Raw genomic sequence first — 144,179 nt, forward strand, 5'->3', positions numbered from 1 at the left:
TGTCCATAGGCCGACCCTCTATTCACTGAGCCAAACCAGCTGGAGCAGAAAGTAAGTTTTGAAGTAGATATTTCTGTAGTTCAGTAGCCTCTAAAAATAATGAATATGTACTTATCTTACACAGGGTGAAGGTTGCGAGGATGGTATTACAGTAGTTTCAGTTGCTCTTGAAATTATCTGTAATTTCCACAAGCAGATAGACTATAGCAGTTATTTGGAGGTCATCATGAGAGGCCAGATAAATATTTATTGAAAGCCAGAGAAACTAGAATGCGAGGCCATAAGACAATCCTGTTCTCTAACTTCTGTGCATTGCACTGTTTATGTCAGAGCCTCAGCATCTAGGTGAGAATAATATTGATGTGCTTAATAACTAGAAAAAGTTTCAGACATTTGTAGAATGTGCAGTAAGAAAAAAATATTCATTATGATTTTTTCATAATCCTCAAGATACAAAGATGCCTGTGCAGAATCAAATATCTTTGCCTTATTTTTTTAAAATATATTTTTATTGATTTCAGAGAGGAAGGAAGAGGGAGAGAGAGATAGAAACATCATGATGAGAGAGAATCATGGATCAGCTGCCTCCTGCAAGTCCCTCAATGGGGATCAAGCCCACAGCCTGGGCATGTGCCCTTGACCGGAATCGAACCTGGGACCTTTCAGTTCGTAGGCCAATGCTCTATCCACTGAGCCAAACCAGCCAGGGCCTTTGCCTTATTTTGTGTCCTCAGTTACCTGGCTTTCACTCCAGAAACTATTTATTGAACATTTTCTGGGTATAGGAGGATATGACTTAGTCACTGCTTTTTAATATAATAAATCTCAATGGGAAAATAAGATTTTCCCTCAGATTACATAATTGTACATGAAATAATTAGAAATATGCTTTTATTACTTCAACAATAGGGAACTACATTATACTCATCATACTGCAATACATAACTTTTTAAAAAATTTGGTTTTTGCCCTAGCTGGTTTGACTCAGTGGATAGAGCATTGGACTGCGGACTGAAGGGTGCTGGGTTCGATTTTGGTCAACAGCACATGCCCAGTTTGTGGGCTCTATCGCCAGTAGGTGGTGTACAGGAGGCATTTGATCAATGATTCTCATCATTGATGTTTCTCTCTCTCCCTCTCCATCCCTCTCTGAAATCAATAAAAACTCGCTCTCTCTCCCCCTCTCCTTTCCTCTCTGAATTTGATTTCAGAGAGGAAAGGAGAAGGAGAAAGACATAGAAACATCAATGAGAGAGAATCACTGATCGCTGGCTGCCTCCTGCACAAAACCTGGGCATGTGCCCTGACCAGGAATCAAACCATGATCTCCTGGTTCACAGGTCGATGCTCAACCACTGAGTCATGTCGGCCAGGTCTGAAATACATAACTTTTAATTAATATTGATATAGCATTTATACAAAGTCATACACCTAGAGGGAACTCAGTAAGATTTTGATTAGCAACTTTCATAAGTCATAGTATTTCTGAATAAGTTGTAAGGTGTGATTCAGACCTTTTCGGGGGTCATAAAGGGTAAATTGTATATTTTCATCACATACTGGGATGTAAGTGGAAAAATATCTTGTTTTTACATTCTTGCTATGAACAGTGGGAATTAACATTAAGAAGAAAAATGTAAAAACCAATGATTTCTTTTCTATAAAATTATATGTATAACTAAGGACTCAGAATCATACAACTAGCTCCAACTATTTCATGAAATAATTTTATTTATTTTTAAAAAATAATTATATATTTAACATAATATAATCTATAACTATATATTTAAATATAAAATAATTTATATTTTAAAAATATTTTTATTGATTTCAGAGATGAAGGGAGAGGGAGAGAGAGATAGAGACAACAATGATCAGAATCATTGATCGGCTGCCTTCTACATGCCCCACACTGGGGATCAAGCCTGCAACCCAGGCATGTACCCTGACCTGGAATGGAACTGTGACCTCCTGGTTCATAGGTTGATGGCAGCTGGGTCATTGGTTTATTCTCGTATGTGCCCTGACCGAGGATTGAACCCGAAACCTTGGCATATTGGGACAATGCTCTAACAACTGAGTGACCCAGGCTAGGGTGAGGACTTTAATTCAGTCTTTTGGTATATAGACTTGATTGCTTTTTTTTTTTTTTTTTGTATATGCATGTGCTTCACTTTTCAAAATAAAATGAGGATAATCTATTCTGCCTCAGCCACAGACATGGCTAGCCCAGGAAAATTTATGAAGTGATCAGGTTCGTCCACACTTCCTCCCTCTTTCCTTTCAGTATCTGTTTTCCTTTGGACAACTCCCAAACCCAATCAATACCCTCATATTTCTTTCCCTCTTAACAGATGTCTTCTGGATTAACCATTAGAAAATATGTTATTAACTAATTCTTACAAAAGGTACAAAAGACTGATTATGAAATTCATGTGGGGTAGGTGGAGTTAACTAAAATTTAATAAAGGAAAATACCTCTATTGAAGAAAACAAAAAACCTGTCTAATTTGAAATGCAGGCACCATACAGGTATCATTCATATCTGTTCTTTTAAAAACAGTGAACCATATATTTTTCTCTGATTATAAAGCTTTTGCATGTTTACCATAAAAATACTATAAATTATAAAAAAGAAAATAAAAGCAATGCAAGGAGGGAATCATTGTGTTTGGAGTTTGGGGTCAGGGGAATCTTCTCAGAGGTAGTACAATCTGAGCTGGGTGTCAAATGGTAAAAAGAATTAATGAGATAATCAGAGGGGGCAAGGGCATTCCTGGCAGACAAAACAGAAAGTGCAAAGGCACAAACGCATGTGTGTTTGAGAGACTGTAAATTCTTTGGTATCCCAGAGGTCTGTGCGGGCAGAGACTTTGATAGTTTTGCTCATTATATCCAAAGTACCTCATACAGAGCCTGAAGCACAGTGAACAATAAATATTTGCTGAAGAAAGAAATGAATGAGTGGGAGCCTCTGTTCCATTTCAAGGAGCTTGGATTTACTTAAGCTTGTGCTTCCCATTGGCTGGACCTAACTGGAAGCCAGTGGGCAAGGGAGTGTTGGAAATTTAGTGTGCAGGAGTCAGCCCCTGTAAAAAGAAGACGACGAAAGGGAATGGAGCTGAGCAAATAGGGAAATGATCCACACCTTTATTATGGCCTTACCAGCCTTGTATGATGTGGCACATGCCTACCTCTCTAATTTAATCTCCTATGCTTTAATAAATTGGCCTCCTTTTCATTCCTCAGACATACCAAAACACTGCAGCACCAGCAATTAAATCTCATGATTCTCACAGTGACAATCTTGAAAGCATGTGTCTCTTTGAAGCTTCCATCAGTCTGGGGACTTGAGTCACTACAAGGAGCAGAGTCCATGCAGTAAAAGTGCTGAGCTACCCAGATTTACCCGTTAGGACTCAAGTACAACCTCTCCCAACGGCTGGAAGTGTTGGGGGCTGACAGCTGGGTCCCTCTCTGGGGTTGCTCTTGGCTAAAGAAAGCTCTCTATCCCAAGGTTGTCTCCCTTCCCTAGGTGCAGACCTGTTCAATGACTGGTTGACGTGAGGGTATAAAGACCTGGCCCCTGCCTCAATTTAGGACAATGTTGAAGGTCCATCCCTCAGTGCTCTCTGCAGAAGTGGTTGAAGCGTCACTGACAACTGTGTTGCACTTTAATTTCTCCCTCTGCCTGATAGTGTGACCCTCCACTCCAGAGAGATCATCCTTAGAAGCACTATCTATCCAATATCCTCCTGCATGAAAATCGAAGAGTTTTAGGGTCTGTTCCATAGTGAACCCCACTGTGATAGGCTACCTGTTGACTTGTATCAAACACGGTCAAACACGTAACCAGTGTGAGAAATAAACCTTTGTTGCAATAAGCTGCTGAGATGTTTGTTACAACGTAGCTTATCCTGACTAGTACAGATACCAAACCTTGCCTGCCTTGCCAATCCTGTTTTCTCTAGAGTGAAGTGTCTTGTCTTACTGGGCAGATTGCTTGCCAAGTTCTAGTTCTTCTCTCCTGTTCTTTCTCATAGTGAGTTAATAGCCATGTTTCAATGGAGCAACAGAAGCAGAAGGTTGCCTAGCTGGTTGTCTACTAAGTATTCCTACCAAGTCAGTGGCATGTCTTTTTCTCACGTGAATTTTCTAGGACCCTTTCTCCTTTTCTATATTATTTATCACATATTTACAATTTACAAGGATACTTGTTTCTTAGAACAATTTTTATGCAAATAAAAACAGAATAATCAAGTACTCGGTCCCAATTTCAGAATGAAAAGCTGTAAACTATCCATTAATAAACCTTCTGTACCTTAACATACTTAAAATCCTATTTCTCTTGAGTGCTAGATCTGATTTCTTGAAAGTCAAGTGGTAAGACAATACCAGTTTCTTATTTTAGGTCTCTTGGGCTAAACAAAACATATTAATAAAACTAATGAACCAAAACATATGCTCCTTCTAATTTTTTTTTAAAGGGATTTTACTTTATAGAACTATTTCCCTCTGCCTGAAGGGTATACCGTATAAAAATAGTTCCACTACAAAGAGTCTGAGAATCCTGGGCTGGTATTACACAACCCCTAATTACAGAAGATATTTAGTATGATAACAGCAACCAGTTTAAGGAATGTGGAGATTTATTTACATCAAGTACAGATAGAGATAAAAGGGGACTTGAATAATCAAGCAGAGAGTAAGGTATCCGTGGATGTATCTTTGGAATTGCCTTTAGCATTTAGAATGAAAGACCAGCAAAAGCAGCTTTCAGAATAATCCCGCTGCTCAGTACAAGGGAAGGCTAGACTTCACCTCTAAAATCGCCCTCCCACGCAAATTTTCCACCTCGCAGCTAAGAATTAAACCCAGACTTCCGATCATGGCGCCACGCACGTCATCTTCTCCCTTCTTCTCCCCCAGCAAAATCCCACCCAAGTCGGCCTGATCCCATAGGCGTGTGTAAGGGCTGCGGGGCGAGGTTGGGGGGGGTGAGGGGTGAGGGTGGGGGGAGGTGTGGAATCTCTTCCTCTATCCTGATTGCTTGGGATGTTGTAATTAAAAAATTACCGACTAAGCCCGATCCTTTCCAGATTCAAGGAAGCTACAAACAGGACCTTCTGATTTCCTGGGGTGCGAAGACTCGGTCCCGAGGCAGCAACTCCCTACTGCAATTTCCAACCCCCGTGTCTTAAAAAACCCGAAAGCGCCCAGCCTTTGTGAATAAAGGCCCACCCTCGCTGCACAGATGTGCACAGAAACAGCAGGACGGCGTACAGAATTTTAAAAGAAGAGAGTTTTCTTTCCGGTTTCGCGTCCTTTCTTATGGTCAGCATTCCTGTCAACTCAGAAGAAGGGCTACGGGAATGGGCGCTGGAGGCCAGCAGGACGCCGATAAGAGCGGAAAGATCAAAATACCCATTTAAGGGTGGTCTTTCCAATTCCGGCTTTTGTTTCCGCCAGTGAGCGAGGCCGAGGCGGCCACGGTCTCCGGTTCTGGGAAAGGCGTGACCGTCTGGATCCTGAGGCTCCGGAGGGGCAGGCTCCGGCCCCAAGAAACAATAGGGCAGGTCTGCCCCTCCAGGCTTCCTTCGAGCCCGGAGGACACCGCGACGCGCACACACACACACACACACACACACACACACACACACACACACACACACACACACGTGTGCGCCTATGGAAGGAATGTGTGTCTGAAGCAGAAGAGCCATTTCTGCCCGTATCGCCGGCCCCGCCCGGCCCTCGCTGGTTCGGGTGAGACACCCGCGGAGGCCGCCGAGTCGCCCCGGCAGCCCCGGAGCGAGGGGCGGGTTCGGGCGGGGCCGCGCGCGCAGGCGCAGTGCGGGCCCCCTCGCGCCGCCGCCGCCGCCGCCGCTGCCTCCCGCGCTGCACCGCAGGCCCGAGACGGACAAGGTCGGGAAGAGCCGGAGACTGAGGAGGAGGGGGGGGTGGCGGCGGAGGCGGGGCGATCCCCGGTCGGGAGCGCCGCCGACTGGCAGCTGCGGCGACTCCCCCCTTTGTGTCTCCTCTGCTCGGAGCCACTGGAAGTGCTTCCCGGAGGGGTGCTGCGTGTCTCGCCGCCTCGCCGGCCGCCTCCCCTCCCCAGCCCTCTACATCCGCTCTTCCGCCGCCCCCCGCCCTCGGCCTCGACACCCCAGCTGCGCCCGGAGCCCAGAGCTGCGGGGTAACGAGGCGGCGGCGGCTGCTTCTGGGGTTGTGATTCGCTGGTCACAGGAGCCATTGACGGGCGAAGACGAGGCTTTCATGGTGGAATTTACCTCATGCGAGATCGAGCGGCAGCGATAAAAAAAGAGAGCAGCGCACCCGGGCGGGCTGGAAAGGGCAGCCTCCCGGCACCTCCCCGCCGCCCGCGGTCTCGGGGGGCGCAGGGCCCAGCCTGCCGACCCCCCTTCCCCCGCCCCGCACCGCCCCGCACCCCTCCGGCCAGACCCTCACAGGATTGTTCCGCGGAGGCTGCGGGCTTGTCCATGGAGCCAGACCCCGTTTACCCTCCGTTTGGGAAAGAGGATTTGTTGTTCTTGAAACCGGAGTGAAGGAAGCCCCGAAGCGAAACTCGGGAAGGAGTCCTGCCCTCCCGGAGCCGCGGGCGATGCGCCTCGGGCCGCCGGGGGCCGCCGCCGCCGCCCGCCGGGCTTCGCCTTCGCCTTCGCCTTCGCCTTCGCCGCTGTCGGGAACTAACTAGCTCTGCTCCTCGGCTCCCCGGTCGAACCCCCGCTCCCCACCCTCTGCACCCTGGATATGTTTTCTCCCAGACCTGGATATTTTTTTGATATCGTGAAACTCCGAGGGAAATAACCGTGGGGGCTTGCTTCTCGTCTCCCTGCGTCTCCCCGCGTCTCCCCACGGACATGCCTTCCGTTTGGGGGGCTGAGGCACCCCGTCCTAGGCGAAGGAACGCCCCCAGCCGCGAGGGAGAGAAATAAAAAGGGAATTCCTGCAGCGGAATGAGAGCTCTGCAGCTAGGTCCTCTCATCTGCCATTTGTCCTTCCAAACTGCCTTGTGAGACGGGCCGGTCAGTCCGACGGAGGAGGAGAGCCTCCCGGCCTGCTGCTGCGCCCGTGTTTACTTTCCGTGTTTCTTTGCTCTGCTCGCCTGCTTCTTGGCTGACCCAGGGATGACTTCCTCGCTGCTGCGGCCCTGGCGGGTGCCCTGGCTACTATGGACCGTCCTGCTGGTCGGCACTGCGGCCGGTGAGTAGCCCGGCTGGCGCGTCGGGGCCACTAATCCTCGGGGTGGCGGGTGGCGGGTGGCGGGGGACGGGGCGGGGGGGGGGGGGCGCCCGCAGAGGCCGAGGCCTGCGCTCGCCCTTCGATGCGTCCCCGGTCGGTGGAGAGGGAGCCGCGACCACAGTGTACCTGCGCTCCTCTCCCGGTCCCTCCGGGGGAAGAACCTTTTCTGTTTTCGTGTCGTTTTGAATCTCCACTCCCCCATTTTCCCACCCCCTCACACCTCCCACGGCGGGGAAAAGACATATTGGGTGTGGTTTCTTGACATTTTTAGCTGTGAGGTAATGCAAGGATTAAAAATAATATTTTAATCACCAGTGGATAGTGTCTATTATGAGATCTTTGGAAACAGAGCTGTAGTTTTTTTTTTTTTTTTTTTAATATAAAGAAGTGGATTTGGCTTACAGTAAAAAGGACATCAACTATGGAACACACACTTGAACCTTATTTTTAGGTTTAGATTACTCTTTGGGAATCCATGTTCCTTTCATTATTCAGAAATGTTACTGAATGAATTGAATACAATGTTGAGGAAGCCATGACTGTGAGATTCTTAATACATTGTATAATACTGTTAAGTATTATTATCATTAGTGTTACTTTATTCCGAAGTATTTTAGTAATAATATTTCCATCTTTCAGTCTGGACCCTCGTATTTTATATGCTTTTGGAATTGCTGTTGGGTTTAAAAGGGTTTTTGATCTCTTTACATTTAGTCATCTGGCATTCATTGGCTGTCTTGTCATTGAGACAACTTTGACCTCGCATCAGACTTCTAGGAGATTTGAGTCTGAAAGTTCTTTGTTATTTTACCGAAGCTTAAAGAGAAATGGTAGTCATCCTTTCCTTAGGATATTTTCCTTTTAGTCCTCAGACACCTTAAAAAAAGCCTCATGTTCCTTTTGCAAGCAGTCTTTTGGTGATAGGTTTTTTAGAAAATTTTAGGAGTGAATTGTACATATAATCCTTAAATTTGGTTTAGTGTGGCTAAATGGATTATGCCTTTAAAAAGGAGTCATGGACAACATGACAGTTTTCAATTACTTTCTTATTTTTATAAGTGTACTTTTCATATCCAATAAATTTCTCATCGCCATGTTAGACAGGGGTTGCTTGCTTATTTCCATTTAAAAAATTTGCATTGGGAAAATACTGAAAGGAAATTTGAAGTTTCCTTTTGTGCTGTTGATACTTTTTATTAATGTCTATTATGTTTATGACACATCTATATAGTTGTGTTAAAAAAATTGGAATTTCTGAATTGAATATATTTGGGAACTTATATTTTAATATGATTGGCCACTACAAGTTCTTTTGGGATAAAAATGATTTTTATTAGGTTTCTTTATATTGTGTTAGCTATTTAAATTCTCTAGTCATAAGTCACGTGGTTGCTGTAAAATATGTAGAGAATAAAAGGCCTTAAGCTTAAGCAGTCATTCTAAGAGCAGAAATCTCAGAGCATAGACTTTTCAGTGTTCTTTGTTATTTTTTACCTTTTTAGCTCTAGGTTCTCATTTATGGTTGATGGGCTTATTTTGTGATCAGAACTGATAAAATAAGAGAAAGATTGATTTAAAAATAAACTTAATTTCTATTTGGTAAATAAAATATTAGAATAATGTCCCTTAAAAGGGATGGATTAAAAGAATCACTGCTTAAAAAGTAGTTTAGACTTATTTTTTCTTTTTTTTTTTAAGACTTCTTTTTTCTTTAGTATTACATAGCAGCACATGCCCACATTTGTGAAGCTGGATTTCAGAGCAGCAACAACAACAATAATAGCAGCTAGTATTTATTAAGTGCTTGCTGTGTGCCAGCAACTATTCTAATAGCTTGACAGGTATTTTCTCATTTCATCCTCAATTCTATACTGCAGACTTAATTATTCTCTTTTTACAGAGAGGGTGAGTGAAGTACAGAGAATTTAAATAACTCACCACACAGTGAGTAAATTGTGGAGCCAGGATTATAGCCTGGACTCTTACTTACAACATTAATGATAACAACAACTTCTCACTCTAATTGGGAACATGAGATAGAGGAGTGCCTTCACCAGATCAGCCTTTGCAAAGAAGTAGAGACATTTGACATGATCTTTGTACTGCAGTGATTATGTATGCAAACGTCATGGTTCTAAATGTGTAAAAGTTTGCTTTGCTTAATATTGGAGTGGCTAGCGCAGTTTCATAAAATGCAGGGTGACTAAAGAGGGTCTGTGTAGATTTGGGGATACATAGATGCAGTGATGTAACCAAACAGGTACAAATAGTGCAGCTGAAAGGAAAAAAATACTGGAAGGCACACTGATATCACATTCATCTTTGGGAGTCATGGTTAAATCCTTCATTTATTTACTAGAGGCCTGGTGCATGAAATTAGTGCATGGGTAGGGTCCCTAGGCCTGGCTGGCAATCAGGGCCGATCTGTGGGGTGACCAGTGGGGTGATTGGGCCCCCCTGCTGGCACCTGCCTTGGCTGGCCTGGCACCACCCCTGGCTGCAGCCACTGATCGCCTCCTTCTGCGGGGCAACTGGCAGGGTGATCTGGGGGCCCCTGCTTGCACCTGCCTTGGCTGGCTGGGGCCTGTGGGATGCGGGCAGCTCCTGCGTTGAGCGTCTGCTCCCTGGTGGTCAGTGTGCATTATAGCAACTGGTTGTTCCGCCAGTCTTTCCGATTTGCATATTAGGCTTTTATTATATAGGATTTACTTATTTAAAATATTTTTATTTATTTCAGAGAGGAAGGAAGAGGGAGACAGAGAGAGAAATATCAATGACGAGAGGGAATCATTGGTCCGCTGCCTCCTGTATGCCCCCCACTGGGGATTAAGCCCACAACCCAGACATATGTGCCCTTGACTGGAATCGAGCCTGAGACCCTTCAGTCTGCAGGCTGATGCTCTATCCACTGAGCCAAACCAGCCAGGGCAATCCTTTATTTATTTTGAATCCCTCTTTACCACTTATTCTATCTAGTCTTAGATTCCTTAATTCTAAACAATGGGTATGCAAAACATTAGAATTTATAAAAATATGATGTGCCTGTTTGGTTTATAAATGAATTCTTCATTTTAATAAAAAGATACAGTACAATACCATACTTATTTAAGGGTCAGCTCCTGTAAGAAAAAATTTTTTTTTCTGTGAGGAAAGAAAGTTGTCAAGCTTTATTTAGGTGGTAATAGTTACAGATAACATATCTAACTCTATATCCTACCCCACCCCATGCAATTCCTTGTGCAGGTTTAATTACCCTTTACTTCTAGTCTTAGTTCCTGTCCTTCTTGTTCTTGCCATTGTCAGGGCTTAGGAAACTTGCCTTTTACCCCTCTAGTTGGCTGGTTGAATAATTAAAATGATTTACAACAAATTAACAGGAGAAAATAATATTTTATTACATGTGCATGGTAAATTCACACAAGCATGAAAATTCTGAAGACAGGCAAATGAGGTATATATGGCATTCTTTTTTTTTAATTGATTTCAGAGAGGAGGGAGAGGGGGAGAGGGATACAAACATCAGTGATGAGAGAGAATCACGGATTGGCTGCCTCCTGCACGTCCCCCTACTGGGGACTGAGCCTGCAACCTGGGCATGTGCTCTTGACCGGAATCGAACCTGGGACTCTTCAGTCCGCAGGTCCACACTGTCCACTGAGCCAAACCAGCTAGGGCAGTGGTCGGCAAACTCATTAGTCAACAGAGCCAAATATCAACAGTACAATGATTGAAATTTCTTTTGAGAGCCAAATTTTTTAAACTTCTTTTAACACCACTTCTTCAAAATAGACTCGCCCAGGCCGTGGTATTTTGTGGAAGAGCCACACTCAAGGGGCCAAAGAGCCGCATGTGGCTCGCGAGCCGCGGTTTGCCGACCGCTGGGCTAGGGCTATATGTCATTCTGAAATAAGGAGGGGGAAAGTAGGCAATTCATAAGTGCTAATGTTCCCTTCCTGAAGCAGGTTTTTCTATGTCAAAATAATCAGTATGCTAGGGTGGCACATTTTGGGGAGACTTACTCCTGACTCCTACACCATCCTTGGTCACCGAGGAGGCCAGGAAGCCTATGGCTTTTTTTCCCCCATGACATTTTGAGTGGCCTCATTGTTGGCGATCCATATATGGAAGGATCTCCAGGACACTCTTAAGGAACTCAGGGTCCTGCATTGCATCATAATTCTCTTCCTTCTTGACTGGCTCAGTTGTGTCCATGGCTGAATTGGCATCAATGTCAGCTGATTCTTCCTGCATTTGAAAGTATTCACTTGACTAGTTTTCAGTTTTAGATACATTTTTAAATGAACACATACATTCTCAAAAAAGATTAACCTATTTAGTTAGTGTTCTTGAGCAGTTAATGAATATTGTTGAGGAACTGGAAATTTAGTAGTTTTTATTTTAGTGTTTTTCAAGATGTGCGCACTATAACAGGTCACCTTTGCTTTTTAAAAAAAATATATTTTTATTCATTTCAGAGAGAAAGGGAGAGGGAGAGAGATTGAAACATTAGTGCTGAGAGAGAATCATTGATTGGCTGCCTCTGCACGCCCCACATTAGGGATCAAGCCCCCAGCCCGGGCATGTATCCTGACCAGGAATCGAACCGTGACCTCCTGGTTCATAGGTTGACGCTCAAACACTGAGCCATGCCAGCTAGGCACCTTTGCTTCTTAATAAAATGTGTATTCCTGGCCCCACAGTCATGTACTGAATGGATCTCTCTGGGGCCTATGTATATTTTAAAAACTTAAACCCCAAAAGATTCTCACTCAGGCAAGTTTGAGACCCACCGCTCTATATAATTAATTAGTCTTATTTGGATTTTGAAATATTGTGATTCAGTCAGCTTTTGCTGAATAATAATTGGAAACCACAAAATCATAGTGGTATACAACAATAACCATTTGTTGTGCTTCACTTGTCTCATTCTGGGGCCCAGGCTGGAGGGAAGGGTAACATCTCTCTGGGGAAACTTGTCTCATGGCAATGATAGTACAAGAGGATAAGCCCAGTCCCACTAGTCATTTCCAGACTCTGGTCCTATAGCATCTCATTGGCCAAGCCCAAAGACAAGGGGTAGCAAAGTACACTTTGTCTATAATGAGGCAGTGGTATTATATGGATGTATGATACTATTGTGAGGGAATGAGGAAATGGGACCTTTGATCTATCACATATGATCAGGAATATGGTCCAGAAGGGAAACTTCTCTTTACCATTTGAACAGAGTCAAACTCTTAATTAGGCCTTTGCATAAAAAATTATATCAACTTGTGTCTCTACAAAGCTATACATGCTTGTGGGATGTTGTGCTGGTAGTGATATTAGTGTTGGTTGTATGAAACATGGGAAGAGAGATACTTATTCCACACCTTTACTAAAGGTGAACCTTCTTATCAGTGAAAGGGAAGAATTTGTATTTTTCTCTAATGAATAAATTCTAGCTACAAATAAAAGATACAGAGTGAAGTCAGTGTAAATTGGTTAATTTTATAATTGGCCAAACCACTTATTTTGGGCACTTAGTCATATATTGCCTTGCCGTTGAATATCAGTTTTATGTATTTGCCTTGTCCTCCTAACTGATATTTGCTTCTAGAGGACAGGGTTCATATTTTAGACTAGAGGCCTGGTGCATGAATTTGTGCATGGGTGGGGTCCCTTGGGGTAGCCTGCGGGAATCAGGCCCCAGTTCGTACCCCCAGGTTCACAGCCGCAGCTTGCGCCCCCAGCCTCTGCAGCCCTTCCTGGTACCCTGCCGTGGCCTGGCGCTGCCCCCTTACCTGCTCCACCATCCCGCCTGCAGGGCGACCAATTGGGGTCGCCCCCCCCCCCCCCCGCCTGGCACCCTCAGTGCCTGGGAGCCGGGCGGCAGCCCTGTCCCCTGCCGCTGCAGCTGGTCACCGTCTGCAGGGCGATCAGCGGGGCAGTCAGGCCCCACCTTGCACCCACCTTGGCCTGGCGCCGCCCGCTTACCTGCTCCATCATCCTGCCATGGTCCTGCTCTTGTCAGGGCCCATCAGGGCCGGCAGCGCCTCCACTGCGACCTGCTGCCAGTGCTGTGCCACTGACACCTGCCATCTTCCATGCCACTCCCTGGTGGTCAGTGTGAGCAGTTGAACTCCTGGTCTCTTGGTGGAACTTCCAGGTGAATGACCGCCCGAGGGGACAATTTGCATATTAGGCTTTTATTATATAGGATTGTTTGTAATCTACCATCTTGCTATGCACATAGATGTTTAAAAAATACTAAATGAAGCCTGGCTGGAGTGGCTCAGTGGTTGAGTGTCAGCCTATGAACCAGGAGGTCAAGGTTTGATTCCTGGTCTGGACACATGCCTGGGTTGCAGGCTTGATCCCCAATGTGGGACATGCGGGAGGGAGCTGATCAATGATTCTCTCTCATCATTGATATTTCTCTCTCTCCTTTTCTTCTCTGAAATCAATAAACATATATTAAAAATTACTAAATGAATAAATAGTAAAAAAGGAATTCTAAGATTGCCCATTTACTCAAATAATAGATTAGTAAATTCTTTCTTTGTTCCTTCAACTGTAAGGTAGTTTAAGTGCAGTAGTAGGAAGACCATTGTCTTGAGTTAATGAGACCTGGATTCTATGTGATTCTACGCAAATAGATTACCCAATATAGTTTTCTCAATCGTAATATTATGGAGTTGGAATAGATTGTTTGAAATGCAGATTCTTGTACTAGCCCATACCCACTTAATCTGAATATATGGACAGTGAGTTTTAGAATCTACATTTTAAAACAAACATTTCCCAAGTAAATTTTATGTACTCTAAAATTTGAGAACTATTATATCTAAGATTCCTTTTAACTGTCAGGTTTTACTTTGTTTTATTTTTTACTTTTTGTGCTAATTATAACCTATTCTGGATCTTTTATTCAGTCAACATTTGTATCAAATATTTCTTATTTTATGCTTTAGGCAATTAGCATGTAATTCAGCGTTTTTGTTTTTTTAAATAAAATTTTTATTGATTTTTTAGAAAAAGGAAGGGAGAGGGAGAGAGAAACATCAATGTGTGAGAGCAAAACATCCATTGACTGCCTCCTCTGTGTTCCCCAGGGGGGATCAAGGGCGAAACCCGGGCATGTGCCCTGACTGGGAGTCCAACCTTTCATTTCAATGCACTGGTCAACACCCAACCAACTGAGCCACATGGGCTGGGGCTCTTGCAGGAAATCTTTTAATGAACTTTTTCATGTATTAAAACTAATGTTTTAGAACATATCTATATTTAAATCCTCATCCTTCCCTCCCCTCCCCTTCCACCTTATCTCCTCTCCTCTCCTCTTTTGACATTCACCAGTAGATTTATAGCAAAAACTTTTGGCTCCACTTTCAAAATATATTTAGAGTCTACCTCCTTCTTATCACCTTCACTGCTTACACATAGTCTAAAATCCATCATCTTCCTGTCACTTGTTATTTTTTCAGTAGTCTGTTTTTTCTAAAATCTTTGCTTTATTATAGTTGCTTTTTTCCCCCTTTTTATATTTTTAATCCTTACTGGAGGATATGCTCTCATTGATTCTTAGAGAAGGATGAAAGGGAGAAAGATCTAGGGAAACATCGATGTGAAAGAGAAACTTTGATTGGTTGCCTCCCATACACACCGGGACTTGAGGTTGAACTCGCAATCTAGGTATGTTTCCTGACCTGAATTGAACCCACAACCTTTTGTTGCACCAGAAGATGCTCCAACCTACTGAGCCACCAGGCCAAGGCTACGGTTGCTCTTCAATATGTATTCTGGGTCATCCTTTTCAACCATAACAGATCATGACATTTCTCTGCTTAAAACTCTCCAGTGTTTCCCCATCTCACTCAGAATAAAAGTCATAATCATTAAAAATATTCTACACAAGCAGGCCCCTACTATTTTTTTTCCTAAGGAGGAGAAATTAATATATTTTAAAAAATGTAACTATGAAAAAGTAGTAACAGTATTATAAATGAAGAGTTTTCTGAGTTTATAGAATCTGTTATTCTTCACGCCTCAGTTTCCTCCCAGCTTTTGTGGGTACAATTTTCATATACAACATTTGTAAAGGAATTTGAAACCTCTGAGGACAGCCTTGCCCTTCCGGTTTGTCATGTCCTGGGCAGTCCTATGGGGACATGGACCTGTCTGGGTCCAGGTTCTTCTCTAAGGCACAGCGAATGTCCTGTTGCATCTTGGCAGTGGCTGCTACTATTGACCACATCTGCTGATTTCTGTCTTACTAAACTTTTATTGTGCTTTTAACTTCACAAGAATTACAAATTCAGAAAATTAAATGTATTTGAATAGGTTAGATTTAAGATACTTTATATAATTTGATAGTGGCTACAATTAGTGAGTAAATCTACATATTGGGAGATAAGATAACATGAACATTTCTTAAGCCTTTGATATAGGGTGGGGCAAAAGTAGGTTTACAGTTGTGAGTATGGGAAAGTTTATTCTTGTATTATTATTAATTACTAGAGGCCTGGTGCACAAAATTCGTGCATGGGGGAGGGTCCCCCTCAGCCCTGCCTGTACCCTCTCCAATCCAGGTCTTCTGGCTCCTAACTGCTCACCTGCCTGATCACCCCTAACCACTCTGCCTGCCTGCCTGGTGTCCCTAACTGCTCCCCTGCCTGCCTGATCGCCCCTAACTGCCCTCCCCTGCTGGCCTGATCGCCCCCTAACTGCTTCCCCCTTCCGGTCTGATCACCCTTAACTGCCTCTGCCTTTGACCCTGCCACCGTGGCTTTGTCCGTAAGGATGTCTGGTCTCATTAGCTTATTATCTTCTTATTAGTATAGATTGTATATTCCATATGTAAACCTTCTTTTGCCCCACCCTGTTTATCCATAAGTGCTTACTCTGTTATCTCATTAACCTCTGAACAGACTGATTAGAAATATTATTTTCCCTTATTTTAGAGAGGAGTAAACTGAGTAAAAGGGAGGCTTGGAATTCAGGCTCAGGCCTCTATAACTCGAAAGCAGAGCATTAATATAATATATATAGTGTTAGCCTGAAGGCATAAAATACTCGGAATATTTTAGGCATCTGAAAATCTTATTGACATTTTAATCATTCAGCATTACTTGCCCAGACTGAACTCTGCCTCAGTTATGGTTTATTTGGCTGTAAATGACAACAGATGTTTTAGGTTTTGTGTGCACTATTCAAATGTTGATGGATAATAAAAATTTCACTGAAGATTCAAAGCTTCAGTTTTGGGAAGAAACATCAGTTAGATGAGAAGAGTGATGATGACATACTTAGTTGAGGATAAGTGTTTAATGTTTCCATCTGTTGTTAGTGATTAGAATCCCTAGGGGCCTTTTTAGTGTGAAGAGTAAATTTTTATATTTAGTTACTACACAAAGGGCCATATTGTGGTGACAAGAAAGGCAGAATGAAAAACAGCCAAATGATATCAAGAGATGAAATTATTCATGTTACTTACTGAAACGAAGTTTTTTGTGGGAGATAATTTTTCTGCGATATTTAATTATTTTTCCCCTTTTTCCAATGTGTTAAGCTAGATGAAATGTCATGAAAAATGTTGATCTATAAATTCATTTAGCCTTTAGCACCAACTTTTTCCATTTATCCAGCTCTTCTCTAGTAATCATTGTTTTATCCATTTATTTAGGTTTATCAGATATTCTGTTTTACTGATCCTTGCTGCTAAGAGCAAAATAGTACTCTTAGCTTTGTACTAAGTCATTTTATTTTTTTAAAATATATTTTATTGATTTTTTACAGAGAGGAAGGGAGAGAGATAGAGAGTTAGAAACATTGATGAGAGAGAAACATCGATCAGCTGTCTCCTGCACACCTCCTACTGGGGATGTGCCCGCAACCAAGGTACATGCCCTTGACTGGAATCGAACCTGGGACCTTTCAGTTCACAGGCCGACGCTCTATCCACTAAGCCAAACCAGTCAGGGCTGTACTAAGTCATTTTAGATTTGTACACTAAATAGCTAATAGGCTTTATATTTCACATCACCCTGTTAATGAAAATTAATTAAATTCATTAACTGAAAATAGATTAAATTCTAGTTATTTGCAAGTAAAAGCCAGTGTGTTAAGGCATGGTTTATGGAAGTTTATTAATTGCATGGGCTAGGTCAGTGGTTGGCAAACTCATTAGTCAACAGAGCGGCAAACTGCGGCTCGTGAGCCGCAGTTTGCTGACCACTGGCTAGGTTATTCTGAAATAGCGGTTGTTATTTCTTTTTCTTATTCTTTTTTGTAAAATATATTTTTATTGATTTCAGAGAGAAAGGAAAAGGGAGAGAGAGAAACATCAATGATGAGAGAGAATTATTGATTGGCTGCCTCCTGCACGTCTCCCACTGGAGATCGATCCCGCAACCCAGGCTTGTGTCCTTGATCGGAATTGAACCTGGGACCCTTCAGTCCACAGGCTGACGCTCTATCCACTGAGCCAAACCAGCTAGGGTGCAGTGGTTATTTCTTGCTCACCCATTGAGGACTGGCAGGGTACTCTGTTCATCATTCAGGAATCTGGGATGATAGAGTGTCACCATCTTGAAAGTTGCTGGTTGCTGTGCCACAGGTAAAAAAGAAAGCATAAGAAAATCTTGCATGACAATTATGTGCTCTGCCCAGAAAAAATTCATATCACTTCTACTTACAACTCATTATTCAGCCTCATGTTCTCCCCCAACCTCTAGGGAATGTGATCTTTCTATTTGTAAAGGGAATTTGGGAAATAGGACTAATGGTGACTGTAGGAAATAATAAGATAAATTTGTATTAACTTTGCTTTGTATTTTAAGACTTGCTTTTTGCGTTTGGACTTTTATTTTTTTAAAACAATTTTTTTTTTAATATAATCCTAAAGTTGTTGTACAAGATCTTTGTAATGATAATGAAAATAAAAAGACCCATTCCTTCTTTACTTTTTCCCTAATCTCATTCTGATGTAGCCACTGTTAACAGTTTGGTGTATAATCTGTCACACTTTTTTGATATGCATTATAAATATACATTTTTGTATAATTAGAATGTTTTTTATTTTATTTTTAAAATTAAAATTATTGGGCTAACATTGGTTAATAAGATTATATAGATTTCAAGTGTACATTTCTATGATACATGATATGCATTGAGTGCTCCACACCCAAAGTCAAATCATCTTCTGTCACCATATATTTGGCCCCCTTACCCTTTACTAGAGTTTGTTTTTTAAACAAAGATGGAATCATATTATGTATATCATATACAAATTTTTGTGATTATTTATTTATTTAATCCTCACCCGAGGATATTTTTCCATTGATTTTTAGGGAGAGTGGAAGAGAGAGGGAAAGACAGAGAAATGTCAATGTGAGAGAAACACATTGATTAGTTGCCTGCTACACAAGCCCCAACCAGGGCCCTTGCTGGGAAGGAGCTTGCAACTTGACTGGAATCGAACCCGGGACCCCTCTATCCACTGAGCCAAACTGGCTAGGGCACAGATTTTTGTGATTATTTATGCAGGATAGTTCTAGAAGTAAAATTCTTTGGTCAAACTTTGCATATTTAAATTTTGATAAGAACTTCCAGATTTCCCCCCTTTTATTTCCACCAGGAGTATATCAGAATTTCTATTTTCATATACCTTTTCTAAACACCGCATAATATCAATCTTTTCCCAAAATATTGTTTTTGTTAATCCTCACCTGAGAAGGATGTTTTTCCATAGATTTTTAGAGAGAGTAGAAGGGAGAGGGAGAGACAGAAAGAGAAAGAGAGAGAGAGAAATAGCAACATCGATTGGTTGCCTCCCTGCATGGAATGTGACCAGGGCTGGGATCGAGCCTGCAACATACTCTTGACTGGAATTGAACCCGGGACCCTTCAGTCTGTGGGCCTATGCTATATCCACTGAGCCAAACCAGCTAGGGCCAGTCTTTTCAATTTTTACCAATGCAAAAGCATTATGTTTTGTTCCAGTGTGCAGGGCTTTAATTTTTAGTGAAGCCAAGCTTTTTTTCATATGTTTATCTGCCAGTTGTATTTCTCTGAATTACCTGTTCATGTATCAGATTAATTTTTCTAATGATTTTTTTCTTTTTCTTATTGATTTGAAAGTGATATGTAACTAAAATTGATGGGCCTAAGCTGTCAGTCAGACATCCTTAGCACTGCCACGGAGGCGGGAGAGGCTCCCGCCTCCACCACTAAGCTGGCCAGCCGTGAGCCCGCCTTCTGGCTGAGTGGTGCTCCCTCTGTGGCAGTGCACTGACCAGCAGGGGGCAGCTCCTGCATTGAGCATCTGCCCCCTGGTGGTCAGTGCACGTCATAGCGACTGGTTGTTCCGCCGTTCGTTCGATTTGCATATTAGCCTTTTATTATATAGGATAGGCCTATAGTTTTAAAAACATGGTTAGAGCCGAAACCAGATTGGCTCAGTGGATACAGCGTCAGCCTGTGGACTGAAAGGTCCCAGGTTCGATTCCGGTCAAGGGCATGTACCTTGGTTGCGGGCACATCCCCAGTGGGGGGTGTGCAGGAGGCAGCTGATCAATGTTTCTCTCTCATCGATGTTTCTGACTCTCTATCCCTCTCCCTTCCTCTCTGTAAAAAGTCAATAAAATATATTAAAAAAACCCCAAAATATGTTTAGATAATTTAATCTACCTGGAACTATTCTTGGTGTTGTACATATATTAATGCAATAATAGTACCAGGTAGATACTATTATCCTCATTTAAAGATGAGGAATGTTAGGCACAGAGGAACAAGAAACTTGCCCAAGGCGACAATAGCTAATGGAATATAGACACAGGCACAACTGTAGTAATAGACACAGGCAGCCCATGCTTATAACTGCTATGCTCTACTGCTGCTTCTTTAGCTAGGCTGTTTTTTAACCACTGAGTTCCAAGTAGAGAAAGTGTTTTATTTGGTTAGTGAGAAGTTTCATTTAGGGACAATTAATTTGAAATGCATAAAATAATACTTCTGCTGAAATGTCATAATAGATTTTTTGCTTGTTATGGTAAATGGGTGATTAATATCAGTTGCTTAAAATTCCTGGACTTGGGAACCCAGACATTTCTATTAGCTCTTGTTTAGAGTCTTACCTATTATTTTAATTAAAAAAATTCTAAGAACCTTGGTTATTTGGGTTTCTAGCTTATAAAAGTTGGAGGAGCATCAAATAAGTAAGTACATGACTAATATTAATGGCTTAAAATGCCTGAGCAGGTATAGTCATTTAATGTATTCTAAACAAGTTTGAGTTATAACCTATATATTCTCTACAGTTAGTGAATGTGAATGCATAGCATTAACTGGACTAAATACTCTGTCTAGTGATATATACTTCTAATAATCACTAATTACTTATTGAATACCTCCTTGTGACAGGCATTATTGTCATCCTAGCTATCCATTCTATTGATCATATTTCACAGGGTGTGGTACAGATGTAGGAAAGAATAATGGTAGCAAAAGGTGAAGGGACAGAGTTGGGGGAAGTCTGAGGGAGGAGGGAGAAAAAGTAATTTACTTATACTGAGTGGCCAGATTATTATGATCTCTGAATGCATAATAATCTGGCCACTCAGAGTGTGTGTGTGTGTGTGTGTGTGTGTGTGTGTGTGTGTTTGTGTGTGTGTGTATATGTGTGTGTGTGTGTGTGTGTGTGTGTGTGTGTGTATATATATATATATATATATATATATATATATTAGAGGCCTGGTGCATGAATTCATGCATGGGTGGGGTCTGGCCAGCCTGGCCAGGGGGAGGGGACATGGGTGGTTGGCTGGCCTGCCTGCTGGTTGAACTCCTGGTCGAGGGGACAATTTGCATATTAGCCTTTTATTATATAGGATATACACTGAGTGGCCAGATTATTAGGCATTCCGAGATCCTAATAATCTGGCCACTCAGTGTAATTTTTTCTTATATTGTCTGTTGCTCTCCTGTCCCAGCTTGGTCTAGCCTTGTTGCCCTTGCTTTGATCTCTGTACTGGTGTAGACTCCAAAGAAGCGTAGCATTCCTTGACTATGTAACCTCTTGTAAGTTTTTGAATTCAGACATTTTAAACAGTAGCTTTGATATTGGAAAGTTGTGGGGCTATTACTGAAAGCAAAGAATCACTAGGTGTACCGGTTAATAATGGCAGATTTTGTAATCAAAGAAAACATGATAATTTCAAGAGAAACATCAAAAGTGCTTTCTTTAAAGTAATGTCCATTGCTAGCTACACATTTCCCCCATCGTTCAGGTAATTTGTGGATACCGTCCCAATAGAACTTTTCTTGTTTTGAGGCAAACCATTCAGAGACCCAATTTTCTACTTCTTCGTATGTTTTGAAGTGCTGCTTAGAAAGTGCGTGTGCCATCGATGGGAACAAGTGGTAATCTGAAGGAGCAAGGTCTGGTGATTACAGCGGGTCGATTAAGACTTCCCAGGCAAGATCTTTTAACGTGTCTTTAACTGGTTTTGAAGTGTGTGATGGTGCGTTATCATGAAGCAAAATTACGTTACCGTGTCTTCTAGAACATTCTGGTAGTTTCACCATCAAAGCATGGTTCAAATAGATTATTTGTTGTCGGTAGTGATCAGTATTAATGGTTTCACCTGGTTTTAGAAGCTCATAATACACCACACCTCCCTGACCCCACCAAACGCAGAGCATTGTCTTCTTTCCGAAGCAATTTGGCCTTGCAGTCGATGTTGATGGTTGACCTGGATCAACCCATGATTTTGTAGATTTTGGATTCTCAAAATAAATCCACTTTTCATCTCCAGTCACAAATCAATGCAAAAAAGAATTTCGGGCCATTGAAGCAACATTTTACTGATGACTTTCCGGTTTTTCCATTTGTCTTTTCTTCAGTTGATGTGGCACCCATTTTCCTTCCTTTAAAATCTTTCCCATTGCTTGTAAACGATTGGAAATTGTTTGCTGAGCAACGTTTAATCTTTCTGCAAGTTGTTTTTTAAAAAATATATTTTATTGATTTTTTACAGAGAGGAAGGGAGACGGATAGAGAGTTAGAAACATTGATGAGAGAGAAACATCCATCAGCTGCCTCCTGCTCACCTCCCACTGGGGATGTGCCCGCAACCAAGGTACATGCCCTTGACCGGAATCGAACCTGGGACCTTTCAGTCCGCAGGCTGGCACTCTATCCACTGAGCCAAACCAGCCAGGTCTGCAAGTTGTTTTTGAGTTTGATACGCATCTTCATCCAATAATGCTTGTAATTATTGGTCTTCAAACTTTTTCAGTTGACCTGGACATTCTTTGTCTTTCACATCGAAATCATCACTTTTAAAGTGTTTAAACCAGTGTTCACAAGTATCTTGAGATGGACCATGTTCACCATAAGCTTCCCGAAGTATTCGATAACTTTTTCTTCAAAATAAAATAATGAATTAAAACTTCCTGCAAATGCTCTTTTTTTGGCATGAAATTTGACATTTTTTTTTAAATATTTATTTTATTGATTTTTTTACAGAGAGGAAGGAAGAGGGATAGAGAGCCAGAAACATTGATGAGAGAGAAACATCAATCAGCTGCCTCCTGCACACCTCCCACCGGGGATGTGCCCGCAACCAAGCTACACGCCCTTGACCGGAATCGAACCCGGGACCCCCCAGTCCACAGGCCGACGCTCTATCCACTGAGCCAAACCGGTTTTGGCTGAAATTTGACATTTTTAAGCTTAAAAATATCTATGATGTTAACACCTTCAGCAAATTTGACATGAAGTTTTGAAGCTTGCCACCAACAACAAAATAGCCTACATATCAAATCGCATATATATCAACATATATGTAACTCCATCTATTGAAAAAAATCTGCATTATTAACTGGTACACCTAGTATATTGAAAAGAGAACTCTGAACAGTTAAGTAAATGGCAATATCAGAAGGAAGTTTATACAGTCAGTAGTATTACAATTACTTTGGGTTGCATTTTTCATCCTGTTACTTGGGTGAGCTGATTCTTGAAATCTTTTCAGCTCATTTTACTTATTTAGGTCACTAATTAGAGAATTTGTTGTCTAGAAGGTGACATCTAATTAAGGTGTTTGGAAAGATTCCTGTGAGACTCAACTGAGTCATGTCCTCAATAATTATCTTGAGAATTATGTTGGAGTAGCATTAAATTTCTGTAGCTAATGAATATTTCATTACTGTTCAGCCCTAACCGGTTTGGCTCAGTGGATAGAGCGTCGGCCTGCGGATTCAAGGGTCGGTTCGATTCCAGTCAAGGGCATGTACCTTGGTTGCGGGCACATCCCCAGTAGGGGGTGTGCAGGAGGCAGCTGATTGATGTTTCTCTCTCATTGATGTTTCTAACTCTCTCTCCCTTCCTTTCTGTAAAAAATCAATAAAATATATTAAAAAAAAATAAAGGAACCTGTTCATAAAAAATTTATCAAAAATATGACATTAATAAAATAATACTTAAATACAGAGAATTATATTAAATGCTATTGCAAGTAACAAAATGAAATAGCTATTGTTTAATAATAGTAACATCCTCTTTATGAATGCCTCCTGTATATCAATCATAATACTTAGTATTTTTACATATACTCTTTTCTAATCAGAGTAGCTGAAAGATAGGAATTTTTTCTATTCTAGAATTAGGAAAACAGACTAAATACTTTGTCTAGCATTATGCTAAGTTTTTAAACTTTATTTCATATGATCCTTACATCAGCCTTGCTGAAATAGATATTATTATTTTCTTTGATGAGGAAACTGAGGTTCACAGAGGTTAAATAAATCACCCAAAGCCATATACTTAGAAAGTGGCAGGACTGAAATTCAAGCCAAGGTCTTCTTATTTCTGAAAGTCTCTACTCTTAACCATATTTTCTCTCAAGACTGTTTTGTGTCATCAGAGAGTATCGATCACATTGAGATGCCTTTCAAATTTGAAATTCTGTGAATTATTCTCTGTAAAGTAATAAAGTTAGGATAAATTAATAACTTCACATCAGTTGTGTAATAAGAATATTTGATCCATTAACAGAGACTTGATCACTTCTGTTTTCATGTGATATACATTGAATATGAATACCCCAACTGTGTTAGGGTATGAAGAAGTATGAGTCATGGTGCCAATATTTGACAGACTTACCCTGTTACAGGACAACACCATAAATACAATGGTGTATGCTCAATTGCTGACAGGATCAAAAATGCAAATTTGAAATAAGATATACAGAATGCATATAGTCAGTAATAAAAAAAGAAGTAATAATTTGGGCAGTGGTGTGGCTGTAGAGCTCACAGTTCTCTTGAGGGTGGGCTAAGGGAACTAGCCTGATTATGGAGATACTTTTTAGAAGAGCAGTCAGTTGGCCAAGGCATGATGACCTAATGTATGGTAAATGTAGGTGTGAGCTGACCCCAAGGAGCAGGGACAGAGGCTAAGAGGCCTAGTCCAATGGACCTGACTGTATAAAAAATGAGGAGGGGCCCTAACTGGTTTGGCTCAGAGGATAGAGCGTCGGCCTGCACACTCAAGGGTCCCAGGTTTGATTCCGGTCAAGGGCATGTACCTTGGTTTCAGGCACATACCCAGTGGGGAGTGTGCAGGAGGCAGCTGATCGATGTTTCTCTCTTATTGATGTTTATAACTCTCTATCCCTCCTCTCTGTAAAAAAATCAATAAAATATATTAAAAAAAAATGAGGAGGGGAAAAATTCAGCAACCTGAGTAAATCCTCTGTCATTCTACTGAGCCCTGAATGAGCTGAGGGTGGTGGTAAAGGATGAGGTTATTTGTCGTGTATACTAGTATATTGTGCCTTGTTTAAGATTGGCTCAGTTGCTGTGCTCGGCTCTGAAGACTCGAGATCTGCCTAATGCATATCATCCTTTGTGTGGTAAGGTTTGTGAGGGGAGTATAGATGGTTAAGGAGGTAACAATAAAAGTAGTGGTCCCGAACACGGTATGCATGTAAGAGCTTGCTGATACTGTTTAGAGTTGTAATTACCAGCTGTGTTTCTCTCACTACTTTTATTCTTGATAGTTGGAGTTTTAGGGATATCTTTTTACATCTACTTCTTTGACCCCAGAATTTAAATCAGATAAGAAAGAGGAAACACTTGAAGTGAAAAACAAATAATGAAAGACAAAGGATATCATAAAAGAGATGTAGAAAAAGAAGTTCCATTTTAATTATTAGGTAACTAGAGGCCCAGTGCACGAAATTTGTGCACGGGAGGCGGGGGGTGTCCCTCAGGCCAGCCTGCACCCTCTCCAATCTGGGACCCCTTGAGGGATGTCCGACTGCCCGTTTAGGCCCAATCCCGGTAGGATGGGGCCATAACGGGCAGTCGGACATCTCTCTCACAATCCAGGACTGTTGGGTCCCAACTGCTCGCCTGCCTGCCTTCCTGATTGCCCCTAACCGCTTCTGCCTGCCAGCCTGATCACCCCCTAACCACTCCCCTACCAGCCTGATTGATGCTGCCTAACTGCTCCCCTGCCAGCCTGATTGCCCCTAACTGCCCTCCCCTGCAGGCCTGGTCACCACTAACTGCCCTCCCCTGCAGGCCTAGACCCCCCCAACTACTCTCCCCTGCAGGCCTGGGTCCCCCCAACTGCCCTTCCCTGCAGGCCCGGTTGCCCCCAACTTCCCTTCTCTGCCAGCCTGCTCACCCCTAGCTGCCCTCCTCTGCAGGCTTGATCGCCCCCAATGGCCCTCCCTCGTAGGCCTGGTCCCTCCCAACTGCCCTCCCCTGCTGGCCTGATCACCCACAACTGCCCTCCCTTGCAGGCCTGGTCCCTCCCAAATGCCCTCCCCTCCTGGCCATCTTGTGTGTTGGAGTGATGGTCAATTTGCATATTATTCTTTTATTAGGTAAGATTAGATAGGATAGAGGCCTGGTGCATGGGTGGGGGCCAGCTGGTTTGCCCTGAAGGGTGTCCTGGATCAGGGTGGCGGTTCCCTTGGGGTGTGGGGTGGCCTAGGTGAGGAGCCTGTGGTGGTTTGCAGGCTGGCTACGCCCCTCGGCGACCCAAGCGGAGGCCCTGGTATCTGGGATTTATTTATCTTCTACAATTGAAACTTTGTAGCCTGGAGCGGAGCCAAGCCTTCTTTTCGCTCCGTGGTGGCAGCCGTTTCTGTTGGGATTTATTTATCTTCTATAATTGAAACTTTGTAGCCTTAAGCGGAGGCCAAGGCAGGCCAGGGTTGCAGAAGCTTGGCTTCCTCTATCGCCGGGGGCAACCCTAGCCTCCTGCTCTCTCCAGTTCTGTGGCTGCCGCCATTTTTGTTGGGATTTATTTATCTGCTATCATTGAAACTTTGTAGCCTTGAGTGGAGGCCTGGGCCAGCAAGGGCAGGCAGAAAGCTTGGCTTCCTCCATTCCCGGGGAAGCACAAGCCTCCTTCCTGCTCTCTCTGTGGCCGCAACCATCTTGGTTGGGTTTATTTGCATATTCGCTCCTGATTGGCTGGCGGGCATGGCTTATGTGTGTAGTGGAGGTATGGTCAATTTGCATATTACTCTTTTATTAGATAGGATGTGGTTTATGATATATATATATTAAATGATTCATTAGAGATAGTGTATGCTTGAATTTTTTGGGTTTTACAGATACAGCCACAATATATTTCCTTGAGGTGAGTGCCTTACAGTTTTCTTGAGCACAAAACTTTTATTGATATCTTAAATCTTTAGTATACTAAGGTTGAGAACAGGGTTAATAAGTAACTTTTCCCCTAAAAAGTATCATGTTTCACTAAACTTGAAAACGTTTTTTAAAAAGATTTTAAAATTCATTTTTAGACAGAGAGGAAGGGAGAGGGAGAGAGAGGAACATTAATGTGAAAGTGAAACATAGATTGGCTGCCTCCTGCACATTCCCCTACCAGGAATCCAGCTGAAATCCAGGCATGTGTCTTGACTAGGAATCAAACTGGCAACCTTTTGGTATGTGGAGCAACACCCAACCAACTGAGCCACACCGGCCAGGGCTAACCTTGAAAACTTTTGATCTACAATCTCATGTAAGCAGATCAAAATAATAAGAGGAAATAAATCTTTGGTTTCAGTGTCTTATGACTACCTTTCTACAGAGAAAAATGTAGATAATTTAAATTAAAAATGCTTTTTCATGTTGTCATCTTTAGAGAATTTTCTTTTGCAGTGTTTTTGAGGAAATTTCTCACTCAGCTCTTTTAAAATTACATATGGAAAAAAAAAAACTATATAAAAAAGGGCTGTATGTAAAGCAAATTATATGCTGTGATGCACCCAATATTGCCAACTACATGTAATGAAGGAGGCGGGGAGGCTGTTTAGCCACCCAGGGAGACAACTCAGCCTAGTGCTTTTCTATCGGGAAGCAGTTAAAATAAGTTTGGAGACTTCATAAATTTAAGGAGAAAAAGGCAAGTTTGTAATACTCCTGAAATGAACTAAAGATAAAATACCTGCTGATTTTTGAATATTCTTGTGGTTTTCTTATTTTTTCTGGAATATGAACACTGGTTAGTAGTTTTGTAAGGAGATTGAGCAAAAACAGGTAGGAAACCTTACATTCTCTACTGTATGCAGCTTTTACATGTTGTATTTATGAAGATTAGTGTTAGGTTAAGAGATTATCATAGTATCTTGTAGCTATTAACAAAGTATTTAGATCCCTGCCTCCAATGGCACTTACTTGCTTGTTGAGAAGACAGAGCATAAATAGTAAATACATAAATGTCCAGGCAGTAGAGATTATGATAAATGCCATAGGGCTACGTTAGAGGGTAATTGGGGAAGGCCACTTTCGTTGAGGTGTCAGTGAGCCTTCCTGACGAGGTGACATCTAAAGAATTAAAATGTGCCAGATATGTGAATAATTACAGCAAGAGCATTTCAGGTAGAGGAACGAAAAGTACAAAGACTGGGAGGTAGGAAAGAGCTTGGTATTTTATGGGATAAGACAGTGGTCGGCAAACTCATTAGTCAACAGAGCGGCAAACCGCGGCTTGCGAGCTGCATGTGGCTCTCGAGCCGCAGTTTGCCAACCACTGGGATAAGAAAAGTGACTGGTATGGCTAGAGTAGTTTTGAGTGGAGAGAGGGGTGTGGCAAGGGGGTTAGGCAAGCAGAGCCAAATCCTGTGGGGTCTCTTAGGCCACGGTAGAAAGATGAAGCATTTGAACTTCTTTCTCAGAAAATGGGAAATGCTGTTGAAATATTTTAAGCAGGTTAACTTCATGATCTAATTTTCATTTTTCAAAGATAGATTTGGCTTGTAGGAGGAAAAGGATTAGAAAGGAGCAACTGGTGTAGGACAGACAGGAAGACTGGTAGGCAGTTTAATAGTCAAGATGGACAAGGGTGGTGGCAGGTTGGAGTTTTCCCCTGGTACCGTCAAGTAACATTTTGGTATCATTACTCTTCTACTTCTGTGATACACTGTTTTGTTTTGTTTTTTAATATATTTTTATTGATTTCAGAGAGGAAGGGAGAGGGAGAGAAAGGTAGAAACATCAATGATGAGAGAGAATCATCGATTGGCTGCCTCCTGCACGCCGCACACCCGGGATTGAGCCCACAACCCGGGCATGTGTCCTTGACCGGAATCAAACCCAGGACCCTTCAGTACACAGGCTGATGCTCTACCCACCAAGCAAAACCGGCCAGGGCTGTGATATACTGTTTTTAAAAAGGAAGAACTATTTCTAGATTTAGGACACACACACACACACACACACACACACACACACACACACACACATACATATATATGTGAATTAGTTTTGAAGAAACCTATTTTCCTCAATGCTTGTGTTATTTCAAGTTTTCAGTAAGCTCTATAAATATATGTTAGTTTTATCTGTACTGTATTTATTTAGTAAAGTGTAAACATGGAAAATATTTTGCCTCAGGGAATAATTCAAAGTATAGGGTTAGAATCCATCTCCCTGGACTCCCTTTATGATGCAGAAAATACAGACTACAAAAATAATTTCTAGTCATAATGTCCTTTGTAAATGAGGACTTTCCTGTTTGTCCTGTTCTCAAAAGACTTATTATTGCAATGTTTGAAGACTTGGGTCACGTCTCATTTGTATTCTCATTTAAAGCATATGTGCCGAAACCGGTTTGGCTCAGTGGATAGAGCGTCGGCCTGCGGACTCAAGGGTCCCGGGTTCGATTCCGGTCAAGGGCATGTACCTTGGTTGCGGGCACATCCCCGGTGGGAGGTGTGCAGGAGGCAGCTGATCGATGGATGTTTCTAGCTCTCTATCCCCCTCCCTTCCTCTCTTTAAAATATCAATAAAATATATTTTAAAAAAAATAAAGCATATGTAATCTTCCCCCCCCCCCCCCCAGGTAGGCATGTATGCATTATATAATTTTGAGATTTTTGTTGTTTTTTGTTGATGGTCTTCTTTCCCCATTTCATAAGGAAGTGTTCATTCATATATCCCTAGTAGTGTTTCATCAGTGCAACTTTTTCTCCGTCTTAGTTACTTTCAAATAATATTGGAAACTGCTGGTTTTCATACTTGGACTCTAGAATAAAGTTGACATAACTGCAGTCTTTAATTATAAAAATTCTTCTTACTAGACTTTAAATTATGGGCAATAACAGAGTTTGACTACTCGTAAAGGTCTCTTATAGTAAAGGAAAGCCTTTATAAGACAACAGAATAATGGGAGCAAGAATTAGGGTGAAATTGAAATGAAATGAAGGCCTTATGGTGAACGGCCTAGAGATCTCATATAGCTGGCAGATCATTTGTATTACAGTTTTCTGATGCCTCAGTAGCAAAAGTTTACCATTTTAATTGTAGATTTCTAAATATTCACAAGAGAATATAGTTTTCTTCTGTTATTTAAAAACCAGAAGATGTACAGAGAGTATAAATTTAAAGAAAGGTTTTCCCTCAGTTTTCCTTTCTGGCCTCTCAGAAAAAGCTTTTCTAGCCTGTAATATCCCAATATATTAAGATTCTTAATTGTTTTCTCTAAAGGAACTAACTTTTCATATCCTTTTAAAAACTGTCTTGAATTAAGATAATTGTTTATTTTCTTTTTGTTAGTTGTTTATAATTAGTACCTGGGGGGGGGGCAGCATTATTGTTCATTTCCCAGACCTTTAATTTTTAAAAATTTTTTTTATTGATTTCAGAGAGGAAGGGAGAGGGAGAGAGAGAGACAGAAACATCAATGATGAGGAAGAATCATTGATTAGCCCACAACCTGGGCATGTGCCTTGACTGGGGATTGAACTGTGACCTCCTGGTTCGTAGGTCGATGCTCCAGGCTTCCAGACCTTTAATTTAGAAAGATAAAGGTTATTTTATATATGAAAGTCTCATAAAGAAAAACAGTTAAGCCCAAACAAATTGAAGATTAGCTTTTAAGAGCCAAATTCTGTCCATATTTGACTTTTTAAAGTATATGGCAAGTGCATAAATCCTAAATACATATGTAGCATGATGAACATATCATTTAGCCCTCCTCCTGGGGATGAGGGCCATGCTTTGTGATTGTGCTGAAGTTTTACTGAAAAAACTAAATGGGCAGAGTCGATCGGCTCTTCGATGTCTTTGAGGGTATGAAGTAAAACCTGAAGGTTAGTAAGTAATATCAGATATAACCAAGTTCTAATACTTTCAATATTCCTAGAAATCCATCCTTGGGAAACTAAAGAGATACCTGAAAGAGTAAGAGTGAAGAAAACACCTGTGTAGGCAGTTGTTATTTTAACAGTGGCAACATTTTCACATTTTATAACAGGTGTAAAATCTGTCAATTTTGCCAGTAAATGAAGCTTATATTTTTCTCTGCTTATATTTTCTGTTTTTACTTTAGTCAGACAACTTTTCCCTAATTCTCAGTTTTAAAAAAGACCAGGCTCCAAGGTGCAATAGTTTTTTCCAGTCTCAAAATGACATTTCATCATGCTTTACTATATGATCAGTAACACGATGGAGAGAGCTGCAAAATCCAATACAAAATGCCATACTCTTTCTATATTCTAAACAGAAATGTTTTTAGCTATAATCATTTGTGATATCTCTGCTATTTTGGCTCTCTTTTGCAACTTGCTATTTGTCCAGCTAAACTTCTATGTTCAGTGAAAGCTATTGCACTTCCATTTGCCACCAAGCCAGTTCTTTATATTTCTTTTATAGTTTCCATAATCCATAACTGCTGCAGAGTTTGAACTGTTGCGTGAAAGTATTTATTTAACATCCTGTACCCTCAACAGTCATACTCCCCCCATATGCTCTTATTCTACTTTATCCTCTCATGAAATAATTCCTTGGCTAGTCTGCTGATGTGGAGCCTTTCTGTACTGAGCCTCACTGCACTGGTGGAGGAGACTGTACTTCTGGGTCTAGCTATTAGTGTTATTGTCAGGAACAACACTAAAAATACTTTTTATTTTGTGGTTATTTTAGCTTATAATAAGTTGCAGGAATAATAGAATTTCTGCATATATGGGGAAGAATTCCTAGATTCCCAAATGTTAATATTTTACTACCTTTGTCTTATCATTTTCTTTATATGTTCATATTGTCTTTTTTTTCTTTAAAGTACTTGCTCCTAAGGGACAGATATATACATATTTGCTTTCAGAGACAGAAAGGGAGAAGGAGAGGGAAAGGGAGAGGGTGAGAGACAGAGAGAAACATTAATCAGCTCCACCCCTGCACGACCCCTATTGGGTATGAATCTCAAAACCCTTGCATGTGCCTTGACCAGAATTGAACCAGTGGCCTCTTAGTGCAAGGGGTGATGCTCGACTGAGCCACATCAGCCAGGGCTGTTTTCTTGAATTTGAATGAAGTGATTTTGTGATTTCAAGGGAATCAGCTGATAGAATTTTTTTTTTAATTTTAATAAATCTTTATTCAGATTATTACAATTGTTTCTCCTTTTCCCCCCCATAGCTCCCCTCCACCCAGTTCCCACCCCACCTTCTGCTCTTACCTCCCCACCACTGTCCTCATCCATAGCTGTATGATTTTTGTCCAGTCTCTTCCTGAACCCCCCATACCCCTTTCGCCCTGAGAATTATCAGTCCACTCCCTTTCTATGACCCTGATTCTATTATATTCACCAGATTATTCTGTTCCTCAGGTTTTTAATTCACTTGATTTTTAGGTTCACTTGTTGATAGATATGTATTTGTTGTTCATAATTTTTATCTTTACTTTTTTCTTCTTCCTCTTCTTTAAGAATACCTTTCAGCATTTCATATAATACTGGTTTGGTGGTAATGAACTCCTTTAGCTTTTTCTTATCTGTGAAGCTCTTTATCTGCCCTTCAATTCTGAATGATAGCTTTGCTGGGTAGAGTAATCTTGGTTGTAGGTTCTTGCTATTCATCACATTGAAAATTTCTTGCCACTCCCGTCTGGCCTGCATAGTTTCTGTTGAGAAGTCAGCTGACAGTCGTATGGGTGCTCCCTTGTAGGTAATTAACTGTTTTTCTCTGGCTGCTTTTAGTATTCTCTCTTTGTCTTTTGCTCTTGGCATTTTAATTATGATGTGTCTTGGTGTGGTCCTCTTTGGATTCCTTTTGTTTGGGGTTCTGTGGGCTTCCTGGACTTGTAAGTCTATTTCTTTCACCAGGTGGGGGAAGTTTTTGGTCATTATTTCTTCAAATAGGTTTTCAGTATCTTGCTCTCTCTCTTCTTCTGGCACCCCCATAATTCTGATGTTGGTATGCTTGAAGTTGTCCCAGAGTCTTCTTATACTATCTTCAACTTTTTGGATTTTTTTTATCTTTTTGCTTTTTCGGTTGAGTGTTTTTTGCTTCTTTGTATTTCAATTCTTTGACTTGATTCTTGTATTCCTCTAGTCTGTTTTTGGGTCTCTGTATAATATTTTTTATTTCAGTCAGTGTATGTTTAATTTCTAGTTGGTCCTTTTTCATATCTTCGAGGCTCGTTATATTTATCGGCCTTTTCTAGGATATTCTTGAAAAGCCTTATAACCGTGGTTTTGAATTCTATATCCAGTCGTTTGTTTTCCTCCATTTCTTTTGTTTGTGATCTGATTCTTTGATGCCGCATTTTCACTGCTTCCCTGAGTGGGTAAGGTAGATTTGTGTGCTAGGTTTCCAATATTGCCCAGTGGGTCTGCCTCCCCAGTTAACCTGAGGTGGACACTCTTGGTGCACCCCTTTGTGGACTGTGTGTACAGCCTTGTTGTAGTTAAGTCTTGATTGTTGTTGGTATCACTGGGAGGAATTGACCTCCAGGCCAGTTGGCTGTAAGGATCAGCTGTGTCTACGCTGGGAGAAGTTCGGTGCTGGAGATAGCCTTATAGGATTAGACTTGCCAAATTGCAATAGCCTTTGTGCTCAGCTTGGATGGGGTAGAGTCTCAGTCTTGGCTTCCCGTCAGCCTTACCCTTGCGCGCACTTGCGCGCCTCAGACCTCTGCCTTCCCCGGCTCCCGAGTCTCCGTCCGAGAGTCCTGACTCCCCCCACAAGAGCGTGGGTCCCCAGGGGCTCGCCTGGAACCAGGGTTCAGTGCAGTCAGAACTGGGGCTCAGTGCAGTCAGGAGCCTCCCGACTCCCTTCCACTAGGGAAAGCCTGTGGCAACCTCCGCAGCCTTTGTGCGCACTGGCACGCGCGCGCCTTCAGTCCTCCGCCTTCCCCGGCTCCTGAGTCTCCTCCCGAGAGTCCCGATTCCCCCCACAAGAGTGTGGGTCCCCAGGGGCTCGCCTGGAACCAGGGTTCAGTGCAGTCAGAACTGGGGCCCAGTGCAGTCAGGAGCCTCCGACTCCCTTCCACTAGGGAAAGCCTGTGGCAACCTCCGCAGCCTTTGTGCGCACTGGCACGCGCGCGCCTTCAGTCCTCCGCCTTCCCCGGCTCCTGAGTCTCCGCCCGAGAGTCCCGATTCCCCCCACAAGAGCATGGGTTCCCAGGGGCTTGCCTGGAACTGGGGTCCAGTGCAGTCAGAACTGGGGCTCAGTGCAGTGAGGAGCCTCCGACTCCCTTTCACTAGGGAAAGCCTGTGGCAACCTCCGCAGCCTTTGTGCGCACTGGCACGCGCGCGCCTTCAGACTTCTTCCTTCCCCAGCTCCCGAGTCTCCGCCCGAGAGTCCAGACTCCCCCCGTAAGAGCGTGGGTCCCCACGGGCTCGCCCGGAACTGGGGTTCAGTGCAGTTGGGGGCTTCCTTCCCCCTTCCACCAGAGAAAGTCAGCCAGGCTCTCAGCCGCCCTTCCTCTCTGCGCGCACAAAGACCCTTTGCCGTACCTCCAATTCTCTGTGAGCTTTTCTCTTTCCTTCTAGTTGTAGAATTTTCACTCAGCCAGCTTTCCTGTGGTTCTGGATGGTGTCCGTTCTGTCTTTTAGTTGTAGTTTTGAAATTGTTGTGCGAGGCAGCAGTTTAGGTGCTTACCTATGCTGCCATCTTGGTTTCTCCTCTCAGCTGATAGAATTTATTACCAGTAATAAAATTTGAGCTTTCAAAGTATAACAATAGTTTTGGAAAACTTGTATCTTTCATCAAGATGTTGATAAGTAGTTAAAGACTTCTTTTAGAGATTTCCAGTCAAGACGACAGAGTAGGTAAACTCTGTGCTCACCTCCTCCCATGACCTCATGAAAATGACAACTGAAATTTAAAACAACCATCATTTAGAACCATCTGAAGACTAACTGGACAGAATTCCTATAATCCTATGTAATAAAAGCGTACTATGCAAATTGTCCCCTTGACTGGGAGGTCATCCATGAGTTTGACCAGGGGGTGGGGCCGGCCAGGGGAAGGGAAGGGAGGGAGTACTTGGCTAGCAGCTGGCAGCTGCTAGGGACCCTACCAGTGCTCAAATTTCATGCACTGGGTCTCTAGTGAAGGATATAAACAAGAAGTTACATTGAGACTGGTAGAATGGGTGGGTCTTACTCCTGTGGTGATTAAGCATCAGGAGGGATATCTCGGCTGTGAAGGTTTCCCCTGAGGAGTGATGGGCCCCAACCCCACACTAAATTCCCCAAATCAGGCCATCAGTGCCACGAAAAGGAGTCCCCATGACATCTGGCTGTGCAAATCACATGTGAGAAAGACAAAGGGCTGTGGGAGACCAAGGTGTTGGTTTTAAAGGGATCTCGCATAGACTTGCTCACAAATTCCCTTGCTTTAAGCTCCAGTGCAGGGGCAGCAGCTCAAAAAGTGTTAGGGACATACTAAAGTTTTATAGAGGAGGAATTAAACTGAGGGCTAGTGGGGCCATTGTTCCTTTGTTGAGCCCTCCCCCCAACCAGCTTGCCAGGTGCAGGTGGACACCAAATCTTTGCTTCTTCATTAACCTGATTAATACTCTTTACCCCGCCCTGGTGATTCCCTGAGACCCCGACTCCCTCAACTCTAATAGAGCTCTCAGGGGCTCCTCTACACAAGCAGGCATGTCTTGGCTCACTGCTTGGACTTTCCCTAAGTCTCTCAAAGGCCCACAAACACCAAACAAGTGGCAGCCTGCCTCAGTGTGCCTTGTTGATCTTGCTAAGTGGCTCCAAGCCCAGCACAAATAGTGACTGGTCTCAACTTGCATTGTAACTCCCATTAGGCGGCCCCAAGCCTGGCATAAATGGCAGTCAGTCTTAGCCTGGAATGTGGTTTAACTAAGGGGCCACAAACCCAGCACAAGTGGCTGCTGGCCTCATCTCACATCATGGTACTCTCCAAAAGGTCCAAGCCCAGCATAAGTGGAAGCTGGCCTCAGTTCACAGTGTCTCTGAGTCCAGCACAGGTGGCAACCAATCATATATTACTTTGTAGCTCCTACCAAGTGATCCCAAGCCCCACACAAGTGGCTGCTGATTTTGGCTTTCATCAAAACCCCTCCCAGGGGCTACAGGCCCAACACACGCAGGACCTGCTTCAGACCACACCAGAGCATTACCCAACCAGCTCCACAAGTAACACACCCAAAAGTGGACTTGGCTGTCACCAGAGCCCCACTAAGTGACTCCTTCTTTGTGGGGTTACTCCCCATAAAACAGTTCATCCATTGTATTGGCCAGCCCTCACCGCAGCCACCTAGATGGTCAACCTCACCCACTGACATGCAAACAGCAATGGAGGCCCAATTATAACAGAAGTGCACAGAACCCACACAAGGGACACCACTGGAGGTTCTATCTCAGGTGACCAGGAAGACTGTGCCACTGGGCTGCACAGGAGACTTCTCCATAAAGCCATTCTGTCAAGACCAGGAGAAATAAACACAGGGAGTGGACCATAATCAGGCGACAAAGAACATGCCCCAAATGAAAGAACAAGACAAGCCCTAGCTGGTTTGGCTCAGTGGAGAGAGCATTGGCCTGCAGGCTGAAAGGTCCCGGGTTCGATTCTGGTCAAGGGCCCATGCCTGGGTTGTGGGCTTGATCTCCAATAGGGGGCATGTAGGAGGCAGCCAATCCATGATTCTCATCATTGATGTTTCTATCTCTCCCTTCCTCTTTCTCTAAAAATCAATAATAATAATAAAAGAATAAGACAGAAATCCAGAAAAAGAACGAAATAAAATGGAGACAAGCAGTCTACAAGATACAGAGTTCAAAACACTGGTTAAAAGGATCTTAATGAACTTAGAGGAAGAATAGGTGAACTTAGTGAGAAGTTCAACAAAGAGATAGAACACATAAAAAAGAACCAGTTAGAAATGAAGAAGGAAAGAGTCAGTAGTTGATTAGATGAAGCAACAGATCAAATCAGCTATCTGGAAGATAAGGTAATAGAAAACACAGAAAGAAAATAGAATTTTTAGAAAATGAGATTTTAAAGGGCCTCTGGGACAACATCATTTATCAACATTCACATCACCAGGGTACCAGAAAGAGAAGAGAGAGTGCAAGGATTGAAAACCTAGTTGAAGAAATAATGACTGAAAATTTCCCTAATCTTGGAAAGGAAATAGACATACAAGTCTGGGAAGCACAGAAAGTCCCAAAGTAGATGAACCCAAAAAGTCCTGCAAGTAACAGAAGTAACAAAGGATATGATAGGGTTCCTTGGTTGTTCATGTTTCTAAGGACACATTGCCTTCTGTAGTCTCTTGAGATTGTGAGCACCCTCCTCCCAGGATGAGAATTAATATAATTTTCTTTATATTTGTGGCTAGGGAAGAGACTGTTGTTTTTCTGATGATCCTTGCTAGTCTTTTTTTTTTTTTTTTTTGTAGATCATCATCATAAGGACCCCATGTTGTAACCAGTGAGTTAAGGAAATTGATTATATGCTATTAACCATTTGCACAGAATAAAATTGTTTAATAGGAATATAAAACCAGTCCAGAACAGGAGACTTACTGTTCTGTTTTCTGGGACATGAACATAATTTCATGAGTGTGGAATATTTTTAGCAAGTTAAAATTGCACTCTAGCTGCAGCTAACTAATCCATCATGGTTTGACCCTCGTTTTAAGGGGAGATCATGCAAAGCATCAATGAATAAATGAACCTCTGTGCGGAGATTGGCAGACTTTTTGGGTTGTGGTGTCATTCCAACTTGAAGCTTAGTACATGTTAGGGGTTGTGACTTGGTAATTCAAGTATTTCACTTTATTACTATTGTGCCCTGGCTGCTATGCAGGGATGGCAAGAATGGTCTAATAAACTTAGAGGTGTGGTGATACTGTAATTGATAGTAGTAGCTGGGGTGTGGGTTAGTATACCTGAGCAGTCCTGTTCAATCATCGTTTTCCATGCTTATATTTGATCAGTCTAGTTCAGGTACTTCATCCCTGCCCTCCCCCCCCCCCCCCAGTATATTTTTATTGATTTTAGAGAGGAAGGGAGAGGGAAAGAGATAGAAGCATCAGTGATGAGAGAAAATAATTGATTGGCTGCCTCCTGCATGCCCCATACTGGGGATCAAGCCCGCATCCCAGGCATATGCCCTGACTGGGAATCAAACCGTGACCTCCTGGTTCATAGGTCGATGCTCAACCACTGAGCCATGTCTGCTGGGCTAGTTCAGGCACTTAAAAAATTCTTTATTGTTGAAAGTATTACATATGTCCCCCTTTTCCCCCATTAATCCTCTTCAGCCCACCCATGTCCCCAGTTCAGGTACTTCTTAATACTGTTTTTACATTATATTCTGCTTAAATATTATTCACTGGAGTTGTACAACTAGTGTTTTTTTTTTTGTTTTGTTAATCCTTACCTGATATTTTCCCATTGATTTTTAGAGAGAGTAGAAGGGAGAGGGAGATACAGGGAGAGAGAAACATTGATGTGAGAGAGACATATCTGTTGGTTGCCTTCCACATGTGCCCCAGGGATCATGCCCTTGACAGGAATCAAATCCTGGACCCTTCAGAACATGGGCCGACACTCTATCCACTAAGCCAAACCAGCTAGGGCAACTAGTGGATTCTTTTAACTCAGAATTTCATAAGGAAAACATAGAGGATTGATTGAGAAAAAATTAGTCTATTGTATAAAAATAAAGTATAACTCTTGACTATAATAATATTTGGGATGATGAGTAAAATGCTAAAAGATCTAATGGCTGGGTCTTGATGTCCAAAAGTTTGTGGGTTATAAAATACCTTCTATTAAGTACTTTTTAAAAGCTTTGTAGTTTCAGGTGGCAAAATAATTTCATATGCTCATTTCCTCACAGAAACCATGTATTATGGTTTCTTCTTAGCTCTAACTATCCAATATTCACCCGTCTGCACTAGTAGGTTCAATTGCTTCTCATAAAATATGGGTTTTGATAAATCTTTGCTGTTAGCTTTTCATTATCACTAGATATTGATTATACTGGCATAATAGTGTATAAAATCTAGGGAGAAAACAAATCAATTTGAACCATAGCAGAATTAATGGGTCTTCCCAAATGCTCTCATTTAATTAGATAAATGTATGTAAAATACTTACCACTGCTGGGGACAGCAGATGCATGCAACAAGTGTTTTTAAAATAAACAAACATTTAGATTCTTTTAGACATTAGTATTAATTATATTAGGATTTTTAGGCGCTAATCAGTCTTTTATCTTTGAGATTTGAAAGAAGCAGGAAATAGGGCGTAGGACTTACAAGGAAATAGGAAGTCTACCCATGTTTTTATTTCACATTCCACTTCAACTATCTTGGAAACACAGGGTAAGACATCAAACAATGGTTATATAAGTTTTTTTGTTGTTTCTTTTTTATCTATCTCTTTATCTACTTTGTATTATATTTTTATTTTAAGATACTGGGGATGGAGTGTCCTATGTCTAGACATGTCTGGAATGTCTTGAATTGATTCATTAATATCAGGAACAGTATGAGTGTTTCTTTGTCAAGGAGATAATGAGTTTTCTTCCTATTCCCATTCATTAGTCAAAGAAACAAAGTACTCTTCTTAAATGTTCATTAAAACGGATGTGAGATTCAAAAAATAAATAAGTCATTTAGTTCTCTTCACATCAGTCAAAACAGGATGTGAAGAGAACTAAAAAAATATATAAATAATAACAAATGAACCCAATTGTCCTATAAATGAATAATATAATAACACTGAAGGGGGTCAAGAAGTAAAGAACTAGCTTAAGTTTCTTTCTGAAAGAAGCATGGGTTAGCATTTCTGAATTGTTATTAGCAATTTTACTTTAATATATACTTTCATTGAACAAATAAATAAAAATATTGTGGATAATAAGACCTTGGTTTTTAAATCTCCCCACTGAGAGGTAACAATACTACAGCATTGTGAATACACTGCTGCCCAGACCTTGGTTTCTAAATAACATTCTCCAGTAAAAGGAACCCTGAAGAAATGATTTGTCCCACGTCTGGGGCAGGGGAATAAAGAAGAACCTGAATATTTAATGGTACTAGAAAGTAATGATGAGGGTATGTTAGAAGGATATAGCCAGATTGAAAGCACTTGTACTGTCCAGAGCTGGGACAAAATATGTAATGACAGCTTTGGATCAAAATCCATATAATAAAATATCTATGAGTCCATACTATCATAAGAATACAATGGAAAAACAGCTCTTTTTATTTAAAAAAATAAAATTCATATTTTAGAGCAGTTTTAGGTTCATAGCAACATTGAGGGACAGCTCTTTTTAAATAGAATTCCAGTCAATAAGTGGAGAATGAATGATGGAAATAAAAATATCATACTTGTGCCCTAACCGGTTTGGCTTGGTGGATAGAGCGTCGGCCTGTGGACTGAAGGGTCCCAGGTTCGATTCCGGTCAAGGGCATGTACCTTGGTTGCAGGCACATCCCCAGTAGGGGGTGTGCAGGAGGCAGCTGATCAATGTTTCTCTCTCATTGATGTTTCTAACTCTCTATCCCTCTCCCTTCCTCTCTGTAAAAAATCAATAAAATATATTAAAAAAATAAAAATATCATAGTTGTGAATAGAGAGTATTTTCAACCTAGACAGGAGAGGTAGTATATTAGAGTATGAAAAGCAAATGGTTGAGAAGAAAGTACATCTAGATGTTTGAGCCATGTAAATGAGAGAGATGAAATTAGTAACTAGGATCTGTAGGTGAAATGGTTTGAGGTTTGGGGGGAAATTGGGACTCTTTAACATGCTGGTGTAGAGATTACAGGATAAGATGGAGACTCAAGCTGTAAGGAAAGTTTTAAAATAAGACAGAGAGAGCAAGATGGAGGGAACTTCTGTGGAATATGTTGATCAAAATAGAAAGGTTTCGCTTAGAGAAGATGAATATACATTTCTTTTTAAAATATATGTACTTTTTTAAAAAATTGGTTTCAAAGAGGAAGGGAGAGAGAGAGAGATAGAAACATCAGTGATGAGAAAATCATTGATCAGCTGCCTCCTGCCTGCTCCCCACAGGAGATTGAGCCTGCAATCTGGGCATGTGCCCTAACTGGGAATTGAACCACAACCTCCTAATTCATAGTCGATGTTCAACCACTGAGCCATACCAGCTGGGCCTGAATATACATTTATGTACTCTGAGTGTAATAAAGTCCAGTCAAGAAATTTCTAAGAGAAATGTATGTGTCAGAAATTTCTGAAATGTAAGTTTAACCTAAAAACAAAAAAAGAATTAAATCAGTATATCAGACATTATAAGACTCTACCTGGCATGTCAAACTTTATAGATGGCTTCTCTTGTACTTGTACACATATATGCTTTGTGTTATGTCTTTGTCATTTTAGGATGGCTAAAATAAAAGCCTTTGAAAAACTTTTTGCTTTGGTATGGTATTCACGTACAGCATGAGAGTTGTCTTCCCATTATAGTTAAGACTAAAGGCCCAGTGCACGAAATTGTGCAGGGTAGGGTCCTTAGACCTAGCCTGCAATCAGGGCCATCTTCTGCCCGCTCGCCAGTCCCCAGTGTGGCCCCACCGCCACCCACCCGGTTCCCATTTGCCATGCTGCGATTTGAGCCTGTGGGCCGAGCGGGAGGGACCAAGAGGTGGTCAATGCACCTCATAGCAACCGGTCAAGCAGTCATTCTGGTCGTTATGGTCGCTGGCCTTTTATTATATAGGATTTTAAAAGAAAAGAAAAAGAGAGAACTCACAGACATGGTCACTAGTATGGTAATTCCAGGGATGGGCAGTGGTGGAGGTGGAAGAGGGCATAGAGGGGATAAATGGCGATGGAAAGAAAATATTTCTTTTTTTGTGCTAAATCGTATAAATCTTGGTGTTTCCAACTGTTACTGATTTACCAGTTTCTGTTTGATGTAAGAACCATAGATATTGAAACCTAAGTATACTTCCTTTTCTGTTGTCTTTGTTTACATAGGCTTTTTTTCAGTTCAACTTGAAATTTTAGATTGAGGATCTGTCACATGTTGCAAACATAGAATGATATTATAGGAAAGGAAAAATCTTTTCCTTCTGTTTTTCTAGGTTCTCTGCTTGCGCTCTGTAATGAAAAACATAAACGAGAAAAGCGTACAAACTTATTTAACATGAAACATGAGCCTTCGTAAGGAAATGAAGGCCCAAAGAAGGTTTGATAAAAGAGTAGAAAGTTGTAGAAAAAATGTGATAGGACAAAAGGAAAGAGCTAAATGTAATAACTTGAGGGAAACATAGCAAAGGCCTATCTGTTTGGATTCCTCTTGGTGTTCCTCTGTCTGTAGAGATAAGGATGCTCCTTTACTAAAGGGAGGGTACCTCTCACATGAGGGTCTTATGATCTGCTTCCGGGATAAGGGGCAAGTCAGAGAGTCCTTTCTACACCTGCCACTTCTAAAATTTTTTCAGCTTAAAATGTTCAATATGCCAAGGTACCATATTTTGGAGTAGCATGTCCCAACCCCATCAATATCACAGGTGACAAATACTGTTTATGGTCAGCAACTTAGAACTCTTCACATTAGACTATGGGCCCAAAGACAGGTTATTAGAGTATAACTATTATTCCATAATTTATGTATTACTAATTTAGTGTTATATGTACTAAAATTCCTCTATGTTGGCACCTTTCTATCTAATACCTTTGGCTCTAGCTTTATTTACTTATTTATTTTTATTAAATTTATTGGGGTGACATTAGTTAATAAGACCATATAGGTTTCAAGTGTACATTTCTGTGATACGTGATTTGTTTATTGCATTGTGTGCCCAGCACCCAGTCGAATCGTCTTCCACCACCATATATTTGTCCCCCTTTTCCTTTTTCTGCCCCCCAACCCCCTTCACTCTGGTAACCACCATACTGTTGTCTGTGTCTATGAGTTTTAGTTTTATAGCCTTATATGAGTGAGCTTTTTCAGACTGACTTATTTTGCTTAGCATAATATTCTCAGGGTCCATCCATATTGTTACAAATGGCAATATTTCATCTTTTCTTATGGCTGAATAGTATTCCATAGTGTATATGTACCACATCTTTATCTGATCCTTTATTGAAGGACACTTTTGTTGTCTCCATATCTTGGCCACCATGAATAATGCGTAATGAACATAGGGGTGCATATATCTTTGAGAATAAATGTATTTGAGTTTTTCGGGTACATACCCAAAAGAGGGATTGCTGGGTTATATAGTAACTCATATTCTTAAAATTTTGAGGAACTGCCATACTGGTTTCCATACCAGTTTACATTCCTACCAGCAGTGAATGAAGGTTCCTTTTTCTCCAAAACTTCTCCAATACTTGTTCTTACCTGTCTTGTTAATAATAGTCATTCTAACAGGTGTGACATAGTATCTCGTTGTTTTTATTTGCCATATCCCTGATAGCTGGTGAAATTGAACATCTTTTCATATATCTGTTGGCCATTTGTCTGTCTACTTGGAAGAGTTTTCTGTTCAGGTCCTCTGCCCATTTTTTTAAATTAGATTGTTTGGTGTTGAGTTATGAGTTTTTTATATATTTTGGATATTAATCCCTTGTTGGAGCTGTTTGCAAATATCTCCCATTTGGTTGGTTGCCTTTTTGTTTTGTTATCAGTTTCTTTTTTTTTTAAAAAAAATTTTTAAAAAAAAATATATTTTATTGATTTTTTACAGAGAGGAAGGGAGAGGGAGAGAGAGTTAGAAACATCGATCAGCTGCCTTCTGCACACCTCCCCCTGGGGATGTGCCCGCAACCAAGGTACATGCCCTTGACTGGAATTGAACCTGGGACCCTTGAGTCCGCAGGCCAACGCTATATCCACTGAGCCATACCGGTTAGGGCTGTTATCAGTTTCTTTTGCTGTACAGAAGCTTTTTAGTTTGATACAGTCCCATTCATTTATTTTTGTCTTTACTTCCCTCGCCTTTGGGGTCAGATTCATAAAATGTTCCCAAAGCCAAGGTCCATAGTTTAGTACCTATGTTTTCTTTAGACCTTATATTTATGTCTTTGATCTATTTTGAATTAATTTTTGTACATGGGGACAAACTAATCTAGTTTCATTTTTTTTTGCATGTGGTTTTCCAATTTTCCCAGCACCATTTATTGAAGAGGTTTTCTTTTCTTCATTGTGTGTTTTTGGTTTCTTAGTTTAAAATTATTTTGCTCAGTGAATAGAACATCAGCCTTTGGACCAAAGTGTCCAGTTCGATTCCAGTCAAGGGCACATACCTCGCTTGCAGGCTCCTCCCTGGCCCTAGCCCTGGTTGGGGCGTGTGCAGGAGGCAACCAATTGATGTGTTTCTCTCACATCATTATTTCTCTCTGTCTTTCCCTCTCTCTTCCATTCCCTAAAAATCAATGGAAAAATATCCTCGGGTGAGATTAAATAAAAATAAAGAAATTATTTGCCCATATACATGCAGTTTTATTTCTGGGCTCTCAATTTTGTTCTGTTGGCTTGTGTGTCTATTTTTTTAAAATCAGTACAATGCTGTTTTAATTGTTATAGCTCTGCAGTATAATTTGAAGTCAGGTAGTATGGTACCTCCAGCTTTGTCCTTTTTTCTCAGGTTTGCTTTGGCTTTGGGGTCTTTGGTGGTTCCATACAAACGGATGACTTAATGTTTTATTGCTCCATGTTGGCACGTTTCTGTTTAACACCGTTCGTTATCTCCAGCTTTAGAATAGAATTTTGTTGGAGCCTGCCTGGGTATGCAAATGATAGTTTTCTGAATAGTCTCCATAGTGAGCCAACATCTTCTACTTGTTATAGTGTTACTTAAATGCCTGTGGAAATGGACTCCAGCATATTTCAGGCTTCTCCATTATATACTAACCTAATTTTGAAATGGCTAATTTGTAACAGTGCTACCTTACTATTGGCTTTATGTAAATTGGATGAGTTTTCTTCCTTTTAGCTTAGAATGCATGTCTCATTATTTTATTTGAAGTCATATAAAAATATCTATTATATTCTGGGGAACTTTGCTGAGATTAAAGATTATCACTTTGAATTTTAGTAGCATTTTATAGTATTCAAAATGTTCTTACGTGTATTTTTTCATTTTTGGATTGTTAATGCACATAGCCTAGTTTATTTTGACTCATGCAAAGGAAGTAAATGACTTCGAGACTGGGATGAGGGGAGACTTAAGTATATGTCCTGGTATACCTTTAAATTATTATGTATTTGTATTACCTATTTAAAAAAGTACAATTACTATGGTTGCCATATAGAGACTTGGTTATGAGAGGATGTGGAGAAATAAGTAAATAGACTATCAAAGTTGTTCAGGCAAAAGATGAGGATAGCCAAAACTAGGATGGCGCATTGGATAGAGATTGATATATATACATGGAATCTAGAGATATTTTGGAGGTAAAATTCATTGCACTTGGTGATTAATTGGATGTTATGTATTTCTGCAATGGAAGTTTTTAGTGAGCATGTAATACTTTTGTACGCCCAAAATGAAGTGAAGTAAAAAAGAAAGAACTTCTAGCTAGAGGCCTATAACAAGGTTTCATTATCTCCTGAGGCTTGAAATTTTTTCATTCCTATATTATCATTTCTCTGGGGTAGTTTTATTTCTTCACTTCATTTGTAACTTTATTTCCATTTTCATAGCACCTCTCCAGTTAAGAATTTTATTATGGCTCCACTGCATCATTATACGACATACCTTTTATTATTGCTTCACCCATCATCTATTTATTCCCACTATAGTTCTTCCATATTTTAAGCAGTCTAATCTTCCGTAGGTGTAATTGCAGTGTCACTTTTTAAAAGAGATTTTTTACAGAGAGGAAGGGAGAGGGATAGAGCGTTAGAAACATTGATGAGAGAGAAACATCAGCCAGCTGCCTCTTGCACACCCCCTACTGGGGATGTGCCCGCAACCAAGGTACATGCCCTTGACTGGAATCGAACCTGGGACCCCTCAGTCCACAGGCCAATGCTCTATCCACTGAACCAAACTGGTTAGGGCTGCAGTATCACTTTTTACATGCTCCAAGAACTACACTGAGTGGCCAGATTATTATGATCTCTGAATACATAATAATCTGGCCACTCAGTGTGTGTGTGTGTGTGTGTGTGTGTGTGTGTATGTGTATATATGTGTGTGTGTATATATATATATATATACACACACACATATATACACATACGTGTGTGTGTGTGTGTGTGTGTGTGTGTGTGTGTATGTGTGTGTGTATCTATATATATATCTATATTACAGGCCCGGTGCATGAATTCGTGCATGGGTCGGGTACAGCCAGCCTGGCCAGGGGGAGGGGACATGGGCAGTTGGCCGGCCTGCCTGCTGGTTGAACTCCTGGTCGAGGGGACAATTTGCATATTAGCCTTTTATTACATAAAATATACACTGAGTGGCCAGATTATTATGTGTTTAGAGATCATAATAATCTGGGCACTCAGTGTATAGCAGCCTCATATCTTAAGTCCAAAGTTTAGGATAGAGTATAACATTCTACCTTACTAACCTTACCTTTTCCTGTTAGTCCTTCCCTAACACATACATACCCCTCACACTCTCTATAGTTCATCAGAATTTAATGATTTATTATTCTTATTCTGGTGGTTTTCTTTTCATAATGTTCTTGAATGCCTTTGTACCTCTTTTTAGTGACAGGTACTTATTTATTGCCATTTTTATTCTTTATGCCTATGTTTCTCTCCAACTCTGTTAAAATTTTTTATTGATTGATTTTAGAGAGAAAGGAAGGAAGGGGGGGAGGAGAGAGAGGAAAAGAGAGAAACATTGATTTGTTGTTCCACTTAATTATGCATTCATTGGTTGATTCTTGTATGTGCCCTGACCAGGGATCAAACCTGCAACCTTGGCGTATCCAGACAATGCTCTAACCAATTGAACTAACCGACCAGGATGCCTTTTTATCTCTTGGCTATTTTTTGGGGTTCATCACAAATCCTCCATCTTTCCTCATGCCTTAGCTATAAGTTTTTGTTTGTGCCTATAGCATTTTATTTACTTCTGTCATGGCACTTTTCCTTCCAAAACTATTCTTTCTTTATTTCCTGGCTAAATTATTAACACGACTACTTACCCTATAACCTAGGCCACAAACACAGGGGTGATCTTTGGTTCTTGATTATTCTCTTAATTTTCATTCCTGTTTTCAGCAGAACATCCAACTACAAACCAAGGTAATTCTATCATTATTAAACACAATAGTATATGTGGCATACAGAAGTTATTTTCTTAACTCTTACAATAACCCTTAGGGATTTTTAAAATTCCCATTATAGAGGTAAGGAAACTAAAATTCAAAGAGGGTAAGATTAAATGTTAAATTTTTTGTGTGACTTCAAGGCCTATGCAAAATTCATTTGGCCCCATAAATATTTCTCTAATCATTCTCTTCTCCTTATTTCTGTCTGTTCCTCCCTTTATCATTTTTCTGTCTGGATTATTGCAGCAATAGCTTTCTAACTGGTACAGTGCTTCTCTTCTTTCCCTCCCCCAATCTCTTTTTCATACTCTGCCAAATACAAAGCTGTTCATTTTATTCCCCTGCTTAAAATTCCTCAGTGGTTCCCTGTGGCCCACAAAATGAAGATCAGACTCCTTATCATGGCACATCCATCATCTGGTTCCTGCTTACATTTTCAGCATCATTTCCTACTACTTTCCCTTCCCTGGTCTACATTCTGGCAATATTAGACTATTTATGGTTACTAGAACTTAACGAGTTCTCTCCAAGCTTTTGCTTTTGGAATTTTCCTCTTGCTTGGAAATTCCTTCTCTCCTGGTCTGCCTTTGGGAATCCTTCCTTATCTATTACAATTCACTTTAAACAGTATTTCTGTGATGTGGACATTTAAAAATAGTCCTTGATATTCCCTAGAAGGATGAGGAAATATTAGGCTTGTCTAAGTCTTCTATTTTTTATTTTTATTTTTTTGCTTCTAGGAGAGCATTTATCACATTGTACTCTTAAACCTATTAGAGAGTGGAATCCTTAAGAGCAGAATTTTTTTCTTGAACTCAGGATGAGTGTCTTTTAACTCTAGTCCCTAATGTCAGTTTCTGACATGTATTTGTATTGATCTGCTTAATACAAAATTACATAACAAAGTACCATAGACTGGGTGGCTTAAACAACAGAAACTTACTTTTCCACAGTTCTGGAGGATTGAAGTCTGAGACTGGGTGCCTGCATGGTCAGGTTCTGGTGAGGGCTCTCTGCTCACTGTGTGCTGCTGTGGCCTTTCCTTGGTATGTGCGTATAGAAAGAGGAATCATTCTTCCTTTTCTTATAAGACCAACAATGCTATTGGATTAGGACCCTACCCTATGATCTCATGTAACTTTATCCTAAAAGCCCTATTTCCAAATACAGTCACAGTGGGGGGTTTTACTGCATTTTGGGGGATACACTGAATTCGGGGGGATTCACCAAAGTATTCAAATTTGTTAAAATAATTGTTAAATTCTGTAACAATTAAGTGTAATTTTTTTCATTGGATGTTGTCATTTTTGTGAAGGTGATACATGGTGGAAATGAAATCATAAGGAGTAGGTGACAGGAACATCTCAAGATTGATTTTCAAGAAAATGAGAATTTCAGGGGGAAAATGAGAGAATAGATAGAGGTAGAGGCTAATGATGTCATCCTATATAATAAAAGCCTAGTATGCTAAATGTCCAGTCAATTGGTCTGCTGTTCAACCAATCAAAGCGTAATATGCTAATGATATGCTAAGACTGCTCAACCACTCGCTATGACGTACACTGACCACCAGGGGGCAGACAGTCGACTGGTCAACCAGTTGCTATGACATGCACTGACCACCAGGGGGTAGATGCTCCTACCAGTAGGTTAGCTTGCTGTTGGGGTCTGGCCAATCGGGACCGAGTAAGATGGGCCAGATATGCCCTGGAGTCCTCCTGCGGTCCCTCCCCACTGGCCAACCTTCCGTGTTTCTCCCCAGCCCCAATTGTGCACCTGTGGGATCCCTTGGCCTGGCCTGCACCCTCTCGCAATCCGGGACCCCTCAGGGGATGTCAGAGAGCCAGTTTTGGCCCAATCCTGCAGGCCAGGCCAAGGGACCCCACTGGTGCACAAATTCGTGCACCAAGCATCTAGTATTATAATGTTTGGCTAATATTTGAGCTTTGACCTATAAACTAGGAGGTCACACGGTTCGATTCCCAGTTAAAGCACATACCCAGGTTGTGGGTTTGATTTTCAGTCCAGGTGCATAGAGGAAGCAATTGATCAAACAACTCCCCCCCCTCCTCCTCCTCCTCCTCCTCCTCCTCCTCCTCCTCCTCCTCCTCCTTTTCCTTCTCATTCTTTTCCTCCTTCTCCTCCCTCCCTTCCTCCCCTCTCTCTTCTTCTCTAAGAATCAATAAAAAATAATATCCTCGGGGAGAAACAAAGATGGCGGCATAGGTAAGCACCTAAACTGCTGCCAGCACAACAGTTTCAAAACTACAACTAAAAGACAGAACGGACACCATCCAGAACCACAGGAAAGCTGGCTGAGTGAAAATTCTACAACTAGAAGGAAAGAGAAAAGCTCACAGAGAATTGGAGGTACGGCAAAGGGTCTTTGTGCGCGCAGAGAGGAAGGGCGGCTGAGAGCCTGGCTGACTTTCTCTGGCGGAAGGGGGAAGGAAGCCCCCGACCGAACTGAACCCTAGTTCTGACTGCACTGAACCCCAGTTCCGGGCGAGCCCCTGGGGACCCACGCTTTTACGGGGGGAGTCTGGACTCTCGGGCGGAGACTCGGGAGCTGGGGAAGGCAGAAGTCTGAAGGCGCGTGCGTGCCAGTGCGCACAAAGGCTGCGGAGGTTGCCACAGGCTTTCCCTAGTGGAAGGGAGTCAGAGGCTCCTGACTGCACTGAGCCCCAGTTCTGACTGCAGTGAACCCCAGTTCCAGGTGAGCCCCTGGGGACCCACGCTCTTGTGGGGGGAGTCTGGACTCTCGGGCGGAGACTCGGGAGCCGGGGAGGCAGAGGTCTGAAGGCGCGCACGTGCGCGCAAAGGCAAGGCTGACAGGAAGCCAAGACTGAGACTCCACCCCATCCAAGCTGAGCACAGAGGCTATTGCAATTTGGCAAGTCTAATCCTATAAGGCTGTCTCCAGCACCGAACTTCTCCTAGCATAGACACAGCTGATCCTTAGAGCCAACTGGCCTGGAGGTCAATTCTTCCCAGTGATACCAACAACAATCAAGACTTAATTACAACAAGGCTGTACAAACAGTCTACAAAGGTGTGCACCAAGAGTGTCCACCTCAGGTTAACTGGGGAGGCCGACCCACTGGGCCATATTGGAAACCTAGCACACAAATCTACCTTACCAACTCAGGGAAGCAGTGAAAATGTGGCGTCAAAGAATCAGATCACAAACGAAAGAAATGGAGGAAAACAAATGACTGGATATAGAATTCAAAACCACGGTTATAAGGCTTTTCAAGAATTTCCTAGAAAAGGCCGATAAATATAACGAGACCCTCGAAGAAATGAAAAAGGACCAACTAGAAATTAAACATACACTGACTGAAATAAAAAATATTATACAGAGACCCAAAAACAGACTAGAGGAACACAAAAATCAAGTCAAAGAATTGAAATACAAAGAAGCAAAAAACACTCAACCGAAAAAGCAAAAAGCAAAAAAAAAATCCAAAAAGTTGAAGATAGTGTAAGAAGACTCTGGGACAACTTCAAGCATACCAACATCAGAATTATGGGGGTGCCAGAAGAAGAGAGAGAGCAAGATACTGAAAACCTATTTGAAGAAATAATGACCGAAAACTTCCCCCACCTGGTGAAAGAAATAGACTTACAAGTCCAGGAAGTGCACAGAACCCCAAACAAAAGGAATCCAAAGAGGACCACACCAAGACACATCATAATTAAAATGCCAAGAGCAAAAGACAAAGAGAGAATATTAAAAGCAGCAAGAGAAAAACAGTTAGTTACCTACAAGGGAGCACCCATACGACTGTCAGCTGATTTCTCAACAGAAACTATGCAGGCCAGACGGGAATGGCAAGAAATTTTCAATGTGATGAATAGCAAGAACCTACAACCAAGATTACTCTACCCAGCAAAGCTATCATTCAGAATTAAATGGCAGATAAAGAGCTTCACAGATAAGAAAAAGCTAAAGGAGTTCATTACCACCAAACCAGTATTATATGAAATGCTGAAAGGTATTCTTAAAGAAGAAGAAGAAGAAAAAAGTAAAGATAAAAATTATGAACAACAAATACATATCTATCAACAAGTGAACCTAAAAATCAAGTGAATTAAAAACCTGAGGAACAGAATAATCTGGTGAATATAATAGAATCAGGGGCATAGAAAGGGAGTGGACTGATAATTCTCAGGGGGAAAGGGGTATGGGGGGGTTCATGAAGAGATTGGACAAAAATCATACACCTATGGATGAGGACAGTGGGGGGGGAGGTAAGGGCAGAAGGTGGGGTGGGAACTGGGTGGAGGGGAGCTATGGGGGGAAAAAGGAGAAACAATTGTAATAATCTGAATAAAGATTTATTAAAATAAAAAAAAATAATATCCTCGAGTGAGGAATTAAAAAAAAAACAAACTTGAAAGGCAATTTGGGGGCTTAAGAGCATCCATATTTAAATTTTTTTATATAAAATGCCAAGTTGCTCTCCAGGAAGGCTGTGGCTAATTATGTAGATAAATAATATTTTTAGGATATTCTAAAATTTGCTTTTCTTGTAAGAGTAGCTACTGAGAATGACCACTGATTGTAACATGAGAGAAAAACTGAGTCACCCAAAGCCTTCCCATGAAATTTTTATATATTTATTTGTTTACAATTTTCAGGGCCAAGAAACTTATCCCTTACCCTTTAGTTCCTCTGGCTAGTCAAATAATTTAAATGACATATAGCAAATTAATAGGAGAAAATAAAATTTTAATACATGTGCACAGGGCATTCATTTAAGCATTAAATTCCAAAGACAGTGAGGCAAAAAGAGGTATATGTGTCACTTTGGACAAAGGAGAAAAGTAGGGAAGAGGTTCCAGATTTGAAAGGGGCAGTAGATAATTCACAGGTTGGTGGGAAAGTAGCCAACTCAGAAACAATGGGATAGAGCAGTGGTCGGCAAACTCATTAGTCAACAGAGCGGCAAACTGCGGCTCGCGAGCGGTTTGCTGACCACTGGGATAGAGGGGAATCCAGTGAACAGATACTTGCATAGAACTTTCCAATCTATCATACTTAATTCATGTGTGCTAAAGTGAATATGCTGGGGTGATTATGCTAAGGTTACTTTCTTGAAGCATATTTTTCTACCTGACTCTCTTTAAGAAGGAAAGAGAGAGGTAAAAAACTCTTCCTGAGTTTGTTGGACTTTGTTTTCAGCCAAAATAATCTGCCTGCCAGGGTGGTACTGTGGGAGACTCACTCCCAATTCCCACACAGTGTTATAACTTGTCTCTTTCTATTACTAGAACGTAAAAACTTTGAGACTGGGGCACTGTCTGTTTTGTTATGTATATAAACTGCATCTTATTACCATCATATCTCCAGGTTTAGGATAGTCCCTGGCATATCCTATCTAATAAAGGAGTAATATGCAAATGGACCATCACTCCAACACACAAGATGGCTGCTCCCATGTGGTCAAAGATGGCTGCCCCCATGTGGACACAAGATGGCCACCACAAGATGGCCAGCAGAGGAGGGCAGTTGGGAAGGACCAGGTCTGCAAGGGAGGGCAGTTGGGGGCGATCAAGATATCAGGGGAGGGCAGTTAGGGGTGACCAGGCCAGCAGAGGAGGGAAGTTGGGGGGTGACTGGGCCTGCAGGGAAGGGCAGTTGGGGGGGACCCAGGCCTACAGGGGAGAGCAGTTGGGGGGTACCAGGCCTGCAGGGGAGGGCAGTTAGGGGTGACCAGGCCTGCAGGGGAGGGCAGTTAGGGGCAAACAGGCTGGCAGGGGAACAGTTAGGCATCAATCAGGCTGGCAGGGAAGTGGTTAGGGGTGATCAGGCTGGCAGGCAGAAGCAGTTAGGGGCAATCAGGAAGGCAGGAAGGCAGTCAGGCAAGCTGTTGGGAGCCAGCAGTCTTGGATTGTGATAGGGCAGTCGGACATCCCTCGAGGGGGTCCCAGATTGGAGAGGGTGCAGGCTGGGCTGAGGGACACACACCCCCTGTGCACAAATTTTGTGCACCGGGCCTCTAGTCTATAATAATAAAAGTGTAATATGCTAATTAGATCGGACAGCCGAATGACCTTCTGGACGTCCTTCCATACGAAGCCGCTGCGGCCGGGGCGGTCAGGTGGGCAGGCAAGAAGTTAGGGGCCATCAGGCAGGCAGAGGGGTTAGGGTTCATCAGGCAGGCAGGCGAGTGGTTAGGGGTGATCAGGCAGGCAGGAGAGTGGTTAGGAGTGATCATGCAGGCAGGTGAGTGGTTGGGGCGATCAGGCAGGCAGGCAGGTGAGTGGTTAGGACAGCCATGGGCAAACTACGGCCCGCGGGCCGGATCCGGCCTGTTCGGCTGTTCTATCGGGCCCGTGGAGCCGAAAGAGCAGAGGGTTCTCTTGCTCTCCCCTCCGCTCCTTTACTTTGAATTTATATTAGTTCACACAAACACTCCATCCATGCTTTTGTTCCGGCCCTCCGGTCCAGTTTAAGAACCCATTGTGGCCCTCGAGTCAAAAAGTTTGCCCACCCCTGGGTTAGGAGCTAGCGGTCCCGGATTGTGAGAGGGATATCCAACTGCTGATTTAGGCCCGATCCCACAGTAAACTGGCAGTCAGACATCCCCCGAGGGGTCCTGGATTGGGAGAGGGTGCAGGCCGGGCTGAGGGACACCCTCTCCCGCCCTGTGCATGAATTTCATGCACTGGGCTTCTAGTCCTATATAATAAAGAGCTAATATGCAAATGGTTGTCATGCCCCCGTGCCCTCGCGCCGGGGCTGGGGGACCTGAGGCCAGGGGACCTGAGGCCGGGTCAGGGGACATGAGGCCACACCCCTGGCACCAGGCGACCTGAGGCTGTGCCCTCCACCCAGTGGGGCTTGACAGGGTACCTGAGGCTGCACCCCCTGCCTGGCACCGGGCCAGGGGACCTGAGGCTGCGCCCCCCACCCTGCGGGGCTTGATGGGGGCGGGGCGGGCCAGGTCTGGGTCTCGCATGATTTCGAGGCGCATGCGGTGGGCAGGGATTTGACTCTGGGTCCCACGGTGCGCCCCAGACTCTGAAGGAGGGAGATTTTCATATACATTTTACTAATTTTCTTTCATCTCTGACACTTCTATTATAGAGAAAGGGCAAATAGCAATATTAAAATATTTCCTCTAATTAATTCCTTTTTAATGTGCACCAATTTTGTGCACCGGGCCACTAGTAACTTAAATATTTGGCTGACTCTTTAGTGACTAATTGCCACTAAAGTGTCAGGCCCCAGGACATATAAGTCTCTTGGAGGCTTGGGCCTGACTTAACTATGGTTTGCTGTTGCTCTGAATTAGGGGAGAGCAATCTATCTCATCACTGTTTGGGAGAGCTTGGATTACCTGACATATTTTGTTAGCTGAGAGTTGTCGTGTATGGGGGTTTTTGTTTGTTTTAATCAGCTTTTTGTTGCCTTTCTCTTTAGGTATGTATGCATGATGATAGAGTTAACATAGCAGGCTTGCTATCCTTAGAAAGATCTGCTTACAAGATTGGCCCTTGGCTGGCATCTGAGAAATTGGATTTTTGGAGCGTTCCCACCATTTCAAAACCGATAAGGGTTGTTTACTATGCCTGAACTGTTTGTACAAACAATATGATTTATTTTGAGCACCTCCTTTTGTTCCGAAAGTCTGAAATTTTTGTATGTGCTAGGCAGAGAAATGCCTACATGACCAGCCTCCCAATAAAAACTTGAGATACTGAGTCTCTAATGAACTTACTTAGTTAGAAAACATTTTACATGTGTTGTCACAATTTAGTGCTGGATGGATTAAGTGCATTCTGTAGGGCTCCATGGAGAAAAGTCTCTTGGAAGCTTATACTTGGTTTCCTCGACATAACCTCATACAGCTTTTCCCTTTGCTGATTTTAGTTGGTTATTATTTTGCTGTAATAAGTCATAGCTGTGAGCACAATGATATGTTGAGGGTTTTCCCAGTGAATCGCCAACTCTGGGCTGGTTTCAGGGACTCCTGACATAGCATAAAATTTAGAAACATTCCAAAGAAGCATCTTATGAAGACTGTAATCTTCTCACTCTGCTCTCTCCTTGATATTATCGGAATACTCCGAAGAATGATCGTTTAATCTGTTGTAATCTAGATGTAGAAATATATACATTAAGGGATAATTATTTCATTTTTGAAAGATTGGAAAATAAGGAACATCCTTACTTGATTTATTATAATTGAATTTAGAAATTTGAGTTTACACCAAATTTTATATGGACATTTTTATTAGGTTAAGACACTCTCCTTTGTAATTTTCATAATAGAATTGTAGTGATACTTTGAAATCTCAATTGTGCTTGTTCTGAGAAATTTGTGTTCTAGGAAAGGGATACTATTGCTTCAGTTATTCAGTTATGCGTTCCATTACTGCAAAGTTCCTGTGTTGTGTATTTTAGAAGTTTATTTTGACACTTAGATAAACAGAAGCCAAACACATGCATACTCAGAATTAGTCCCTGAACTTTGTTCCAGGGTAAAGATAAGGCAGTTAGACTTCTCCAGTGCAGATTAATACATTACTGCTACTGAAAAATGAATGTTATGTGATTCTTGGGTTGTTTAGATAGACCGTGAAGGTCTTAAAAAATTCCTGCCAACAAAACTTAAGGGAAAATTTATATTCATCCATAAAACCTGCATGTAAGAGGAGCATAGATTAGGCACGAGATTCTGTAACTCAGTAAAACATCTCTCGATATAATTTGTTTACAACATGCATGAAAAATTCACCTGAACGATGTTGTCCTGTTCTTGTTCAGCTTTGTATTATGTTCCTGCCTTTTTAAACATGGACTTAGTTAAGGTATAAATTGCACATGTTTTAAGCTGTACAATTTGATAAATTTTTATAATTTGTAATGTTTGTGAAAGCCCCCACCACAGCTAGCATACAAAACAGTTTCTTTCTTTTTTTTAAAAAAAAAACTATTTTACTTTTTTCCAAGTATTAGTCTAAATATGTGTTTTACAGACAAGGGTCAATATGGGTCATAAATGTACTATAGAAGAAAGTATTTTTATAGGCATTGAAAATAATTTTTAAAAAAGAAAACACTCATATTTATCTAGATGTGGCTGTGTTACACAGGAAGATTTCAGCATCCAAAGTACAAAGACAGAATGACTGGCTTTTCTTGCCACACAAAATATTGACAGTTTTCCCTGTAGCCTACTCTTAATTGTTAGTTGGGATGCCAAATAGACAGCATACTGACCTCTAGGGCTCCACTGGACAGACAGGGCTCCAACATCAGAATGAATTCAACTTAAGAACAACCTGGCTTTGACCTCAACCAAATCCAAAGTCCAGCCAGAGGCCCATTAGAGATAAATACAATTGTAGTGTCACCTTTTCAAGCAAAATATTCTTATCATCCCCCAAAGATTGCACTTTGTAGTCTGTTTTCCCCCCTGCCTTAGCACCAGGCAACGACTAATGTGCTTTAGATTACTTTGTATTTTCTATAGATTGTATCATATGATATAGACTTCCGTGTAGTGTCTTGCATTCAGCACAATGATATTGAGATTTATCCATATTGTTGCATGTATCAGTAGTTGATTCAATTTACTGCCCAATAGTATTTTATAGATATATTTTGTTGAACCTGTCACCAGTTCATGGGTACTTGAATTACTGGTATTTCCATTTTGGGACTCTTGTAAATAAATCTACTATTGTATTAGTTTTTGCATGGACATAGAGTTTCATTTCGTTGGTGTGCCATACCCTTTTTTATTTAAAAAATTAATGCCAGTAATCCCTTTTGTCTCTGGCAAAACATAGGGGAAGATAACACATCAATCATTCCCTTATTCAACACACATATTGAATGCCAGGTATAATGCAGTGTGCTGAAGACACAGTGGTGCACAAGGACTCAAGCTCTTCTCTCATAAAGCTTATAATTGGTTGAATAGCCAGGCACATGATAAGTACTAAAAAGTGTGGAAATTGTGTGAAGTATAGAATGCTATGGAACATGATAGATATTCTACACTCACTGGTCTGGGTAGATTAGGAAAAGAGTATTTGAAGAAGAAATATTAATATAAATAGGAGTTAAGTAAATAAAGCATTCTAGATAAGGGGAAGAGAGTGCACGAAGCTCCTACGAGGAGTGAGGTATTCCACCCATTAGATTTACTTTGTGGATGTGACTTTCAAAGAGTAAGCCTAGTTTATGTTAAGAAGAATGTTTTATGGGTAATTTTTTCCATACAGCTTCAGGCTTTACTTTTGTGATATTTAGGACTTGTATAGTAGAATTAAATATTTGTATGACTGTATCTCTGAGGAAATTGGCATGCTGAATATATGTGGTAATAAGAAAGAAGTTGCCCTAGTCAGTTTGGCTCAGTGGATAGAGCATCGGCCTGCAGACAGAAGGGTCCTGGGTTTGATTCTGGTCAGGGGCACCTACCTCGGTTGCAGGTTTCTCTCTGGCCTAGGCCTTGGTTGGGCTCTAGCAGGAGGCAACCAATCAATGTGTTTCTCTCACATCAATAGTTCTCTTTGTCTTTCCCTCTCTCTTCCACTCTCCCAAAAATCATTGGAAAAAATATCCTCGTGTGAGGATTACTATGTAAAAAAATAAATAAATAAAAAGAGGTTGATGTGAGGAAGAGATAAAGGAAGATGAATGGAATGTGAGAAGGATAAAGTATATGGTTGGATATTTTGGTCTCTTATCTATCACTGATTATTACAACAGAAAGGATGCTCAATTTCACTAGTTATAAGGGAAATGCACATCAAAACCATAATGATATACCATCTCACATCTGTTAAAATGGCTATTATCAGTAAGACAAGAAATAGTAAGTGTTGGAGAGAATGTGGAGGGAGAAAGGGGAACCCCCTCGTACATTGCTGGTGGGAATATAAATTGGTGCAGCCTCTATAGAAAACAGTATGGAGGTTCCTCAAAAAATTAAATATAGAGTTACCATATGATCTAGTGATTTCTTTTCTGGGTATCTACCCCCAAAATTTGAAAACACTTATTTGTAAAGGTATTTATACCTCTTTGTTCATTGCAGTTTTATTCACGATAGCCAAGACATAGAAATACCCTAAGTGTCCTTCAACTGATGATTGGATAAAGAAGTGGTACATATACACAATGGAATACTAATCCATAAAAAAGATGAAATACTCCCATTTGCGACAACATGGATGGATCTCATCTCAGATATTTAATGACACATTTAGATGGTATTTACTTTGCCACATTTTACTTTGTTTACATATAAGGAATACTACATGAGTAATTCTTTAACCCAAGATTCCATAGCAAAGCGTTTCTCCCAGTACTAGAAGTACTTGATTTGAGGAAGTTAAGGCGTTTGAATGTTTTGTAAATGGACATTTGTATATGATGGGACACAATGTATTTTGTTTGCAGAGCACATGGTCTTAATGTCAAATTGCTTTTTGTGGATGTCATACTTTATTTTTCAAGGAAATTATTCTTATTTTAAATAAAATTTCTGTTAAAATAGAAATATACACAAATGTTTATAGCAGTTTTATTTCTAACAGCCCCGAACTGGAAACTACCAAATGACCTGCAAAGCGTGAAAAGTTAAACAGATTGTGGTACAACCATACCATGAATATTACTCCATGAAAATTAATGAACTATTCATACATGCAGCAACTTGGATGAACCTCCAGGAAATTTTGCGTGGTGAAAAAAGTCAATCTCAAATAGATATGTATTGAATGGTTTCATTTTTGTAACAATCATGAAATGTAATTATCCAGTTGGAGAACAAATTGGTGGTTGCTCTTTGTTAGGAATGGGAAGATGAAGAGATGGTGACTATAAAGTTTTAACATAAGGGAGTTGTGATAATACAGCTGAGTATTTTGATTATAATAATATGTGACAGAATTGCATATATTTACACTCACATATACAGATGAGTGCTTGTATAATTGGTGAAATCTGGATAAGCTCAATGGATTATGCTAATGTCAATTTCATGGTTTTGATACTGTACAGTTACTGTGTCAGATGTTCACACTGAGGAAGGAAGCACTGGACTTTTGTCAGTCTCTATTTCATTTAAACTACCTATGAATTTGTAGTTATTTCAAATTGAAAAAAAAATTGAATGTAAAAGTAAGTAATTCAAGAACACCTTTGATTTTGAAATATATATATAAATACATGACTGTATTTTCATGAAAATTCAAGTAATATAAGCTTATCCTATCTAATAAAGAGGTAATATGCAAACTGACTGTCATACTATAACAAGATGGCTGTGCCCACAGTGGAGGCGGGGTTCCCATAACGAGTGATCAGCAGGGACCTGAGGCTGCGTGGAGCCGGGCGGGGTGGGAGACCTGAGGCTGCAGCCCCCCGCCCAGCGGGGCTTGACGGGGGACCTCAGGCCATGCCCCCCGTCCGTCAGCGCTTGATGGTGGACCTCAAGGTGCGCCCCCTGGCTCGGCCTGGGCTGGGGAAACTCAGGCCGCACCCCCTGCCTCAGCACCAGGCCAGGGGACCTCAGGCCGTGTCCCCCGCCCAGTGGGGCTTGACGGGGGACCTCAGGCCGCGCCTCCCTGCCCCGGTGCCGGGCCGGGGGACCTCAGGCCATGCCCCCTGCCCCAGCGCCCGGCCATGGGACCTCAGGACACGCCCCCTGCCTGGCGGGGCTTGACGGTTGACCTCAGGCCGCACCCCCTGCCCAGCAGGTCTTGATGGGGAACCTCAAGGCACTCCCCCCACCCCGGTGCCAGGCCGGGGGACCTCAGGCTGTGTCCCCCGCCTGGCAGGGCTTGACGGGGGGGCCTCAGGACACGCCCCTGGCATCAGGCCGGGGGTCCTGAGGCTGCACCCCCGCCCGGTGTGTGCCAGGGGACCTGAGGCTGCACCCTTCTCCCAGCGGGGCTTGATGGGGCACCTGAGGCTGTGCTCCTCACCCAGCGGGGCTTGACGGGGGACCTGAGGCTGCGCCCCCACCCGGCGCCAGGCCAGGGGACCTGAGGCTGCGCCCCCCCGACCCGGCGGGGCTTGATGGCCAGCCGGGTCGGGTCTTGCGTGATTTCGAGGCGCGTGCATGTGGGTGGGGACTTGACTCTGGGTCCCGCGATGTGCCCCAGACTCTGACAGGAAGATTTTCATATACATTTTACTAATTTTCTTTCATCTCTGACACTTCTATTATAGAAAAATATTTAATTATATATTAAATATTATATAAATATTTAATTAAATATAAATATTATATATTTAATAAGCAATATTAAAATATTTCCTCTAATTAATTCCCTTTTAATGTGCAGGAATTTTGTGCACCGGGCCACTAGTTTGGTAAAAAGGGGAAAGAGCAAATAGTTAACATTTTCAGAATGAGCATTTTTTTCTTCTCTCATAAAAGGAAATAAATAATATTTTTCATTATATGCATAATACTTATTACAGATTTATGTGTATACTGACAGTTAACTGATACAGACATGATCAAATTATGCTATACCTTTACACTCTACTTTCTTGGTAGTGTTGTAGCATGAAGTGGGAAATTCAAGACAGCTGAGTTTCTAGACATGTTGCATCTGTTTCTGGGAATTAAATGCTGCATATGGTTAGCAAATACTGATTCAGTAAGCATATGTAAACAAAAAATGATTACTTTATTCTCAGTAATTTGGCTAGATATGAGAGGGAAAATAATATTGCCTCTACATTCATACTATATTTACTGTTTCATTTATTGTAGTATGGTAGAAGGACGAGATGATTATTGCTTAGATTTAGGTAACATTTGAATGGGAATGTGCTATTGAGTACAATATATGTAGATATGAAAACTGTCTGCTCATAACACTGTTGGGGATTAGTGCTATACAAAATGAGTTAAATAAACCTGATCTTGCTCTTGGAACAAATGAAGTCAGCCTTTGGCTTGGTTGGGGAGGCACACAGGTTAGCAGATAAAATACAATGCTGAAACATATATGAGTTAAGTTTTGGGGATGTAGAGCACGTCATTTAATAGTCTATAGACTTCACCGAAGAGCAGGAAAAATGGCATTTTGGATAGTGGGAACATTATAGTATAGGTCAGGAAAGGCCTTGGCGTATTATGTGGTGGGAACAGAGCATGGAGAAGTGAGATGAATGGCAAAGGTACATTACCCATTAAGACTGCAGGCATAGGGACAGTGACCCACAGTATTTGTGGAGGTCCATGAAAATGTTTTAATTTCTTTTAAAATCAGAAGGAAAAAATGGACTTTTAGGTTGAAGAAAATGTTTTAGTATATAATACTAATATATTCTCTTTATACCACTGCATTTGTAAAATATAATTTTTTTAAAATATAATTTTCAATAGTTTTTATGGAGGAAGAGAGTTATGAAAACAGAAGTTGCCAGGCCTCAAAAAAGTGATCAAGCAGCTCTATTGGATATCCTCCTATGTAATAAAGAGCTAATATGTAATTAGACCAAACAGCAGAATGACCATCTGGATGACCTTCCGGACGAAGCTGGGGCTGTGAGGCCGAGGCAGCCAGGGCTGTGAGGGCTGAGCCCCTTGCACGAATTTCGTGCATTGGGCCTTTAGTATATCATAAAGGACTTTATATGCACACTGAAGAGTTTGGGTTTAATTCTAGGAGCATCAGGGAGCTAACATATTTTAAGCATAATCAGCTCTGTCTTTTATGATGATGCCTCTATCAGCAGTTTGGATGAGATTCTTTTTAGTTTAATGTAGTTATGTTAATCAAAGTTGTTTTAGTGCTTATTATAACCAAATACCACCTGTTTAAAATGAGAACAATTAAAAAAAATCCAGCCCTAACCGGTTTGGCTCAGTGGATAGAGCGTCGGCCTGTGGACTGAAGGGTCCCAGGTTCGATTCCGGTCAAGGGCATGTACCTGGGTTGCGGGCACATCCCCAGTAGGGGGCGTGCAGGAGGCAGCTGATCGATGTCTCTCTCTCATCGATGTTTCTAACTCTCTATCCCTCTCTCTTCCTCTCTGTAAAAAATCAATAAAATATATTTAAAAAAATAAAAATAAAATAAAAAAAATCCATCTCTAATCAGTATATCTGGTTAAGGATGTCCCTTAAAAGAGCTAATCGACCATACTTGACTGAATAAAAGTTGTCTGGCTATTGGCAAATTTAGAACACTGATTTGTAAATGATCAGGTTTCTGTATGTGATCTGTGAAAATATAATGCTAGGCTATACTGTTTCTTGTACTCTTTGTTTCATCCCTGCTTTTCCTACATTATTTTTGAAGAATTCAAAACTTTGTATAGAGATATTGCTAAGACTCATTCTACAAATAGCATTTTAAAAAGCTACAAACACTGTTTTACAAAATAAACTTCTTTGTTTTGACCAGGGAAGTTTAGTTAGAATTCTTGCTAGGACACCTTTATATTGTATAAGAATTTGCTGAATCATAATTTGGAAAGTTAATCTTAAAATATCACATTATAATTGACCTGTATTAATGTCACTATCATAAAATAATTCCTGAAAAGTAGGCTGAAGTTATTTTAAGAAAAAAATTATTTAGTGAAAACGGAGGGATATCCTATATAATAAAAGCCTAACATGCTAAGTGTCCGGTCGTCCAGCTGGCCATTCAACCAATCAAAGTGTAATATGCTAATGATATGCTAAGGTTGTCCAACTGCTTGCTATGACATGCACTGACCACCAGGGGGCAGATGCTCAACTCAGGAGCTGCCCCCTGGTGGTCAGTGTGCTCGCACAGGAGGATTGCCACTCAGCCAGAAGCCTGGCTCACAGCTGGCGAGCACAGCGGCGGTGGCAGGAGCCTCTCCCACCTCCGTGGCAGCGCTAAGGATGTCTGACTGCTGGCTTAGGCCCACTCCCCGTGGGAGCCATCAGTCAGACATCCCCCAAGGGCTCCCAGACTGTGAGAGGGCACAGGCCAGGCTGAGCCCCACCCCCCCAGCGCACAAATTTTGTGCACCAGGCCTCTAGTTGAAGATATAATTTAGTCCCCTCCAGTTGTATCTCTATTGCTTCGATAATTCAGCTTAGTTGGGGGCAGAGCAGGGGAGAGGGAAACACAGGGGAGATGGGATTTATTTATTTTTGTCTTTTTCTATAAGGATAATTTTAGATTTCAGTCATAAAATTATTTAATAACTAGAGGCCTGATGCACGAAATTTGTGCAAGGGCTTGGCCCCCGCTGCTGCCGCCGCGGCCACCTTGGCCCTTGCAGCCCCAGCTTCGTCCGGAAGGATGTCTGGTCTATTTAGCATATTACACTTTTATTATTATAGATGTCACTAAAAAGTTTACATGTATTCAGCCTTTAGCTACTTTTCAGTTGTAAAGGAGATCCAGGAAGAGCAAAAATTTTCATTTTGCATCTATTCTTTCACAAGGATATACATTTTCTTTTTAAATTAAATGAGGCACTTATTTATATATGATCTTTATACTTCCAAGTACAGTTAGATCCCTATTCATTAACTCAGTAGTCAACGCAAAGTTCTAGTCAAAATAGGTAACAGAAAAAGAGAAGGGAAAAAAGGATACTTTGGTTGTGGAAAACAAGAGATATTGAGTTCAGAAATTTATTTTGCCCTTTCTAACAATCAAGACAAAAAGGGAAAATGAGTGGGTTATATAGCTCCAGTATCTGGTATTAGGTAAGAAGCTTTTAACTTAAGAAATGGAATGGGGAGTAGAACCTTCCTGCCTCGACGACCGTATTTCCCGTGCTGCACCGCGGCCTCCTCTTTCTCTTCCGGTCCCTGGGCCTTCCGCGGGCTTCGGTGCAGAGTTGGCCAAGTCCAAGAACCACACCACGCACAAGCAGTCCCGAAAATGGCACAGAAACGGCATCAAGAAACCCCATCACAAAGATACCAATATCTTAAGGAGGTAGACCCCAAGTTCCTAAGGAACATGCACTTTGCCATGAAGCACAACAAGAAGGGTAAGAAGATGATGCAAGCCAACAAGGCATGAGCGCATGCGCCGAGGCCATCAGGCCCTGGTCAAGCCCAATGAGGTCAGGCCCAATATCCCAAAGGGCAGCAGCTGCAAGCTCAGTCGATTTGCCTACATTGCTCACCCCAAACTTGGGAAACGTGCTCGTGCCCGCATTGCCAAGGGGCTCAGGCTCTGCTGGCCAAAGGCCAAGCAAGGCCAAGGCTGAAACCAAGCCCCAGGCTGCAGGTGCAGCTGCAGCTCAGGCTCCCAAAGGGGCTCAGGCTCCCGCCCCCAAAAGTGCCCAGGCTCTCGCTCCCAAAGGTGCCCAGGCTCCCACAAAGGCTCCACAGTAGAGGCCTCTGACTCCCGAAGTGAGGACAGAAAGACTGGTGGGACCCCTGGGCTGCTGTCTTCATGGAGCTGGTGTCTTCCTGTGCTATTTGTACAAATAAACCTGAGACAGGATCTGTCAAAAGAAAAGAAAAGAAAAGAAATGGAGTAGGACAGGGAAAAAATTATGCCTCATAGGTATGTTTTTTCACATTACAGAGTTTATGTTTGTAGTTTGAATCTTTTAAGTATGAATTTGTGTACTTTGTATTTAGAAATATATTTAATTTTTATAATAATTTGGTAAAATTTGCAAATTGGGATAATCTAAGGAAATACTGGTATTTAATGTATAAGATAATCTAAAATATAATTAAGATTGTCATTAAAGGAAATTGAATATGTGAGTACATGTGATAAAAATATGGTAGAATCATAATTAGGTTAATACCTTAGAATTATTTTTTACTCTATTTTCTGGACATTTAGTTGATATTAATATCTTGTAGAAGACTTCCTGAAGTGGTTTTAAATTATTGAAATCAAGTCACATTTATTTTTCAGTAATTATCGTTTGATTACTAAATTTAGTAATTATTGTCTGTGTCCAAAAAGACTATTATAAGGTACTTGAGAACTCTGTATTATCTACATGTGAATACCCTATTGGTCTAGCTCAGTGGACGGCAAACTCATTAGTCAACAGAGCCAAATATCAACAGTACAATGATTGAAATTTCTTCTGAGAGCCAAATTTTTTAAACTTAAACTTCTTCTAACGCCACTTCTTCAAAATAGACTTGCCCAGGCCGTGGTATTTTGTGGAAGAGCCACACTCCAGGGGCCAAAGAGCCGCATGTAGCTTGCAAAGTGCAGTTTGCCGACCACGGGTCTAGCTCAACACTTTGAAGGTGCTTTCTGTTGTAATATGACAGGGCTAGGAGTCTAAACTGGCTTGGGCACACAGTTGCAGCTCTTTCATTCCTTCTCCATGGTCCTTAGTTTTTTGGGTTCAGAAACATTTTAATGACTCATCTCCAGTGCTAAGGTGCTAGTGAATTAAGCCACACTAAATAAGATACATCCAAAATGAAGAAATAAATCAGAAGCCCATGAGGAATATATTGGCCAAGTGTAATAGTTCTGGCTAGTTAAACACATTAGGAAAGTCTACTTTAAGAAACCAAATAAAGATCAGCTGTTGCTTTTGAAAACCTTTTACTTCTTTGGTATTCTCAGTAATGTTGGTAAATATTTGTTAGCTGATGAATTATGTGGCAAATGTTCTCTTGAAATTAGTTTAATTATGTTTATGGAAAAAGATTGATAGGCATTGAAACTAAATTGGGTTGTCGCTTCAGTATAAGGGATTATTGAGCATTTCTTCTGGCTATCATATTGATATTCTTAATAACAGAAAGTCATCTACTTTTGATCACTAGTAGCCATAGCTTTTAAAAAAATACATTTTTATTGATTTCAGAGAGGAAGGGAGAGAGAGATAGAAATATCAATGATGAGAGAATCATTGATGGGCTGCCTCCTGCACGCCCCCTACTGGGGATGGAGGCCGCAATCCAGGCATGTGCCTTTGACTGGAATCAAACCTGGGTCCCTCCCTTCAGCCCGCAGGCCAACACTCTATCTACTGAGCCAAACCGGCTAGGGCAGTAGCCATAGTTTTTAAAAACAAATATATTAAGATATAATTTATATAACATGACATTCACTCATTTTAGGTGAACAATGACTTTCAGTAAATTTATTTATTTAGTTATTTTTAAATATATTTTTCATTGATTTCGGGGAGGAAGGGAGAGGGAGAGAGAGACAGAAACATCAGTGACGAGAGAATCATTGATCTGCTGCCTCCTGCACACCCCACACTGGGGATTGAGTCTGCAACAGGGCATGTGCCCTGACTGGGAATCAAACTGTGACCTCTTGGTTCATAGGTTAATGCTCAATCACTGAGCCATGCCAGCCAGGAACTTTTTGTAAACTTATAGAGTTGCGCAACCATTACTACAATCTGATTTTAGAACATTTTCATCTCCCCCAAAGGAAAGTATATATCCATTTGTAGTCACTCTTCTCATCCTTAGTGTACCATGTCTAATGATGCATATTTAGCTTCCCGTAGCTGACTGTAAAATATGGGAAAAGTGAATACTATAGAATTTCCCAAAATTATTTAGCCCTCTTGGCTGGTTCATTTGTTTGTTTTAGAGGTTTTATAATTCAGAGCATGGACATTTTTTGTTGATGTTAACTCTCACTGGAGGATAATTTTTTCATTTATTTATTTTATTTTATTTTATTTTATTTTTAGAGAGGGTGGAAGGCAGGGGCGGCGGAGAGAGGAGAAAAAGAGAGAGAGAGCCCTGACCGGTTTGGCTCAGTGGATAGAGCGTCGGCCTGCGGACTGAAGGGTCCCAGGTTCGATTCCGGTCAAGGGCATGTACCTTGGTTGCGGGCACATCCCCAGTAGGAGGTGTGCAGGAGGCAGCTGATCGATGTTTCTCTCTCATCGATGTTTCTAGCTTTCTATCCCTCTCCCTTCCTCTCTGTAAAATGTTAATAAAATATATTTAAAAAAAAAAAAGAAAAAGAAAAAGAGAGAGAGAGAGAGAGAGAGAGGGAGAGAGGAATATGGATGTGAAACACATCAATTGGTTGGCACGCACCCCAACCGGGGTGGGACATGCCTTTGACCGGGAATTGAACCCTAGACCCTCTGGTGCACAATCCAACACTCAAACCACAGAGCCACACTGGCCAGGGCTAGAGCATGGACATTTAAAAAAATATTTTTATTGATTTCAGAGAGGAAGGGAGAGGGAGAGGGAGATAGAAACATCAATGATGAGAAAGAATCACTGTTTGGCCACTTCCTGCACGCCCCACACTGGGGATTGAACCTGCAACTCAGGCATGTGCCCTTGACTGGAATTGAACCCGGGACCCCTCAGTCCGCAGGCCAATGCTCTATCCACTGAGCCAAACCAGCTAGGGCTATGGACATTTTTTGATATTTCTTTATTCAGACACCAAAAGTATTTAATAGGAGAAAGTGGTAATAATTTGTGTACGAGGGGAGTTACTTTTGGAAAGTGAATTTGCAAGTTTGCTTCTTGTTTGGAGGTTACACATTAATTAATGGAAAGAGAGAAGTTATTGAAGAAATATGAAACTACAAATTTATTCCACCCTTGTTAGGAGTAGGGAACTTTACAATGCCTTTTAAAAAGACTCTTAAGATTTTATATAATAATGTTTTGCAAATTTTACCATAAAATTAATGTCATTCTTTTATTTTCTTTAATTTAGCTTCTCAGAATCAGGAACGTCTATGTGCATTTAAAGATCCATATCAACAAGACCTTGGGATAGGCGAGAGTCGAATCTCTCATGAAAATGGAACCATATTATGCTCAAAAGGTAGCACCTGCTATGGACTCTGGGAGAAGTCAAAAGGGGACATCAATCTTGTAAAACAAGGCAAGTACTACTTTTCTTACATGAAATAACTTCGTGTTTCATAAAATTGAAGATTATCTGAAAGGCATGGAGGTCAATTAAAACCCTTGCTTGGAAAACAGTAATTTAGAAGTATATATCCATGTATATAGTCACTCAAAAACGCCAAATTTGTAAATGGACTTGATTTTTAGGTGATTTTAATAATATATTTCTTATTATAATGATATTAATATAGCCTTATTGTATGAAATTTAGAAAATGCAGAAAACTAAAAAAACAAACACAATTCCACACTCCTAAGAATTTTTTAAACTCTATTAATTTATTCTATTAGGTGTGTTTTCTCTGTTCCTCTATGTTTATACGTGTGTGTACTTTTTGTTACCCAAAGTTAGGATAAACTGTATAAATAATTTCACACCCAATTATTTTCTTTTTAAAAATTTTTTTTATTGATTGATTTGGGAGAGAGAGAAATGTATTTGTTGTTCCACTTGTTTATACATTCATTGATTGAGTCTTGTATGTGCCCTGACCCAGGATCAAACAGATCTCCTTGGCCTATCTGGACAATGCTCTAAACCAGTGGTTGGCAAACTGCAGCTCGCGAGCCACATACGGCTCGCGAGCCGTGGTTTGCCACTCTGTTGACTAATGAGTTTGCCGACCACTGGGATAGGGGCTTAATCACAAGGAACAACAACAGCCTGTAATTATTGGAATCGAGAGTCTAGGTCAGTGGTCGGCAAACTCATTAGTCAACAGAGCGGCAAACCGTGGCTCATGTGGCTCACGAGCCACAGTTTGCCGACCACTGCTCTAACCAACTGAGTACCCGGCCAATTTTTTTTCTATCTTAAGTTGTATCATGAATGTTTCCCCAAGACTGTGTGTGTGTGTGTGTGTGTGTGTGTGTGTATAAAACATTTTTAATTCTGCACAGTATTTCATTGTATACACATATGGAAATTTACTTACACATTACTCTGTTGGTCATTATGTTGTTTTCTGGTTTTCACTGTAATACATACTACTTCAGTGAACATCTTTGAACATAAATCTTTGATCTTATCTAATTATTTCTTTGGAATAGTTACCTTGAAGTAGAATTATTAGATTTTAAAACATGAATATTTTAAAGGCTGTTCAGAAAAATTGCCATGTGGTTTTCTAGAAATGCTATATACATTTACATTCCCTCCAGCATTGTGTGAGAGTGTCATTGAATCCTTATTACAGTAGTATATTATTACTTTTTAAACTTAGATAAGTTTAATGTAGACAAAAATAAAATTTTACTGTTGCTTTAATAATTCTTTTTTTTAAAAAATATATTTATTGATTTTTCACAGAAAGGAAGGGAGAATGATAGAGAGTTAGAAACATCAATGAGAGAGAAACATCAATTAGCTGCCTCCTGCACACCCTCCACTGGGGATGTGCCCGCAACCAAGGTACATGCCCTTGACCGGGATCGAACCTGGGACCCTTCAGTCCGCAGGCCGACGCTCTATCCACTGAGCCAAACCGGCTAGGGCTTTAATAATTCTTATATTAATGATACAGTTAAACATTTTGTTGTTGGCTCCCCCGCCCCATGAAATGCCTATTTAAATTTTGCCATTTTCCTGTTATTTAAAAAAATTGTCTTCTATTGATTTGCGAAAGTATTTTATAACTGATGCGTAATCACTCACATTGATTGCAATTATTTCAATTATTTCTTAGTTTGTTGTTTTCATTTACTTTTGTTTATCATATTGGTCCTTAACATGCTTACATTTATATCAATTTGTAGGATGTTGGTCTCACATTGGAGATCCTGAAGAGTGTCACCATGAAGAATGCATTGTAACTACCACCCCTCCCTCAATTCAGAATGGGACATATCGTTTCTGCTGCTGTAGCACAGACTTGTGTAATGTCAACTTTACCGAGAATTTTCCACCTCCAGATACAACACCACTAAGTAAGTAGCTAAAGTAACTTATTTTTCCTTGTAATTCCTTTCTCCAAAGATTTGCAAAATTAAAAAATATATACGAACAGCCATAGCCGGTTTGGTTCAGTGGATAGAGCAATTGGCCCGTGGACTGAAGGCTCCCAGGTTCCATTCCAGTCAAGGGCACGGACCTCAGTTGCAGGCTCCTCCCTGGCCCGGGGCCCTGGTCAGGGCATGGGCAGGAGACAACCAGTCTATGTGTTTCTCTCACATCATATTTTTCTCTATCTTTCCCTCTCTTTTCCACTCTCTCTAAAAATCAATGGGAAAATACCCTTAGGTGAGGATTAATATATATATATATATATATATATATATATATATATATATATATATATATAAATGTGTGTATATATATAAATGTGTGTGTGTGTATATATATATATATATATATATATATATATATATATTTTTTTTTTTTTTTTTTCCAAGCATTCACATTTGGCAGGAGTGAGAGGGAGAGTTCCAGCATCATGAGACTATATTTAGGTAACACCTGAAATGCAAAAGCAGTGCACCAGGATTTCCAAGGTTTGGGTATATTACCAAGTGAATTACCATATAGTACGTTCCAGCCCCTGTGGAGGAGAATTTGGCAATATTAAGAAAACTGCACGTGTGCTTACTCTTTCATCCAGTACTCCCATTTGTTAAGAATTTGAAGATACACCTCCAATAGTATGAAAATACATGTGCATAATGTTATCTATTCATTGCAGTATTATTTGTAACTGCATAATATTGGAAATTTCCCAAATGTCCAAGAATAGCAGATTACTTGAAATACATTACGGTACATACCTGTAATGGAGTACTAACTATGCAGCTGTAAGAAAAAAAAATTAGTAAGATCTTTATGAACTGATATGGAGTGATTTCTAGAGATAATGTTAGGTGAATAAAAAGCATATACAGTATGCTGTTTTTCGTGAAGGTCAGAAAGCTTACCTTTACAAAAAGAAGCAAAGAAAGGATAAGCCAGAAAATAATAAAGTTTGTTACTTACCAGGGATGGTGGAGAGGGGCATGGAGTGGAAAGGATACAGGAAGTAGTGACAGTTCTCTGAGTGTAGCCTTTTATATGTAGTTTTGACTTTTGGAATCTTGTTACTAATATATATATGCAAAAAATGAAATTAAATCAATAAGGAAGGGAAGGGGGAACCCCCAAACTAAAATAAAAATGAAACAGATGAGCCCAATTGTATCATAATCACATTTAAGGGAAAAAGAAAAAACTAATATAAGGATTTTTACAAAGATAATTTTGACTATATATATTCTTTTGGGTGAGATGGGATGTAAGAAATGGGGGAAGAACTGCAAACAAATACTGAACTCTTTTTAGGTTTGTTTTTAGTAATGTGGACAAAGCAATTCTAAAAATGACTAGCCTTAGCTGGTTTGGCTCAGTGGATAGTGTCAGCCTGGGGACTGAAGGGTCCCAGGTTCGATTCTAGTCAAGGGCACATTGCCCAGGTTGTGGGCTCTATCCCCAGTAGGGGGCCGTGCAGGAGGCAGCCAGTCAATGATTCTCTCTCATTATTGATGTTTCTCTCTCTCTCTCTCTCCCTCCTCCCTCCCTCCCTCCCTCCTTCTCTGAAATCAATTAAAAAAAAATATATATATATATATAAATGACTATATGTGTTAATGTTCTTGGAGCCAGTGTTCTTGCTGAAGAAGAGGAACACAGTTATGTATGGGGAAGGCAAGAGAATCTTATGAGAATAGATTTTAATTCAAGGTATCAGTATGGATTTATGACTTTAAAAATATGTATATGTATATGTTACATGCATGTATATGTGGTCATGTATATATGTATATGTGTACACATATATTTGTATGTGTATATATTAATATACATGTGAGTATGTAATATATGCATATATATATATATTCACATATATTTCTTAGTTCAATTTGTTGAAAAGGACAAGAAGCAAAAGCACCCCAGTAGCAATGAGCATACATGAAACCCTGATTTAGTTTCTAATACAACTAACTCTCCACTCAAAGAAACTTGGACTTCTTGGAAAAGTGGCTTATTTTAGGATAAGAGTAGGATAGGTGCTAGATCAGTCTGAAACATCTTCTAACATTAGGAAGTAAGGAAAGAAATGCCCCCAAATAGGATGGAGACTTGTCACAAGGACACAGGAGCCAGCTTGAAGGAACTCTCACTGGCCAAATTAGGGATAATTTGAGTGCTAAAACAGTACAGTAATAAATTGTAAACTATTGGAATGAAAATGAATTAATGAGTCTATGCTAGTAGCAGAGAAGGGAAAAGAGAGAGCACTTGCATATAGTAGAATACCAAGTGCCAACGGATAGATGTAGGAGTGCAGCAGTTGAAAAATTATTATTCTGCAAATATCATTGTAAGGACTGGATTAGGCAAGAATCATCAAAAGATCCAAATTTAGGGGCAGTTTTAATAAAGAGCCACCAGCATATTTGCATTGTTCTAAAGTATCTCCCACATATTAACAGAAAAATTTTAGTAATTATAAAGTGAGGAAATTGGACAACAGCATGACGAGATGGTTAAGATTAACACAATTAATGCAGGGCAGATGAACATCCATGATACCCAGAGCAAGACACAGTGTCGCTCCTATAGTACTATTTTTTAGCCAAGAATATATACCCTGAATCTAATCATGAGGGGATATTAGACATATATTTGTATAGAGGCAGTCCTCGGGTTACATCAGACTCGACGTACGTCGTTTTGTGGTTATGTCGCCATCTCCCATTTATTTATATAAAAAAAAATGTTCTGTCATTTCGACGTCTATACGTATGTGTTTATGTTTTTTATTATTTATTTACCACAAGTAAAGGTCAGGAATTGTTATCTTTCTTTTAAATTTTTTTACTGTTTCACTTCATTACTGCTGTGTATGTGCTCCATGTGAGTGACATAGGTGCTTATGTAGGTGGGTTCCGACATACGGCGAAAATCATGTTACGTTGTGCCGTAGGAGCAGATCTCCGATATAACCCGAGGACCTACTGTATATAGAATTAAATTAAATTAAAATTTCCAGAATTGTAATTTCTGTATCCGATAATAAGAATAATAAAGTTCCACCGAAGCCGGTTTGGCTCAGTGGATAGAGCGTCGGCCTGCGGACTGAAGGGTCCCGGGTTCGATTCCGGTCAAGGGCATGTACCTTGGTTGCGGGCACATCTCCAGTGGGAGGTGTGCAGGAGGCAGCTGATCGATGTTTCTCTCTCATCGATGTTTCTAACTCTCTAGCCCTCTCCCTTCCTCTCTGTAAAAAATCAATAAAATATATTTAAAAAAAAAAAAAAGAATAATAAAGTTCCTCATACATTGTCAAATAGGTTTTGGTAAAAACAGTTCACATTTCCATCAGTGGCATACAAGAGTGCAATTTTTATCAGCAGTAGTATTAAAATAAAACTCTGTTGTGATCATTTTGAAAAATGATTTGCTTTGTTTTTATTAATGAGGTTCACATGTTTTTTGTTTGTTTTCTATTTTAAATTTTCTTATATTTATTGCCCATTTGTACTGTTATTTTTCAAGAATGAAGCTAACTAGCTTTGAAATAAATGATTAAAATAGTCTGAAATCTAGTCATTTCATCCCTTCCTTGCCCGTTTCTGTTGATACTGATAGTTTCTGTTGATAGGGATGACAGGAGCTACATTTTAAATAATAATTTAATATGTTCTCCCATTCAGTGGATTGTCTTTCATTTTGTTGATAGTTTCCTTTGTTGTGCAAAAACTCTTTAAGAGAACATATTCACCAGTGATACATCTGATAAGGGGTTAGTATCCAAAATTTATAAAGAACTTATGAAACTCAACACCAAAAAAAACAAACAATCCAATTTAAAAATGGGCAAAAGACCCGAATATACACTTCTCCAAAGATATACAGATGGCCAGTAGACATAAGAAAAGATGCTCACCGTCACTAATCATCAGAGAAATGCAAATTAAAACTACAATGAGATATCACCTCACACCTATCAGAATGGCTGTCATCACTAAATTAACAAACAACAAGTGTTGGTGAGGCTGTAGAGAAAAGGGAACCCTTGTGCACAATAATTTTTAAAACGTGAAACACCTGACTGTTTAGTCAGGAGCACTGATCTTTTCCCTTAGATTGTCAAATAAAACGACAATAGCCAACACAATAGCTGTCCAGTGTCAATGAATCAAAATTATGCCTATATTTTTTGTCAAGTCGGCAAAAAAATGTCTTTTCTGGGGAGCTGCAGAATTTTAGTGATTAGTTTATGTGTGCCATGGGATGGAAAAGGTTGAAAACTGCTTTAGGGAACAACAGAGGATACCTGATGTTCTCTGTTAATCTACTTGTGTCTCTACATTGTTTTCAGATGAAACAATTAACTTCCTGACATCAGGCCATTCATTGCATTACTGGAGTTATATTTTTCTCATCAAGTATGCATTTACACAGTATCTACCATCACATTTACTTGCCTTCTCACTGCTAGAATTTGCACATTCAGTAGGGTCAGACCCAGTAGCAATGAAGGAATGTATGGATGGCTAAGAATAACAAGATATAGCTCTCTTCCCTCAGAAAAATGTTGTTTTGTGTGTTTTTTCCACCCACAGTTCAGGTGAAGATCATGAGATACATAAGTGATATAAAGGAGTTGTCAGGGAAAACCTGACAGACTAATCTAACAACATGACCATAAGTGAATGTATTTTGCTGAGCCACAAAATTTCACATTAAAATCATTCAAGGATTAATTTGATGTAGAGTTAGGGGATTGGAGCAAGGTTACTCCATTTCCCTCCAGTTCTAAAATTTTTTTTTAAATTACAGATTTTGTGTAGTCTTAAAAACTGCCTTACATAGTTTTTTTTAAGGTAATTAGGGCACAAGTAAATGAAATCTCCGTAGACTATTTATTCTGGCTGTTTCCTAAAAATTTTAACAGAATGGGAAGTCTACTGATGCTTTTTGTTGAGACATGAATGAAATGTCCATTTAAAAATAATTAAATAATTATTTATTAAAGTTGGAAAAAAGTATGTGAACATTGTTATGTACCATAAAAAGTAAGGTTCTCTTTGGACTGTAAATCACCAATGACTTCTGGCCACTAGCTATCTGTTCTCAAAAAAAGCTTTTTCCTCCCAATCTCAGCATCTGAAGTAGACTACACATGTTGTTTTCTTCCGTTTAGAAGAATTATTACCCTTTAAAATAAAAAGGGAAATAATGGAAAAAGAACTTCTGATATTTAGAAATAGATGCCAGTTATTTTGCTGATCTGAAGTTCAGTCTGAGGTTTCCATCAGAGTCCTTATAGCATGTGTTCAGCCAGAAACCACATTATCAGATAATTCTCCAAGACAAAACTGACTATAAGTGAGGGGATTTATGGATTGATAACTCATAGTCTAGGTCTTAATACTTCAATTATTACTTTTTCAAAGACTCCCTCTTATACTGGCAACTTTAAAAAATACTTGCCAGTAGTTCTGTGCCTATTTAGAATATAGTTAGAAGTAGACGTGAATCTAGACATAATTTTGGAATTAAGGGAGATTAGGTAATTTTCTTCTTTTGACATCTTTTTTTTCTAAAGCCCTTTATTTTTTCTTAGAAAACCATTCCTCTTGCCAAAACCGGTTTGGCTCAGTGGATAGAGCGTCGGCCTGCGGACTCAAGGGTCTCAGGTTCGATTCCGGTCAAGGGCATGTACCTTGGTTGCGGGCACATCCCCAGTAGGGGGCGTGCAGGAGGCAGCTGATTGATGTTTCTCTCTCATCGATGTTTCTAACTCTCTATCCCTCTCCCTTCCTCTCTTCCTCTCTGTAAAAAAATCAATAAAATATATTAAAAAAAAAAAAAAAGAAAACCATTCCTCTTTGTATCCAGTATGACTTGGTAACCTTTTTAGGCACTGTTCTTCCTTTCCCCATCAACAAATGCTGTTCTTAGTTCTGTTTCCCCCTGGCCTTAAGATACTAGTGTTAGATATTTATTTAATGGGTCTTGCTTCATAAAATACTTGAAGTAAACATAAGATTCTTAGAAAATAGTATTCCAGATGGGATGAATCTAGTAGTGAAATTTTAATTCAATTCACTTTATCAGGGTTATAGTTATTAGAATGAGCAGGCTTTTTTAAGTAAACATAAAGGGAATTCAGGCATTTAAGATACAGTGAAATCAATACTAACTAAGTAACATTTTTGAGTACTCAGTGTGTGCTTGCAGTGTTCTTCTATATGCCTTAACCCTTTCTACTTACCCTACAGAAGCATATGAGATGGTTACTCTTATGTTCTTACTTTACGTTGAGAACACCCAGGCACAGATATATAATTTACCAAGTCATACAGCTAGTAAGTGGTAGAGCCAAAATTAAAACCTAGATGTTTTGCCTCCAGAGCATGTGTTATTAGCCATTACTCTGTATATGCAGTTGTTATACTGGTATAACCACTACACTTAAATAGGGGACCTGTTTATGTTTGTTTGTTCATTCATTTGCAAGGGGGAGAAAAAGGATATTTTGAAAATACTTGATTACATTTCCTAAAATTCAAGGACCACTTCATGATTTTTTCACATTACAAATGTTTTCTATATTTACATTACACATTATTTAATATTTTTGTTCAATCATCTCATTAAAAAGTATATATTTTAAAGGGAAACTTTTCATCATACTGTAAATGTAAAGCCAATATCATAAATAGAGGGTAACTTTAAAAAGTATTTATTTAAAAATATGTAAGAGGAAAACAAAACCCTCTTATTAACTAGCTAGATATTGTTGCTTGCCAAATTGTCTGATACTTAAAGCTCCCTTTTTCTGTTCAAAGGGAGAATAGCAAATGTTTGAGAGTTATAGCGATCCACTGTTTCCAAGTTGAGATTTTCCACCTTAGTAAGTGGACAAAAGAAAGAAAACTAACTTTTACTGATATGTGTCCACATACTACCTAAAACCAGAAATCTGACACGTTAGGAAAGTAAACTATTCCCTGCCAGTGTGGATCAGTGGTTGAGTGTGGACCCATGAACCAGGAGGTCACCGTTCGATTCCCAGTCAGGGCACATGCCTGCGTTTCAGGCTTGATCCCAAGTAAGGGGTGTGCAAGAGGCAGCCCATTGATGATTCTCTCTCATTGTTGATGTTTCTACCTCTCTTTTCCTCTTCCTTTCTTTCTCTGAAATCAATAAAAACATATTATTTTAAAAAAGGAAAATGAACTATATTATTACGAGTCTCTTCCAACCATGAGAAACTTTGCAGTACCTACTCTGTTTAAAAAGAAAGTCAGCCTTTAGTTTAAGTAAATGAATTTATATCTATAGTATTCTTTTACCTGCTTAATTCATCCTAATGTGTTTGTAACTTTCCGGAGTATGAAAGATGTGTATAATATTGCAAGATTTGGACACTTATTTTGTAACATTTCTTGATAAGATTTCTGGAGTTGGTATAATTAACCTCCCTAACTATAAAGTAAACAAAATAACCAAATTAGAAAAGCTGGCAAAAGATTTGTCTTTTGAAGAAGACAAATTAAATAAACCCAGTTCATTGCATTTAGTGTTAAAGGTTTTTGGATGACCGTAGTATAAAAATATACTTTTATTTTAAAAGAAAATTATTCATTAAGTTGATGAGAAAAGATTGAATTGCATCTAGAACTGGGTTTAAGAAATCACATTCTAATTTATGCTGTGCTGTTAAGATTAGAAATTCTAATTCCAGTGTCTGGCAGCAAATGTCTTCATCTCACACCAAGCTAGAAAAGAAAGCCTGCAAAGAAGCTGATATTAGCATAGGGCCACAGATAGGTTTGTAGCTATTGTGAATATAGAGTGATTTTTTCAGTTTTTACTGCTTCTGTGATTGCTTTAAAGTAATTGAATAGATAGAAAATGGCTAAGTATAGCTAAAAAAAGACTTTGCTTAGTACTTTATGAAGTATTTTAGCAAGAGGCAAAATAAAGTGTTCCTTTTTATACTTGTTAAAAACATTAGAGGAGAATGTACAAGAGAAATAGAGAAGAGTATGTATCCTTTAAAGATATTCTTTAATGCAGTAGTAGCAAGATTCTATTTACACGTTACGTAGTGTTGGTCAGACAGTTTTCATTCTGAAGTTTTGTTAGCTCTGCGCTATTGAATATCAGTTCCGCCCCATACCCACCTGCTTTGCTCCTATTTTCTCAAAAAAGAGAGTGGAAGGGAGGGAGGAAAAGTGAGAGAGAGAGAGAGAGAAACATCATTGTGAGAGAGATACATCGATTGGTTGCTTCCCAGACTTGCCCCAGGGCCCGGGATAGAACCTGCAACCTAGGTACGTGCCCTTGACTGGGAATCAAACCCTCGACCCATCGGTGTGTTGGTTGACAGTCTCTCCACTGAGTCACACTGACTAGGGCAATAATTTTTCTTTTTTGTTAGGTTAGTGTTTTTAGTTGCTGATTTTTTAAAGTGTTGGATCTATCAAAGCATTGGAGCTATTGAACAATCACTCATTTAAAAAGATTAATGTGGTTTGTTTTGCAATTTGATATAAAATATTTTTTAACTTGAATTGCTTTTATCTCACCTTTACCTCACAAAGATTGTAACTAAGGTTTTTTGTTTGAAAACCGTGACAGAGTTGTACTGAAAATAAAACTTCCTGCAATTGCTTCATTGCTTTTAAGCAGGACATGTGGGTGCCTCTAGGACAGGTTTTCAGACAGGAATATATACAGGGACAAGAAGGAAACGTAAAATAGAAGGTTAAGTCAGAAAGAGAGGGCTCAGGTTAAAGAAGAGCTAATGAGATGGGAATGAGCAGTGCCTATGCTGGGGAGTGATACAGTCCCAGAAACAATACTAGTAATTCTAAACTCCGTGTGCCTCACCACGCCCTAGGTTTTCTGTCACTTTAACTCTCTACTCTTACCACATAAGGAGTGGGATTTGTAGGAACTGAGCATTTATTTATGGACAGTTTGGGTTAGAATCATCAGTGATGATCTGATGAAAACACTATTCCTTTTTCTGTCCTTTCATGGAAGACCAGATGTGTATGTTTAGAAGGTCCCTTTTAAAGAATTGTCAAATAAGAGATAGTAAGTATAGCCCTAGCCGGTTTGGCTCAGTGGATAGAGCATTGGCCTGCAGACTGAAAGGTCCCAGGTTCGATTCCAGCCAAGGGCACATGCTGGGGTTGTGGGCTCAATCCCCAGTAGGGGGCGTGCAGGAGGCAGCCAATCAGTGATTCTCTCTCATCATTGATGTTTCTATCGCTCCCTCTCCCTTCCTCCCTGAAATTAATAAAGAAATATATATATATATATATATATATATATATATACATTTTTAAAAAAACAGATAGTAAGTATATGATTTGAGGGCAGGGGATAACAGAACAACCTGGGAACTATGGAAGAGATGAATTTTAAGGATTCTGATGGTTTCCTCCGCTATCTGAAAGTATAGTGTTCCTATGAAATACTTTGTAAGCCGAAGTGGTGTAAAGCAAAGAAGCAATTACCTTAGGACACATCTTGCTGCTAACAGATGCACAAAATAAATCGAGGGAAAGCACAGATGTTCACAGACATGGTTCAGAGCTATGGCAGTTGATGCTGAGCTGCTGAGTGTAGTTCCCACAGAAGGTGGTTGGCAGTGCCACTCTGCTCAGGTTTGCGCTGCTCTATAACGGCTCACCGCACAACAAACGCTGGATTCCATATTCACTTCCTGCCTTTTTCATAAAAGTGAGAATCCTCTTCAGATTTCTTTTGGTTAATGAAAACAGGTATGAACGTAAATATTTTGTAAAAGTGGAGTGGGATAAAGCAAACGTTCAGTCCCTGTCCAGGAGTGCATCTTTTAACAACTCTGGCTTTCTTGGCTCCTAGCTACTGCCACTGCTGCCCCAAAATTAGAAACAGCAAGAGGATGTGCAATCTTTTCATTTGTCCACTTTAATATTTTTCTCTTACCAACAAAATTGGATACTTTAAAAGTCCTAAAAAGAACAGACAAACTAAATATATTCATTTATGGAATGTTTCTATGATGCGGGATTAGCTTTAGTGATTATTTAATTAGCATTATAAATTTCAGGTTCATTATAAGGAAAAATAATGAACCATTTGTTACATAGAAAAGAAACCCTGAATGAATTTTATCTGCACACAACAGCATGGTTAAGTCTTCAAAGCATTATTAAACAAAAGCAAGGCACAGAAATTCCATTTACATAGAACAGAAACAGGCAAACCTAAGCATACAGAGAATGTAATACTATTAAGAAAAGTGAGAAAATGATTAGCACAAGTCCAAATAGTGGCTATTTCTGGGGAGGAGAAAAGCTGTTATGACCAAGAAGGAGCAGGTAGGTGGGAAGGTGGTTTTGGGGATTTATGGATGTTCTATTTCTTGGCCCAGGTGGTAGCTATGTGAGTGTTTATTTACTTTATAATAATTTACTAAACTGTACATTTGTATTATAAACACTTTTATGTGTATGGCTTACGTTTTATAATTTAAAATGCTTTGAAAGAAGGAACAATATGGGGAAAACTAGAAAAAAGCTAATTATTTTTTTCTACATGTAGACATGCTTTCCTTATCAAAGTGAGCGCAAGTTGTTATCATAATTTAAAGAACATCAAATGGGGGAGGTAGTTATCTGTACAGTGCCAAACATATTTTTTGGTCTAGTCAGCAAATAACTGGAAAATTTAACTTCCATTTTTTATAGTCAAATTATTTCATGGTCATTTTGTGAGAATAATGGTTTTTAGGATGATACTTTTTAAGTATCATTTTTATGTAGACCAGTTAGAAAATTTGACTAGCGATCTCTGAATGATTCAATTCTTTGTCTTGATTCTGTATTCTGAGGATTTTTATGTGATTTAATAACGAATATTGCAGTGATTAGATTTCTATTTTTCTAATGTTAATGGATTTTTTTAAATGTAGCATTGGCTGCAGATTAATCTTTATCTTCTACTTTTTGTTTTTACTAAAAATTCTTAATCTATTTACTTAAATGCTATTTTTACACTTATTTAATGACTTTATTCTGATGAAATATAATTAACTTTGTTAGTTTTAATCCTTTCTTTAATAAAAGAAGCATAATGCTGAAATTCAATCTCTTTTAATCACAAAACACCTATTTTAAAGAAATTAAAATTATAAATCTTACTAAGCTAGAAGTTAATAAGAAAGCTTGGCATTGAATGTCTTTCCTGTTTTCTTTTTAAATTTTTTGTTGTTGTTTAATTCAGACTGTTTCTTTTTCTCTCTCCCTTAGTTTTCCATTTTATAATTCAGCCATAAAATGTCTGGACTTAGTAGATTATGGACTGTTTTTGTTTTTTGTTGTTATTTGTTTCTTACAAACAAAGTCTATTCATAAGGATTGAGGCAAGTTAAATTTAAAAGTTTTAAATAGTATTAAATACCAAGTTGAAAAAAAAGAAATATGCCTCCTCTTAATTTGTTTTTAGGACATTAAACATAAACATTACTATGATCATAATTGTGGTATATTTGCCATTCTAAACATAGTAATGAAAATAAAATTGTTTATTTCTTATAGAAATATTTGTTCAAAACATTGAACTGTGTAATATATCATTATCAGAGAAACAATATTTAGCAATCTGAATTATTTTGCTAAGGAATTCAACTCTAATCACATTGTTTTGATTTTAATGTTTTCCCTCTGCTTTTATGAAAAGTACATTGCTTAAAAAATTAAAAATAAAAACAAGAACAAATTCCTAATTTGCTTTTTCATACAGAGTTGTAAAAGATTTAGGAGCCAAATAACCATCAGTTATTTAAGATTTCTTTTGTTGCTTGCTGCACATGCAACAATGTTGTTCTTTCTTTGACACAGACCCAGACAAAGGCTGAGTGTAGCAAGGAAGCAAACAGTAAGCCTCCAGTAGTGGCCCCTGCCTGGCTCCAGGATTTGTAAACAGAAACATCCCAGGCTCCAATGAGGCAGACAGCAGTTCCCTGTCTGTTCTGCGTTCAGGAAGCGCTTGCTTGTACAATCTGAGCCATTGCACGCAGGCATACATAGCAGTGTTTACATTTGGCTGAGTCTTTAACTGAGAAAGCTAATAGGGAGGAAGGAGAGGGTTTATTAGAGCTAGGGGAACAAAACAATTTCAGATACAGCGTATAAATAGCATATATGCAAAAAAGAAAGAATTTTTAAAAAGAAACAAAAAATAAAAGTTAGGAGTTTTCTGGTTAAAGGCCTCTTTTATTGCACACATGTATGTATATACATTGAAATGTTTTTTCTGGCAGTTTTTCAGGGGTCTCATATTTTTATATCATGTGACATATCCTGTAAAGTTTTCCATTTGAAATATTTAACCACTAGCATGTGTTTGTTTGTTTTTTTAATATGTTTAAATATCTACTTAACACTTTTTCATCCTCCCTGTTTATGAATTAATATTTTCTACTTCAGATTTGAGTTAATGAATATTTTTACGTAAAAGTTATGTTGCATTTTCTTTGTAAATTTGGGAATAAAAGTAAAGAGACTACTGAGGTTTCAAGAAACATTAAAAGAGTTATACAGAATTTTGGGATTAGAAGGACCTTAAAGTCACATAGCATAACCAATTTTTTAAAAATAGTTTAATAGGGGAGCAGGCAGTGGTGGGGAAGAAAAAAATAGTTTAATGTATTTTAATAGCAAAGTTACAGGAACAGCATAGAAGAAAAACATTAAAAACATCTACTTGCATGTAGGAAAACTCAGGAAAGTATAGTGAATGGACAGAATCTATGTTATGATAAAAATGCTACTTAGTTGCTGTCATTAAGAAATTTACTTGTTTTTAAAAATCCAGTTGTTGGCATTCTCTAGAAACATTTATGGGAGTCGGGGGAAGGAGGTGGGGGGCCCGTTCCAGGTGCAACTGGGGGGTCAAAATTTTCTCCTATGCCTCTGCTGTATGCTTTGCGGTTTTGGTCTGCTGTCTGTGCAAAGCAACTCAGAATCTTGTTAGAAAGAGGATAGTTCCACTTTGAGATAGTTCTGTGGTTACACAGTTGACCTTCCATATTCCTAGGTTTTACAACTGTAGATTTAACCAACCATAGATCAAAAACAGTATTTTCTGTCTACTGTCCTTGGAACACTCACTAATTGGATCATGTTATTCTTTCTAGCTACAAATCTATTTTTCCATATGAAGACAGCTATCGTATGCTCTTAAATTTTCTCTTCTTGTATACCAGACACTTCTATTTTTCTCTACCCATCACATTTCAGTGTTCTCATACCTTCATGTCTTCTGGACAAACTCCAGTTTGTGGACATCCATCCTAAAGGGTGTTTTTCTGGGCATGATCTGATTCATGGAAGGAACTAACACATAAAATGCTGTACCGGCTCCTAATAGCCCTGTGATTTAGATATGTGTGCTCCCTTTCTGCAAGTGATTAACTTGGGCTCAGACAGTGAAGAAGTTTTCTAAAGGTCATACAGTAAGTGGAAGAACTGAGTTTTGTTTTTTGTTTCTTAAAGATATTTTATTGATTTCAGAGAGAGAGGGGAAAGGAGAGAGAGATAGAAACATCGATGAGAGAGAATCATTGATAGGCTGCCTCCTGCACACACCTCCAACCTCCCACTTGGGGACTGAGCCTGCAACCTGGGCATGTGCCCTTGATCAGAATGAAACCCAGGACCCCTCAGTCCGAAGGCCAACATTCTATCCACTAAGCCAGTGGTCGGCAAACTGCGGCTCGTGAGCCATGGTTTGCCGCTCTGTTGATTAATGAGTTTGCCGACCACTGGGATAGGGGCTTAATCACAAGGAACAACAACAGCCTGTAATTATTGGAATCGAGAGTCTAGGTCAGTGGTCGGCAAACTCATTAGTCAACAGAGTGGCAAACCATGGCTCGTGAGCCGCATGTGGCTTGCGAGCCACAGTTTGCCGACCACTGCACTAAGCCAAACCAGTGAGGGTGAAGAAGTGAGTTTTAAGTCTAGTTCAGGTTTAACTGCCAGCAAAGCCACTCTCTCTTAATCATTATATTAATATTGGTAAACATAACTACTATTATTGCATAGATAATATATTCTCAACACTATACTAAGTACTCAGATTTCCATCTAAGCTTCATAGAAGATTTGTGAGGTAGAGATTATTATTTTTACAAATGTGAGAATTGAACATCAGAAAAGTCAAATACCAGTAACTTGCTAAAGGCCACTGAGAGAGTGGTGTAGAGTCAAGATTTAAAACCAAATGTGAGCCCAGCCAGAGTGGCTCAGTTGGTTGAGCATCGCCCCATGAGCCGAAGGTCACTGGTTTGATTCCTGATCAGGACATATGCCCAGGTTGTGGGCTCAATCCCCAGTAGGGGGTGCGCAGGAGGCAGCCAATCAATGTTTCTCTCACATTGATGTTTCTGTCTCTCTGTACCTCTCCCTTCCTCTCTTTAAAATAAATAAAAACTTATTAAAAAAGACACCAAATGTGATTCCAAGACTATTCTGTTAAATATACTGTTCTGTCTGTGCTGTTCCATGATGTAGTTAATAATAAAAGCATAATATGCTGGTTAGACTGGATGTCCTTCCGGATGACTTCTGAACGAAGCTGGGGCTTCGAGGGAAGCCCAGGTCCCGGGTGCCTGCTGGTGGCCAGAGGGAAGCTCGCGTCCTGGGTGCCAGAGGGAAGCCAGTGCTGGCAGCCAGGGGAAGGAACGCCTACTCTTGCACAAATTTTGTGCATCAGGCCTCTAGTATTTTAATAATTAGGAATGTAACTAACAGGTATTTCGGTGTTCTAAATGTATATAATCTTCCTATATAATAGAAGGCTAATATGCAAATCGACCGAATGGCAAAACGACCGGTCGCTATGATGCGCACTGACCACCAGAGGACAGACGCTTAATGCAGGAGCTGTCCCATGGTGGTCAGTGCACTCCCACAGGGGGAGCGCTGCTCAACCAGAAGTCAGGCTTATGGCTGGCGAGCACAGTGGCGGTGGTGGGAGCCTCTCGCGTCTCCGTGGCAGCGCTAAGGAAGTCCAACTGCCAGCTTAGGCCCGCTCCTCGACATCCCCTGAGGGTTCCCGGACTGCGAGAGGGTGCTGGCCGGACTGAGGGACCCCCCCTGAGTGCAAGAATTTTGTGAACCAGGCCTCTAGCATAAAATAATCTGTATGATGAAATATATACTTTTCAGTTATTACAAATTGATTAATTTTTTATTTCCTTTGATGCTAAAACATTGCAGATTTGACAGTATAGTGATATAGTCTTCCTGTCACTATTTAACAAAATACTAAAAAACATAACTATATTTTTACATTAAAATTTTTTTAATTACAGTTGACATTGAATATTATATTAGTTTCAGGTGTACAGCATAGTAGTTAGACATTTACATAACTTATGAAGTGATTCCCCAATAAGTCATCTACCTATCTGACACCATCCTTAGCTATTATAATATTATTAACTGTATTTCTTATGCTATATTTTACATCACTGTGGCTGTTTTGTAACTGCCGATTTGTACTTAATTCCTTTACCTTTTTTTTTTGTTGTTAATCCTCACCTGAGGATGTTTTTCCAATGATTTTTAGAGAAAAGGGAGGGGTAGAGACAGAGAGAGGGAAACATCAATTGGTTGCTTTCCACATGCCCTGACCAGGGCCTGGCATCCAGCCTGCAAACAAGGTACGTGCCCCTGACTGGAATCGAACCCGGGTCCCTTCAGTCTGTGGACCCAATGCTCTCTCCACTGAGCCAAACTGGCTAGGGCTCCTTCACCATTTTAATCATCCCTCTCAAACCCCTCTTCCATCTGGCAACCATCATTTTTTTCTCTGTATTTGAGTTTATTTCTGTTTTGTTTGTTTATTTTGTTTTTTAGATTCCGCTTATAAATGAAATAACATGGTATTTGTCTTTGTCTGACTTATTTCCCTTAGCATAATACCCTCTAGGTCCACCCACCTTATTGCAAATGGCAAGATTTCATTCTTTTTTTTATGACCATGTAATATTCCATTGTAAATATGTACATCTTTGATGATAACTATATTTTAAAATTTGTTTTCTTTTAGGTCCACCTCATTCATTTAACCGAGATGAAACAATAATCATTGCTTTAGCATCAGTCTCTGTATTAGCTGTTTTGATAGTTGCCTTATGCTTTGGATACAGGATGCTGACAGGTAAAAATAGAACTTCTTATTCTGTTGTTTATTAAACATGCCATTTAGTTGATATTTATTTTCTCCTTTTTAAAATCTTAATGCTAAAAAACATTCTGTGGTACAGTAGCTCCCATCTTTCTCTCTTAACAATCCTTTTTCCTTTAGTGTTTATGAAAAGTTTTCAAGCATATACAAAATACTTATCACCCAACTTCAACAATTATCACATCTGTACATCACCCATCTATAGCCCCACTCACTATACCTTTCTGTGCCACTGGATTATTTTTAAAAGATCACATGCCATTTATGTATAAATACTTTAGTATTATTGCTGAAATAGAAGGACTTAAGTATATATATATATATATATATATATATATATATATATATATAAAACCACAATACCATTTTCAAATTTTAAAAAGTAACAGTAATTTCTCAGTATTATCAAATGTTCAGTTGTTTCTACTAAACTTGAGGTTCTATGAACTTTTAGGAAATCGGCACTCATTCATTGATTTAAATAACTAATAAAACTACCTTTAATGTCTTGGCAGTATTTTTTAAAGTTTTAAACTAGGTCTGTTACTGGAATCATCTTCCAGAATTCAGATTTCATGTTATTCATCATTCATCTTAATTTATAGATAATTCTTAGTTTAGTAAATAGTTTTACACCCATTGACATTAGGCACAAGCCTTGCTGCCTACCCTTCTGTAGCTCTTCTTTTTAATGGTAATATAATAAAAAGTATAATAAAGTCTTCACTTTAAGAGAAGCACAGAGTAACTACTTCTGCCTATTCCTATAGGGGACCGTAAACAAGGTCTGCACAGTATGAACATGATGGAGGCAGCAGCATCAGAGCCCTCTCTTGACCTAGATAATCTGAAACTGTTGGAGGTAAGATTGTAAGATTGCTCTTAGATTATGGACCATTCTTCTGCTCCCATATCTGAGACAGTGACTTTATTCACTTACTGAATCATTTGTTTATTTATTCAGTAAGTATTTATTGAGTATCAGTGTAGTGCTTAGACTATTCTAGGCACTGAGAATGTAGCTGAACAATACAGAGAACCCTCTTGAGACTTACATTGTAGTGGGAGAGAGTCTATAAACAGATAAACCAGTGTATATTATTTTAAGTAATAGTGCTGTGGAGAAAAAGAAAATGGATAAGAAGGTAAGAAAGTTATGGAAAAGGGGTTATTTAAGGAAGTATATTTAGAAAGGAATTGACCTTTGAGTACAGACTTCAACAGAGTTTGGGAATAAGGATGTGAAATTCTGAGAAGTATGTGCTGGGCAAGGAATCCATATTAGATTCAAGTAAATATTCCTTGTCTGTGAATATATTATATATTTTTATAGGCCCATAGGACTTATTATATAATCCATAGAACTTAATTTTTATTTGGTAATTTCTCAGAAGCTATGTTAAAAGTTAATATTTTTCTTTTAACTTCAGAGAGAAAGGGAGAGGGAGAGAGAGATAGAAATATCAATGATGAGAGAGAATCCTTGATCGGCTGCCTCTTGCACACCCCACACTGGGGATTGAACCTGAAACCCGGGCATGTGCCCTGGCCAGGAATTGAACTGTGACCTCCTGGTTCATAGGTCGGTGCTCAACCACTGAGCTATGCTGGCTGGACTATGTTGAAAGTTTTATCATGATGAATGTTTTATTCTTTATTAGGATAAATAAATAAACTATGATCCCCAAACCAGAGACTGTAATATAATAGATATATAAATCTGATCCTCAAACTACAGAGACTATTAAATAATAGACATGGTAGATTTGATAATATAAAACATTTTAAGAACCTTTCATTTCGGGGGAGAAACCAAGATGGCGGCATAAGTTAACACCTGAACTTGCTGCCTCGCACAACCACTTCAAAACTACAACTAAAAGACAAAGCGGAAATCATCCAGAACCACAGGAAGGCTGGCTGACTAGAAATTCTACAACTAGAAGGGAAGAGAAAAGCACACTGAGACTCAGAGGAGGTGCGGAAGTAAAGTGCAGAGGTACGGGGGCGTGCATGCAGAGAGGGCTGGCAACTGAGGACTCAGGAGGAAGACACAAGCTCATGACTGCTCTGAACTCCAGTTCCAGGCGAGACTCTGGGGACCCAGACTCATAAGGGGGGAAACTGGACTGTCTGGCATCGGGCCGGAACACGAGGGTGGCTTTTTCTCAGAGGTGCTTACAGCGATTACCGCGGGACACTGAGATCCGGGGGCCTCTTAGGGCAGGGCTAAAGGTCAGCCATTGCTGTTTGCTCTGCCCTGTTGATTGCCTGAGACCTCGTCCCACCCAATTTACAACTCCACCCCAGCTGTATGCAGAGGCTTTTGCATATGAATGGCCTGGCCCCTTGCAATCTAAAAGTACCTAACAAACTGCAGCTGTGTCAGAGAGCCTCAGAACTTCCAAGGCTCCACAGCAGCTTGCATTGCTTCACAGCTGGGCCTCATCTGGGCACCTCCAAACCCCAAACAAAGAAGAGGAATCTGCAGATCTCTCCATAGCTCATGCAGAGCTAAATTTGCACCTCCTTGCAGATCTCTCCATAGCCTCAGGCAGAGCTAAATATGCACCTCCTTGGAGATCCAAGAGCCAGTGTACCCAGTGGTCAGAGGGACCATCCAGATTGCAACTCCTCAGATCCATAAGGGACACACTCAGGGGGCAGACTCAGTGAGCACCAAAGCCCCACTGAAGCAAGTCCTGCCCCATAAGGGTGTCTCCAGCACAGAAGTTTTCCCATCATAGACACAACTGATCCTCATAGCCAATTGGTCTGGAGGTTAATTCCTCCCAGTGTACCAACAGCAATCAAAGCTTAACTACAACAAGACGGTGCACACAGCCCACAAAGGGGTGCACCAGGAGTGTGCACCTCAGGTAATTGGGGAAGCTGAGCCACTGGGCCCTATACGACACCTAGCACACAAAAAAATAAAAGCCACTCTTATCAACACAGGGAAGTAGCCAAAATGCGGAGACAAAGAAACAGGTCACAAATGACAGAAATGGAGGACAGCAAATGACTGGATATAGAGTTCAAAACCACGGTAATAAGGTTTTTCAAGATATTTCTAGAAACTGCCGATAAATTTAGTGAGTCCCTCGAGGATATGAAAAAGGACCAACTAGAAATTAAACATACACTGACTGAAATAAAGAAGAATATACAGAGATCCAACAGCAGACTAGAGGATCGCAAGAATCAAGTCAAAGATTTGAGATACAAAGAAGCAAAAAACACCCAACCAGAAAAGCAAAAAGCAAAAAGAATCCAAAAATATGAAGATAGTGTAAGAAGCCTCTGGGACAACTTCAAGCGTACCAACATCTGAATTATGGGGGTGCCAGAAGAAGAGAGAGAGCAAGATATTGGAAACCTATTTGAAGAAATAATGACAGAAAACTTCCCCCACCTAGTGAAAGAAATAGACTTACAAGTCCAGGAAGCGCAGAGAACCCCAAACAAAAGGAATCCAAAGAGGACCACACCAAAACACATCATAATTAAAATGCCAAGAGCAAAAGACAAAGAGAGAATATTAAAAGCAGCAAGAGAAAAACAGTTACCTACAAGGAAGCACCCATACGACTGTCAGCTGATTTCTCAACAGAAACTATGCAGACGGGAGTGGTAAGAAATATTCAAAGTGATGAATAGCAAAAACCTACAACCAAGATTACTCTACCCAGCAAAGCTATCATTCAGAATTGAAGGGCAGATAAAGAGCTTCCAGATAAGAACAAGCTAAAGAAGTTCATCACTGCTGAAACCGGTTTGGCTCAGTGGTAGAGCTTCGGCCTGCGGACTGAAAGGTCCCAGGTTCAATTCCGGTCAAGGGCATGTACCTTGGTTGCGGGCATGTCCCCAGTAGGGGGTGTGCAGTAGGCAGCTGATCGATGTTTCTCTCTCATCGATGTTTCTAACTCTCTATCCCTCTCCCTTCCTCTCTGTAAAAAATCAATAAAATATATTAAAAAAAAAAAAAAAAGTTCATCACTGCCAAACCAGTATTATATGAAATGCTGAAAGGTATTCTGTAAGAAGAGGAAGAAGAAGAAAAAGGTAAAGATAAAAATTATGAACAACAGCCAAAACCGGTTTGGCTCAGTGGACAGAGCGTTGGCCTGCGGACTGAAAGGTCCCAGGTTCGATTCCGGTCAAGGGCATGTAACTTGGTTGTGGGCACATCCCCAGTAGGAGGTGTGCAGGAGGCAGCTGATCGATGTTTCTCTCTCATCGATGTTTCTGACTATCTATCCCTCTTCCTTCCTCTCTGTAAAAAAATCAATAAAATATATTTTTAAAAAAATTATGAACAACAAATACATATCTATCAACAAGTGATTCTAAAAATCAAGTGAATAAGAAATCTGATGAACAGAATAAACTGGTGAATGTAATAGAATCAGGGGCATAGAAAGGGAGTGGACTGACAATTCTCGGGGGAAGGGGGTGAGGGGGGTTTGGGAAGAGACTGGACAAAAATCTTACACCTATGGATGAGAGGACAGTGGTGGGGGGAAGGGCAGAGGGTGGGGTGGGATCCGGGTGGAGGGGAGCTATGGGGGGAAAAAAGAGGAACAACTGTAATAATCTGAACAATAAAGATTTATTAAGAAAATAAAAAAAAGAACCTTTCATTTGGGAGAAAAATATAACAAACAAAGTTAAAAGCCAGATACAAAAAACGTATTTCAACATAGAAACAAAGAATTGATACAGAGCTAGTATAAATCAATATGAAGAAATAATTTAAAAATGGACAAAAGAAATGAACTACCAATTCACAAAAGAAATAAGTGTGGCTAATAAATGTATTATAATTAGATGTCCAATTTACTACATTGAAAAAAAAATACTTATTTAAACCATAGGATTTTATCCTGGACTGAGTAAAAGAAACACTCCCAAACATTGCTGATTTAACCAGATATTGATAAACCTTTCTAAGAACAGTCTATTTGTTTGTTAAATTTTAACTTAGAAACAGTGAGTGAAATATAACAAATACCCTTAAAGTGATGGTAGTAAATCCCTAACCTTTTTCAATAAAAAAGTGAGAGAAATCCCCAGAAGCCAAAAAATGAAGAGAACAGGTTGCATTTTGCTGGTTGTTTGTGTATTAAGTAACTTTTAATTTTATATCGTGGATATTGTGAATATGAATATGGTACAGACCCTATGTTTAGATTCTTCTGAAGTGTGTTTACTGTCAAGTGTTTGTTTTAGTAGGCAGTTATCTTGGTTGGACACACTGCAAACTCTTCTCAGATGGAAGCTCAAATCTCAGATCAGTTACTTTGTCTTTAGCAGGAATTTGTCCCATGCATTCACTCCATTTCCCCCTCTCTGATTCTCCTTTCTGAAATTCTCCCCTCACTCTTCAGCAGCCGTGATTACTCCAAATTCTGTCCTCTGGTTCCTGGGGTCAGAAAGATTATGGATTTTCTATTCTGTTTTTAGCTCCAATGCACAGCCTACTCTCAGGCTAAGAGCTGTAAAAGCGGGTAACGTGCCATTCCTTTCTTATAAGTGTTGACTCCCCTCACTATCTAGCTCCTTTTCTTCATTCTCCAGCACTTTTAGTTTCTTTTTAAATTTTTTTTCAGAGTTTATTGTTGCTGTCTTTGGGAAGGCTGGGTCTAGTAGTTGCTTCCTGAGCCATATAAAATGTGGACTTGATTAGTTCCTTGACAATGGCATAATTTAACCTTTAAGCAATAGAGAGCTGTGGCACACTTATGGATTTACACTTTATTTAGTAAGTTTGATTGTTCTGTTGTGATTTGAATTAATACCTTGCTTGCTTCAAAACAAATTTGCAGCTGATTGGCCGGGGTCGATATGGAGCAGTATATAAAGGTTCCTTAGATGAGCGTCCAGTTGCTGTAAAAATGTTTTCCTTCACAAACCGTCAAAATTTTATCAACGAGAAGAACATTTACAGAGTGCCTTTGATGGAACATGACAACATTGCTCGTTTTATAGTTGGAGATGAGAGAGTCACTGCAGATGGACGCATGGAGTATTTGCTTGTGATGGAGTACTATCCCAATGTAAGTTCTTCATTCAAATAAACTGAGATTTATATGAGCAGTCAATCAGATATTCAGTAGAACATTCCTAGTTTGCAAACTGGTTACTAAGGGTCTGCAATGAGATAAGGATCTCACACAGAATGTGAATTAACTGTCACTAGTTAGCTGTATAGTCACTAGTTAACTGTTTAGTACCCCCTCATCTCCCCATCCCTTCCCTCCCCCGACCCTCTCACCCCTCCACAAGACTTTCTTGATGAAGGAAGCAGTGCTTTGATTGACATTCATGCTGGTGCAAGCTCCTTATCCCAGGCTGGTTGGTAATAAAGAGCCTGTGGATGAGCACTTTGAGTAGCACTGGCACATACATATTTACAAAAATCTCCGATTTTCTATTTGTAAAACATAACAATATAATTTGTATTTGTACTGATAAGAGGTATAGTGTAAAGAAAGACTCGAAAAGACTCATTTTCTATCTTAATTTGAAATCAAAGAAGTATTTAAAATGAAATAACTTCATAATTTTAAATATTGGAAAAATCAGTATTGATAATGTTTAAATTCTTTTCTTTCTTTCTCTCTACCCAAGGAAATGTCTTACTCCTTCAAGATTCTGAAATGCCATAATTTATTAGATATCCATGGAATCCTAACCTATCCAAATCCTTTATAAGACTTCTAACTTATCTTCTAATCAAGTAAATTAATTGCAGTTTTTTTTTTCTCTTTTTTAAATTTTATTTTGTCTTCTAAATAGGGATCTCTATGCAAGTATCTTAGTCTCCATACAAGTGATTGGGTAAGCTCTTGCCGTCTGGCTCATTCTGTGACTAGAGGACTGGCTTATCTTCATACAGAATTACCACGAGGAGGTAAGACAATGAATAGAAGATGAATGATACTCATGTGGAGTCAAAATTAAAGGGAAATTTTATTCATATCTTCAAAGTGAAAGTATATTTTATATATAGCAGATTTATTAGCCAGCCATTTGAAAGATCTGACGTGAGAACTGTATTTTAAATCTAATAGGAAGAATGAGAGAAAGAATTTCAAGACTCTAGAGGGGTCATGGATACCATTGAGAATTTGATTAAAGCTCTGAACACTGTCCCTGCAAAGATACCCGTATAGGCATACTTTAAAAAATGTTCTTTAATACATTTGCTGCCCAGCCGGCGTGGCTCAGTGGTTGACCACAGACCTGTGAACCAGGAGGTCATAGTTTGATTCCCGGTCAGGGCACGTGCTCGGGTTGTGGGCTCAATCCCCAGTGTGGAGCATGTAGGAGGCAGCTGATCAATGATTCTCTCTCATCATTGATGTTTTGTCTGTCTTTCCCTCTCCTTTCCTCTCTGAAATCAATAAAAAAATATTTTAAAATAAAAAAAATACATTTGCTTTCTGACTTTGTTTCAAAATACACCTCATATCATAGGCACCTCTAAATTAGCTTTGCTGCGAAAATCTTTGTGCTTTCTCAAGCTTTCATCCCTTATAGCATTTTCCTGTCATAATACAGCCTAGAACATTGTTTTTTCAGTTTCTCTGACCTCTGTAGTGAAGAGAATTCTTAATGTATCAATTTCTTAGATCTTTGTTCCATTGTATAATAGCATGGGTCGGCTTTTCTAGCTGCTGCTTCATATATAAATAATTTCTCCTGAATAATTTAGCAGTTCATTTATCTTGACATCTTGCTTTTCCTGAATACGGAATTGACCAGTGTTATTACCTGTGTCAGCAACTTGATGCACTCACTCACTTTAGTGCTTTAGCACGTTAGCCATTTGGACTGTGTTTCCTTACTCTTAAATATTGTTAAGAGTTAAAAATAAATATAGCTCCTTTAATAAGCTGGCTTAGCACAGAACTTGAAATATCTTCCTCACCCCCTTGTCAAGGCTTGCCTAATTCAGCAAGGTTTCACGTCAAACATGGGCTGAAAAGGATTGCCATCAAGTAAGAGTTTTATTTAAGTGCATATCTTAGTCTTAAACATTACTTAATATTTTCACTAGTTAACCTTTTTTTAAGAATGAATATAGATGTATATGCTATTGCAAGAAAGTATGGTAGCTGTGTGAACTTACGATTTTACCTATTATTTTAAAAATAGTCCAACTATACTATATTATTTCAAAACATTTATTTTTATATATATATATTTTATTGATTTCAGAGAGGGAGAGAGATAGAGAGATAGAAACATCAATGATGAGAATCATTGATTGGCTTCCTCCTGCACGTCCCCCACTGGGAGGGATTGAGCCCGCAACCCAGGCATGTGCCCTTGGCCAGAATCGAACCTGGGACCCATTAGTCTGCAGGCCGACACTCTATCCACTGAGCCAAACTGGCTAGGGCGACTATTTCAAAACATTTAAAAGGTAATTTCAAATGCCCCCTCCCCCACCCCAAGAACTCTGTTCTTCCCAGTATTTTCAAATATAACTTTGCTGTTTAGAAATTTTGTAATGAAGAATAATACTATTGTTATTCATTCAGCTGTTTTTTGCTTCAGAATAAGTTGTTGAACCTATTTATTTGTAATTGGTTCTCCCTATGAATTTTTTTCTAGTAATAATATCAAACATAACATCATAAAAAAATCTAAGAATGAACATATATAGATCACTCAAACCTAACCAGAAAATTACTATTAAAATTACTATTACTATTATTTATGTATATCCTTCCATGTCCTTTGTGTGCTTGTTCTCTGTCTATATGTCTGTCTGACTTTGTATAAATATCCACAGAAACACTATTTTTCATTCAGGTTTTTAAAAAAATCATAATTAATATTATGTCCCTGCTTTCCTTTGCGATATTTGTCTGGTGCAGTGCTACCGTCCAGGGAAAAATCATTGTATGTTCTGTTCCTTTCTGTGTAACACTCCCCCCACCCCAAATAAAAAAGATTAAAATGAATACTGAGAGTATCTTTAAAGGCAAAAAAAAAAAGGATGAAAAGGACAGTCTATAGTTTACCCTTTGCATTGGTGATGAATGCTGTCTTGTTTCATATTTTCTCTTCTCTTCTTTCCCCTGTTTCCTCCTTTGTTCGTCTCTCTTGTTTTCTTTAAAAAAATTTTTTTAATACTAACAAAGTATTACCCAATTTCCCCCTCTGGCTGTCTCACTGAGTCATTGCACATTCTCCCTATTCTTAATCTGATTTAATGTGTAAGATCTTTTAGTTTATGTGTTGATTTGGTATTATTAGTATATAAACATTTTCCAATGTCTATAAATTTTCTTACATAAATAATAAGCTTGAGATTATACACATAGACTTACGTTGTTTTTATTCAGAATAAGAAATGAAGCTCTTTTGGGGGTTGAGTTGAGCCGTATTAGTAGAAGCTTTGGAAGGTGGGTCCAGGCAGTGAGAAGGGGAGAAAATGAGAAAGAAAACAACTTTCTGATAAACTTTGTAACTACCATTTTTTCTTCCAATTGTGCTGTTGCTTAATATATATATCAGTATCCTCTGTAGTTTCATTGTTGATGAAAGTTCAATCTAGTACTTGTTAATGAGAGTAATAAATATAAATACTAAGTCTATTTGGTTCTCAATATAAACATTCAGTAAACATCATTGACTTTGTTTGGATCACTGTATTCTTTGGATACCTAGTGAGTTATTTTAAATTTAAAAAATTGTGCTATAGAATGTTTTTCATTTCAAGAGCTGTGGTCATATATATATATATATATATATATATATATATATACACACACACACACACACACATACATACACACACACACACACACACACACACACACACACAAAGTTTTCTTACAGAGAAGGAAAAAAAATATGTGGTGTTTCTGATGAGGGGCTTAGGTTAGATATATTCTTTCAGTCCGCAAACATTTTCTCTGTGTCAGGCCTTTTGAAATAAGGAAAAACATGTTCTTTCTGCCATGGAACATATAGTATAGTGATAAACAATGAATAAGCATAACAGTGCTTTGTTTCTCTGTAAAATCAGAAAACAGGTTTTCATAACTTGCTGAGAAATAGCAGCTTCACCACTTGTTCTCCCAGTCTGTTGTAAAACTGCTTCTAGTTTGATTTGAAGAACTGAGGTAGACTTAGAGACATGGCTAAACCTCAGGGCAGAACTGGGATATTCTATCACAGGTTTGGTCTGTTAAGCCATACGAGAAAAGTGTGAGGTACATATACAAATTTTGGAGGCATGTCAGTTTTTTATTGTTTTAGATGTGTTGACCTTTTTTTGTTGTTGTTTTACCAAATATCCCTTTTTCTATTGCCTCCTTTTGCTACCCTACAATAGCAATTTTCAATCAGTGTACCGTAAGAATTTTTAAAACATGCAATACCTTACTATTTAGTCAAGGACACTGACCTCTTTTTCCTTAGATTGTCAAATAAAAAAAAATAATAGCCAACACAATAGCCATCCAGTGCGCATGAATAAAAATTATACTCCAAATTTTTTGGAGTCAGATTGGCAAAAATATATATTTTTTGGGTATGCCACAGAATTTTAGTAATCAGTATATGTGTGCATAAGATGAAAAAGGTTAAAAATCACTGCCCTAAAATGAAGAGAAAAAAAACAAGTATGTGTTAAAATTAGAAGCAACAGCATGTTGGCTATTACTTACAGTTGAAGTTTAAAACTTAATTACACATACAACAGGAGTTATGTTGTAAAATATAACTGAAAATAGCAATGATTTTGAGTTAAAATTTTGATTTCTTACATTCTTTTTTGTTATTAGAAAATTAACAGGTAGAAAAAAAAACACTACCTTTTATAGTTATGTTGTAGTCCCTGTTACTTCATACTCATTTTATGTCCAATAGTGCTATTTAAGCATTAATGAATATTTGAAATTATCCAAACAGATCATTATAAACCTGCAATTTCCCATCGAGATTTAAACAGCAGAAATGTCCTGGTGAAAAATGATGGAACTTGTGTTATTAGTGACTTTGGGTTGTCCATGAGGCTGACTGGAAATAGACTGGTACGCCCAGGAGAAGAAGATAATGCAGCCATAAGTGAGGTGCGTGTATACAAGAACAATCATACGAGCATACTTTGAAAACATTATGAATTGCATTTAAGAATTCACTACCTTGATAACTACTTGTGATAATTATCCTTATACTAGGGGCCCAGTGCATGAATTTGTGCACCTGAAAAGGAACTGTGGGCCGCGAGGCTGCGGTAGGCACAGGTGTGGGTCTTGGCCCATCCTCTGTGCCCCTGCCCGGCCCCTCCTGCTGTGGCCCCTGTTCCCCTCTCTGCCGGCAGCCCTGCTTCTGCCGCTGCTGCTCCCACGTGCTGATGTTGCCGGCCCCGCTCGCACCCAATGAAGGCATGGAGCGATTGGGGCCGGCACCAGCAGCAGGTGCAAGTGCCAGGCGGGACCATGGCACACGGGAGCAAAGAATTTTCAGTAACCACTAGAGGCTCACCCTGATGGTAGTGACCAGTGCCCCACCTTGGTCTGGTGCCCCTGCTCACCTGCTCCACCATAGCTGACGCCCATCATGTTCTGCGCACGTCCCCTGGTGGTCAGCACACGTCATAGCAACCGGTTGTTCGGTTGTTCTAGTTGTTCTGCCGTTCGGTCTATTTGCATATTAGCCTTTCATTATATAGGATTCCACCAATTATAGCATTTTAGAAATTACAAAATTAAGAAATACCAAAGACACTGCATAGAGTTCATCAATTTATTATGGAAGTCATAATAATAAATTATTATGACTTTATCTGCCATTCAAATTCATTTTTTATAAGCAGTAGGAAGAAGTTTGTAGGAACTGATTTTTGAAGTAGGAGTAAAATTATCAAGGTGAGACAGGACCTAGTCACCTTCTGATAAATCACTGTTACAGTGTGGAGCATATCCTTCTGTGGCCTTTTTCTCTGCATTTACATATACAGGTCTGTACATACATTTATATTTTTTGTGACTTTAAAAACATTAAGTGGTATACATATTGTTTTGCATTTTTCTTACTGTGTCTTAAAGGTGTTTTTTTTTTTAATGTTGATATGCAATGGAAGATCTAGCTCATTTTTATTGATTCTGTTCAATAGGATGTATTGACCACAGTTTAATTATTCAAGGGCATTTTGTAGATTAAAAAATCAGGTATGAACAGTTTCAGTAACATAGTTAGGGTACAATAACTTATTAACGTCTTGTTGATATGAAATTGATGTATAATTTCTGTCTAATGTATGCCCTTCATTCTCATTCCGAAAAATGTTGCTCTAATTTTTCAGGTTGGTACAATCAGATATATGGCACCAGAAGTTCTAGAAGGAGCTGTGAACCTGAGGGACTGTGAATCAGCTTTGAAACAAGTAGACATGTATGCTCTTGGACTAATCTATTGGGAGATATTTATGAGATGTACAGACCTCTTCCCTGGTAAGAGATCTATCAAAAATTGATATATGAATTTTGTGCAAAGCAGTTATATCTGCTTTTTCTACCTATATTAAAAAAAGTCAACTTTATGTTTTTACTTTCTCTTTAATATTTTTATTGTTGATGGTATTACAGATTTTTACTTTCATTTAAACCTTTAGTTTAGTGCCATCTAGTGTTCAGAAACATTATTAGCCAGAAGGAAAAACATGTTAAAAGGACTCCATGTTTGCATTGAGTGCAATTTAATTAATTGCTCACAATAGCTTTATCTAACCATATTTAGTTTGGTCTCTGATTGCCTTAGCAGTCAAAATTTCCTTATGCACCCTCAGAGCATTTGATAAGCTAGGTACACTTACATTGTGTCCTAAATTGACTCAATAAGGAATTAGAAGCAATGAATTAACCACTGAAACACTTTTTCCTTTCTATCTTTCTTTTCTTTTATTCTCTCTTCTTGTCTTCCTACTTTCCTTCATCCTTTCAATGAAAGAACATTAATCTAATGTGAATGCTATGCTTTGTTTGAAGCATACTTGAAATAACCAGATGAGTTTATGTTTTCTCCTTTTGTTAGTATTTTTTACATCACTGTCATAATTGTCATATAGAATCTTAACTACATGGGGTACAAAATGATTTGATATAAATGGTCTCTATTTTATAGGAATAACACTATTAAAAATATAGAAAAAGGGAAAACAGAAAATTGAATCACCATTGGACAAATTTATGAAATGGAACTATTTCATAAAAACAGATTAATAGTAGGGTTGAAATTTTTGGTTTAAAAACAGTAAGCATTTAACAATAGTTTATAATTCTAAAATATGATGAAATTAATTATTTAGATTAACCAGAGGTCTGTCATTTATTATTTGGAAGTATATTTTTTAGTTAATTGGAAGTACAGAGTACTCAGTTGAGGTGTTTTTCTGCAAATTGCAGGAACTGTAGTAGAATCATAGTATTATTGGAACTTTGGAACTTTTTATTTCTAGTATTGAAACTTATGCCACAGAGTTTTAAAAATATACTAACCCAGAATTATTTTATAGAAGTATGTCTGACTAAATGACTCTTATAGTATCAGCATTAGTACACTGCCGTAAGCAACATTTTTAAGTAACTACTGCATTCAAAGAATAATTATTGCTTTTCATCTGATAAATAATAAAGAACAATATTAGATATTTATAAAGGGGAAAGGCAAAATCTTGGAAGAATTATAATAGAACTAGAAGGAGTTTTAAAAAGGAAAAAGAGATAGGATATTACTGTTTAATAATACAGAGTTTCAGTTTGGAAAGATAAAAAAAAAACACTGGAGATTGATGGTGGTGATGGTTGCACAACATCATGAATATTCTTAGTGCCATAGAACTGTACACTTGAAAATGGTTAAAATGGTCAACTTTATGTTATATATATATTTAACCACATTAAAAAAATAAAGGAAAAAGAACAGAGTTGCATTAAGATACCTTATAATCTTGGATATAGAAATGAGGAAGAAGATGCATATGTGAGAGAAAAGGTAGAAGGAATCTGGTTTTAATTAACTATTAGAAGAAAGTTTAAGGAATTGAGAAATATTCAGAGATCTGAGAAATAGTGAGGATGGCAGCCAGAAACTTAGGAAAAATCCTGGCTTATGCTGGAAAGATGAGTAAATTATGGAGGCTTTTGGATAAAGTATTGAAGACAACTTAAGAAAAATTTTAAAAGCATTTAAAAGAAGAGGCTATTGACAGAACTAAGGTTAAAATGATTATTTAGGAATTGCATGCACGGACCTGATCATTGGGAACTTACGAGTGGATATATTCCCCTAAGAGAACATATAAAGAGAGGAAAAATTGTTGAATAAAGACTGAATATTGCCTGGTTGGCATGGCTCAGTGGTGGACCTATTAACCCATTCAGGGTATATGCCTGGGTTGTGGGCTCGATCCCCAGTGTGGGGCGTGCAGGAGGCTAATGATTCTCTCTTATCATTGATCTATCTATTTCTCTCTCTCTCTCTCTCTCTCTCTCTCTCTCCCCCCCCCCCTTCCTCTCTGAAATAAACAAAAATATATATATTTTAAAAAGACTGAATATTGCCTCCTCCCCCAAAATAGGTTAGTTATGAAGACAAATGGTCAGGAGAAGTGAGAAAACTGAGAAATCATAGTATCTGGGAAGTCAGTGTTAGAAAGTGTTAAGAACCAAGATTGATAGCAATAGATGTAATCGAAAGGTCAAAAGGAAATAGAACTGACAAATAATCTTTGAATTTGAATAACAGGAGGTCACTGGTATTCTCAGAGGAGTTTCTGTGGAATAGAGAAGAGGAATATTACAGAGTATAGGAGGGAAACATATTAAAGCACAGATAGAGGATACAGGGCACTCAGATTTTAACAATGAAGTGGGGTGGAAGTTGAAAAAGAACCCCATAAATATATTAATAAGCCTAAAGAATAGCATATAATAATAAAATTCTTGTAAAACATTTTTTTAAAATTTACTGATTTTTGAGAGAGAAGAACGGAGTGGGGAGAAAACAGAGAAATATATGTACCCTGATTGGGGATCAAACCCTCAACCTTAGAGTATTAGAATGATGCTCTAACCAGCTGAGATACCTGGCCGGGGCTTGTAAAACATTTTTTAAACTAATATGATATATCTCCAAATGCAGTACATTTTTTTAAAATATATTTTTATTGGTTTCAGAGAGGAAGGGAGAGGGAGAAAGAGAGATAGAAACATCAATGATGAGAGAATCATCGATCAGCAGCCTCCTGCAGGCCCCCCATTGGGGATGGAGCCCAAAACCTGGGCATGTGCCCTTGACCAGAATTGAACCCAGGACCCCTAAGTCTGCAGGCTGATGCTCTATCCACTGAGCCAAACCAGCTAGGGCACTACACGTTTTATTAATAAACTAGAAGCCCGATGCACGAAGATTCGTGCTAGAATGGGCTTTCCTTTCCCTGGCTGTTGGCACCACCTTTCCACTCCGGCCCAGCCCCTTTCCACTCAGGCCCCGGAGCTGCCTCTTTCGGCTCCGGGAGCCACCTCTTCCTGCTCCAGCCCTGCCTTCCCACGCTGCCCAGAGGCCCTAAAGAGACCGGGGGTGGGGCAGAATGCCTGCATCATCGCCATAGCAACGACGCAAGCATTCTGCCCCCATCACTCGATGCCTGTGTATGCAAATTAACAGCCATCTTTGTTGGGTTAATTTGTATATCACTCCTGATTGGCTGGTGGTGTAGCGGAGGTATGGTCCATTTACATGTTTGTCTATTATTAGGTAAGATGGACACACTATGTAATCTGACTGCAAAATACAGGTGGAGGAGGGTGGGGGGGATAAATGGTGAAGGATGGACTTGGAGGGTTGAGCACGGAATACAGTGTACAGATGATGTATTGTAGAATAGTGCACCTGAAACCTGTATAATTTTGTTAACCAGTGTCACTCCAGTAAATTCAATAAAAGGGAAAAATATTAGCAAAATGAATGAATAAGGTATTTCTATTACAAAGGAAGAATGAAATGCTGTCAAGTTTATATACAGGAGGGAGAAAGAAGAAAAAAAGAAGCCAAGAAAAAGAACGAAATAGAAAAGTGTAATTTAAGTAAGGGACTAAGAATTCCTAACTGTTTAGAGGCATAATTAACAAGTAGCAAGTGTTGTGAGAAGCAAGGAATGGCATCTGATAGTCTTAGATATTTTATCTATTTTGGACAGTTTGAAAGAAAATAGGTTTATAAAACTTCCCTTAAGCCAGTGAGCCGCAGTTTGCCTCTCTGTTGACTAATGAGTTTGCCAACCACTGACCTAGACTCTCGATTCCAATAATTACAGGCTGTTGTTGTTCCTTGTGATTAAGCCCCTATCGGAGCAATTCAGTGATTATAAAGTTTAAGGCAATCGTGCCAGTGCCTAATACAAAGTTAGCTCTACACAAGTATCTATGAAACAATTAGATTTAGAACCATGAAAACTTAGTAGAAATTTAATAACTCTTAATGATATTCAAATCACAAGACAAGATTGTGCCTCATTTAGCAAGTTTTCTCATTGTGATTTAGACCTGATTAAAACAAATAAGTAAAACTGTGTATTTTTACTTATTCTACTAAACCAGCATTTGAAGAAAAAAAAAAACTAATAACACTGGAAGGGTATTATGTGGGTTTGTATATATGTCAAAGAGATAAGATATACTAGTAAATATCTTATAGTTCAAAGATGATATGGATTGAGGTTTTATCATATGAGGATTCATGAAAGTGATATACTAACCGGCAATGTTAAATCCTTTAGTTTTGTCTTTCAAGTTCATTGTTGATGGATATTGATAAAAAATTAAGTATCTGCTGAAATGTTTAGAATATGCAAAAATATCACTTATATTTATAAATATTGCAATATTCCAAAAATATTTGGGCTATACTGCATAGATTATAGAATTAATCTTTGTAAATAGCCTATATAATAAAAGCATAGTATGCAAATTGTCCCCTCCACTGGGTGTTTGTCCAGGGGCGGGGCCGGCCGGGGGAAGGGAGGGAGGCCCCAGCCAGCAGCCACTAGGGACCCTACCAGTGCATAAATATTTATATATATATAGATTAGAGGCCAGGTGCATGAAATTCATGCATGGGGAGGGTGGAGTGTGTCCCTCAGCCCAGCCTTTACCCTCACCAATCTGGGACCCCTCGAGGGATGTCTGACTAAACGGGCAGTTGGACATCCCTCTCACAATCCAGGACTGCTGGCTCCCAACTGCTCACCTGCCTGCCTGCCTGCCTGATTGCCTCTAACTGCTTCTACCTGCCAGCCTGATCACCCCCTAACCACTCCCCTACCAGCCTGATCGACACCTAACAGCTCCCCTGCCGGCCCGATTGCCCCTAACTGCCCTCCCCTGCCAACCTGGTCACCCCCAACTGCCCTCCCCTGCCAGCCTGGTTGCCCCTAACTGTCCTCCCCTGCAGGCCTGGTCGCCCCCAACTGCCCTCCCCTGCAGACCTGGTTCCCCCCAACTGCCCTCCCCTGCAGGCCTGGTCACCCCTAACTGCCCTCCGCTGCAGGCCTGGTCCCCCCAACTGCCCTCCCCTGCAGACCTGGTCCCCCCAACTGCCCTCCCCTGCAGGCCTGGTCACCCCTAATTGCCCTCCGCTGCAGGCCTGGTTCCCCCCAGCTGCCCTCCCCTGCACGCCTGGTCCTCCCAACTGACCTCCCCTGCAGGCCTGGGTCCCCTGCAACTGCCCTCCCCTGCAGGCCTGGTTGGCCCCAACTGCCCTCCTCTGCTAGCCCAGTCACCCCTAACTGCCCTCCCCTGCAGGCCTGATAGCCCGCAACTGCCCTCCCTTGCAGGCCTGGTCCCTCCCAACTGCCCTCCCCTGCTGGCCTGATCACCCACAACTGCCCTCCCCTGCTGGCCATCTTGTGGCAGCCATCTTTGGCTTCATGGGGGAGGCCATCTTGTGTGTTGGAGTGATGGTCAATTTGCACAATATCTCTTTATTATATAGGATTATTATATAGGATTATATAGGATATAAGCCTAAGTGACTGGCCGGTAGCTATGACATGCACTGACCACCAGGGGACAGACAATGCAGGAGCTGCCGAGCGACAACAACTTTGCAGAGTGCCCTCTCACACTCCAGGACCTCTCAGGAGATGTTGGATTGCCAGTTCCAGCCTGATCCCTGCAGGCCAGGTTGTCAAACCTCACCTCTCATTTTTTTTTTTTTTAAATATATTTTATTGATTTTTTACAGAGAGGAAGGGAGAGGGATAGAGAGTTAGAAACATCGATGAGAGAGAAACATCGACCAGCTGCCTCCTGCACACCCCCCACTGGGGACATGCCCGCAACCAAAGTACATGCCCTTGACCGGAATCGAACCTGGGACCTTTCAGTCCGCAGGCTGACGCTCTACCACTGAGCCAAACCGGTTTCGGCACACCTCTCATTTTTTAATATTGATGGAGGACAGTGTTTATAGGTTCTTTTGAGTATTCAAATCCTATCTAATAAAGAGGGAATATGCAAATTGACCATCACTCTGTCACAAAGATGTTTGCACCCACAGGTGAGGCCAAGTTCCCATAAGGAGCCTTAACGAGCAATCAGCAGGGACCTGAGGCTACACCCTCCCCCGCCCCCATGGAGCTTGACAGGGACCTCAGGCTGCGCCCCCCTCCCGGTGCTGGGCCAGGGGGACCTGAGGCTGTACCCCCCCCGCCTGGCAGGGTTTGATGGGGGACCTCAGGCCATGCCCCCCACCCAGCGGGGCTTGACAGGGGATCTCAGGCCGTGTCCCCCACCTGGCGGGGCTTGATGGAGGACCTCAAGGCATGCCCCCCCGTCCTGGTCTGGGCTGGGGGACCTCAGGCCACGCCCCCCATCCTGGCGCTGGGCCAGGGGACCTGAGGCTACGCCCCCTGTCAGGCAGGGCTTGACAAGGGTGGGACTGGCCGGGTCTGGACCTAGTCCAATGTGGGGGGGCCGGCTGGGTCTGGGTCTCACACCATTTTGAGGTGCATGTGGGTGGGCAGGGACTTGACTCTGGGTCCCGTGGTGAGCCCCAGACTCTGACAGGAGGAAGGTTTTCATATACATTTCACTAATTTTCTTTCGTCTCTGACACTTCTATTATAGAGAAAGGGCAAATAGCAATATTAAATTATTTCCTCTAATTATTCCCCCTTTAAGGTGCACGAATTTTGTGCACCAGGTCACTAGTTGAAACATAAAACTTAAATTACATGTTTTTTCTATCTTAATCTCTCTCTCCCTCTCTGTTCCTCTATGAAATCAATAAAAATATATTTTAAAAAATGACTTTTGCAAGGTAGAGAGGAAGCCAAGATTAGGAACTAAGTGCCTTATAATGGTGTCTCCTTCTGAACTATCCTGTCATTTTAATTGGGGTGAGAGGTGGGGAGAGGGGGTGGCATCAGCGAGGAGACAGAAAGGTCTCTATTTCTCCAGAGGTCTTTGCCAAGATTTTGACCAGATGATTGTTTTTCTGAATGTTGGTCCCAGAGGTCTTCTGTGTAGCTCAATATGTTTATTAAGTTTACTTTGATCACATTTTGTAAAAATTATAAGCCTCTCATTACAAGCCCTGGATTCTGCTTCTTGAGCAGTGGTAGAATTCTTAATGATACTTAAAAACCTTTGCTCTAAAAAGAAAAAAGAAAATCCTTGATCTAGAAACTGTTTGATAAGAGGAATGTTTTTAAAGTTCAGCATATTGATTTTCCTGTCAAATGGTCATCATACAAATTTTTGTGACATTTAATACAGATTGTATCAATCTAGCTGTATTATAGTAGAGCAAATTATATAATTAGATATGATAACTGTACAACCCTCCCAGTTATGTTCGGTTCTATAGACGTGTTTGTTGTGCTAGATCCTGGACATCTCCTCATATTCAGTATCCTTGATCCCTATATGGGATAAGAATTCAGGCATATTAATATGTATAAATGAAAAAATCTTTTCCCTCCAGTTTTTGTAATGCTAGAAACCATTTAAAAATAACTTTTCATCATTGAAAGTACTGTTTAACTTATAAAAAAACATTTAATTTATCGGAGACCATTCTAAGTGAAACATTTATTAATAATGCGTTAAACCCACAAAAGGGTTTCTTTAGAATTTTCAAATATGGGAAAGGATTAAGAAAAAAAAAAGATTGTGACAATTTCTTTGCTTGCTTAGTATCTAATACTCCTGTAATTATATAATTTTATGGTAATTGGACATTTTATTCTCTGTCCTTTTAAAAAATTCACAGGTGAATCTGTACCAGAATACCAGATGGCTTTTCAGACAGAAGTTGGAAACCATCCCACTTTCGAAGATATGCAGGTTCTGGTGTCTAGGGAAAAACAGAGACCCAAGTTCCCAGAAGCTTGGAAAGAAAATAGCCTGGTAAGAAAAAACTAAATTATTAAAAACATGACTTACGACTATGTTTTAACATTGTTTGAAGCAAAAATAGACTGTTAATAATGCTAATAGTTTTTTAGACTTGTCTAATGCCAAAAATCCAACTTACTTGATTTTTTTAAAATCAACTTACTTGATTTTCATTGTTGCGTGTTTTAAAAAATTTCAGTATAAAAAAGTCCCCTTTTTGGTTCAGTTTCAGTTTTTTCCAAGCATAAAATATTATTTAAAGAGACTATTATGTGTTAAGTTTGTCAGATTGGGTAACAACTGGAATAATTAACAAGTTAATATTTTAAACGTTATTGAAATTCCATCTTCCTCTCTTGAGAATGGTACCAAAAGTTTTAATTAGTGCAGACTTACCAATTCAGTGGCTAATGGAAAATTAAGCTGCACCAAAAAGAAAGCAAGGTACAGCCTGTAAATTCTGCATATTAAAACATGCAGCTCACGACATTGAAATATCTTCAAAGGCTCTTATCATTTCAGTAAATTGTTGCCACGATACTAAAAACATCTTACAAACATTTACATACATACACATACTCACTATCTCATATAATTTTTTTCATAAGTGGGATTATCTCATTATCTACTATCATTTCTGAAGCTTTATTCTTTTAATATGGACAGTTTTCATGTCAGTACATATAGATGTTTCTCTTTCTCCCCATTTGACAGTATTCCATTGTGTGCTGTATCATAATTACCCCTTATTGATGACAGTACCCTGTATTTCATATTTTAAACAATTTTTGAAAGAATTAAAGTTATGCCTATGCATAGTAAACAAAACCCAGTTAGATAGAAGGGCATAAAGAAGAAAATGGAAAAGACTACCCGCCCCCACCACCCTTCTTCAAAAATAACTCCATTAACATTGTTCTGTAGTTTTTGTTTTTGTATTTCATTTTCTCTTCTAGAAGTTACCATTATAACGCTACTATATTTATTCTTACTTTTTATCTTTCATTTATCCTCTCCTAGTTTTTTTTTTTTTTAATATATTTTATTGATTTTTTTACAGAGAGGAAGGGAGAGGGATAGAGAGTTAGAAACATCGATGAGAGAGAAACATCGATCAGCTGCCTCTTGCATACCTCCTAATGGGGATGTGCCCGCAACCCAGGTACATGCCCTTGACCGGAATCGAACCTGAGACCTTTCAGTCTGCAGGCCGACGCTCTATCCACTGAGCTAAACCGGTTAGGGCAATCCTCTCCTAGTTTTTAATATTGTATCTATTATTAAATAAAAAACCTTCATTTTGTCTACAGATCTAAAAATTTAAGTAAAATAAAACATGAGAATTTTGCAGAATTATGATTATGTAAACACGCACTGCACAACACAGTATTATGCTTGGGCTCATAGAGAAGGAAATAAAACTACTAAGTTAGTGTAAACCCCTGCCACTTAAGGAATAATGTTTCAAAAGTCACTACCCACTGGATTCTCTGATTTTTTTTTGGTCATCTTTTTTGTTCTTTCTTTTTGCTTTATAGGTTCTACTAAGAAGCAACATTTTCTTTAAAAATCTCATGTCATTCTTTTTCTTGTAAATCACTTTTTCTTTGATGAAGTTCCTTTTTAAATAATGTGTGTTAGTTATGTGCATGGGTAGTAAACATTATGAATCCTTGCACATTAAAAAATGTTTCTATCTTGCCCTCACATTTGAGTAATAATTTGGCTAGGTAATAGTTTCAAGATCAAAATCATTTTCCTCACAACTTTGAAACCACTACTCAATTGTCATCTAGCATCCAGATGTGTTAATGAGAATTCCAGCACCAACTGGTTTCATTCAATTGCTTTTTGTTTTATTCTCTTGTTTTCTTTTCTCTGTAAGCTTTTAAGCCTTTTACTTCATCATTGGAATTATGCAGGCATGGATCTTTTCACACCTTTTGCTTTGTGCTGGACAGGTTTTCAGCTTGAAAATTCAGAAGTTTCTTCAATTCAGAGGAATTTTTTATATTATTAAAAAATTATTTTCTCTTTTATTTCTTCTTTCTGGAATTCTCATTAGACAAATATTGGACCACCTAACATTTAGGTCTCAGTTCTTTTCCTTGAATTTTTCAATTTTTTGTTGTTGTACATTGTTAAAATTTACTCAACCTTATCTTTGAAATCATTCATTTATTTTCACCTTTTCCGTTCTACTTGTTATCTGTTCATTAAAATTTTACTTTCCGCAGTCATACGTATAATTTTTAGATATTTTTATTGTTTGCTTTTTCCAGAGCAATTTGTTCTTGTTTTAAGAATATGATAGGAATCCTATTGTCTCCGAGGGTGTACATTGAATTTTTGACACTTTATGCAGTTTTCTTGATTTATAATTAAAGAACAAAAATGAAAACATTTTAATTATGCAGTTTAAATCTTTTTACTATATATTTTCACATTTTAATTTTAGGTTGTCTTGGTAGGATTAGGATATTTGCATTCTGGCCCTGGCTGGTTTGGCTCAGTGGCTAGAGCTTTGGCCTGCAGACTGAAGGGTCCTGGGTTTGATTCTGGTCCAGGGCACATGCCCTGGTTGTGGGCTTGGTCCCCAGTGGGGGGCGTGTAGGAGGCAACTGAACATGATTCTCTCTAATCATTGGTGTTTCTGTCTCTCTCTCCCTCTTCCTTCCTCTCTGAAATCAATAAAAAAAATATTTTAAAAAAAGAATATTTTCATTCTGGATCATGAATTATATGGTGTGGTGGTACATTAGAGAGAGGCTAGAGAGATGTTATATGTTTCCATACAGATTTAGATTATATATTTTCTCCATTGGTCATCTTTGTCAGTAGATTATCTTCAAGGAAGGCTTCAGCTTCAAATGAGATTGCAATTTTCTTCAAGTATGGGGGAATTAAAGACCTATTGCCAAACATGTATGCCCAAGATTGCCTCCAAACTGGAGTCCCTGCTATGGGAAGTGGGACAGATCTTTAAAAGGTCCCTGGCAGCAGGTGAGGGGCTGAATCCTTTACAAGGATTCAATAGATGTGCCAGCCTCACAGTAGAGCACCCTCAAAGAAAAATATCTCGTGAAATTTTACCTAGTCAAATATTTCATCTTCCTTAACTTATTTCACCAGAGAAATTGGACTCTGATTTTGAAGTATTTCTTGGCAACCCTACCATTATGGGATATGCATCATATGCATATTTACTTGAAAAGTTTTTACTCCAAATTTAGACTAGGTTCCTAAGTAAGGGATGAAGTAATGCTTGGTTCACTTCCAGTGAATCCATTTAATGTGCTACAGTCCATAGACCTGTTTGTCTGCAGTGACCATCCAGTACTAGAGTTATATAGCAAGTGCATGGTTTATAAAAAGAGATGAATTCCCCTGTGTCTAAAAGAAAACACTTTTGCTTCATAGTTGCATTGAAATAAAAAAACACGTGTTTTTATAGTAACAAAACTCAGACTCTTTCAAATATTAATGAATGTAAAAACTAGTTTTAAAAACTACCAGGGACCCAAGCATAGTTTAGTCAGTAAAGGGGAGAAGAATAATTTTCTGATGAAAATGAAAGTATAGAAAATATTTTCTGAGAAAACCATATGAAAATGTTAGCTATAGTTACCACTGAATATTAGATTTATGAATAACTTTTCCCCCTATACTTTTAGAATTTATAGTAAAAGTGAACTATTGTAATAATCACATCGATAGTTTAAGGCTACTTTTTATATTAAAATACTTTAAATTAGGAAAACAAAAAATTATAGGTCCTAGTTTTTAAATAGCTTTTTCTTTCATATGTAAAACAATGAAAATACTTGCTTAAAAAGAGAATATTAGTTCCAGTTTTATGGTAAGAGTACCAGCCCAGTTAAAGGCCTGGTTTCAAATCTTGGCTCTACTTACTAGTGATAAATTAAAAGAAGATCTATTTTTACCTACCACATTGACAAAGTGTTGGTGATAGGAAAGCAGATACTTTTTGTTGTTGTTGGGAGTGCCATCGATTTGGAGGGTAATCTGGCAATAACAAATTTTAAATGTATTTTACCCTTTGATCCAGTAGTAATATCTCCAGGAATTTGTTCCTCAATAGCACTTACACACGTGTAGAAAAATGAACATCTTACACATGTTCAATGCAATGTCTTTTATATCAGCAAAAACTGGAAACTATCCTATATAATAAAGAGGTGATATGCAAATTGACCATCACTCCAACACAAGATGGACACCCCCATGTGGACACAAGATGGTTGCCATAAGATGGCCAGCAGGAGAGGGCAGTTGTGGGCAATCAGGCCTGCAGGGGAGGGCAGTTAGGGGTGACTGGGCCAGTAGGGGAGGGCAGTTAGGCGTCGATCAGGCTGGCAGGGGAGTGGTTAGGGGGTGATCAGGCTGGCAGGCAGAAGCGGTTAGGGGCAATCAGGCAGGCAGGCAGGCGAGCGGTTGGGAGCCAGCAGTCCTGGATTGTGAGAGGGATGTCTCGGGCCTGGTGGGATCGGGCCTAAACGGGCAGTCGGACATCCCTCGAGGGGTCCCAGATTGGAGAGGGTGCAGGCTGGGCTGAGGGATACCCTCCACCCCCCACCCCCCCACCCCCCGCACAAATTTCATGCACCGAGTCTCTAGTCCTCTTATAAGGATCAGGCTAAAAACTTATGATATAATGGATACTATGCAGCATTAAAAGAATTAGGAAGATACATGTGTTCCTGATTGCTAAATAAAAATAGTGTGGCTAAGTGAGTATAGTAATTCCCATTTGTATGTTAGAAAAATTATTAAAAAACATATAGCCTTGTAATGCATAGAGCTTGCTGTTATGTATAATTCTTCAAGGAGTTAAGTTAAAACTTCCATGCTTACTTGCTACTCAGCATTTGAGAAATGTGACCCTTTATAAATCTCTGAAGTCTAAAAGGTTTTATTATAGTTATGTAAAATATTTGTTAAAGAAAAACATTTTTCTCCTACTTCATATCATTAAAAACTCAATACTTTTTTCGTTAAAGATACACTGTTTGACATGTGCTTTTTTACAGGCAGTGAGGTCACTCAAGGAGACAATCGAAGACTGTTGGGACCAGGATGCAGAGGCTCGGCTTACTGCACAGTGTGCTGAGGAGAGGATGGCTGAACTTATGATGATATGGGAAAGAAACAAATCCGTGAGCCCAACAGTCAATCCAATGTCTACTGCAATGCAGAATGAGCGGTAAGACCCACAAGGATTGGCACCATCAGTCAGTACTGAAGACTGAGACCAAACAGAACAGGAAATAAATGTTTTTATCAGTATAATAGCGCAGTGATGAACTCATCCCATCTGAAGTCGAAATTTTTCTTTCAATATTCCTGTTCTTTTACTGAAGATTTTTGATATAAATGCAAGATGGAATCAGTGGGGATTTTAGTATCTATAGATACAGTAAAGGAGGTTAGTTTTTCTCTATTAATGCTCCAACTTCCCTACAATAATAAAGGTAAAACATTTTCATAGTTCCAAAAGTTTGTAAGCACTTCTACAGATATTATCATATTTATTCTTTGTTGTTATTAATCCCCTTTTCCCTGCTGTTTGTTTGTTTAATGAAAATGGAATATGATCTTGCCTATATATCTAACCTGTTTCATTGGAGACTGTTGTTTCCAGACTTCTTATCCAGTGTTCTTATAGAATATACTACTACTACTTTTTTATTTTTAAATGTATTTTATTGATTTTTTATAGAGAGGAAAGGAGAGGGATAGAGAGTTAGAAACATCAATGAGAGAGAAACATCGATCAGCTGCCTCCCGCACACCCCCCACTGGGGATGTGCCCGCAGCCAAGGTACATGCCCTTGACCGGAATAGAACCTGGGACCCTTGAGTCCGCAGGCCAACACTCCATCCACTGAGCCAAACCGGTTAGGGCTACTACTACTACTTTTACAGGAGGCAGTTCATAAGGTCTTTCCATCCCATCATGAACATTATTTTATACTTGTGTTTTTTTTTTTGGTTTTTTTTAATATATTTTATTGATTTTTTACAGAGAGGAAGGGAGAGGGATAGAGTTAGAAATATCAATGAGAGAGAAACATGGATCAGTTGCCTCCTGCACACCTCCTACTGGGGAAGTGCCTGCAACCCAGGTACATGCCCTTGACCGGAATCGAACCTGGGACCTTTCAGTCCGCAGGCCGACGCTCTATCCACTGAGCCAAACCGGTCAGGGCTATACTTGTGTTTTTGTTAGAGTTATAGTTTTTGGTTCTAAGTAAAAGGGTTGTTTGTTTATTTTTATAGCAAAGGTGGAAATTTATTGATGAATAGGTACAGACTCCCACGTGGGGAGGGGGAGAGTCCCCTAAAAGGGCTTATTATAAGATTCCTAAAACTTGGAACTTTCAGACTGTATTACACGTGTTTCTTTGTTTCACCTTTGGGGAAAAGTGTTCTCACAAATTTGTCATTTTATCTAATATATGTTAAAAATCTTTAGAGAGGCATCAAGAAAAAAGTTACCAGAGAAAATTGAGATAAAAGTATACTTGAGGCCCTGGCAGGGTAGTTCAATTGGTTAGAGCGTCGTCCTGATAAGCCAGGGTTGCACTTTCGATCTCCTGGCAAGGCCCAAACAACAAGGAACCAATGAATGCATAAATGGGTGGAACAACCAGTCTCTCTCTCCCTCTCTCTCCCTCTCATCCCCTCTCTCCCCCCTTTCTTCTTTCCTCCCACCCTCCTCCCTTCTCTCCCTGACCCTTCCCCTTCTAAAAAAAGCAATCAATAAATTAAAAAATACACCTGATTCTTGAATAATTTTCTGTGCTCTTTTCTATTCCAATTTTAAGAGCAATTTGTATAGGCCCCAAATTGGGTTTACACTACTTATAATTAAGTAAATTAACTTCAGCATATAAACCCTTATGCTTTATATATCAGCCAGTCAAGGAAGGTAGAGACTAACAATTCTAAATACACATTTTCTCACTTTACACATACCTAAAGATAGACAATCTCCTACTTTCTTCTCACCTTATCTTTGTCTTATCTGTGTGCTCTAGTATGCTATTTGTCTCTCTCAAGAGTCTCAGCTACTTTAAGTGTTTTTGAACTTTTCTTGAATTGTAAGAAGAAACCCTTGATGCTCCCCTTTGCTTTGCCATTTTTTTTTTTTTTGCCTTCTGTGTCATTTAGTTCTATCCCTTCCATGCGTCCTCTCATGCCCTGTCATTTCTAAGTAGTTTCCCCTAAATTGTAGTTCATGCCATTGTATTCCACTCTAGGTTTCATTGTATTGACTCTTAACCTCCATACCTCCTAGATTTTCTTTTCTTGTTCAGTACAACACCTTTTTACTTCTACTTCTCCCCTTCCTGTCACTCCCCTCACAACTTCATCAGTCTTTCTTTGTAGTACTTTCTCCTTTAGCTGATGCTTTTCTCCTATAACACTTGTATCTGTTAATGTTCCCAATGTTTACAATTTGATTGTTAAAGCTACCCCTGGTTTTTATTTTAAATAACATACATATATTACAGTGATGCTCAAGAACCATCATTCAAGGTGTGATGATGACTGAAGAACCCTTGATAACTGGAGAACATTTCTGAATCTTTGATCATTTATCTGAGTGTCACATTAATACTCTAGGCTCCAGGGCTTTCATTGATATGGCTCAGTCTACCCCAAGAGGACACATTCCATTACTAGGCTAAGCCTCCTCATAGAAGCATTTTGGAACAAAATGCCGTTTGGTCATTGGAACTTAACTGGTAACATATTCGTTGAGTAGTCACTATCTATCTAGAATTGTGATAGCACAAAGGGAACATATGCCATGGTTCCTCCTCTCATGAAACTTTGTTGTGCAAGTATACAATTCATAAGGAAAATTTGGTAATGTTCTAAAACTATAGGAGAGATTTTAATTAAATCCTATAAGCCAAAGTAATGAACATCCATAAAAATCCTATCTAGATCCACATAGGTTTTTCAGTAGGCTCAAATCATATAAAGCATTTAGTAAGTTATTAATTGACACGATTATTTGATTAGAATTTTTAAATAACTTTGAGAATGATGTGGGTTAGGAATAAAATAAAAAGCAGTTTATACATTAAAAACAGAGGTGTTAGACATGGAGAACCAGTTGTCATAAATGTACATTCTCAATGTGGCACTTTTTTCTTTATTTAAGCAACCTGTCACACAGTAGGCGTGTGCCAAAGATTGGCCCTTATCCAGATTATTCTTCTTCCTCATACATTGAAGACTCTATCCATCACACTGACAGCATTGTGAAGAATATTTCCTCTGAGCATTCGATGTCTAGCACACCTTTGACCACAGGGGAAAAGAACCGAAACTCAATTAACTACGAACGACAGCAAGCACAAGCTCGAATCCCCAGCCCTGAAACAAGTGTCACCAGCCTGTCCACCAACACAACCACCACCAACACCACTGGCCTCACTCCAAGCACTGGCATGACCACTATATCGGAGATGCCATACCCAGATGAAACAAATCTTCATGCCACCAATGTTTCACAGCCAATTGGGCCAACCCCTGTTTGCTTACAGTTGACAGAAGAAGACTTGGAGACCAACAAGCTAGATCCTAAAGAAGTTGATAAGAATCTCAAGGAAAGTTCTGATGAGAATCTCATGGAGCATTCTCTTAAGCAGTTCAGTGGGCCAGACCCACTGAGCAGTACTAGTTCCAGCTTGCTTTACCCACTAATAAAGCTTGCAGTAGAAGTCACTGGGCAGCAGGACTTCACACAGGCTGCCAATGGCCAAGCATGTTTAATTCCTGATGTCCCACCTGCTCAGCTCTATCCTCTCCCCAAGCAACAGAACCTTCCCAAGAGACCTACTAGTTTGCCTTTAAACACCAAAAATTCAACAAAGGAGCCCCGGCTGAAATTTGGCAGCAAGCACAAATCAAACTTGAGACAAGTAGAAACTGGAGTTGCCAAGATGAACACAATCAGTGCTGTAGAACCTCATGTGGTTACGGTTACCATGAATGGGGTGGCAGGTAGAAACCACCATGTTAACTCCCATGCTGCCACTGCTCAGTATGCGAATGGGGCGATACCATCTGGCCAGACAGCCAACACAGTAGCACATAGGGCCCAAGAAATGCTGCAGAATCAGTTCATTGGTGAGGACACCAGGCTGAATATTAATTCCAGTCCTGATGAGCATGAACCTTTATTGAGGCGAGAGCAACAGGCTGGCCATGATGAAGGTGTTCTGGATCGTCTTGTGGACAGGAGGGAACGGCCGCTGGAAGGTGGCCGAACTAATTCCAATAACAACAACAGTAATCCATGTTTAGAGCAAGATGTTCTTACACAGGGTGTCCCAAGCACAGTAGCAGATCCTGGACCATCAAAACCCAGAAGAGCACAGAGACCTAATTCTTTAGATCTTTCAGCCACAAATATCCTTGAAGGCAGCGGTTTGCAATGTAAGTGAGGGGTTGTGTAATCTGCTTATCTTTTGGGACCATTTAAGTAACTACTTAGAATCAGATTGTGTTTCAACTAACAATTATTTAGTTTTAGTATTTTCAGAAATAAAGTAAGTCATTTGGCTGGACCTAAAAAGTAATTAGACTATTGTAAAGAAAAAGTAATTTTTTTGTTACTGATAATTAAAAAGTCAGTGTAACAATAGAATAATTACCAATTTAATATGTGCCTTAAGTAGCTACTAGTTTATAATGCAACTCATATTTGCTGTGAATGATTAAGATTAAATAAATACCAGTTTAAAGCCTCCAAGTAAAATGAAACCAGTACAACTTTTGAAAGTTTGTTGAGGACATTAATATCTATTATATACACATTTAGATTTTATCAGACTTAATAAATCTTAAAAGTCCAGAGAGAATTCAGAAAAGTCACTATAAAGTTGCTCTTGTTTTTTTTAGTGTCATTTTTTTCAGAAGTTATGTATTGAGTCTCCCACATGCTTACAGCATTATGGGATGGGCCCCCCTAACAATTTAAACAAGCAATTTAAACAATTTGTACTTAGTTTCTGGCCCAAAAAGGATTATAACACAAAACAAGAGAGCTCATCAAAATCTTTAACAGTCATCATTATACAAAATAATTTCTCTTTTAGACAGACAGCACTTACGAAGAAAAACCAAGTCATGTTTTATGGTTGTCAAAGACTACAAAATGGGCTGAAAGGGATTTATCTTTCAAAAATGAATCAGTAGAAGCCCCTGCTTGAGTGGTTTCTATTGTAGTCCACTTGACCTATGGCAGGGCTCCATGTCAGTAAAATGTTTTGTCGTGTATGGGAAGGGGGAATTGCTGGAAAATTTGTATTCTAGGATTTATGTCATTCTTCTGTAAACTATCATGTGCCAGTGCCTTTATAATTTGATTCACTTTGAACATTAAATGGAATGATTAAATGCATTTTGCCAAGTTAGAATTGCTACCCATAACCAAAGGATTTGAGAATGCAGCTAAGAACTTTGAATTTTCTCCTCTGTTTTTGCTTTTTGTGGTTTTTAAATATTTTCTTCCTTGTCCTATAGAATAATTCAGTTATAAAAACATTAGGCTTAAAGAGCCTCAAAAATAATTTAAGTTTTGCCTCAAAAATACTGCCTGGAGTCATCAACTTTAAGAAATGTCTATTAGCACCTCCTGTAGACATTAGTTTGATCTCTTCTTGAATTGCAACCCTAACTTTTTACTTTTTAAATAGTTTCTTTATATATAGTTCATTTTTCTGTACTTTTATTTTTAGTAGGTGAGTCAACACAAGATGGCAAATCAGGATCTGGTGAAAAGATCAAGAAACGTGTGAAAACTCCGTATTCTCTTAAGCGGTGGCGCCCCTCCACCTGGGTTATCTCCACTGAACAGCTGGACTGTGAGGTCAACAACAATGGCAGTGACAGGGCAGGCCATTCCAAATCTAGCACCACCGTTTACCTTGCAGAAGGAGGCTCTGCCACCACCATGGTGTCTAAAGATATAGGAATGAACTGTCTGTGAAATGTTTTCAAGCCTATGGAGTGAAATTATTTTTTGCATCATTTAAACCTGCAGAAGACATTTTTTAAAAACTGCTTTAAACTCCTGTCAGTACCCCACCCCTGCAACAAGGACTTGCTTTAAATAGATTTCAGCTATGCAGAAAATTTAGCTTATGCTTCCATATTTTTTAATTTTGTTTTTTTAAGTTTTGCACTTTTGTTTAGTCTCACTAAAGTTATATTTGTCTGTTATGACCACAGAATTATATGTGTGTGTATCAAAAGTGGTCTCAAAATATTTTTTTAAGAAAAAAAAGCAAAAACAATGTATTGCTGATAATCAGTTTGAAACAGTTTCTAAAGGTCATTAAAACAGAAGCAAATTAAGACAGATTTGACTTCAGTGGTGTCCGGTATCCATGTTTTATTTCTGGGCACAAGCTAGTTTATTTTATATGTTGATACGTTCCTAACATATTATCTGTTGGACATTCTTTTCTCCTGTGTTTTGTTTGAATGTGCAATAGTCTGTAGCCACAAATAAGCTTTCTTGTAAGCTCTCTTCCTAACAGCACACATTCTTCCATAATAGGAACATTTTTCTCCCCCCAACTTTTGTCAGATTTGTTTTATGACCGTGAATTTTACAGAAGAGAAAGCAACTACCTGATTTTTTGCTTTCTCTCTCCTTGTGGAAAATGCAGAAACATTGTCTCAAAGGGCTCTAAAGAAGGAACAACCAAAACCTAATTTGAAATGCTGTTTCTTTTAACCTTCCAAATCCTAAACGTTTCCTTCCAGGCATTGTAACAAACGTATTTGGTTCTGGTTTTAGAATTTCATAAGAGAGCATAGAACAAAATAGAGGAAGTCCAAATATTAGCCTTTTTCCATTTTATTTTATTTTTATATGTATGTTATGTTCCATTTTCATTTATTTAAGAAGCACATTTTTATCAGAAAACTTATAGAGCTATACTTATATGGAATTTTTAAGTAGGTAGATGGTTAAGACAATATAGTGTTATATCCTTTATTCTCTGAATAGGCCTCCTTTGACTCAAATAAAATTACATTTCCTGATTAAAATAACTTCAAAAGTAATTCCTAGATTTGAACCTACAGTGTCTTTTTATCCTCTTCCCAAGCAAAGCCTGATGACTGTCTGAAAAAGATTCCTCTCCTCTTCCCATGACCTATAACACTGTGTGGAAAGAAATTGTTCAACTGGCATGCCAGATCCCTGTGGAAGGCAGGGTTGCTGCCAAAACCATCATCTCTGAGCAGACTGAGACTTTCCTCTCTTTTCAAAACTGGGTGTGTGTTTTTTTCACTAATCCTATTTTCATAAATTCTCCTTTTGCCAATTTTTCACATGATTTTTGATATCTGAACAGCATTTGTTATTTACATTATATTCAGAATATACCTTTTAGTGATAACATGTTATGTATCCATCAAGTCATACGTTTTTTAAAGCTTCTTTTGCCTCTTCATTATTCATAATCATTTCTAAAACAACCACCTCTGCATTTTTAAAAATAAAGCACTTTATGTCAAATAAGGGACTGTTTTTTATAAGCACAAATTCTTTTCTATCCATTTGCAAGCAGCGATGTTCTCATTTTTTACAGATTCTCAGAGTACTTAGTACTCATTATCTAATTAAGTTCTGTGATTTCTCTGGGAGATAAAAAGCTAAGAGACAAACAAAAATTCTGAACAATATTTTCTCATTCAGATTCTTCTGTCTTCATCATTTAGCTAAAAACAACCTAAATTTCCCAATTTGACTTGTATCCGATTTCCAAACACTTGACTTGTATATAAGCCTTCTCTTGTTTGCCATCTGCGATGGCCTTGAGTTGGATGTTGCAGCACTTACCACTTACTCAGCTACATGGCTGAGCTCAGTTTTGAATTCTTAGAATTAAGATTCTTTTAGTAGTGCCCAGGAGTTCTACCTTTTGTGTTTTAATGGCCCTTATCTTGATTCACACCCTTAGTGTATTTTTCAGTCTTATAGCATAAAATGTTTTTCATCCAGTTAGTCTTTTATAATGTAACAAATTGTATCTTTCCCAGGAAATTTTACTTCGTTCCCTTGCCTTTAAATGTCTTTCAATTGTGTTTCAGGGCATTATTTACAAACATTTGTAGGACTTCTTTGAATAAAAATAAACTATAGTCACTCTTCAATTGGAGGGTAAGTGACCATGTGAGGTCTGACTGATTTTTTCCTGAAGAAGAGTTATCCTGCATTATACTGTACTTTGTGTTCGAGCCAGTTGATTGTAAGTTTTCCAACATTTTTTGATACTTAGTAATAAAATACTTTTAAAAGTTAACATACCAAATTAAAAGAACTCCTATAGTTTCCCATTTCCCATGATGTTTAAAATAAGTAATTTCCTTTACCCAGTTTGTTTAATAGACTCCTGAAAAAGTAGAAAGTGTAGATCATTTTAATAAATTTTAAATTAAATTGTACATCAGACTCATTTACTTTTAGGATCTATTTATAATATACAAGCAAGCAAAATTACTTAAAATGCTTGTTTGCCAATTTTATTCATCTAATATTAAAGTTGTCTTAAAGCTAATATTTAACTGCTATCACAACATTTTGCATGTATAAAAACATTTGATTCCTTTTGAATAAAAGGTTATTGAAAAAATATTAAATTCATTTGCAAGATAGTATTACAATCTTAAAAACATTATAATAGGTAATTAAAGAATAATATTAATTCCCTTAACTATTGTCATTGTATGTCCGAACTAAGCCATTGAAAGAACCTGATTTGAATTGTGTTTAGTCAAAAATGACTTAATTATAATTCTTAAATGTGTTCCCCATTTAAAAATGTGTAATTGGGGAAAACCCTGATATCAGTGTAAAAAGTTTTGGGAAGGTGCAGGAGTGAAATAATACTAATTGACCATTTGTTGTAGACTGAATGTTGGGATATACTGTATATACACCATCTCTTTTAGTCCTCATAGCAATTATATAAGAATTACAGTTAATATATCCCCTTTACAGACGAGTAAACTGAAGCTAGGAGAAACTATGTAATTTGCCCAAGGTCCACATCTAGTAATAGATGAAGATGGATTTTAACTTAGGTTTGCCTGTCTCCACATCTCTCGTTCATACCGTATTGCCTACACACTAGATGACAGGATGTATAATGTCCTGACATTTTGTAAGAAATTAGTCATTATGGCTTATATATATAAGCCAAACCCAGATACCTTAATGACTTTAAAAGTCAGGCAACCGTAAGACATGTGGACATATCTATGTTAATTGTGCTTGAGAAATAATTACTAATTCAAGACAAAATTCAATCCCACCTCTGCCATCATGAATCTTCAAATCACTTCACTCCTAACATTTTATATTGAAGAACTAAGGTAAAGTAAAATTTAAGGGTAAAGTGAGATGGCTTATGGGAACAGACACTTTTTCATAGATTGATTCCATACTTGATTTGGAGAAGTTAATTTAACATGGACTTTTAGTCTTATCAGTCCTTTGACTCCAACTTGAAAATTGCTGCTTTTAGTGACTTTGGAAAATGTTCCTAATCCAGAAAACGAATTAAGGGGGATGTAGGAAGGATACAAGGATAATGTCCTTCTAATAAAGCAATTTGTATAGTTTTCTTACATGTATCCACGTGTTCCAGAAAATGTTTGTTGGTTCTGAATGTGAAAACAATTTAAAAAAAGGTAGGAACACATAAAATATGTGTTTCAGTGGGAATTGTCACAGAATTTGGGAAGTGTTTTTCATTAAAAGATTTTAAAATTTAGATTCTAAAGCCAGCTCTTTACTGAACTGTCCATTCCCTGTAAACCTTCCTTTTCAAAGTCATTTAAAATGGAAAAATATTCCAATAAACTTATTGGTGTTTTCTCATATTTATGGAGATGAATATTTCATTGGAGGTAGTTAGATCCTAGAACTTGAGATTACTTACATTTCTATACATTTTTTAAATTTATGTTGAACTTATTACCAGTTAAATGCAGGTTATTACATAGCTATTCACAGATTGCTTTTTTATATTACTTTCTCTTCCAAGCTGACTTCTTAAAGTTACAATCAACTTTAGTTACAGTGACTCTAAAAATTGCGTAACATTCCTACATACGCCCCAGGAGTCTTTTTCAGACTAGGATGTTTCTAAATATTCATACATTTTACTGTCAATTCAGCAAGTAAAATTGCATTTTAACTTTTAGATTCTGAACTATGCAAACTTCAGCCAAAACTACCTTGCGGGACCCGCTCCTACATATACTTTGGTAAATCTGGCAAATCACAGATTGAGCTAGTTACACAAATGTTACTCTCAAAAGAAGGTTTTTCTATAGGTTTCCAGGTTAAACTTACGTACCAGGAAGGCAGTCCCAGGGCACTTGGGTGCACCTAAACTGTACTTCTCTTAAATCACTTCTTGGTTTGTCTCTGACTTACTCTATCCCTTGGTTATCTGACTTGTGCTCTTCTGTGTCAAGAAAGGCTTTTCTTAAAAAATACCTATTCTGCTTATCTCCTGTTTTTATTTTTTATCCATTTCTCTTACCCAGTAGTTAAAAAAAAAGTTGGTTATCTTCTTCAACATTGTTATTCTTCGGTATGCTTCAGGCTTCTCATTTAACACCTAAAAGTCTCAGTTTTTCAGACAAAATTGCTTTAGTTCCTTTAGCATTTTATCCTCAGTCCTATTTCAATAACTATTTATATTTAAGAACACCTAAAATTATATTTTATGTTATATTCAAGTTCATTACTCTAGTTAATAGTTCAATAGGATAGAACTGAGAATTAAGATGTTACCATTTGACAATGGATCCAACCATCAGATTGTTAGAAAGTCACTGAGTTCAAGTTTTGTATCTAACATTTTCTAAGTTGCTAAGTTTTATGATTTTATTTTCTAATTAGTTACAACTAATGCATACAGAATTGTATATAATTTGCCATTAAAAAATTCTAATCTCTATTACAGCAAGCTTAGCCTTATGATTGAGCCACACAAAACATATATGTTTTACATATGTATTTCTTTGTATCAAATATTAAGACACAAAGTACAACCTTAACTTTCAAAAGCGAACCCTACAATAATCAGGTATTATCTATGAACATTTTTACAGACCATTTTTGAAATATTTACCATTGTTTTGCAACATAGACTAGACATAACTTTCATTTAACTTTTAAGTGACTGGTTAAGTTGAGTGTTTGTGCATATAAAATTTAGGATTTTATCTCATGGCTGATACTTTTGAAAGTAAATACTTAAGAAGAATGTGTGCTGTGTATTAAAATTATGCCCAAAATAAATGTATCATGTCTTGAAAATTCTAATTCCGTTATTACTGTGATGTTCATAGTATTACTATTAAGCATGTGAGTCATTTTTTAAACTTAACTTGAAACCCAGATTTTAAAATCTGGGTAAGAGAGGAGGAATCTCTGGAAATAAATCACATCATTAGGGTATCCAATTTATGATTGAATTTTAAAGCAAATCACTTTTAAACTACAACTTGGGGTTGTTTTTTTGTTTTGTTTTAAAAGATAATGTGGGTTATTTTCATTTTATTTGTATTTTTAGGTTTTAGGAACATCTTCACGTTTAGACTCACTCTATAGACATAATATTACTTAAAAACTCAGGGCCCCATTTCATTCCTTTGCACATTGCAAAACTTCAATTGGTAGTAAACAAGCAATTAGATCCAGTTGAATATTTAAAGTGTTTGTTGCACACACAGTTCATTTAATGTTTCATCTTATGATTTGACTTAATTTACATATAGACAATATCAGATTTCATTAATCATAAAAGGTGCCCAGTTCTATAATTACTGAAGAGAAATGGAAACAATCCAACTAATTGACTCCATATTGCAGTATATTTAGGTCTAAGAGTTGAAGCATCGTCCTCAAACCACTTATGTCCTTTGGTCAAATGGTTATCATGATGTGACAAACTATTTTATTTTATATTATTTTTTAATGGGGGAACTTAGTAACATAGTTCCTCTGAGATAAAACATTTTTTTTCAGGAGGCAATTAAACATTATAAAACTGTGTTCTAAAAGTGAACTAATGAGTTTATAGCTTTAGTATTAACTTGGGTGATTTTGAGAAGGTAACATATGGTAACCTATTGTTAGGGCCACATGGAATTTTTCTTTAAATCAGTTAAGTTCAAACTTCAAATTGGTATGGTGTATACTTAAAATCCTAGCAGTGAAGTTATTTGTAACCAGTCTCTTGTCTCAGGCTCTCCACCTTATTACCAATTCTTGTAAGTATGGTAGGAAACATTTTTAAAGAAGCTTAATAAGAAAACTAAATTACTAAAAGATGCAATTCAAAGATAAATTCTGGTTTAACATTGAATTGCTTGGCTTCTGTGGCTTTTCTTTTTCTGGTCACATTTATTTATTTAAACAGTTTTGTATGCCTGTTGTCATGGAGATTATATTGTGTAAGTGTTTGTATAAGCTGGAATCATCCTTAATTTTCTGTTGATAATTTTTCAAATGAAGATAAGTGGATAATTGTAGAATGCACTAACTTAGGGTGTTGTAGCTGAAACATGGAGATGTGTAGCTGTCATGCCTTTTCTGAGTAGACAGGAGAAACAAGCTACAGAGTATTCATTTCTGAGGAAGCTTTTCTGGAATAAGAAAGGCTGAAAAATACTGTCAATTCCTCAGAACCCTCTTTCCTGTTAACGGGTATCTTTTGTTGGTGTGTTTTGCTCTTACATTACAGATAGAGTATCATATATGAATTTACGAATAAGTTCAGTTATTTTGCTTTTGTATAAGCTGTCTGAGATCTTGCTATGCTGTATAAGTTGTGTTTGATGGATCAGTGTATGAAATAAAGCAAATCACTTTTCTTTTGTATTATCTATGGATGCCACTATGAAAGCTGACATTAAGCCACTAAAGAGTTTTCTATGAATAATTGTAAGTAAATGCTTTGCTATATATAAACCTAAATAAAAAGGTTGTATTGATACAGATACATTGGAGAAGGAGATTTAAAGACAGTTCTTTAGGTTTAAAAAAGGCTTGCTGTAAATGGTGCATTATTCCATTTATTAAAGATCATATTAATGACAACAGTAATCGTATCTTTTTTTTTTAATCCTCACCTGAGGATATGTTTTACTGATTTTAGAGAGAGGTGAAAGGAGAGGGAGGGAGAGAGAGATCCATGCATGAGAGAAACATCAACCATTCCCCTCCCCCCGCCCCCCCCCACTCACCCCTACCAGGGATTGAACCAGCAACCTTTCCGTGCATGAAGGACACTACAACCAACTGAGCCACACCAGCCAGGGCAGTAATTGTATCTTTTGATTTTATGACGTCACCAGAAGTTATGATTGTTAGTGTGATATTTTACAACTAATATTACGTGTTCTAATACGACTTTTCATTCATTATGATACATAAAATCACCTAACATTACAGTAATAGTTGTATACCTACTATGTGCCAGACACTGTTAGTTATTTTGTATGTTGTTAATGCTCACAGTAACCTTATAAAATACATATTTCTGTCCCCGTTTTATAAATTAAAAAACTGAGGCCCAGAGAAGTTAAATACATCACCGTAAGCCACACAACTGGTAACGATGATATTCTAACATATTTTCCATTTTGCTTTGAACTACAGTTTTCAAGCTCTGATTATGGCATGAGAAACTCAAAAATGAAAATGGCTCAGTGGTAGTATCCAAGAACATGAAGCAATTTGAGGTTACTGAAATGCGACCAGGTACAATACAAAAACAACTGTCTGTTGGCCTAACATTCTGTTTGTGCTTCACACCATTAAATAATCCTTTTAGTTAGGTCTTTGTGCTTTTAGGAGGCCTTGTTAAAACAGAATATGAGTTTGTGAAGGCAACACATTGTTTTTGACTCTAGATTAATTCAGTATATTAACTAAGTGTCCTGGGGTAGAATCCTATGTCAATTCACCAACCATGATTTAAAAGAGTTCTGGATCACTCTTACCTAGATGCCAAGGGAATTTTTGTTTGAGAAAAAGCATGGCTTACTCCCATAGACTCTGTTGTGACCTCAAATAATATTTTAGAGATAATAGATTTGGAGTGCCTTTTTGGTTTTGATTCACATGCCAAATCTTCCAATGTAAGATCATGTTACAGAGTGTCATTGCAATTCTCTACAGAACCCACTATGTAACATTCCAGATGGTAACTACATGTCCTCAGAGAAAATAGGATAACCTGGGAGATATGCATCACTATAACCTGCTGGTTGTTTTTAATAACGACTTACCACAAGTGAAGTTACTCTCATTGGCACCTATGCCTGTCTGATCCATCTTCCAAGTTTACATCCTCCCCTACAAAAGGACTAACTTAAGCTAGTGATTAATCTTCCTGTTGACTTGCTAGTGTTTTTCAAATTAAAGGCCAACTTCTATATGTGGACAACTTTCATTTTGTTGGTATAATGTATTATTATTCACTTCCTTGAAATTGAATCATTACTGCTGTATCGATACCAAAAAGTATGATATGATTCCCCCCAGGAACTTAAATCATCTTGTGGAAGGGAGAAGGCCTACCCAGGAAATGGTTACATCCCAACAAGGTGACATACATGTGCTCAAATAAGTGGTAAGCTATATGTTCAATATGTGTTTGACGAGCCAGGGACGACTTCAGTGAGAAATGATTACTGAGCAGGGTCTTGAAAGGACAGGTGGGATTTAAATATGAAAAGTGAAGGCAGGATATTTGAAGTGACCAGAGATAAGGGTGAATAGGGACTGGAAAAAAAGAAGAACAAGTAGATCCAAACAGATAAGACTTTTGAAAGCCAGGCCCAGGTGTCTGGATTTGCTGTCATAGACAATAAGGAGGCAAAGGTTTCTTAGGAAGGAAGGACCTTGATAGAGGCAATTTGAAGAAGTTTAGCCTGACCAGTGTGCATGATAGATTAGAAAGGAGAGTGATTGGATGGGGTCACAAGAAAAACTGCAAATAAAATGCAATTTCCATTATGACCAATGAGTTCCTTTTTCAGAGGGGCATCAAAAACCTTTTTTGAACACCTAATGTGTAGCAAGCACTGTAGTAGGAGATAAAAGACACAGTGTCTCCCTCAAATTGCTCTCAGTAGATTTGGAGAAAATTATAGTACAGATTATAAATTATGACAGAGTGGAAGCCCAGGGTAGTATGGAAGTGCATGATAAAGAAACCTAGTCCAAAAGAAGAAAGAAAGCCCTAACCGGTTTGGCTCAGTGGATAGAGCGTCGGCCTGCAAACTGAAGGGTCCCAGGTTCGATTCCGGTCAAGTGCATGTACCTTGGTTGCGGGCACATCCCCAGTAGAGGGCGTGCAGGAAGCAGCTGATCGATGTTTCTCTCTCATCAATGTTTCTAACTCTATCCTTCTCCCTTCCTCTCTGTAAAAAATCAATAAAATATATTAAAAATTTTTTGAAAAAAAAAAAGAAAGAAAAAAACAACACAAACCTAGTCCAATCTTATGAGTCAGAGGCAATTTCTCCTTTCTGAGATAACTTTCCTACTCTAATTCCTATTTTAAAATATGAATAGGAATTAGTTAAGAGATGAGCAGTGCCCCTCTAAACAGAAGTTTCAACACTCACAAAGCCCTAGAGGCCTGAGAGGGTGGAGCTTTTTCAAGGGGATGGGAGGATGTTAGTAAGAGTCGGGTTTGGGAGGCTAAATGTAAATTTGGGAAGAAGACCTAGATGACCCTAGATGACTCGGGTAGGACTATATCACGGAAGGACTTGCATGCTATGCCAAGAGCTTGGATTTATCCTGAAGTCAATGGAAGAATTAAACGGGGGGTGGGGGGGGGTTCCAAATTAGGTAACTCAGCAGGTAGTCTACAAAGAATGGATTGAGCCCAGCTAGCATGGTTCTGTGGTTGAGAGTCAACCTATGAACCAGGAGGTGATGGTTTGATTCCTGGTCAGGGCACAGTGTGGAGTGTGCCCGAGGCAGCTGATCGATGATTCTATCTTATCATTGATGTTTCTATCTCCCTCTCCCTTCCTCTCTGAAATCAATAAAAATATCTTAAAAAAAAAAAAAGAATGGGTGAGTCGGAGTTAAATAGGGAGAGGGAGTTGTATAGCATCGACAAATAATGAGAGCCTGAACCAAGGTTGAGTCGGTGGTAGAGATGAGGACGTAGATTGGGTTCGGATTAAAGAGAACCAGTGGGACCACTGAGATGAACACTGGAGAAGTAGATACCTTAACTTCAATGTCTAATTTGGCAAAGCACTGATCATCCCTCAGAGAAATCAAAAATCCAAGGGGTGTGCAGCTAACAGAGGAAACTGCCTTTATAGGTTTTATAAATAGAACAGTTTTGACATCATGTGTTCAAATAAATGGGTTCCAAATATATATGCAGACAGCTTTTACCTATTATCCATAGAAGTTCAATTTGTCTTGTTGAGTTAGGGCCTTATTAGACGAATTTGTTACAGAATTTTACTAGGACATTTTGAGGCTGGCCCTGTCCCTGCCCTGTAAAAAGGAGTATCAGGAACTGCCTTACAAGGAACAACAGAAACAAAAAGGTACCCTAAAACGGTGGGTGGTGGAAAGATGATGAGAAGGTTGTGTTGACTGTAGACATGTGATCTTCCAAGAAGAGCCACCCTTCTCTTGCCCAGTGCTTACCTCTCCCATCAAGTTCTCAACCAGCTTAACTTCTCAACCCTGGCGTTCTTCCTTCCCTCTCTGCTTAATTAGAAGGGAGGTAGAAAAGCCCAGAAACTATTTCCTGCCCAAGGAAACAAACATCCAAATGTGTGTTTGTTTTCTTGGTAATTGTGATGAATGGAACAGATAAAAAGTGTTGATGGTAAACAAAAAGCCAGCTTTTATTCAGGAACAACAGTATTGCAATCTGCAACACACAGTGATGGGGGGCATGCAAGTCTGGAGAAGCAAGGGAGAGAAAAGCTCTTTTATGGATGGAAAAAGGAAATTGAGATGGCAGTTACATACGAAGAGATTCCCCTGTTGTGCTTCGTCAGCACCTAGCGCGTGAGAGCTCCCCCTTCTGGCCTCCCTACTTCACTTTAAATGAGATTCGTTTATTAATTTTTACAAAGGGAAATTTTCCTTTGCTTAGCAACCTTTCCCTAGATTGAAGCAATCAATAATTTATGTAAGAGGCCATGGAAAACATGCTTAAATTACTAAGGAAAATATATTTAAAGAAACAAATTATTCTCTAAACATCAGAACTACTTGGGTTTTTAAAATAAAAATTTTATTTTGTTTTTAAAGTAAATAAGTTCATTAAACTACCTTTCATAACATTGGTGATGCCTTCTAGGAGTCACATGTTCTTACATTTAGAAAGGAAAATTTTTTTTCAATAAAATTTAAAAGTAGAGACTCTTACATCTATCTTCTCTTAACTCCACTGCACCAAAACCCCCACTTACTACATGCCAATGAGCTGTTACAATTGGCATTCAGTCCTGTTGTCATTTCTCCCTACTCCGAGCCAACTTACATTCTCCTGCCACTCATCTTGTCAAAACTCTTGTCAGGTTGCCAATGAGTGGTTCAAGCTCCCCAAGCTGAAATGCCCAATTGTCCACCACACAGCAGCCACTTACTTCTCCAGCCTTTTGCCACTCTGCTCTGGAGTGGACAGCTGCTGGTGCCTTATTTCCTTACCAGGCTGTCAGCCTTTCGCATCAGGGAAGGAGTCTTATCAGTTTTTTTCTGAAGTAAAAATTTTACTTGGTTGATACGCTAATATCAAAATAGTTCTTATAGTTTTTTTATTTGTTATTTTTTAAAAATATGTTTTTATTGATTTCAGAGGGGAAGAGAGAGGGAGAGAGAGACAGAAACATCCATGATGAGAGAGAATCACTGATCGGCTGCCTCCTGCATGCCCCACACTGGGGACCAAGCCTGCAACCCAAGCATGTGGCCTTGACCAGAACTGAACCCTGGACCCTTCAGCCCACAGGCCGACGCTCTATCCACTGAGCCAAAACAACTAGGGCTCTTATAAGTTTTTTTTTAAAGTAGATTCTCTTTTAATTTCTATTAACCAGGCATTTTAGTCCCTCTGAGTTCTCTACGTGTTTGAAAGTAATTTAACTACAGGTCATTCAATAAGTTATTCTGTGAGATTTGTGGCACATTTTTAAGGTTAAAATTGATCAAATGATAGCTCAGAGAGAGAGAGAGAGAAATTTTAAATGAGTACCACTAGTATTACCATAAACTACATTCAGCAGGTATGGTTTTAATAATAAAGTAAGTGGGAGAAACCAAGATGGCAGCATAGGTAAGCACCTAAACTGCTGCCTCGCACAACAATTTCAAAACTACAACTAAAAGACAGAACGGACACCATCCAAAACCACAGGAAAGCTGGCTGAGTGAAAATTCTACAACTAGAAGGAAAGAGAAAAGCTCACAGAGAATTGGAGGTACGGCAAAGGGTCTTTGTGCGCGCAGAGAGGAAGGGTGGCTGAGAGCCTGGCTGACTTTCTCTGGCGGAAGGGGGAAGGAAGCCCCCGACCGCACTGAACCCCAGTTCTGACTGCACTGATCCCCAGTTCCGGGCAGGCCCTGGGGACCCACGCTCTTACGGGGGGAGTCTGGACTCTCGGGTGGAGACTCGGGAGCTGGGGAAGGCAGAAGTCTGAAGGCGTGCGTGTGCCAGTGCGCACAAAGGCTGTGGAGGTTGCCACAGGCTTTCCCTAGTGGAAGGGAGTCGGAGGCTCCTGACTGCACTGGGCCCCAGTTCTGACTGCACTGAACCCCGGTTCCAGGCGAGCCCCTGGGGACCCACGCTCTTGTGGGGGGAGTCTGGACTCTCGGGCGGAGACTCGGGAGCCGGGAAGGCAGAGGTCTGAAGGCGCGCACATGCGCGCAAGGGCAAGGCTGACAGGAAGCCAAGACTGAGACTCCACCCCATCCAAGATGAGCACAGAGGCTATTGCAATTTGGCAAGTCTAATCCTATAAGGCTGTCTCCAGCACCGAACTTCTCCCAGCATAGACACAGCTGATCCTTACAGCCAACTGGCCTGGAGGTCAATTCCTCCCAGTGATACCAACAACAATCAAGACTTAATTACAACAAGGCTGTACACACAGTCCACAAAGGGGTGCACCAAGAGTGTCCACCTCAGGTTAACTGGGGAGGCAGACCCACTGGGCCCTATTGGAAACCTAGCACACAAATCTACCTTACCAACTCAGGGAAGCAGTGAAAATGCGGCATCAAAGAATCAAATCACAAACGAAAGAAATGGAGGAAAACAAATGACTGGACATAGAATTCAAAACCACGGTTATAAGGCTTTTTAAGAATATCCTAGAAAAGGCCGATAAATATAACGAGACCCTCGAAGATATGAAAAAGGACCAACTAGAAATTAAACATACACTGACTGAAATAAAAAATATTATACAGAGACCCAAAAACAGACAAGAGGAACACAAAAATCAAGTCAAAGAATTGAAATACAAAGAAGCAAAAAACACTCAACCGAAAAAGCAAAAAGAAAAAAAAAAAATCCAAAAAGTTGAAGATAGTGTAAGAAGACTCTGGGACAACTTCAAGCGTACCAACATCAGAATTATGGGGGTGCCAGAAGAAGAGAGAGAGCAAGATACTGAAAACCTATTTGAAGAAATAATGACCAAAAACTTCCCCCACCTGGTGAAAGAAATAGACTTAAAGTCCAGGAAGTGCACAGAACCCCAAACAAAAGGAATCCAAAGAGGACCACACCAAGACACATCATAATTAAAATGCCAAGAGCAAAAGACAAAGAATATTAAAAGCAGCAAGAGAAAAACAGTCAGTTACCTACAAGGGAGCACCCATACGACTGTCAGCTGATTTCTCAACAGAAACTATGCAGGCCAGACGGGAGTGGCAAGAAATTTTCAATGTGATGAATAGCAAGAACCTACAACCAAGATTACTCTACCCAGCAAAGCTATCATTCAGAATGGAAGGTCAGATAAAGAGCTTCACAGATAAGAAAAAGCTAAAGGAGTTCATCACCACCAAACCAGTATTATATGAAATGCTGAAAGGTATTCTTAAAGAAGAGGAAGAAGAAAAAAGTAAAGATAAAAATTATGAACAACAAATACATATCTATCAACAAGTGAACCTAAAAATCAAGTGAATTAAAAACCTGAGGAACAGAATAATCTGGTGAATATAATAGAATCAGGGGCATAGAAAGGGAGTGGACTGATAATTCTCAGGGGGAAAGGGGTATGGGGGGTTCATGAAGAGACTGGACAAAAATCATACACCTATGGATGAGGACAGTGGGGGGGAGGTAAGGGCAGAAGGTGGGGTGGGAACTGGGTGGAGGGGAGCTATGGAGGGAAAAAGGAGAAATAATTGTAATAATCTGAATAAAGATTTATTTAAAAAAATAATAAAGTAAGTGGGTTTAGAAAGCAGGTCCTTCACTTAAATGCTTTTACCTTTTGGTTTTCTGCTGTAGTGTTTTTACTCTTTACCTTTCTCACCTGTTAATCACACGAACTCACTCTTCCTCTGGGCCCAGCAGCAGGTCTGTGCACCACTTTGACCACCTGGCGGCTCTCCTTTTATGTTCTAAGAACTGGAGGCCTCTCCATTCTTTCCAATGTCTAGATGTCTCTTGTCAAATTTGGTTCATAATGTTTCCTTATTGATTGTGAATAATAAGCAGGAAGGCTCTGTGAACACTCTTTTTTTTAAAAAAAAAAATATATTGATTTTTTACAGAGAGGAAGGGAGAGGGATAGAGAGTTAGAAACATCAATGAGAGAGAAACATCGATCAGCTGCCTCCTGCACACACCCTTCTGGGGATGTGCCCGCAACCAAGGTACATGCCCTTGACCGGAATCGAACCTGGGACCCTTCAATCCACAGGCTGACGCTCTATCCACTGAGCCAGACCAGTTTCGGCTCTGTGAACACTCTTTACATTAGAAGATTCCAGTGCTTTTTATTGGTTGAGAAGGTTTGGCTAGGAGACGGAACGTCTACAGGTTACCCCTTTGCTCCAGAACAGGATAAATACCATAGCCGGAATTTAACAAATACGATTTTCTTATGACTTCACTTTATTCTTGCAATGAAACATAATTTACAGTTCCTAAGACATTGAAAGAAGTGTCTAATCCAGAGTTGTTAGAATATTTTCATAGAGCACTAGCATTTGCCAGGATTCTATCAAAGTTTAGCAGAGCTCTATGAAGGAATTTCATAAGCAAACTTAGGTTTTAGATTTTTTAAATCATTATTGACTTTGGCTTTCTTGATATTTAATTTTTGAGAAAACTATTTCTGATTTTGTCTCCTTATTTTCTCTTCTCTGATTATTTTCCACCTTAAAAAATTACATTCTTATCAATATTCAGAATTGTTTAACAGCCTTCAGTATTACTCCGTCTATAATAAGGGGGAAAAGGAAGCATTTTTCTATTGCTAGAAAGCTTTTGTGTTCTTTAAGTTTCCATTAAGATGCCTTCAGATGCTGCCAGTTCTCCAATTATCAGAAGTTATTTGGAAATTTTAGGTGGTAAATGCATCTACTGATATTTCTTTTATGAAAGATGAAAATAAAATAGTGAGGGAAGCCAAAACCGGTTTGGCTCAGTGGATGGAGCGTCGGCCTGCGGACTCAAGGGTCCCAGGTTCGATTCCGGTCAAGGGCATGTACCTTAGTTGCGGGCACATCCCCAGTAGGGGGCGTGCAAGAGGCAGCTGATCGATGTTTCTCTCTCATCGATGTTTCTAACTCTCTATCCCTCCTCTCCCTTCCGCTCTGTAAAAAATCAATAAAATATATTTAAAAAATAATAATAATAATAAAAAAATAAAATAGTGAGGGAAGAATGAGACATTTTGATAAGCCAAAATACCCCCAAAATGATCAGGGGAGTTTTGAACTAGCATAGATCATCTCTGACTCAAATGTGACTTCAGGTTACCTATTTTAGAAGTGTTGAATAATTTTCTTTTCATTTTTATAAATATATTTTTATTGATTTCAGAGAGGAAGGAAGAGGGAGACAGAGATAGAAACATCAATGATGAGAGAGAATCATTGATCGGCTACCTCCTGCATGCCCCCTATTAGGGATTGAACCTGCAACCCAGGCATGTGCCCTGACCAAGAATCGAACAGTGGCCCCCTGGTTCATGGGTTGACGCTCAACCACTGAGCCATGCCAACCTGGCGAATATTGAATAATTTTCAATATTATTTTGGGGTTGTTGTTTTTTTTACGTAAAACTGAGCCACTATTTTCTTATGTTCTTAAAAGAGAATTTATTTTCCCCATTTTCCAAAAGCAGTGGATTTGAAGGCTGTTTCTACTGTAACACACAAAATCAGAACTTCCATGTGATTTAAAACAGGACCTCTTTTTTTTTTTTTTAAATATATTTTATTGATTTTTTACAGAGAGGAAGGGAGAGGAATAGAGAGTTAGAAACATCGATGAGAGAGAAACATCGATCAGCTGCCTCCTGCACACCTCCTACTGGGGATGTGCCCGCAACCAAGGTACATGCCCTTGACCAGAATCGAACCTGGGACCTTTCAGTCCACAGGCCAACGTTCTATCCACTGAGCCAAACTGGTTAGGGCAAAAACAGGACCTCTTTTAGCAGCATCAAGAATGCTATCCTCCCATAGACTGTATAGGCAAAAACCAAAAAGGGCAGTAATTTACATTTGACCTATGGAGGGTGGGATGAGAAGTACCATCCTTTCAAAGAGATTTACTCAAAATTATTTTATTTTCCTCAGCTCAAAACTGATTTGAAAGATTAAAATAAGAAATCGGAACCAGGATTGCTTTAATTCACAGTTTGACTAAAATTCTGGAAATAGCCTCTCTCAAGGTGTGTAGAATCTCAGTAAATCATGCTCTGTCTAGAGATCTTCCTCTTAATTGCTTTTTATTTTCTACATACAAAAGGAGAATACTTTAATCCCTACTCTCTAGGAAAGGAATAAAAACCATGATGAGCCTAGAGCTCAATGTAGCCAGCCAGCAGGGTTTTGTTTGGCCTGCAAGTATTTGTGATTTGCTGTTATTTGAATATCTTTTAGGTGGGACCTGCATTCTCTCCAAACCCAGCAATTCCCATCTTTTACCCAATAAGATTTACCCATTTCTATTACCTTCCTAATAGGTCAGCTTCTGGGTTGTTCCCCCTGTTTCAGGAAATTCCATCTTAGCCATAACATGGATCTAGGACTTAGAGAAAATGCTTGGCATATGGGAATAAACTTGAGTGGAGAGGCAGCCTTGGCTAAAACTGTGGAGTAAGTCAGTTTGCTTGCTTCCTCCTTGTGTGAGCACTTCTTTTCCTCCATAGAAAAGTCACTGCTGTCTTATTTTTCCATTCCTTCCCCAGCTCCCATTGAAACCTGCTCATGGGTAAGGGTCCTATACTCATTCATGGGATAAATGACTTCTTAAAAAAATTTTAAAGCCGTGCTATCCTGCCCAGCTGGAGTGACTCGGTTGGTTGAATGTTGTCCTGTACATCAAAAGGTTACCAGTTGGATTCCCAGTCAGGGCAGATACCTGGGTTGCGGGTTCAATCCCTGGTCAGGAGGAGGGCAACCTCTCTCTCTCCCTCCCCCAACCCCCTCCTCTCTCTGTCTCCCTTCCTCTCCCTAAGCATGTACTAACATGAGGATTAAAAAAAAAAAAAAGCTATGTTATCCTGTCCCAACATGTCTTTCTTGAAATCAAATCAAACTTTGCATCACCAAGCAAAATCATCCCATACTTGGACATTTTATTTTATTTTTTTCAAATATATTTTTATTGATTTCAGAGAGGAAGGGAGAGGGAAAGATAGGTAGAGACATCAATGATGAGAGAGAATCATTGATCAGCTGCCTCCTGCACACCCCAACTGGGGATTGAGCCTGCAACCCGGGCATGTGCCCTTGACCGGAATCAAACCCAGGACCCTCCAGTCCGCAGGCAGATGCTCTTTCCACTGAGACAAATCGGCCAGGGCCATACTTGGTCATTTTATAAAGACTTCTCTCTCTTACTGTTTTTTTTTTTTTTTAACTTGGTAAGAGAGATGGTTAGGAAAAGTAGAAAAAAGAAGGCCACTCAATTAAGGAAAGGAGACAGAAGGAGTTTCAATCTAGCCTTTTAGAATGGTAGGAACAGGGAAAATAGGGATTCAAAAATCATTTGCTCTAAGTCTCTCGCTTCACTGCAATCAGTCAGAAGTGTGGAGCTGAGTGCTATACTGACCTTCTCAGAAACTTACTTATGTGTCCTACACCTTCACAGTCAAGACTTAGTTTTACTTTTTCTCACCTAAACTTTTTCTGGTTATATTTATTTTGGGATATTTATTCTTTAGTTGCTCATGTAAAAGAAAACAGCTGGTGATATTCTTTTAAATAGATATATTTCAAAATTAAGGTAAACTCTCCCCTATAGTTTTTCTTCAAACTGTAGTATCCCCATCTACCCTCCTGTTAGCCTCTTTAAAAAAATTTTTTTTAAATTGATTTCAGAGAGGAAGGAAGAAGGAGAGAGAGATAGAAACATCAATGATGAGAGAGAATCATTGATTGGCTGCCTCCTGCATGCCCCACACTGGGGATTGAGTGTGGGGCATGTGCCCTGACTAGGAATCGAACCGTTACCTCCTGGTTCATAGGTCAGCGCTCAACCACTGAGCCACAGCTGTTCATTTTGAAATGCCCTCCTTATTTATTGCTATTCTACTCTGATATGTTTCCACTTACATTATGGGAGCCCAAATCAGACCTTCAGTACCTTCAACTTTAATATAAAATAAATAACTTTAAGTTTTTTGGGGGAAGGTTATTGATGCTACTAACCATGCTAAACAGGCCTTTTTAGACCAAAACTTGAGTGAAATTCGGTCTAGAATTCAAAATATGTATGTTTTATTATACAACATACAGCTATGCCTCTCTTTAATCAAATCTACCTGGAAACCTGCTTTATAAAATAGAAAATGATTCTTCAATTAAAAGGATTCACCAATACTTTAAAAAAATTGGTTCTAGTCTTTTTAGTAACACATTTATCACTCAAATTAACATGTACTTGTATAAATTGAGAGAGTGAAAACTATGTGCAAATTGAAGGGATATAAAAGCTGCTAATTTTACAGAAAGTTATGGTATGTTTCTGTGTCATGTTACTCTACACTTCTCCTTCCTGCACCTTAGTCTCCACCCAAAAGAAAAATTTAAAGGGCTTCATGTCTGCTATCCTCTACCTAAGTAAATAAATTCCTCCCCAAACAGATAGTAGGTAAATAGAAAGGAAATGAACTGCTTAATTTAAAAGGAAAAAGTAAACACAGTACTTATTAATCTCTCTTCCTTTTTAGGTTTCAAGATAATTAAGTTGATTTGGCCTCTGACTTTACTTTTAAGATTACATTTTAACTAAAACAGACAAAGCAAGAACTTTCCTTATAATTCAAACAGTTCCTTGAATTTTTCAGATAAGCCCCACCCTTGGCAGCACTAGCATCTCAAAGGTGTGAGCCAACACCTTGGTAGCTGCGAGTGAGTGTGTGTGTGTGTGTGTGTGTGTGTGTGTGTGTGTGTGTGTGTGAGAGAGAGAGAGAGAGAGAGAGAGAGAGAGAGAGAGAGAGAGAGAGAGAGACATAAAAACTGAGGGAGACAGAGAGACAGGCATTAAAACTGAGAAAACAGGAACAGTGCGTGGAATTCATAAAGCTCAAAGCCCAGAACCCCTTTGATCCCTAGAGCAGTGGACAATCCATTTCACTTACGTTGTTATACAGAAGTTAGAAGTGACAGAACATAGAGAACTTACTTCCTAGCAGCATAGCAGTGCAGTCACAGGGGTAAAGGAAGTGGTGGTTTGAGTAGGCTGCTTACTCTTTTTTGCTGAAAACAAACAAACAAACAAACAAACAAACAAACAAACACAACCAAAAACATTCTCTCCCCATCTTTTCCCAGAGATCCAGTGCTTCTCTCTCTACTCCCCAGTTCTATACCTTTGTCTGGTAAGCTCAGGAGTCTTCATTTCCAAAATGGGTGGCTTAGTTCACAGAATTTATGGGTCGTTTTAAAATCGTTGATAGATATGTTTTGCCTCTTGAAAAAATTTGATTTGTCTTTCAGATGGAAATAAAGGTGTCAGTGGTTAATTGGCAAGAGATTAAATCCTTACTTATTAGTGGCTTTTTACAATTGACTAATTCATGCATTCAACAAATATTTATTGATTACCTACCATCATTGTCATATCTAACATGTTTGAAAACTGGAACAGAACATTTTTTAGTTCCTCTCCTCTATACAATTAATTTATTTTTAATAAGAATCATGAAATGAGATGAATAATAATAATGGCCAGGGAGAAAAAAAAGGGTGAAAATTTTGTTTTATCGGACCATTTTGTTTCATTTTAATCCAGTCAAACATGGAAATCTTTTATGTTGTATAAAGCTCTCTTTTCCATAAATAAACATATTTAAAAAGCAATATGTATTCCTAATGGAAAATTTGAAAAACACATAATTAGAAAAAGAGGAAAAACCTATGAAGAACTCTGGCACCCGGAAGACTAGTGGCCTTGGGAGTATCTGGAAAACACACCCTTGGCCGGGCAATTTGACAATATATGTCAGAAACGTAAAAAGATACTCACCCTTTGACCCAACAATCTTTTTTAGAAATGTATTCCAAGAAAATAATTGGACATGTGCCCAGAGAGTTAAATACAAGGATGTTCCTGATTAGAAAAAATTAGAAACAACCAAATTCATTTGCTAGGGTGGCCATAACAAAGCACCACAGACTGGGTGGCTTACACAACAGAAATTTATTTCTCACAATTCTGTAGTCTAGAAATCCAACAGTAAAGTATCTGTAGAGTTTGTTTCTTCTGAGGCTTCTCTCCTTGGCTGTAGATGGCCATCTTCTCCCTGTATTTTCATATAGTCTTCCCACTGTGTATGTCTGGGACCAAATGTCCTCTTCTCATAAGGACACTAGTCAGAGTGGATTAGGGTCCACCCAAATGACCTAATTTTAACTTAATTATCTTTTTAACTCAAGCTCTAAATGCAGTCACACTCTGATATCCAGGGGGTTAGGACTTCAACATATAAATTTTAGGGGGACATGATTCAGCCCATAACACAACTTCATCCAAGAATTTGGAATTAATTAAATAAATTATGTTATATTCACCCAATGGTACATCCATGCTTTCTAGTTCATGTACAAATTTCCACTATTGCTATTAAAATAGCCTAGAATCCTGGCTGGTGTGGCTCAGTTGGTTCAGTGTTGTCCCATGCCTGTTTGAGTCCCAGTCAGGTTCGATACCCTGTTGGGGTGTGTATGGAAGGCAACCAAGGCAACCGATGGATGATTCTCCCTCACATCGATGTTTCTCTCTCTCTCTTTCTCTCTCCCTCTCCCTTCCTCTCGAAAAAAATCAATAAAAACATATTTTTGAAAAATAGCCCTAGAAATAATATGTATGAGAGAATTTCATGATGTATGTTGAACAGGATACAAAATAATATGTGTAGCACGATTCTTGTTTTTTCTATGTGTGAAATACATGTACAAATGCACAGAAAAAATGGCTAAAAAAGTTGATGGCAGTTAGATTTTGGGGTATGATATGGGTGATTTTCCTTTGTTTTCTTCCTATACACATATTCATTTATTGCATAATTGTACATTTTTATTTTTTGCACAATAAGTTTGTGCAATATTTTAAAAGAACCCTCTGATGACACAAACACCCCAAAAAAAGAAAGAAGAGGGGAAATCTACCCAATGCCTAAAGCATGTTTTAGAGAACAGTTCTCTAGTTATATAGTTTTCCTGTAGCTATTTCTGCTTTCCTGCCGCTAAGGTAAGTTTCAGTGGGATGTGAAAGCTTACTCAATGTTCTGTCCTGTTGATAATGGCCTACTCATTTAATGTGCAATGAAGTGCGCCGTGTACTTTTATTCTTTTTTTGAGGCTGTTTGGAGATGTTTTTGCTCAATCAGAAGACATTGCTAAAGCCAGTGGCTTTATGACTGAATGACTCATATTGGTTTAGGGCAGTGGTCGGCAAACTCATTAGTCAACAGAGCCAAATATCAACAGTGCAACGATTGAAATTTCTTTTGAGAGCCAAATTTTTTAAACTTAAACTTCTTCTAACGCCACTTCTTCAAAATAGACTCGCCCAGGCCGTGGTATTTTGTGAAAGAGCCACACTCAAGGGGCCAAAGAGCTGCAGTTTGCCGACCACGGGTTTAGGGCTTATGATCAGACAAGCTCTGAACTCTATTTTCAAATTTGTAGAGAAAAAAAATTTTAGTGGGGTGGGTTCCCAAAAAGAGAGGAGGGTGAATATGTTTAGAGTCCGGATCTTCGTGGTTTCTAGCTTAGGAGGCAGAGGTGCCTCTTTATGGCACCCTCTCATTCATGGGAGACTTGACTGTAAGGTTTTTCATCTCAAGCCTGTCATTTCTTCAGAGGCTGCACCTACCACTCCAGTTATTTTCTTCTAGGCCTGCCCATCTTCCCCTTCCCCTCACTTGCGTAGCTTGGGTAATTTATGCACAAACTATGTACTGTTTGAATAAAAGGACAATCCCTAAGTTAAGACATAATAAAGTAATTTGAGGTTATCTGTGTACACTTTGTACAATATACTTACATGGCCATTAAAATTGTTGTTTGGTGAACTGAAATGTAGCTACTCCCCTAGTAGTTATGTGGAGTCATGATAGATTCAGTGTCTATCCCTGTATAAGTAGGTGGTAGACAACAATAGCAGAACTTGTAAATTTAGTCTCATAATAGAGTGGGTACCTTGTATGAAGCACCTTGCTTACACTCTGACAAGTTTGAGAACACCTCCAGAACTGAGAATCCTCTGCAGTCACATATTTCACATATTTTACAGGACACTTCCTGTCCTCAGTTTCTCAAATGAGATGCTTATACTGATTTGTCCACTTCCAGAGCAGGGTAATGGACACCCCTTCTAGATCCTTCTAGATCATTTTGCTTTGATGCAGGATAAAATTTGAGTTAATGACTATTTATATCTATTATTTACAGTATTCTCGGTGGACAGCTTTGATATGACGGTGTCTGACCTACCATGCTTCTGGCCAGAACACATGAGTTAGGGATGCTGTTCAGTGGGTTCTTGCAGTGACCAGTTAGCCCTTATTACTTGTAATACTTGGGAGTTTGGTGGAGATGTAAGAAGGGAAAACTAACCAGGAAGTTGCCTGCCAAGGTGCCTCTGGCAAAACACTTCTTGTCTGATCTTTGGTCAGACCAGATAGTACTTAGTTAAGAGACAGCCTGTGAATAGTGAGTCTTATAGGTCTTTCCTCTGGGCTGACAGCTAGCTTCTCAAGAGCAAGGGCTGTATCTTCTTTGTCTTGAGAGTCCTAGGCAGGGGCACAAAATAAATATCTGTTTAATTGAATGTACAATCAGCCACCTACTTGTGAACCACTATCATTTTAAATATTTTTTCTGTTGCTAATCGTGGATGCAATAAAAATCTAATAGTGTAATTATTCTTGAATACTATTCTAATATTTGAGGTGAAAGAGACCTTAAAAATAATTTACAGTAGAATGCCTTCTTTTTGCAGATGGGAAACTGAAGCCCAGAGTGGTTAAATGATTTGTCAAGAGATAGAAGCAGGTCCTCCTGGCTCCTAGTTTGCACCTAAACACCCCTAAGCCATGAAGAAGGCGGCCTCTGCTTTAGGTTACTGTTGTTGTTTTTTCTTTCTCTTTCTTTTCACATGTGCTCCCCCACCCCACCCCCAGACACCTGAACATGAGCTCAACATGCAAATTAGAGAACTTGGAAATTTTTAGCAACACCGTGTTGTGTTGTGGCCCAGCACGGTGGAGGTGGAACTTTATCTTTCTGGAAAGATTGTATTTATTCATGTTCTCTTGGCTTTAGTTGAATGTGGGAGTCTTGCCCAAGTGCAGGCATCTTTGCTGCTCCGTGAATGTACCTGCACTATAGCACGAGGAGACCTGGGCTCTCATCATGGCTCTGTCACCACTCCTGTGGCCTTGGGAGAGTTCGTTTTCCTCTCTGGGTCTCAGCTCCTCTTTACAAAACATAGAACTTGGATCCCATGAGCTCTAAAATCCTATGATTGCACATGTTTCTACTTCTGAACTATGAAGAACTATTTTTTATTTTATATTAAAGTAATAGCCACGCCTAAGCCCCATGGAATTTGCTCAGCCTTATGTTTTTGTGTACGTTGACAGGCCTGTGCTGTGTTTGGGGTAAATGGAACCATTTCATTTTCATTTCAGTTATCATCTTCCTTTTGTCATTCTACCAAAGGAGTGTTTGTCACAATGGTTAAAGGTGATCCGTGACTCAGTTCCTCTGGGTCTCATTTCAAGTGTTCCTTTGCAAACCTCTAGAGCTCCTCCTCTGGGTCTGTCCCTCATCTGGAGTTAGATGGTGTCCATGGATCCTGTCTTCTTTTGTTTCTTGCAGCACTGCAAGAGAGGACGTCAGGTCTCTCAGGATCGAGGATCCAGAGAGGTGCCTGGAAGGGCGAACGTTTTCTCTAAGTAGGCAAGAAAGAGCTGCCAGGTTGCTAACGGTGCTGTCGGTGCTGTCGTAGGTAAGGAGTTAGTTGCAACCGGACTCCTCTCCCCTCTGTTATCACAGCAAAGTCCTTTAGACATGTCATGGCAGCCTGTTCCTTGCCTTCTTCTGCCTGCATGCCTACACGCCCAGGAATGGAGAATCAAGAGATCAGCTTGCTGGCTGCTGTTAAAAGGATGCCCTAATTATCAGAGGCAAATGGCTTGCCTTTTTCTGAAAATTACCTTGATGTGCAAAGCTGCAGAACGCACAGCTTTTTGTTACCTGCACTTAAAGGAACACAAGCCCCAGTGTCGCGTTACTTTGTTTGCCTCTAACAGACCTTTCTCTTTTGCATCCACTGTTTCACGCCATCAGTCACTCAACAGCATTTATGAAGCACTTGCCTTAAGCAGGAAGGAAAGGTTGAAAAGGAAGGAAAACCATGAGAGAAGACAAGAATGCACAAAAACACTTAAGTACCACGCCAACCAGTATGAATCAGCATGATGCAGTTTCCAGACGTGTTTAGGAGTGCATTGGCATGATCAAGCTTGGGTGGAATTAATCAGAGATGCCTTTTTAGACGAATAATCCCTGTAAATTTAATTGAATAGGTTAACCTCGTTACCTAGAGAACCAGGACCATTTTACAAAGGGTTTACATGACAGACTCACTGAATCATATTCCAGAGAACACAAAAGATGCAAACTAAGAAAACATATGGCAAGCTATGTGAAAAGGGCTTGAGTTGAGAAAGAGCGAGGAAGCTAAACAAGGGGATTTGTAGACAAATACCTGGAGGCCAAGCTGAGAAATTTGGATCTGATAAAATTTGCGATAGGGAGCCACTGGAGGTTCTTGAGCTTGGAAAAGACATATGAAATTGTCTGAGGATGATTAATCTTCCTACTGTATGTAAACTAATATGGAAAAGTTAGTGGCAGGGCCCATCTAAAGCTGCAGCTGTGAAAATGAAGTGAAGATGAATAGCAGGGATGAGATGGAATCAGTTAGCAGGACTTGGTCAAAGCTTAGACAGTAACAATAGCCAACATTCATGGAGTGCCTTCCATGTGCGGTCACAGAGCTGAGAGCTTGTCCCGTGAGTTAATGAGTTTGAGCCTCAATAGAACTGTCTGAGATGAAAGTAAATAACTTGCTCCAGATCATGCAACTATAAGTGCGGAACTGGAATTTGAACCCAGGTACTCTGGCTCCAAAGCCACTCTACTGCTATGCTAGACTGTGTCTCTGAAATAATAATAATAATAAAAGGGAAAACATTGCTCTAGTGCAGTGGTTGGGAGTATGAGCTCTAGATTCAGACTCCCTGCAATTTCATCCTGCCTGTGGCACTGACTCCTGGACGATCTACTTAAAATTCTATCCCTCCTTTTCTTTATCCATAAAAATGGGAATAATAGTACTCATGGATAGAGTTGTTGTAAAGTGTAAATCTGTTATAGTATGTACAGTACTTGGCCCAGTGCCACACACACAGTGAGTATTCAGTAAATGTTAACTGTCAATAAGATTGTCATTATCATCCTATGTCTTACAATCTGCTAGAATAAGAACAAGGGGAAATATAGTTTAAGGTTATTTGCCACTAACAACTCCCTTGCTCTTGGGTTACAGAAGCTTTATGGTTCAGTAG

At 39.4% G+C, this 144,179-nt stretch overlaps 1 protein-coding gene and 1 pseudogene across 2 annotated transcripts; both read left to right on the forward strand.

The window, feature by feature from the left end:
* The first annotated feature begins 6,031 nt into the window (after positions 1 to 6,031).
* On the forward strand, positions 6,032 to 119,334 carry BMPR2 (bone morphogenetic protein receptor type 2). Its single transcript, XM_080669734.1, has 13 exons — positions 6,032 to 7,224; positions 67,904 to 68,074; positions 69,855 to 70,025; positions 86,200 to 86,310; positions 87,108 to 87,199; positions 92,166 to 92,396; positions 93,139 to 93,253; positions 97,273 to 97,433; positions 98,669 to 98,816; positions 106,639 to 106,775; positions 111,815 to 111,987; positions 114,961 to 116,240; positions 117,545 to 119,334. The coding sequence occupies exons 1-13, from the start codon at positions 7,149 to 7,151 to the stop codon at positions 117,793 to 117,795; spliced, it is 3,117 nt and encodes a 1,038-aa protein (XP_080525860.1). The 5' UTR covers positions 6,032 to 7,148; the 3' UTR covers positions 117,796 to 119,334.
* Positions 63,981 to 64,596, forward strand: LOC308249507 (large ribosomal subunit protein eL29-like; annotated as a pseudogene). Its single transcript has one exon. The product of its transcript is annotated as a large ribosomal subunit protein eL29-like (transcript).
* Positions 119,335 to 144,179: the final 24,845 nt, after the last annotated feature.

This window comes from Plecotus auritus (assembly GCF_963455305.1).
Source record: "Plecotus auritus genome assembly, chromosome: 5".
Lineage (NCBI taxonomy): Eukaryota > Metazoa > Chordata > Mammalia > Chiroptera > Vespertilionidae > Plecotus > Plecotus auritus.

Coding starts and splice junctions, on each gene's coding strand:
- BMPR2 (XM_080669734.1), top strand. CDS start 7,149: ATGACTTCCTCGCTGCTGCGGCCCTGGCGGGTGCCCTGGCTACTATGG. Junction 93,254..97,272: donor TACAGAATTACCACGAGGAG/GTAAGACAATGA, acceptor TTATCCAAACAG/ATCATTATAAACCTGCAATT. Junction 116,241..117,544: donor TGAAGGCAGCGGTTTGCAAT/GTAAGTGAGGGG, acceptor TTTTATTTTTAG/TAGGTGAGTCAACACAAGAT.